The sequence below is a fragment of the Schistocerca piceifrons genome, chromosome 2 (assembly GCF_021461385.2).
Source record: "Schistocerca piceifrons isolate TAMUIC-IGC-003096 chromosome 2, iqSchPice1.1, whole genome shotgun sequence".
In the NCBI taxonomy this organism is placed as follows: domain Eukaryota; kingdom Metazoa; phylum Arthropoda; class Insecta; order Orthoptera; family Acrididae; genus Schistocerca; species Schistocerca piceifrons.
The window spans coordinates 850,886,133-851,030,311 of NC_060139.1; the positions used below are offsets into that span (position 1 = coordinate 850,886,133).

The 144,179-nt window shown below is 41.3% G+C and overlaps 1 protein-coding gene across 1 annotated transcript; it reads left to right on the forward strand.

Annotated features, from left to right (window-relative positions):
* Positions 1-19,287: 19,287 nt before the first annotated feature.
* Positions 19,288-88,651, forward strand: LOC124775932 (farnesol dehydrogenase-like). The gene is made up of 8 exons (XM_047250776.1): positions 19,288-19,378; positions 30,800-31,029; positions 53,679-53,841; positions 59,153-59,282; positions 62,827-62,956; positions 67,561-67,704; positions 87,839-87,960; positions 88,625-88,651. The coding sequence occupies exons 1-7, from the start codon at positions 19,288-19,290 to the stop codon at positions 87,881-87,883; spliced, it is 933 nt and encodes a 310-aa protein (XP_047106732.1). The 3' UTR covers positions 87,884-87,960; positions 88,625-88,651.
* Positions 88,652-144,179: the final 55,528 nt, after the last annotated feature.

Below are 144,179 nucleotides of genomic sequence, written 5' to 3' on the forward strand. Positions count from 1 at the left end.
CCTTAAACAATTTGTTTCTGATTCAGATTTCGTTACACACTCGAAAAATTTCAAACATCTCGGCATTCCGGCAACAGTCAAGTTCACAGTTCCTTCCTTAAAGTTTAAAATTGCCTTATGTGTGTTAAGAAACTCCATATCTAATATAATTTGTGTACCGAGTAATGGAACAATAACAAAATGAGCAGAAAATTGATGTCCTTGACAAATGAAATTTAAGTTGGTCTGTTGTTTGACTTCCACACTTTTTCCAGAAATAGCTCCTCGAATTGTAGTTTTAGAAACAGGTAACACAGGACAAGCAATAGTTCTTACACATATACGAAAAACTGATTCACTAATAACATTCAGTGGGCTCCCAGAATCTAAGACCGCAGTGAACTTATTCTTACTCACACATACTTCAATAACAGGATGTAAAAATGCATCTACATTATTTTCCTTTTCTTCTAGCAAAATATCTCTCATGTCTTCCAAGCGTACATAGTGTAAAGGCGTAGTGTCATTACTTTTTGAACCGAAGCTACAAGTCATTGTCGATTGTTTGCGTCACGTCTTTAATTATTCGCGTCATTTCGTGGATCAATTTCTACGATTTGCACTTGTCTCTCTGAATGTCTGTCACGTGGAGGATGCCAATAAGGTCCCTATGTCTGTTAGATGTAAATTCTTGGTTGTGTCTGTTATTAAAATTTCTATTTTCCTGGCTGTCTGCATGACTACTTCTTGTGTAATTTCGACTGTCACTTCTGAAATTATTGTTAAGTCCACTACCCTGGTTATTTCTGTAGTAAGAATTTCTATTACTGTATGAATAATTTCTGTGTTGATGATACCGATTACTGATTCTGTATGATTGATCACTCCGGTAAGAATTTCTGTTATTACAATTGTCTGTTTAATTTCTGTTAGAACGTCTGTTATTGTCATAAGGCTGGTATCTATTGCCCTGTCTGTTTCGTCTGTCATTTTCAAACTTACCGCTATAACGTCCGTTCCGATCATTATCCCCTTACTCTGAAAATCTATAGTGATTTCCGTTACTGAAAAAATTACAAGAAGTTCCGTCGTCGTTGTCATACTCAAGTTCTTGTAGCGAAGTCTAAAATGTTTCAAAGTCGTGTTTACATCTTCCGGCTAAAGCAATGTGTCTTATCGGTTATGGCAGCTTAGTTAAACAAATACGAATTAATTCAGTCGGGCTATAAGGGTTGGAAAGGAATTGATTCTTTCGAATCATGTCTTTAAATTATTCTGCCGGCGTGTGGAACTCAGACTGTTTAAAATTACGCTGCATAATAAGACTATCTTTGACTCTGTCTTGCGTGTTTTCGGGCCAATATAACGATAGAAATGCATGATAAAAATCATTTAAATTATTACAATCTCTAATAAGTGCGCGCATGAGCGTCGCCGGTTCGTTTTCTAAATATCCACACACAAATTCCAGTTTGTGACTTATTGGCTTTAATGAAATTTGCCAGTTTAAATGGAATTTCATTAAAGAATAAAAGTAAATAATCAGTTACCTTTTTTAAATTTTTTGCTTTTAGTTAATTTGCCTTTCTTTCGTTCTGTACGTACGAATGAACTTTATTGTAGAACCTCTCATGTACGTGTGGTAATAAAAAATTCATTTACACGGAACTAAGTACATTTAAAATTACGTGAACTCATATTAACTGATTAAGAATATTTAGTTGAGAATTAAATCCTTTACATAATTAGGCCTTGGCACACATTTTCTAAATGCAGTGGGATTTTTTTTAAAATATTTACTGAATTCTTTCCCGGCGTTAGCTATGGAACACAAGACTGTCTCTATTAGCAGAAAACGGTTAAATATTGCCAAGCCGACGTTTAATTATCACTGATAAAACACACATCCCTATACATTTAAGTTATTTGAAAGAACCAAAATTGTTAAATTTCAGCATTAACTATCCGCCTATGAATGCACAAATGTGAACTAATTTAAAATCCGTAAGTCTCAGGATCGCTGTAAAAGAAGAACATTTTCTTAATTCACTGCTAATTTTTATCTGTTCCCGATTTACGGGTTTGGTTAATTTTTCTTAGTGGAACAATTTTTTAAATGTGCCGCCGCTGCAAATCGTTCGGTCGCGGCACAGCCCAGCAACACCGCTAAAAATGCTGAAAATTCTTTAAAGAAATATTATAGATGACATGGGCAAGCTAATTTACATTAATAATACACACTTTTGATAAATTATAATATATTTAAACCACAACAAATATTCAACTCACATTAGTTTGTAATTTCTCCTCTACCCATTCATAAAATGCTTCGTCACAGCTTGCTCTCGCTTTCAGCTCTACAGGGAGACGACAAAAGAATACTCAGTACGTGGTGCTTTTATACTACTGTTGACTATTAACATCTCTTTGTAATCATATAACATTATTTTCGTCTGTGGCTGAATTTTACATTTTTGTTATCGCAGATATTGACACATTTCGCAATTATATTATGAATATAGAAATATTACCATCCTAAATACAGAAAGAATATTACTACAGAAAATATTACAATAATAATGAATGTCCTTTACACAAAATTCAATAATATTTTTTGCTAAATAATTACAGTATATACAAATTGCTTTATAGTGGCGTATATGATACAATTAAATTTTAGTTTATTAATAGTGTGAGTTTGCCAGGGAACGTTACATTGCCCCCTGGCAGCATTTGGCAAAGAGTTTCTATACTTTGACACAATGGTGCCAGTAACGCTCTTTACAATTCTGTATTTTTTCATGGAATGGCTCTTTTAATTAGTCCCAGGGTTATATATGTTCATGGCTCCCCCATTTGGGCGAAGGCAGACAGGAAACCTGGGCAAAACTGTGCCAGAGCCCAGCCATCCCAGTTGGTTCATGATTAATCTTGTCTCTTTAACAGCCATTCTTTTGAATTGATTTAACAGTTTGTCATCAACGGTTACATAATATCACAGTCACATATAGTTCAACGATATACTGCAAGGTCACTTGTCCTAGGATATATCACTTAGTTTTTTGAAATCATTTAGCACAGCATCACTTTTTATAATGTTCCCACTACCTACGTGTTACAAATCCATCTCCTACACTTGTTAGTGTTCATTTTCTCTTATCAGTTCACAGGTATACATAATAAATGTTCAATGTTTATCAAAAATGGAGTCATTGACATGTTATGCAGTTCGTGTAAATATTTTGGAAAATGTCAATAATGCTGTAGTTGGTGAGCGGTGCGGAGTAATTGTTGAGCGGCGCTCGGCGCGGCGCGTCGGCTCCGTGTAGGTCACCGCCCCCGGTTTTGACAGCTACGGCGCGGAGAGGCGTGTGGCTGTCTGGTCTGCTACGGGCTGCTGCGGCCGCTGCATGGCTGAAGTAGCCGGATGCGCGTTGTATATCAGCTCGCCCGTGTGACATCTTCTTGTAGTGCTCCAGCAAACATGCAACAAGTTCACAAACAGTGTACTATCCGTATGGGCATTTTTCCTGCTGTGGGAAAAAACGCACACAGTTATTGGCAGTTATTATTCAGTAAGCCTTCACTAGTCTGGTTTGCACAATGTTTCGTTGTCATAGTAACACGTTTTATGGGCACACAATATTTTTTCACCATGTCATGACTTGTCATTAGTCGCACGCAAGTTTTCACCTTAGGACAAAATGTATCTCTGTAGTCAATGCGCTTTCCTAGCGTCCCTTGACACATAAAGAGTTATAGTTTGACACTAACTTGGTCCACCGTCCGTTATCGGCTCACTGTTCGTGTCGTGCTAGTTCCTTGTTCACTTGCACACACGGCGATGATACAGTTTCTTATTGTTTGTTCAAAACAACTTCGTGACGTATTGCTGCAGGTTTAACAGTCACTGTCTGTCTCTGCCACACAATACTGCACTTTTGTTTAAGTTTTTTTTTATTTACAATGTCCGTTGTGCGATTTTTATAACAGCACATTCGTAACTTCTTTGTTCGCTCTTTACCAAGGTGTGTGATATTTGCGTACATGGTAACAAATATTAAAACTTCGTATTAGTTTGCCCAAAAATCATTTATATTTATGTTCGAGTAGATTTTATTTGTGCATTCCAGCCGGATTTAGGCATATTGTTCAATAACTCCTTTGAAATTATGTCTCACTTTACTTGCAAGGTCCTACGTAACTACAGTGTAGTCTCTGTAGGCTAAAATTGACTTGGACTGTATCAGGCTAGCTCTTTTAACTGATTGGATCTGCACATGCTTCAATTGAAGCTTCTTTGTGCATAACTTTGCGTTACTTAAATTTGCAATAAGTTTGCCTCCCATGGTGCCCTCGGGTCACTACTGGGTGCATTATTCTCTTTGATAACACTGGTTTGAGAATAAAGTTCTCAGGGTCTCATATTATTGATATTATTCTGGGTTCGAATATGTCAATCTGACAGCTACACATACATACATATATACATATATAATAGAAAAGATTGTACCAAGAAATATTTCAAGTTTGACACACATATAGAATATTATGCAGTACACAAACTAATCACTACTAAAATGTTCCTCCTGACTGATCTCTGTCACAATTTAACACTATAAATAATTGCACTAATCAGGTTATCTGTGCAGACATTTAGAGCATATTTAAGCTAACACTAATTAAAAGAAGACATAACACAAATATTCATAAACACATGAGAAAGTCAATCATATTCTTATAACTAAATACTTCTACACTAGTACATTATCTCTAAGATCACACATCATTAATGTTCATTCATTTTCAAAAGAATGGTGTATCTTTTTTACACATAACACATAGGACATTTTAGTCATTTACTGTAGGAATATTTTTACATCCTTACGCGGATACAGTCGCCGTACTCTCCGTGATTGGGGATCTGCTAAGAGATAGCTACTATTTCCTTCTTGGACTAAGGAATGGAGTATGAGGCTCGACAGTAGGTTTTGTGAGGCTTTACCTCGATATTGTACTGATATCCCTTAACAATTCCTGTTCGTTCTGAAAATACATCTACATAATTAGATAATAACTGTACCAAATCCTGCTGTTGCATTGAGCTCAAATTTTCGGACTGTGATACTTTGTTCACAAGTGCGTCCACATTTGCTTTTAATTGATCACTTTGTACGTCTGGATAATAGAGATTTTGTCCTAAACAATGATTGTCTAAATTTAGTATCCACTGATTCGTACATTTTATGTTAATAGCATTACAATTAGGCACAGGTACCTCTTCAGATCTGAGCATGGACAATTCTATCCTCCTACCCGCGTTCATCAAACTTAATTTTCCCCGGGAAAGGTCGATTATTGCGTCCCTTTCTCTCAAAAAATCAACCCCCAAAATGCTACCTTTAAACCCTTTACTACCAGGAATGAGCACGCTATGGCTTCTCCCCCTATATACATCTCTACCCGCACTTGGAGTTTAATTATTTGTCGCTGTGCACTTATGGCTCCAGTGACTTTGCAATTATTCACAGGAAAAGTCAGCATACGCTTTTCTTTCCCCAGTACTCTGAATAAGTCCATACTCATGACACTGACAGTAGCACCTGTATCTACGTTTGCTTGCACATCAATGTTGTTAATTTTGATCTCTATTATCGCTTGTACTTTGTCTTTGTGTTCCTTTATGCACGTGGGTGGTTCAGTTATTAATTCATGTCCCATCTGTACCCCGTCATTATACCTGAGGATACAGATTCCCGATGTTTTGTTCTGTGTCGGGCTGCTCTCACTCCAAACCTCAGCCGACGATGAAGAGCGTATCTCGGCTGAATCTAGTTTGTTGGATTATTGCTGGTGGATGGGTGTGGCTGCTCTGTGTCACTGACCTCCACTATGTGTAAGTTGTGTTGCGTCGGCCGCCACGGTTGCGCAATTGGCGCATTTTGTGGTGGCGGTCGGTTATTGTCATATCTTTCACTGTTTTTCCGGTCCGGACTGGGCCTCTGGTTCTGTGGCCAAGTTCGGTTTGCATCGTTATAGGTATTACTGTTCCACGGCCCCCTGGCATTTTTCCATCTACTATTGCTTGGTGGGCGTGTTTCATATCGGTCATCAGACCTCCTTTTCCGGTCATTATTCACCGGCGGACTATTGCCGTTCCGGTCTCTACCTCTATTCCCGTTTTGTACATAATCTTGTCTCCTATTGTTACCTCCGCCGTTTCCATTATTTGGTGGCGGCGTGTTATTTCGACCATTTCTGTAACCGTTTCCGTTACTTCTAGCCTGTTCAGAGGCTGCCTTAACATCCTCCTGAATCAGGTCAATTGAGTCCAGAACAGACAAGAAATGTTCTATGTCGTTCTCCGGTACGTGTATAAGTTTTTCCTTTACGTGTATCGGCAAGTGTGATTTCAAAAGTCTGATTAAATCCCGGGATGAAATCTGCTCGTCCCAGTAACGGGTCTTATTAATGTACTTCTCAAAATATTTTCGCAAATTGCCTAATCGTGGAGAATACGGCTCTGGATTATATACCTCTTTCCGTAATCTCTCCTGAATACATGTTGACCAATATTTGCCCAAGAATGCCTTTTCAAATTGCTCATATGTGTCGCAACTGTCAGCTGCTTCGGTTGCCCATAATGCAGCATCTCCTTGTATGTAAGACATAACGAACTGTATTTTCTGTGTATGACTCCAAACGCTAGGCAAAATGTTTCTAAATCCCTTGATAAACACTACAGGGTGAACAGATTTCTTCTCCGTTGTAAAGATCTGAAACTGTCGGTTTCTAATCAGGCTTTCTTCAATCACTATTTTGGAGTGACATTTATTTGTTTCGCTAACATTGGTTGCCTGTTCTGTCTCGCAGTCGCAATTTTTTACTGCTGTATTTATATGCCTATCATTGTTGGACCTGGCTGGCGTGACACACTCCTGTGCGTCGCCGTGCAGCAAGCTGGTTTCCAGCTCTGCAAGACGACGGTTGACATTCCGCTGTGGCAGCGCCTTTTTTAGGTCCTGCGCTTCCGCATTGGAGCCTACGTCTTTGGCTTCAATCGCGGCGTGCACCTTCTCATCTATTTTTTTTATAAATTCGTTTTCAATTTTGTGCACTTGTTCGGACATTTTGTGCTCAATTACTTGACTTGTGTCAATTCCTAATTGTTCCATCCCGTTAGCCAGTACACTAATTTCACCCACGATACTGGCGTTAACCACCTGGATATTAACTACTCTGTCGCTCAGTTCTTGCACCGCTTTGGGTATGGTTTCGTAGCTTTGTCTCAAACTAACAATCTCACTTTGCATAGTTTCCAAAGATTGCATTAACTGCAAGTCTCTCTCATTCAAGCGTTGATCACGCTCTGCTTGTTTAGCATCACGTTCTCTATCGCGTTCTGCTTGTTTACGTACAAATTCAGCTTGGAAACTGAGCATGCGCTCGAAGATAACTCTTAATGATTGCACTTCTGACACCTCACCACTCTCTGGTCCTTGTCTAGTGCTTGTGGGTGGCACAGTATTTCTACTATCAACTGAATCACTGGCTGGCAGTGGCAACATTTCTTGCCCTTCTGCCCCCAGATTCTCACATGGTACTTCCTGAATTACGCTACTAACATTACTTTGTGCCCCACTTTCTAACTCGGTATCACTACTTGCTAACTGTTGTTCATTATCCATGTTGATATCTTTCTGACTACGCAGTCTAACCATAGTCAACAAAAGAAACAAAATCTGAACTAAATATCCTAACACTCAGGTTTTACTGACATAATCACATAAGAAATGGTCATTTGTTGAAACACACTTATTATATACTACAATGACTAACTACTCAAATGTCCTGTTATTTAAAAAAAAACACTAACAACAAGCACACCACTAATGATCCGAGAACACTGCACTGAGGCTACTTTACTACCCACAGGACAACTACACCGTAGCTTTACCTTTTGGTGATCTATCTTGGGTGCAGCTGCCCCCTGGTATTGTGGTAGGTAATTAATTTTTCGATATAATGAGCTCTCTTCTTCAGCTTGCCTCTGGGTATATAGTGTTCTCATGCAAAAAATCATATACAGGTATTACCACACAATATTGGTTAGGCAATACATACAATACATGGAAAAAATTATTAGTTGTTCTCCAACAAAGTTCGACTACAATAATTCCCTAGTTATCTCATGGGTATTTTGTGGCCACTGCATATTCGAGCCCCACGTTGGGCGCCAATTTAATGAAATTTGCCAATTTAAATGGAATTTCATTAAAGAATAAAAGTAAATAATAAGTACCTTTTTTAAATTTTTTGCTTTTAGTTAATTTGCCTTTCTTTCTTTCTGTACGTACGAACGAACTTTGTTGTAGAACCTCTCATTTACGTGTGGTAATAAAAAATTCATTTACACGGAACTAAGTACATTTAAAATTACGTGAACTCATATTAACTGATTAAGGATATTTAGTTGAGAATTAAATCCTTTACATAATTCGGCCTTGGCACACATTTTCTAAATGCAGTGGGGTTTTTTTTTTTAAAATATTTACTGAATTCTTTCCCAGCGTTAGCTATGGAACACAAGACTGTCTCTATTGGCAGAAAACGGTTAAATATTGTCAAGCCGACGTTTAATTATCACTGATAAAACACACATCCCTATACATTTAAGTTATCTGAAAGAACCAAAATTGTTAAATTTCAACATTAACTATCCGCCTGTGAATGCACAAATATGAACTAATTTAAAATCCGTAAGTCTCAGGATCGCTGTAAAAGAAGAACATTTTCTTAATTCACTGCTAATTTTTATCTGTTCCCGATTTACGGGTTTGGTTAATTTTTCTTAGCGGAACAATTTTTTAAATGTGCCGCCGCTGCAAATCGTTCGGTCGCGGCACAGCCCAGCAACACCGCTAAAAATGCTGAAAATTCTTTAAAGAAATATTATAGTTGACCTGGGCAAGCTAATTTACATTAATAATACACACTTTTGATAAATTATAATATATTTAAACCACAACAAATATTCAACTCACTTTAGTTTGTAATTTCTCCTCTAATGGCGGCTAAATCTAGCTACAGACAAAAGACGTCTACCCATTCATAAAATGCTTCGTCACAGCTTGCTCTCGCTTTCAGCTCTACGGGGAGACGACCAAAGAATACTCAGTACGTGGTGCTTTTATACTACTGCTGACTATTAACATCTCTTTGTAATCATATAACATTATTTTCGTCTGTGGCTGAATTTTACATTTTTGTTATCGCAGATATTGACACATTTCGTAATTATATTATGAATATAGAAATATTACCATCCTAAATACAGAAAGAATATTACTACAGAAAATATTACAATAACAATGAATGTCCTTTACACAAAATTCAATAATATTTTTTGCTAAATAATTACAGTATATACAAATTGCTTTATAGCGGCGTATATGGTACAATTAAATTTTAGTTTATTAATAGTGTGAGTTTGCCAGAGAACGTTACATGGCCAATTTGGGGGAAGTGCGTACATAAATTGATCTAACCATGAACATGGATCTATGTCATTATTAGAACTGCGAAAGATCTTAAATTTCCGAACAGTTAAAAAGTGATTATAGTCAAAGTTTTCGTCTCGTGGCGACAAAGATCCACCGCGTCCGTCCCAGTCCGAATGTCGATTATTGTCAAGACCGCGCGCCTGGCGCTCTGGTGTTGCATCTCGTAAATGAAATAAATTATTTTCTTCAAAACTACCCGCTATCGGTGATTCTAAATTTCTTCTTCTGTCTTTTCTTACGATTTCACTTTCAATTTGTTTAACTTGCTTTCGTAAGGCCTCAAATCCCCTTTTAACGCGTTCATTAAATTTTCCCTGATTTTCAACATGTTTATTTATATTCTGGTACTCTCGTGTTTCTGCAAATGGCAATGGAGCTGTATCATCTGAATCTCTGTCCCCATTTAAACTAAGACTTGTCAATTTATCTGCAATCTCCTCAACTCTTTCCGATAAGTCACCTATTTGTTCTTTCTGTTTATTTTCGTCTTCCGTAAGTGACGCGACTCGGGTTTCAGTATTGACACATTTAGTTCAAATGGTTCAAATGGCTCTGAGCACTATGCGACTTAACTTCTGAGGTCATCAGTCGCCTAGAACGTAGAAGTAATTAAACCTAACTAACCTAAGGACATCACACTCATCCATACCCGACGCAGGATTCGAACCTCCGACCGTAGCGGTCGCTCGGCTCCAGACTGTAGCTCCTAGAACCGCACGGCCACCCTGGACGGCGACACATTTAGTAGTTAACTGTTCATATTGTTGTGTTAGGTTATTTATTCTGTCATTTGGTACGGATTCCTCGATTCTTTCAAATATTTCTTCCTTATCGTGTGCACGTTGTAAATTTAACTCTGAAATTTTTTGTACTATCACGCGATCTCTTTCTTCCTGTTCTGTATCCTGTTCCTTTTGTCTAAATTCTATTGAAGTTAATCTATTACTGTGAGCATTCAAAATCGGTTGTACTTCACTGTAATTTCTTTCTTTAATTCATCTTTCATGTTTTCAAAACATATCCCTATTCGCGAGTCTAACCGTGTTTCCATTGTTCCCATTTGTGATCACAAATTTAATTTTGCACTCATCAACTGCTCCATATTAACTTGTTCGAAATTCTTTTCGCCCCTAATATTTCCCGTGAAACTAACTTCCTTCGTCATAGCCGTAAAGCTATCTGTGTTCGAGACTATTCCAGAATCTTCTATCGTTAATATCGTATTCTGAAAATTTTTGAATTGTGAAAAATTTTGACCTGGTTCAGGACTATTTTCCCGGCTTATTAAATTGTTTTCTACTTCATTATTCACCATACTGTTCTCCTGTGTTGGTGAGTTCGCCATGTTAACAATTTTGTTATTCTTACTATCCATCGTTCTTGCCTTTTTCATCGATAGCGTAATCATTTACAAAACATACAAAACTCGTCACTATACGAAAATTACACACAATATAACACTTTATCACCAACATACCATTCACACGAAATGCTTCCCGACAAACATGATTAACGAACAATTAAAACCTTCAGAACTGCAGAAAATTGTCAAACCCGTATACGACACATCAAAAATTAAATTCTACAAAAATACCATCAGAAGAATGACAAGACAACTACAAATGTTCACTTACAAAATCTACACGTGCAACATAGACTACAATTACTAAACTACAAATTACTACGACAATACTACTTTCTACTATTTTTACTATCAAAAGAATTCCAAGGGACGATCCGAAGCAGCGGTCGTCACGTGCATGGGGGCTTAATTAAATGCATAAGATGCAATAATTTTAGTAGCTGTGTGACCGGTTACGAAGTCTCGTAACCGGTTGGCTCTGACGAGTATTAGCACGCAATCTGACTGCATAAAATAAAAATAAAGAATGACAAGGAATTTCCATCAACACAATTGATTCCTTAAGTCCCCTGCAACTATAAAAGCTACGAAACAACAAAGCACAGGTGTAAGTGTTCTGTGTGTGGCAGTGTGACTCAATGTACATGTATCTGGCTCGGTTCTTTCTCAATACGACAAAATATTTTAAACACCATTTACAATGAACTAATTGAAAAACGAGAAATACTATGATTGCACATAGAAACCAGAATTACAAGTCTACTAAATGAACACGAGCCAGATGCCTTGTTGGCTGTACCTGTGAGCAAGAGGCATTGTCATTAAAGAAAACTGTAATACCTGTTACCTCATTATATATTGACGAAAATTTTCCATTACATCAGCATCATAAATCAAAAGCCCATCTCCTCAAATACATTCTGACAATTGCAACTTCTTACATCTATACATTACACAAACCGAACGGCATCTACTCTCTCGCCCAACAGAACAACAACTGCCCTCGACATCCTCTGAACTACTACTGCACCAGTGGAGGCGGCATAGTAATAATCTTTGGCGCAGTCTCTGGCGCTGTGACTCAGTGTAGCCACCTTTCAACTATTTAGTATAATCCTGGGCCAGGAGAGGAAAGAACGGCTGTATGACAATTTTCCGACCAAATCAATGCATGCATCCAGGCCAGACGGGGTGGAACGTCGTACTGATAAGTGGGGCCATGCTACCAGGTTCTTCCTAAATTTGACTCGATCTTGAAATCATTGAAATGTCACATATCCTCTTAACAGATGAAGTTACATTTTATTCTCTCATCTCCTTCTGGGTGCTTCAATTACTTTGTCTATAAAAGGAGTTAATATTTTTGAAGCTGAAGGCTTTATCATTCCTGCAGTAGTTCAGTGTTAAAGAGAATCTGCCTCTTCTACAGCGTACTGAGTTCATTATAACGTTTTCCTTAGTTCAGTGGTAGTACTGCCAAGCGATCCATCTAGGGGTAAGAGTGTTTCTCTGAAAATTTATATTGGCACTAATTATAAACAATTCGACTCATGCAGAGTCCCTAGTACCTGATCAAGTCTAAAGCAGCAGATGTACAGCAGGTTCCACGGAGGCACCGAAGCCACTAACGACTGCTTAATCCACATCAGCACAGATCATACCGTGAGGCTGTACAGCTTTTCATTAATGTTGGGTGTGAGCCTCGAGGTCCGGGTGGTTAAGTCAAGACATGCGCTTCCCTGTGACACACAAGTGTCCACCATCACGCTGCACAGTGAGTGGCGAAGCGTGGCCAGAGCTCACGGTTATAGACAACAGGCAGCGCACCCCAGTCCCGGGTTCATGAACTCTCGGCTCTGCAAAGCTGCCCACAGCCAAGTTCGAGTCGAGTTGCCTGTGGCGCTCTCCACTTGACAGTGCCCAAGAGTCACGTGCTATTTTGGGAGCTAACGCTATGAGAAAGCGGAAAAGGTTTTCACGTCTACGCACAGACAGACTTGGGCGTGGTTTCTCGGTCAATGACACCTAACTGTAGCTGAATGGATGATGTACAGTGAGGTTCCAAAAGGCATGGAATAGCGTTTTGCACATTACAGATGGCGGTAGTATGCTGCACACACAGTATTAAAGGGCAGTGCAATGGCGGAGCTGTCATCTGTACTCACGCGAGGGGAATTAACGGAGTTTGAACGCGAAATAATAGCTGCAGCTACATGCATGCGACGTTTCATTTCGGAAATCGTTAAGGAATTCCGTATTCCGAGATCCACAATGTCAGGAGTGTACCGAGAATACCAAATTTCAGGCAGTACGGACAATGCAGTGGCCGACAGCTTTCACTTAACGGTCGAGAGTAACGGCGTTTCCGTGACGTCGTCAGTGCGAACAGACAAGTAATACTGCGAAAAAAGCCTGTTAATTGGCTATGGCAGCAGACGACCGACGCGGGTGCCTTTGCGAATAGAAAGACGTCGCTTGCAGCTCCTCTTCTTGGCAAGAGCTGATGATATGGTTCGAGTGTGGCACAGACCTCATGAAGCCATGGACCGAAGGTGTCAACAAGGTATTATGAAAGCTGGCAGTGGCTCCATAATGGTGTGGGCTGTGTTTACATGCAATGGACTCGGTCCTCTGAATCGATACTTGACTGGAAATGGTTATCTTTTGCTCTTTGGAGATCATTTGCAGCCATTCGTGAACTTCATGTTCTCAAAGACCGATGGAATTTTTATGTTTGACCCGGCGCCATGTCACCGGGCTGCAATTGTCCACGATTAGTTTGAAGAACATTCTGGACAATTCGATCCAATGATTTGGCCACCCACATCGTTAGAATTGGATTCTATCGAACATTTATGGGACGTAATCGAGAAGTCACTTAGTGCACAAAATCCTGCACCGGCAACACTTTCGTAATTGTGGACAGCTGTAAAGGCAGCACGGTTCAATATTTCTGAGGGGGACTTCCAACGACTTGTTGAGTCCATGCCATGGCGAGCTGCTGCACTACAAAAGGAAGTCCGACACGATATTAGGAGTTTCTTATGAATTCTGTCACCTCAGTGTAGCACTATGATGAAACAGCAGCCATCGTTTGTCATACAGCATTCTTCTCGCTTCTTTGAAAAAGAAAGAACAATTTTTTTATTCGTTGGAAGAGTCTTAAGGAAATATAATTCGTCGACGAAAGAAGTGGCTCACAGGACACTAGGACGACCGATTCTTATTGTTCGTCAGTATTGGGCCCTTACTTTGGAGAGTGAGGGGACATCAAACGAAGGGCGCTATGGCTCGTCATGGGATCGTTTAGTAAGCACGACAGCTTAGTTGAGAGAGGCGTTAAGCGTTACAGAGAGATTTAAATGTTAGAAATATATCAGTGTGCGTTCCAAAAGGATTCAGTAGACATGTTGTCTTGCTCATGTGCTGCTCTACAGCTGGTATATTTTAGCCCAGAGACGTTCGAGAATGGATGAATAAAAAATGGAGAAAAATTAAGACGAGGGTTTCCTTGCTTCATGTGTTCTACATAGTCTCCCGCTACTTCATTACTAAGCACAGAATGCTCATACAACCATGTGAAAATGTCAGAAAAGCCCTTCTTTGGGATGTCGACTTAAATGTAGGTTACATCGTTAAAGCCCTGACCCTTCATGTTAATATCTGCACGCTGTTGGTCCTCGGTAGATTCGTATTGATAATTCCTGTCACTCGTAATGACTTTTTCAGAAAAAAAGGTCAGTGTTTTGCATTTCAATCAAGTAGCGCAGGCGTCCATGCGTCGTTTTTTTGGTTTGGGTGTCACGTTGTGCGAGACAAGCTTTACACATACTTTTCTTTCTCTTGTTCACACAATGCTGGAAAATTTCTTATATATACTTGACTTAGTGATGTTGCTCTATTACGATTTGTGACACAACAACATAGACACAACACTAACCTGTCCACTAATTAACAACGCCTACTCACAGCTGATTGGTCCAATGCCCATATGTTGTTTACAGTTTTTAGTTCAAGCTGACACTGCAGATAATGCGCTGATGTCGCTTCTATTCCAGGAATGAAATCAGTCTCGGAACTTTTCGGACGGAAAATATGTTATTTATTATTGCTACATAAACCACGACAGGAACTCAGAGAAACTGAGCCCATGTGGAGGGTTGGTAGATTAATTTGCCACGAGTAATGAGTGTGATGGGCAGACATCTATTAGGGGCACTACGAATGTAGTGGTGTGGACATGTTGGAAATGTGGGTCTCACGGGTAGTGTGCAAGGGATAAGTCCCTACAGGGGAGCTATCCTCTGTGCCCTCGGTGGCTCAGATGGATAGAGCTCCTGCCATGTAAGCAGGAGGTCCCGGGTTCGAGCCCCAGACGGGGCACACATGTTCAACATGTCCCCATTGATGTATATAAACGCCTGGTTGCAGCTAGGGTGTCGATTTAATTATCATTTCATCTTAGTATCCTGTAGAACCCAGTCCTCCATATCTGGTGTAAGCACAGTCTACCACCTCCCTGCACGTTTGTGTGCCTGAAAAGACCTATGATCGCACAAACGCCCAAAAAGGACTTGAAATGTTCTGTGATGTGGTTGTTGTCTGTGAGGATACTTGTTTCGGTACAGCCGTGCCACTTCTCGGTTATTTCCATCTGCTTGGCCACACACAAACAGCGTCTCGGATAGTTCCCGATATGAATATTCGCCCATTCGGCTGCTTACAGTCCACTGCGACAGTCACACGCCCTGCAAAACACAATGAACACACATGGTCAGAGGAACTTTCATTCATTAGCACTGTATAACGAGCTGAGATGCGTTTATGGACACATTTTCACAGGACTTTCTTTCCTCCAATTCCAGTCAGGAATCCTTCTCCGCAGGTTGTAGGTTTTAATAATGTTCACTCTGTATTTATTGCAGTGAAGCAAATAAAACAGATAATATAACCTATTCATATTTAGCGTGATAGTCTGCTGTCAATAAAGGGAATAAATTCCAAAAGATCTGCTAGCTTATTTATTGACGGTTATCGCTTGTTTATGAAGCAGATGGTACTGTTTTGATTTGAATCACTGCGTTAAGCACTTCTTCCACTTGGTAGCTGAAGATGGCTGCATGCTGAAACATATTCTGTGCTTGGAAGTAAATTAGTTAAAGGTAAAATTCAAACGGAAAATGCAATGAAGAATTCAGATTTACACTCCGATAACTGAAGTAACTTTAAAACAAAAATGCGATAATGATAAGCCCTACTTATAAACGTCATTACGAGAGCCGACATCATAATTGGTATTAAAGCCCTGCTTAACGTGACACTACAAGGATAATGAGCGGATGAGTACGAACAGAGATAAGATAGCACGTAAAAGATGAAGAAAGTACTATCTCGTTTCTATTCTTGACAAAGCGGCTTACATCAAAAATTTACAAAATATTGTGCAACGTGCTGTCCCGTGTACTCAAATCAGAATGATCACCGTCTTTTCAGAATCTAGTAAGCTAAACTCGAATGGGGTCGTATTTCCCGATGGGGCCAAGTGAACGATGCATTGCAAGGAAGAGTGCATGAATTCAGTGTTCTACTAGTATTCAGGGATAAACTTAGAAGGAAAATGAAACAGTTGAGTAAGGCGACAGATAGACTAAATAAAAATTCCATGGAGATTAGTGAGGTGAAACAGAAGGTACCAAATAGTTATGTTCTTAAAAATGAATGATCACGTCGTTAACTAAAGATTAAAAAGAATGACAAAAAGAAATAAATAAAAAGGTTGTTAGTATCACGTCATGTGTAACACAGCTATTCTCCTAGGAGCCATCACTGTGCAATTTCAGATGTTTAAAATGCCAGATAAGTGTGTTAAAGGTAGATAAAATGTACTGGTATGAAGAAATCGAATAACTATTAAAATACTGAAAAATTTGTTTTTTTGAAAAGTGGTTTTGATATTGGTTTTTTTTTCGATCTCCAAGCATAAGATTGGTAGGTCGTAGTTCTCCATTGCTGTTGGTGCTCAGTTAGCCCTTTTCGTCACTTTAGCATAACAGCTACACCAATCTGCCTTATACTGTCTTTTTAAACAAAAGTTTTCCATACGTTATGCGAGATAGTAAGGTCAGAATTAGAAAAAAATATCCTGCAAGACTAAATCCTGAAACAACACCTGTTGAGAAATAAGTGTGTGTCCAGAGCTGTCTGTGCTCACAATGCGGCCTTACAAACTGGCCCTCTTCCACTTTCTTCACACATACAGCATTTTAAGTTCACATTCCGCATCTCTCTTTCCAAAAGCAGTACTAAGCAGTTATAAAAAAGACTGCATTTCAAATTTAGAAGTTCAAATTTTCCTGAGCACTATGGGACTTAACATCTGACGTCATCAGTCCCCTAAAACTTAGAACTACTTAAACCTAACTAACCTAAGGACATCACACACATCCATGCCCGAGGCAGGATTCGAACATGCGACGGTAGCGGTCGCGCGGTTCCAGACTGTAGCGCCTAGAACCGCTCGGTCACACCGGCCGGCAAATTTAGAAGTTTTCCGATCACTATTTACAGAACATTTGAAGTTTATTGTAACAGTTGCCAGTAGCTTTGCGAGTAGAGTGAGTCTAAAAAACGTAACGTCGTTGGATCAAACTTCAGTCATAAAAACTTTGTTTAAAATGCATAGTTATTGACTAATAGAAATGTAATTTAACAAATATTAAACCATAATTAATAAAAATAACATAGATACATTTCTAATTAGCTATCGATCGTGAAATTGTATGGAATTTGGATCAGGGAGTGGTAAGGTGCTGAACCAAAATTAATAATTTAATAATATTTATTTGTCTCAACGGAATTTTAACATTGACAAAAAACAAGCCATAAGAAGCGTAACAGCCACTATAAAATCGTTAATAAATGCGACAATGAAAATGACAATATTTACCAAAACCGTGAAGAGTTTGTAGACATGACCTTCATGTAAGATAAACAGTAAGAGAATCAATATTAGCACGCTCGAAGTTTCCAAATAATAACTCACAAGAAAGCTGAAAACAAAGGGTCGTTATCAAAAGCCTACCAGCTTGAGCTTGTTCAGACGTCAAGCGCTCTCTTCAAATCCAGAACTGACAGAGAGTAACATTAAACGCAGAAAACCACAAACTGCATACCAGAAGATCTTACTATACCCTCACAATTTTAAATTAACAATTCGAGTTTGTATGGCTCGCCTCAATAATCTTGAACTAAAGAAATTATTGCAGTACTTTGAAGTAAAACAAACGATGCAAAACGGTTGGCGGTTTCAACGCTTGGGACATAAAACGAAAGCAGGTAATTAAAAAAATTAATTTTTTGTGGATGGATGAACACAGAAATGTGACTTCTAGAAAACGATCAAATGGTTTAAATGGCTCTAAGCGCTATGGGACTTAACATCTATGGTCATCAGTCCCCTAGAACTTAGAACTACTTAAACCTAACTAACCTAAGGACAGCACACAACACCCAGTCATCACGAGGCAGAGAAAATCCCTAACCCCGCCGGGAATCGATCCCGGGAACCCGGGCGTGAGAAAACGATCATTATTCAAAAATAAAATTCTGTTTGCCCTTTATAAGTAGGCTCAAAGTAACTCGGACATGAACTACGAGATGGAATGCTGATCCACGTAAAGGTCTAGGACAAATTTAACTGTCATTGGAGAAACGTAAGCGGCGTTCTAAGCGAGAAACCAAAGTGAACCTCGCTCAAGGAACATGGGATGCAGCGAGTGGCAACACTCTGTTAGATTCTTCAGCTACAAGTAACAAAGGTGCTCACCGTTTTCTTGATATGCCTGTGCGTTGCTTGTCAGTTAATCCCTACAGCATAATAACCACAATCAGGGCAGCAGAAGTAAGAAACGCGCAGACTCCGAAAGCACAGTCACCCGAGCGTAGGGCTGCGCGGGTTTAGCCGAGCGGTCTAGGGCGCTGCAGTCATGGACTGTGCGGCTGGTCCCCGCGGAGGTTCGAGTCCTCCCTCGCGCATGGGTGTGTGTGTTTGTCCTTAGGATAATTTAGGTTAAGTAGTGTGTAAGCTTCGGGACTGATGACCTTAGCAGTTAAGTCCCATAAGATTTCACACACAGCTGAACATCGTCGACCATGGGGGCAGACGGAGGCAATGATTCTTCAACTCCCGTATGCACATTGTTTCCTATGTATTCCCAGTCCTGGATGTAAGTAAATAATGGCACCACGGCATCTATAAGCAAGGTGGCCAAAACGAGAAACGTGCCATCTCCGAAGACGCAAAGTCGCGACTACACAAGATGAAGGAAACAGCAATTCTTCAACTGTCGTTTGCACAGCGTTTCCACAGACACCGATAGTACGATGCTTCGGACCTCCGTCGGTGAGAGACCCACTTGCTCTACCGAGCACTACACAAACATTTCTGAGCTGGGAGGAGTGCGCATGTTGTCAGGTGAGTTCGGCAAGCGACTCGGCACCCTATCGCGAAACGCCGAACGACATATCACTTGGAAATGTCGAGGAAATAAGTTTCATGACTGGGATGAATCGATTCTAACAAGTGCACGGCTCAAATGCACAGAAGGAAATTAACATTTGATACAACTGCCTGACAATACCAACGCTGTAGGCGGCGATTTATATCAGCGGTGTAGTCTTCTTGTGGGGGCACTTCATTAGCGAAGATAGCAAATATTTGTACATCGATAACTTAGTTCAGAAAATCATTTGTACATTGATACTTAGTTTCAGCAAAGTAATTTGCCATCTTCAGAGCACTCAGAACCACCATCTTCAGATCACTTAGAACAAAGCAGTACTTGTACCACTTTGTAGTAATTGTAGGATCTATACTAAGTGATCTGAAGGCGGCTACTTAATTTAATCAAACTAACTAACAATGTACAAATATTTGAGATTTTAACTAATAAGTGTTTCCACAAGAAGACTACAGCATCAGAATTTGACAGAAGTGCGAAATACCTTATTGACGAGTAATGAAAAAATTACGTATTTCAATAATATTTATCAGTCTCTAAAAATAAGAAAGTATTTTATTTCCTATTTGATCTGCTTCATTTTTATGCCTTATTTAATCTACTATAGATACTCGAAATTTGCGCTGTTGATATTAATATCGTCGTGTGGCTAGGGCCTCCCGTCGGGTAGACCGTTCGCCTGGTGCACGTCATTCGAGTTGATGCCACTTCGGCGACTTGCGCGTCGAGCTGTTAATATTTAAAAATAGAAATATGTTATTTTTTATTAAAATGATTCAATACTTGTTTACTAAAATTCTCATTTGTTAAAAAATACGACATTTAAACGAAAGTAAATATAAGTTGCTACCAACGAGATTCGAACCTACTGCTTTACGATTATTAGACTAATATGCCACACCCTCAACTACCATCAAATTAGCTAACAATCAGGAAACATGTTTTAGTTAACGGAGGTCGGAAATCTATTAATTTCCATAAGCAATTTTTTCGAGTTTTTTGATAATTGCGTCGTACTGGTTTAGGAAATTGATATTCGCGCACTGACCTTCAAATGGTTATGAAGGAAATCGAAGATCGCCAGAGTATGAGGTCCCTTCATCACTAATATTACTAATGTTAACTACCCATTTCATGTTGCCTGCATTTGTCTCTGTGCTTAGTCCTGTGTGATGCTATTTTCAGGCAGCTGCCTTCTAGATCAGCCATTCCGTGTGCATTGTTTTCAGTGTGTGCTTTAGTGATTACATATGGTGTGAACGATTGAAACAGTGGAATTTTTCATATGTGGAATGACAAAGATACACTGACTGGTCGAAAGAATACGGAGGACAACAGTCACTGGACATTAACATGGGGTGTGCCCACCCATTTCCTTGGTTTAAAATCCGCTGGGGACACTTTCAGTAAGGTGTCTAAATGTCTGTAGACAAATGGCAGCCCATTCTTCCTCAAAAGCCGAAACCAAAGAAAGTAATGACGTTTGCCGCTGGGGTGTGGGGGAAAAGTCGATATTTTAATTCAACTGAAAAGTCTTCAGTTAGTTTCAGGGCGGGACTCCGGGCAGGTGACTGCATTTCATGAATGTTGCTGTCCACAAACCATTGCCTCACGGATGCAGCTTTATGAAAAGGTGCATTGTCATACTGATACAATCATCGTCCCCTATCCAAACTCTTCCTGTACTGCGCAGAACGCTGTGAACTGTGTTCATATCTACCCGCATTTAGCGTATTAAGCGCAATGACATGGCCACTAACTAACCGACAAAGAAATCCTCATATTGTAACATCACCTCCTCCCTGCTTCACTGTTCGAACTGTTCGTATGATGGCAGGTAACGGTATGCAGGCATTCACTAAACCCGAACCTTTCCATCAGATTGCCAAACGATGTACACTATGTGATCAAAAGTATCCTAACACCCCCCCCCCCCCCCCCCAAAACATATGTTTTTCATACTAGGTGCATTGTGATGCCACCTACTGCCGGGTACTTCATATCAGTGACCTCAGTAGTAATTAGACATCGTGAGGGAGCAGAATGGGGCGCTCCGCCGAAGTCACGGACTTCGAACCTGGTCAGGTTGAAACGTCCCCTTAGAAAAATTAATGACTGACTGTACTGGTTAACCCCTTGCGTTATTTGATTTTCAAACAGCTGAGCAAAACTGAACGTACTCAGACATTACTCTCTTTACTTATTCTGATCAACACTAGACTGGCACACAATATTTTTAGCGCAACGCAATCTGACTTTAAAAAATCCCTACAAAAGAATGGCCCTGACTAACAATAACCTATACCTTTCATGAATCACTTACCTCACAAAAATCTTCGTTACTCGAACTACTGCAATACAGCGAGCGCCAATACTTCCAGCTAAATAAAAGATTCTAACTACTGAAGGTACTAACTACTGATCGACATAGTTAGCAAGTGAAAGATTTTGATAGAGAACAAACAATGTATTTACCTTAATAATGTTCAAAAGTCATCATATATATATGAGTTCATATTACAAACTTACTCTTTCTGATGGACACACGTCCAGATCGTCCGCTTTCAAAATTCTGCCACCTCTCTCCCCACATCCACCACTGCTGGCGGCTCACCTCCAACTGCGCAACGCTACGCGCTGTTAACATCCAACTGCCCAACACTACAATAGCAAATATTCCAAGAATGCAAACGAGACAGGCTGCACACAGCACAGTCAGTGATTTTCATACAAAGCGGTACGTGGCGTTACCAACATAAAAACCTAAACAACCTACATACAAGGTCGTTGGGTGTCACTTGTGTCATACGTCTGTACGCGAGAATTCCACGATCCTAACCATCCCTAGGTCTACAGTTTCCGATGTGATAGTGAAGTGGAAACGTGAAGGGACACGTACAGCACAAAAGCGTACAGGCCGACCTCGTCAGTTGACTGACAGACACCGCCGACAGTTGAATAGGGTCGTAGTTTGTATCCAGAGCATCACACAGGAATTCCAAACTGCATCAGGATCCACTGCAAGTACTATGACAATCACGTGAGAAAATATGCATAATGCACGGCCTGTGGCGGTGTGGTTACACGACAATAACATACCTGTAATGGACTGGCCTGCACAGAGTCCTGACCTGAATCCTATAGAACACCTTTGCGTTGTTTTGGAACGTCGACATCGTGCCAGGCCGCACCGACCGACATCGTTACCTATTCTCAGAGCAGCACTCCGTGAAGAATAGACTGCCGTTCCCCAAGAAACCTTCGAGTACCTGACTGAACGTATGCCTGCGAAAGTGGAAGCTGTCATCAAGGATAAGGGTGGGACAACACATACTGAATTGCAGCATTACCAATGGAGGGCGCCACAAAATTGTTTGTCATTTTCTTCCAGGTGGCCGGATACTTTTGATCACATAGTGTAGCGTGATTCATCACTCCGAATTGTCTGTATCCAGTGGAATCGCTTTTTAGACCACCTCAAGTGTCACTTAAAACTAACTACAGAAATAAGTGGCCTATGAGAATGTGCACGACCATTGTACCCCATTCTTTTTAACTCCATACGCACAGTTATTGTGCTAGCCCGACAGCTGGTGGTACTTTAAAACACACGAATGATTCCTCTCGCTGGTGTCAAGCTATCTTTACTACCACCCTCCGCAATCCTCTTCTGCACATGAGATCTTGGCTGGCTGTGGCTGTTCCTTCACGTTACCACTTCAGTCACAGCACCAACAGTCGAATTAGCAGCTTTAGAAAGGGTGAAGTGTCTGATGGAGTTCTTACTCTAGGCAGATACAATCACTACTCTGCTTTCGAAGTGACGGAGCTCTCCAGACCGACCCATTCTTCTATTGCCGCCTCTCTACTGACTACACAGTGCGCCCCGCTTCCTAGCGTACTGGCGGCTGTACTTCTCGCGACATTTGTGGTCACTTCCGCCGTACATAGGCTTGTCCTTATTCTCTTGATCACTTACACTATTTGATCTAAAGTATCAGGACACCTGGATGAAAATGACTTACAAACTCGTGGCGCCCTCCATCGGTAATGCTGGAATTCAATATGTGTTGGCCCACCCTTAGCCTTGGGGACAGTTTCCACTCTCGCAGGCATACGTTCAATAAGGTGCTCGAAGGTTTCTTGGGGAATGGCAGCCCGTTCTTCACGGAGTGCTGCACTGAGGAGAGGTATCGATGTCGGTCGGTGAGGCCTGTCACGAAGTCGGCGTTCCAAAACAACCCAAAGGTGTTCTATAGGATTCAGGTCAGAACTCTGTTCAGGCCAGTAAATTACAGGGATGTTATTGTCGTGTAACCACTCCGCCACAGGCAGTGCATTACGAACAGGTGCTCCATAGTGTTGAAAGATGCAATCGCCATCCCCGAATTGCTCTTTGGGAAGCAAGAAGTTGCTTAAAACATCGATGTAGGCCTGTGCTGTGATAGTGCCACGCAAAACAACGAGGGGTGCAAGCCCCCTCCATGAAAAACACGACCACACCATAACACCACCGCCGCCGAATTTTACTGTTGGCGCTACACACGCTGGCAGATGACTTTAACCCGGCATTCGGCATACTCACACCCTGCCATCGGATCGCTACATTATATACCGTGATTCGTCACTCCACACAACGTTTTCCCACAGTTCAATCGTCCAATGTTTACGCTCCTTACACCAATCGAGGCGTCGTTTGGCATTTACCGGCGTGATGTGTGACTTATGAGCAGCCGCTCGATCATGAAATCCAAGTTTTCTCATCTAACTGTCATAGTACTTGCAGTGGATCCTGATGCAGTTTGGAATTCCTCTGTGATGATCTGGATAGATGTCTGTCTATTACACATTACGACCGTATTCAACTGTCGGCGGTGTCTGTCAGTCAACAGACGAGGTCGGCCTGTACACTTTTGTGCTGTACGTGTCCCTTCACGTTTCCTCTTCACTGTCACTTCGGAAACAGTGGACCTAGGGATGTTTAGGAGTGTGCAAATCTCTCGTACAGACGTGTGACACAAGTTACACCCAATCGCCTGACCACCTTCGAAGTCCGTGAGTTCCGCGGAGCGCCCCATTCTGCTCTCTCACGATGTCTAATGACTACTATGGTCGCTGATATGGAGTACCTGGCAGTAGGTGGCAGCACAATGCACCTAATATCAAAAACGTATGTTTTGCTGGTGTCCAGATACTTTTGTTCACATAGTGGAGTGTAGTATTCTGCTGTACGGCGTTAACCGAATGGTGTACCGGGTGACATCCTAATATGGAAAAATATGGAAAAATGTACAGTGGGTTGCACCAACGACTTGCAAACACACGGTCGTTCATGTAATTCTTAACATCCTTGAATAGCACCACATCTTTTGTGATGTTCCCACAATCCATGATTCACTACTGTGGCAGTCAGAGTGCGTACTGGTCAGGATAGTCTAGAATACGACCATCTGAAGCAAATTCTTTTTAATAAAAGCAGCCAAATTACTATATTCTCTGATTCGGAATACTTTTGAGCGCTCCCTAGTCAGTTTGAGAGGCCGTTAGCCAGTCAAGCTGCTCATAGAAGAACGTAACCTTTCTGTCGGAACAAAATCTGAACAAACAAGAGAGAGAGGAGAAGTTCACAACAGAGGCAGCTGAAAGCCGGACGCAGAAAGAGCGTCCAGTCACTGCTCAACATTCTGGCGATGGCTGGCAGTCAGCACGTGATCTTTGTCCCTCGCTCCCTATAGGCTGTTAAAAGCGGTGCATAGTGGCTTGTTGTTCGGCACATTCAAAGGCAGCAAACGACCGCTGCTGAAGCGATGATCCTATCCGGCATGTAGGCCATAACGAATTGCATTCGAAGATTACATACGAAAAATAAGTGGAAACGTCTAAAAATAATAAAAAAATGTCTTAAACCCACCCTAGGTTGGTTAGGTGACCTACACACTACCATACAGTCCTGCACTAGAAACGTAAACGTACATTCTCAAAAATTTCTTCCTCAAATCAAAGCCTGTCTTGAATAGAAGAAGGCTTCTTTTGGCCAGGAATTCCCCCTTTGCTTGTGCAAGTCTGCTTTTTATGTGCCCCTTAGTTCGTCGGTCTTGTATTAATTTGCTTCCAAGGTGGGAAAATTCCTTCATCCTTTTACAGCGTGGTCCAAATTTAGCTGTTTATCGCTTATCTCATTTCTACTGCTCCTCATTACTTACGACTTTCTTATTTTCGTGTACCATATACAGGTTGAAACCGAACTCAGCTAACAAAGTTTTAGAGGTTGTTCAGGGGTATTTATCTTGCAGAAAAAGAGGTCCCTGGTGGCTCGTTACAGAGTAATTGCGTTTCGTTTGATTTCTTATCGTCGTTTATCTGTATTGTACTGAGAATATCCGCATAACACGTCGTTGATTGCGCGGCCCCTCGCACTGGAGGTTCGAGTCCTCCTTCGGACATAGGTGTGTGTGTTGTTCTTAGTATAAGTTAGTTTAAGTAGTGTGTAGCCGGCCGGTGTGGCCAAGCGGTTAAAGGCGCTTCCGTCTGGAACCGCGCGACCGCTACGGTCGCAGGTTCGAATCCTGCCTCAGGCATGGATGTGTGTGATGCCCTTAGGTTAGTTAGGTTTAAGTAGTTCTAAGTTCTAGGGGACTGATGACCTTAGTTGTCAAGTCCCATAGTGCTCAGAGCCATTTGAACCATTTGAAGTAGTGTGTAAGTCTAAGGACCGATGACCTCAGAAGTTTGGTCCCATAGGAATCCATACACATTTGAACATGTTTTTATCCGTATAGCAGCTTAGATGTCGACTCTATGCGCTGTATATCTTGTTTCTAAACAATTTGATCCTTTCACTCAAGGTATTTCCTCTTGAAAATAGTAATTCGAATTTTAATTTTCTCTCTCAACCATTCGTTCAGTACTGCACGGTTTTGTCTCTTGTTTGTTTTTCGGGCATTGTTAGTTGCATGTTAACAGCTTTACACGGATGTATGGATAGGGTTACTATTGCAGAGTCACCCGATACGCACTTCGTAAAGGGTTTAACTGAATGCTATGGAGGAGCGGCACAGCGGATACATGCTGAGTTGTTAGCCGCAACGGCGGGAACCACATCACTGTAGTTTTGCATCTGAGAGTTGTTGCAATACTCTGTCCTGTCAAGTTTGTTGACATTGTCAGCCAGGAAGTATGCGATCTGTATAAACATGTATATACGCCAAACATTGCGTGTTGGACGTTGTAAAGGCCATCAGCTGCCGCTCTATTCACTTGTACTACGTTACAGCAACATATGTACGATTGTCTCTATTACGCTCTGATGTAAGTACTGTTTGTATCAGTTACTAAGTTGTAATCGCTTGATGCCTTCTTTGTTTTATAACCATCGTTCAATTGCACTGGCCACGAGCGATGAAAAGCTGTTTTTAATTATGTCTCGTATGGATGTTGTTATTATAAGAACTTTTTTAACGATTTTTGAAGCCGTAATGGCACTAATACTAATCAAAAATGTTTATTCTCTGAAGATATCTAGGTTTTTAGCCAAAACTAGTAATCAGTCCAAATAAAGAAGATTTCATGTGCGATCTTGACCTCACGCATTTTCAATCCCAAACATAAATTTTAAAAAGACCTGTTTTGTGTTGTACGTTTAGTGATCGTATTTTTCAGGCTTTTCCACTGTAAAGATATTTTCACAGAAACAAATGTAATTTCGTTAACAAACCAAATAAATCGTAACTACTTTATTACTTTGTAACGAGCCACCCGACACTACAGGTTCCGTTACACTAAATTACTCAGAAATTTTATGGTTTGAAAATGAGGCGATGTTCTTCTGTCGAAATATCGGAAGATGTCGAATACGACACGTTGGGGCGGGGGGGAATTACTGTCACTATTCTCATAACGAAGCTGTTTTTTTTTTTTTTTTTTTTTTTTCAGGAGGCGCCCATACAGCCATCCAATTATGACGATACAAAAGTAAGAAAGAAATCGCCGGTACGGCCGGGAATCGAAAGCAAATCCTTTCGTTTATCAATCCGCATTGCCGAAGGCACAGCTAGCGAGGCGGAGAAACCAAAGGGTTGCCTGGGTTCCTCTCAAGGTTATAGTCGGTAAAATTGACATTCCGACATCCCGTGTAGCAGAACAGAGTGCTACTCTGTTGAACCCACTAGTACGTCGGTGCGTACATTTTAAGTAGGAACTCACGGGTTCTTACGTCAAATAGAGGGTTGCTTACTGGAGTTCACAGGCGGAAGGATAACAGCTGGACGATTTACTGGACGGTGTAAAAATAGGTACGCATGACTGGACGCATCGTGCATGACGTCTGAATTAATTACTTCTGTGCTACTAACTATATTCGCAATAACTTTCGCATAAACCATCCACATATGTCGCTAAATGACCTACAAAGTCATACCAAGAGATATGAAGTCATAAACACACATGCGTGAAAAACTACCATATTGAGTATGATGTTTAAATTTATTACTGCTCTGCTACTAACTCTATTCGCAACATATTTCGTAGAGAGTATCCACATACGTCACTGAATGTACCTGCACAAATCTATCGTTGTACGACACGTAATTCAAGAGATATGATGTCATAAACACTGAGATGTGGGAAAAAATGCACAACATGCATGAAGCTTTAATACATTTATTCTGTACTACTAAGACGCTCCTAGCGTCGAATCAAGGAAATCCGTCATACCTGGCAGCGCTTTTGACAACTTTCAACTACGAAGAGCAAACGGGTATAGGCGAAAGTAAAAACCGTCTATAGAGCTATGAAGAGGAGAGTCGTTGCTGTACAGACATTTACAAAATCCTTTGTAAACAGGCGAAACAGCTGCGCCCAGCGTGCAGGAACTGTCTGGGATGATCTCACACCGAGTCTACTGCATAATTTCAAAGGTGTTTTCACGAATTAATTGAAACGAAATTTTTTCGATACTGCACTACTAGAAGGGTTCTTTTTTTTTTGTTTCTAATAGAAAATTGGCAAAATAAATACGTGGGTAGTGTTGGGTTTGTCAGCTAGTAAGATATATGGGTTTAGCATAAATTTAATTTACGAAGTAACTGTTGATCCCACAAAGTATGTAAGTAGGCTGTTCAGGTTTTTATATTGGTAACGCCACGTAGCGCTCTGTATGAAAATCACTGGCTGTGCTGTGTACAGTCTGTGGCTGGTTAGCATTGTTGTAATATTTGCTATTGTAGTGTTGGGCAGTTGGATGTTAACAGCGCGTAGCGTTGCGCAGTTGGAGGTGAGCCGCCAGCAGTGGTGGATGTGGGGAGAGAAATGGCGGAGTTTTGAGAGCGAATGATCTGGACGTGTGTCTATCAGACAGTAAATTTGTAAGACTGGATGCCATGAACTGCTATATATATTATGACTTTTGAACACTTTTAAGGTAAATACATTGTTTGTTCTCTATCAAAATCTTTCATTTGCTAACTATGCCTACCAGTAGTTAGTGCCTTCAGTAGTTTGAATCTTTTATCTAGCTGGCAGTAGTGGCGCTCGCTGTATTGCTGTAGTTCGAGTAATGAAGATTTTTGTGAGGTAAGTGATTTGTGAAAGGTATAGATTAATGTTAGTCAGGGCCATTCTTTTGTAGGGATTATTGAAAGTCAGATTGTGTTGCGCTAAAAATGTTGTGCGCCAGTTTAGTGTTGATCAGAATAAAGAGAGTAATGTCTGAGAACGTTCAGTTTTGCTCAGCTGTTTGAAAATCAAATAACATAAGATGTTTATCAGCACAGTAATTCATTAATTTTTCTAAGGGGACGTTTCTTATTTGAGAAAGCGGTGAGGACGCAAAACCTGGATCTACAGTATTTGCAGGATTGTGTCCTGTCATTTCGGAATCCTGAGGCGAGCTGTTGCTGACTGATCGATCGATAATGCTTCCCTGTTCACTATGTGTTTCACTGTCTACGCCATTATTTGCCGCCCACTCCATTTCCCTATGCACAATTACCAAATTACTATTTTGAATGTCTGTTAATTCATTACACCGTGGTGCTGATAAGCTACGCTCGTCGTCACTATTATTTCTCAATTTACTTTGGAGTCCAGTGTTACGTTATTCACACGCCATTATTGTCACAATATTTCACACGATAACACAGAAAAGCACAATTTGAAGAGCAAAATAAGAAAACACATTAACATAGCACTGAAAATAATATCTCGTTAATTGCAAGCGCAGCTGCGAAATACTTGGTGCAAATCTACATGCATGCCACAACTGTTTTACTGTACAACAATGAAAAACTACAACTACAAAGGAAATTCTCTCTATAATTACGCGCTAGCAATAAACAATAGCTACACTAATTACACAAACTACAAGAAAAAATCAGAAGATTCCAGTGAGGTATCCTCGGCTAAGGGTCGACATATGAAACGTCCCCTTAGAAAAATTAATAAATTACTGTGCTGATAAACACCTTATTTTATTTGATTTTCAAACAGCTGAGCAATACTGAACGTACTCGGACATTACTCTCTTTACTTATTCTGATTAACACTAAACTGACACACAATATTTTTAGCACAACGCAATCTGACTTTCAATAATCCCTACAAAAGAATGGCCCTGACTAACATTAACCTATACCTTTCACAAATCACTTACCTCACAAAAATCTTCGTTACTCGAACTACTGCAATACAGCGAGCGCAACTACTGCCAGCTAAATAAAAGATTCAAACTACTGAAGGCACTAACTACTGGTAGGCATAGTTAGCAAATGAAAGATTTTGATAGAGAACAAACAATGTATTTTCCTTAAAAGTGTTCAAAAGTCATAATACATATAGCAGTTCATGGCATCCAGTGTTACAAATTTACCGTCTCTGATGGACACACGTCCAGATCATTCGCTCTCAAAACTCCGCCATTTCTCTCCCCACATCCACCACTGCTGGCGGCTCACCTCCAACCGCGCAACGCTACGCGCTGTTAACATCCAACTGCCCAACACTACAATAGCGAATATTACAACAATGCTAACCAGCCACAGACTGCACACAGCACAGCCAGTGATTTTCATACAGAGCGCTACGTGGCGTTACCAATATAAAAACCTAAACAGCCTACTTACAAGTATCTTGCTGGCCTGTGCGAGTAACTGAACGTCGTAACTCCTTTGCTTCTAGAGAGCAGTTATAGTATTGATAAAGGAAAGGGATACAACGGTGGGTAACTGATTCACGAAGATCAGCTGTTCTGTCAGGCAGCGGTAGGAATGGCCTTCGCGCCTGGTTTATCTAAACAGCTTGGTCACGTGACCTTAGAGACGTCGCCTGCTGTAGTGCAGAATTGCGTAACTTGAGCGCTCCGCGGTCAGCTCTATAAATAGCAGCCGTTGATGCTAAAGGAGAGGCTCAGAGGCCCAGCGGTAGACAGTTGTCGCAGCAGCAGCAGCAGCAGCAGTATACAGCAGCATCAGACATGGGCATCGAGAAGTACGCTGGCCGCGTGGCCCTGGTTACTGGCGCCAGTTCCGGCATGGGCGCCGCTATCGCTCAGGAGCTGCTCAAGCACGGCATCCACGTGGTCGGCCTCGCCAGGAGGGTGGAACTGATCAAGGTTAGTCTGTGGAATAACTCCTAATTAGATTTAGGTTCCCACTGAAGCAGAATAAGAGAGGTTTCAGCAATTCATATCGGAAAGCTCGCACACATTTCCTACGTAGGAGGGACCATTACTGAACTGACATATTCCCGTTTGTCTTCAGCAAGAGACGCAACAGTTCATCATTCTCGAGAAGTGTATAGTAAACTGTACATACAGCACCGACAGTAATAATCGCGACGAAATGTGTTGACATGCTGCATATGTCAATTCTCTAGCTCTCCCAGTGAGACCCTATTAATGTTTGTACGATCACTAACTTAAGGTAGTAAGAGCAAGATGCCACTAATTAGCCAACAAAACGCCCACTCCAACCATTTCACTGTAGAAGGGATTGTTATTGTTGAGCTCAGGCATAATGACATATGTTATCAAGATAAATCAATATTTGTTCCTTCAGCTATTCGGCAATAGATACGACAATGCATCGTTCCTGAAACGTATGTAGCACTTATACATACGACCTCGGCACTGAACGATCACTGAATCTTGCCAGTGTTGCATGTTGCATCTGTCTATTGTTCTAGTTTCTCGAAAGATTGGCATTTGCCTAAATTTTTGAATCAGCGTTACCAGACGTTGCCCACTTGCTTATTTATAGCAGTCTTTGGTTAAATAGTTAAAATGAATTAAAATTGTTGTATTCTGTGGAGTCAAAGAAAATACACTGAATGTTTAATAAAGTCATTATAACATTAATTTTAAGCAAGGCTTTCATTTTAAATACCTTTTTTTTATTTGCATTTAAAGGAAAATACATCCATCCTACAGCAAGTAACCTAAAGTTTGGCAGTGAACACATAAGTGCATAGTGGGGCGATCACACTGTTGTAGAAATAATTCAAAAGCCAAGATTGCTTAAATACTGATTACTGGATAACCGATTTCAACACACTAATGGTGCCATAATCGGATCTGGATATAGATTATAAACCATTTGTATCGTTATATCCAAATGGTTTATTAATGTTCATCTATACTCAGATCCGATGATGGCACCTTTAGTGTGTTGAAACCGGTTGTCCATTGAATAGCATTTAAGCGATCTTGGTTTTTGAACTACTTCTACAACCTAATGTTGCCTGGGAGAGAAACGTGGAGGCTTCTAGGCCATTCTCCTTGAGCAGCCAAAATGTACGCCAAAACCTTAAAAATCAGGCTACTGATCTTAAGAACCATGTATTCGACTCGTGTGTTACATTTCGATTGTTTCTATGTGTCGTCGCATTCCTTCCCAAGCCACCCCTAGATGCACTATCTTAATAACAGTATTCTTTCCTTTAGGACGTATACGTGACGTGTCCTCGACAGAACACACACAAAATCACACACACACACACACACACACACACACTTAGACTCATAAAAAACACAGCTCGCACTCGCATCCACTGATGTGAATTTGGTAAATTTGTATACGTTTCACCTTGTTTAAATAGTACTCTTCTTTTGCTGTATGACAATTTTGAGATTGTCTCTCCTGTCACCTCCCGTGATCACCTTCCGTAATCAGGTCTAATGGACTTATTACCCTGGATATTTTCAGTGTGTTGTTCGCTCATCGGAGTATATAGTTTCTTCCTGGTCTGCTACTCAATTTTTGGGAATTTCTTCGGGGCACAATTAGTTTGCTGATTCCTAAATTCAATGCACTATTAAGCTCTAACTGTTTCGACAATGTCCATAAATTTCCATAAAAGTCGAAATTATTTTCTAAGGCTCATTTCATCCCCACGGAAAAAAAATTTTTAATTATAAAAAAGTAGACGGTGTAATAAATCGGCAGGCACAGACTATAAAAATTACTTTCGTTTGTTAAATACTCTGCCCCTTTATTCATAATTTCATTTGTCTCATCAGACAGATTAGATGGATCTTTCTCTCCCGTGACAAATTCTTCATCTCTTGATAAGTCGTTATATTCCAGTCTGTCTTCACTTACAGTTTTTGCCCTCTACGGCTGCTTCTGGTACCTTCGAAGTCGGTCCTAGATCCCATCATTTTGTCCCATCTTGTAATCAGTGTTTTTCACATATACCTTTCTTCTCCGATTCTGCGAGTGACTTCCTCGTTTGTAATCTTATCAGTGCACACTGCAAACCAACCGTTATAATGCTATCAATAGATAGCGCGTATCGTTTTCCGAATTTTGCACACCAACCGAGAACATAAACTCGCTAGACGCAATTTCTGTCATTCTCTTAAAATAGGACTCTGGTAGCTCTGGACTGCTCTCAATGACGCAGAACCAAGCGGTCATATAACCCTCTAATTCTGTCATGGTGGTGAGGCAGCGTACAGAGAGATGCATTTGTTTTGACCTTCCCAAATAACATTTTGTCCATCACGTATGAAGCAAATGTGGCTTAGCTACCAGGGAGAAATTAAATAGCACGATTGCCCTTCTTGTATCTGTGTCCGTGTCGAAGATACGAGCAGCAGTGCGTATGTTTTAGTTTTTTTTATTCGGTAATCCCGCCATCCTCGTCGCACACGTCGACTGTACTAGCCCTAGACATAGACATGGACACACTTCCGTAGTTAGTAGGAAACTTCTCGTGCAACCAATAATGCTCAAAAAAGTACTTTTTAAGTTAAAAAATTGTAAACGTCACATGCTGTTGTAAGCGTATTGTCATACCGCTGGATGGGTTGCGGAGTATCTTTGCGAGCGACTATTTCTTTTGAGAGTCGAGCACGGTACAGGAAGCTGCTACGTTGTGTTGTGGCTAGCTCTGCGTGAGAAAGGCATTATTATGGAAGTTAAAGTGTGCCTGCAAGTACTATTATTGTGAAGTAATGAGATATGGAAGTGGATTCAGTGAAAAGTGCATAAAGAAGTAATTAAAATATGCGCAGTGCTGCCGGTAATGTATTTGAGTATCCACCCGTTTGCGTGTCGTACCGTACAACATAAATCATCCGCGTCGTTTCTGGCCTCCCAGAATGAAACTAATGTGAATCAGCAAAAAGGTTTAGCCAGTAAGGAGAGCAATCAAGTGCCAGTGTGTTGTAGAGAGCGTGAGAACATGCGTTCAATCATCGCGTTTCCACATCATCAGAATCAGCTGCGTCGCGACGGTTACGCGCACGCTCATACGAGTGAGAACTGTGAACCGTAAATTAACTTTTATGAACAGCGGTATATTATTACAGGTCTCAGGAAGGACTGGTACCAGATATCTGAGTGTACGTGACGAGCGTAAGAACTCTCGTTCGACCATTCGGCTTCCGCATCATCAACAATCACCCGCGTCGTGTCGGTTACGCGTACGCTCGTCCAAGTGATAACTGTGGACAGATAACCATCATCATTGCCTGCGTATCTACTGCCGAAGATTCGGCCTGTGTAAGACTGTGAAGTACGTGTATGATAAGAAGATTGCAGCAATGCACTGATACCAATGGTCATCACTTAGAAGACCTTCTGTAAATGAACGCTCATGCCACCTTTTTTACCTTCGTTGACCTTCAAAGATCTTACTGTTACACATCATTGGATTCGTCTCGATAGCCGCTAACAGGAAATAAGCACTAAACTGTAGCATCCCATTAAAAAAAAGAAAAAAAAGAAGTTGACCATATCCTAGCAACAAAAAACCAACGTCATATTATGGCCCCCGTTGTCCCATGCAACTTTTCTCCCACAAACTTTTCAGGTCCTGTCATACTTTCGGAGTTATTCTTGGTGGCAACAGTTAGTGACTCACCCTGTATAAAACATATATGTTTGAGGAAATTTAAGACATATTATTTGGTCTTAACTTTGCCAAAGTGCAGTGCCACGCCTCTTCACACAGCATTCTTCTATCGGACGGCAAACAGGGGTATCTGCCTCGCCCAGCAATTTCAGGGGACGCCAAGAGAAAAAGAACCTTCAAGAAAAAAAGAACCTTGTTTCACGAAGCGCCTAGCAACCAGCGCACGTTAATATATCATTATTCACATGATTTTGAAACGTATCCCATTTAGTGTTTGAACATTTTTAACACATTCAAAGTTTATTTCTGAATGCACAATAAGATAATTTTCGAATGCGTGATGTCTCTGCCAGGGGAATCCCTGTCGCATCTAGAAATAAGAAACTTTGCCGCAGACAAAAGGGGACGTTACTATAGTAGTTGAGCCACATAAACCGGAACGGGTGAATACCAATAGCCGTTTGTTTATGTGGTTGACTGGGTGTTTGAAAGATCAGTGTTGTTCTAATTATTAGCGAAATCATAGATTCAAACTACCAGACTAGAAACAAACGGCTAACGGGAATAACAGATAAGAAATATTACAATTTAATGGTCTCGTTGAGTCCAATAAATTGAAATTTTGACAGAAAAGTTTTGTAAGATCGCTATACAACTAAGGGCCAGTTGTACAGGCCCCGGTTGGAACCAGTTTAAGTTCCATTCTCGAAATAGCGCGGAAAACGCATGGTATGAACACGTAATAGCGCCTAACTAGAAAATAAACGCAGGATAACTGCCGTTTGATGAACTTTCGCAGAAAGGAAAGCAAGCCGTGTAAAGGAGTTGCAAGATTAGAGAGAAAAAATGCTGGGACCTATGGACTAAAGAAATGTGTACTGTCTTGCTTGTCTCTTGTCTTTACTGGTTTAATGTTTCATATATTTCATTTTATGTGACACAAAAGAGAAAGTTATTAGCTAATAGCCAATAAAGTGTGTAAATTTTCTGAGGAGTTCCTATTTTCCCGGCTACAAGTAATGCCTCGCAGTATTTTATTGTGCGATTTTTTAAAGGAGGTTGGATGTTTAACCGGGAGACTGTGAGCAGGAGAGGCACCACAGGACGTTTTTAATTTACACTGTCCTGAATATAGGTTTGATGGCTTCCATTACAAAATATACACGTCCGAATTCCACAGAGCGAAATATAGTGATGTGCGATAGAAGAATGTTGTGTGAAGGCGCATTGCACTGCACTTTACTTTGGCATACTTACGTCCAAATAACATGTCTTACATTTCCTTGAAGATGTGCGTTTTATACATCAAGCTTTTCAGAAAGATGTGCGCTACGAAATGAACGTGTTTTTGAAAAATCATTTTTTTTTAATTTTTGACGTCATACCTGAAACGTTAGATTGTGGGGGGCGGGCACTATCAAGTTTTTGGCCCGGGTCGGAAATATAGACCCTGGGGTGTTCGGCGTGCTTTCCTTACTGCGAAAGAATCTATTACCTCCTCAAAGTTCATTTCATAGGCAGTTTATTTTCAATGGCTAGATAGATTTTAATCATTTTCGGTTTCCTGAAGCTCCGCTCGCAGCTTGCAGAAGTCGTCGGCAATGTGCAGTATACGCTTAAAGCAGTATGCTAATGTTAGTAAAAGCTTTTTGCAAATCATGCTTGCACAGTTGTTGTAACAGGTCAAACACACATGATTTTTTATTATCTTCGGTTATTAACTTTTTTAATGCGGGGAGTTCCAGGCAAAAATCAAATACATTCAAGTCTTTCAAATATATTCGTGCTAGATTGGCTCCATTTTTCTGCACATTCTCAGTCGACATATTTAAAAATATGTAGCCACTGGGGAAGGCAAAATTTTCGTGTTGACTCTTTGCGCTCTCTTTCTTGTTTCAACTTGTGTTATAATTGTGTCAAATACTACTTTTATACTGTCCATAACATTACTGCATATCCGAACCATCAGCTTCTAATTTTTCTAGTATTCGCCATGTGATGTATACTCCAGTCTTTCCATCAACTTCTATAAAATCAATAAAGCTATCCTTTGTTTCACATCCAGTTTCTGTTATTTTCATGTGACGAATCACTTGACTCATTTTTTCCGTGTGAGATACACCTGGAGAGCAGCTAAAAACACGATGGTGAAACAGTTGCTCTCCTCGCTCTCTCTGACAACGGTACTTCGGACTATGTTTGTCATTATATCGATGATTTCATTGTGTACTGTCTTCGACAAATATGATACCTTTGCCTTATTTACGTCATCTCATATGTTCTACAGAGTAAGATTGTATTTGGTAAGGAAATTTAATTTACTAGGTTGAGGAAAGTGAGATCACTCAATATTTCTTTAGAACATCTAAAATAAAGACAGTTTGTGGCAAGATCCATGATTGCGTCCATTATTACAAGCAGAATACGTATCCATTTTTCTTTCTCAGAATGAAATAATCTTTCAGTTTCACGATCGATGCCCTGGCACGATTTCATTTGCTACAGACGGGTTCTCCTTTCAATAAAAGATTCTTTATATGTTTGTGATGCTTCACGCTCAGATAATTTTTCTAAAGATTTTTCCGAATTAATGAGACCCTCCCTACACAATGCTGATGCAGAAAAGCTGCCGTATAGCTTGCAGGTAGTACAGTAAATTGCATTTTTCGCTTTGGAATACACAAGCCAGGATCTTTTAATATTTTCCTGATTTTCCATTGTTCTGAACCACATGTGACATATCAGACGCCTACACATGCGTTCAATGGACCTAACCTCTATGTTATCTGAAAGTTTATCATTTAGCAATGCAGCTTGTTTGGTGATGAATGACTTCTGTTGGTCTGTAATTTTTTGTGTTCTGTCCATGTACCTGCGTCCATTAGATCTATAATTTTGTCTTTACTAACTGTCTGCAATAGTTGCTAGCTCTACGTCATCTTCCTGCTGAGATAATACGGACGATAAAGCTTCTTTATCATCATCTGAGACCTGAACCTTTGACTGTTCAGTCGAATTATCGTGTATGTCAAGATTACAAGAATTGTTTGAGAAACCTGAAATCGTAGTATCAGAAGTATCAGAGGAGCTTAATGATGACCCTGCTCCGTGAAGTCATCTTCTCATTTTAGAAGTCGATTTATTTCTTCAATTGTATCCTTAGTTCTTTTTCTGTTTTGAACCACAGAAAGCTTCTTTCTTGATGCGCTCATCATTTGTTCTCTACTGAATGAAAATGTAAATAAATATATTTTGTCACTAACTTCTCGTTCTTACATACACTGTTATGATCATTTTTGTGTATGTGTGTATATACATACATCGAAAAAGTTTTGCATACCCTCGGTTCCGAGAGTTCTTGAACCTGTACGGAAAATTGGAATAGAGATCAACATAAACATCATTTCCGCCAGTTTTATTGCTCATGAAAACCACACATTACCTGTTGTACCACCAAACAGCAAGACCGTCAGAGGTTCAAAAAATGGTTCAAATGGCTCTGAGCACTATGGGACTTAACTTCTGAGGTCATCAGTACCCTAGAAAGTAGAACTACTTAAACCTAACTAACCTAAGGACATCACACACATCCATGCCCGAGGCAGGATTCGAACCTGCGACCGTAGCGGTCGCGCGGTTCCAGACTGAAGCGCCTAGAACCGCTCGGCCACAACGGCCGGCTCCTTCAGAGGTGGTGGTCCACACTGCTGTACTCACTGGTACCTCTAATACCCAGTAGCACGTCCTCTTACATTGATGCGTGCCTATATTCGTCGTGGCATACTATCCACAAGTTCATCAAGGCACTGTTGGTCCAGATTGTCCCACTCTTCAACGGCGATTCGGCGTAGATCCCTCAGAGTGGTTGGTGGGTCACGTCGTCCATAAACAGCTCTATTGAATCTACCGCAGGCATGTTCGATAGGGTTCATGTCTGGATAACTTGCTCGCCACTCTAGTCGAGCGATGTCGTTATCCTGAAGGAAGTCATTCACAAGATGTGCACGATGGGGCGCGAATTGTCGTTCATGAAAACGAATGCTTCGCCAATACGCTGCCGATATGGTTGCACTATCAGCCGGAGGATGGCATTCACGTATCGTAAAGTAGTTACGGCGCCTTCCATGACCACCAGCGACGTACGTCGACCCCACAAAATGCCACCCCAAAACAGCAAGCACCTCCACCTTGCTGCACGCGCTGGACAGTGTGTCTACGGCGTTCAGCCTGACCGGGTTGCCTCCAAACACCGTTTCGACACTCATCGGTGAAGAGAACGAGATGCCTATCCTGAGCGGTCGATTCGTCATGTTTTTTGGCCCATCTGTACCGAGCTGCATGGTGTCGTGGTTGCAAAGATGGACCTCGCCATGGAGGTCGAGCGTGAAGTTGTGCATCATGGAACCTATTGCGCACAGTTTGAGTCGTAACACGACGTCCTGTGGCTTCACGAAAAACATTATTTAACACGGTGGCCTTCCTGTCAGGGTTCCTCCGAGCCATAATCCATAGGAGCGGTCATCGACTTCATTAGTAGCACTTGGGCGGTCTGAGCGAGACATGTCATTGACAGTTCCTGTCTGTCTGTATCTCTTTGGTTCACTCCGAGACGCCTGGACACTTCCCTTGTTGGAAACCCTTCCTGGCACAAAGTAACAATGCGGACGCGATCGAACCGCGGTATTGACTGTCTAGGTATGGTTGAACTACAGAGAACACAAGCCGTTTCCCTCCTTCCTGGTGGAATGACTGGAACTGATCGGCTGTCGGACCCCCTCCGTCCAATAGGCGCTCCTCTTGCGTGGTTGTTTACATCTTTGGGCGGGTTGAGTGACATGTCTGAACAGTTAAAGGGACTGTGTCTGTGATATAATATCCACAGTCAACGTCTATCTTCAGGAGTTCTGGGAACCGGGCTGCAGCAAAACTTTTTTTGATGTGTGTATAATATATGTTTTTATATTGATATCATATACGCACTTTTCACTGTAGCCTATTTAAGGCTAGTTATACAAACTTATGGTAAATCCACAGATAGCAGTCGGTGGAATAGGCTAACTCGGGGCGCACATTGTATGATGGCATTTTATTTTCCAGTTAGCTATCCCCGGAACAACGTATCCGACAGTTAGGCTGACATCAAAAGTAGAGCACGCTGCGTAATATTGCGTACGTTATTCGTATTTAAAGCCCCTATTGCGCGGTTCACCTATGAAATACAAATCTGGAGCAGCGTGCCTAGTGTACACGTCTGGAACTGCAGAGTGGTTCACGTCTAACGATTTCACAATACATGTGGCACGTTCATGGTGTGAATCCACGCATGTTGACTAGAATAAACTGCGAAACTAGAAGGGGAATGAATGATTTCTTATAAAGCCATAGTAACAGTCACATAAAGAACACGGCTGCGGTTACACGAATGCTTTTCGCAGTAAGAGCCTGCTGGGATGAGGGCATTTTTTATTATGGTAGGGTGCCTCAAGGAAAGCAAGAGGGTTACCCCAAAGCCTCATCCTCCTGACCTCACACCCCAATGCGTCCGCAGTTTCGCCAGCACGGCCATGGATATTCTACGGATTTGCAAAGAAAGGACACGGAAATCCTCTTGGAATCTGCACTTTCCGTAATGCGTACGATTTCGAAATCCTGAAACATTGGGAGAAAAGAAAAAAGAAAGAAAAAAGCACCTTGTGACCGCAAACTGGGCTCTACACAAGAAACCTACAGTGATCGTATAGCAGACTTACTGCGCGGTACTGTGACCTGAGGTTTATCAGATTTATATGCTAATTTCTTTCCGTTCACATCGTTTCAATGTGAGAATCAAGAACCGGGAGAGGGCGTCCGCAGACGCGTGCTGTGCAAGAGAAGTCGGTCTGCAGTCAGGGCATTGCACTGAAAGGATAGGCTCGTGAATATTGCAGTAATGCCAGGGAGTAATTCGAATGAGAAAAAAACAATGATGGACTCTTGCTACCTCTACCTAAAGTCGTTGACTGAACAGTGGAGCCACTAAAAATTGAAAAAAAGCACTGTTGTGGGAATTGGGAAGGGACAGTACAGAACAGAAGAAAGTGAAGCTGTACTAACTCAACATTCGAGGAAAAAAAGAAGCAATGCGAGAAGCGTTTGAATAATATGGATGGTTTTCAGGGAAATGCAATTCGTCGTCGTATTTATAGTTACTATTCGAGAAATTAACATCCGGCCTTCGATAAACTGAAGGCCTCTTTTAAAGAATTTTCAGACGCTGCAAATCGTCACTGTGGTATGTGGTGCACGGCTTCTCCTTTAAATATAAAAAAAGTTAATAGAACAAAGTTCATAATGCAGAGAGATGAAATTCTAGTGACGTCGATTTATCAGAGCAATATCAAACGAAAATTTTGATAACATTGTTTGGCTAGATAAAACATGGGTAAATTCAAGCCATTCAATGAGCACTGGCTGGACAAATCATTCAATGTCTGGCACCATGCCACAACCCACTGGAATAGCAGACTGATTCTTCTCTATGCAGGTAGGTCTGCACGGTCTATGGAAAACTGCATATTGCTATTTAGATTTAAAAAAACTAATCACCACGAGAAATGAACGCAGAAACATTTCAGCGTTGGTTTAAGGATTCGCTCTTGAAGAACTTGAGCAAGCCCTCAGTAACAGATATGGGCAACGCCTCAACTATCTTTGACAACTCGCCTACAGTTGCTTCCGAGAAGCAAGACAGTATCGACAGGTTACAACGAAGAAACGTTCCCTAACCAGACGACTGTAGAAATCGTTTCTTCTGTATACTGACTCCTTGAGCAACCTACAAGCTATCGACCACTGCTAACCTTGCCATCCTCTGGTAGCGTCCATCCAGGAGTCCATCTATGCCCTGGACCAGTCCCGTCGTCCAGTGGTGTTTGTGTGGATCCTAGGACACGTCGGCATCCCAGGCAATGAACTTGTCGACAGGCTGGCCAAACAGGCAACACGGAAACTGCTTCTGGAGATGGGCATCTCTGAACCTGACCTGCGTTCTGACTTACGCAGTAGGGTTTTTCGGCTTTGGGAGAAGGAATGGCATAACAGTTCACACAGAAAACTGCGTGTCGTTAAGGAGACTACGAATGGATGGAAGTCTTCCATGCGGGGCTCTCGCAGGGAACCAGTTGTCCTCTGCCGGCTCCGCATTGGCCACGCTTTGGCGACCCACGGTTGCCTACTGCACCGTGAAGATCCGCCTGAGTGGCGGTACGGTGCCCGGTTGACAGTGGCCCATATTCTGGTGCACTGTCCCACTTTGACTGCACAGTGACGAAATCTTGGGTTACCGGACTCGTTGCCGCTAATTTTATCTGACAACGCTCATCGGCTGATTTAGTTTTACGTTTTATTCGTGAGGGTGAGTTTTATCATTTGATTGAAGTTTTAGCGCATGTGCTTTCTCCCTCTGTGTCGTCCACCCTAGTGCTACTAGGGTGGAGGTTTTAATGTGTTGCAGAGTGGCTGGCTTCTCCTTTTTTATTCTCATGGTCAGCCAGCCATGGTAAGCTGCTTTGTCATTTTACTCTCTCCATCCTGTTTCTTGCGTTTCTGTGGTTTTCTTGTCCCCTTTTGTCCATTTACACGTTTTTTGCCCTTCGTCTTTCTTGTGGTTTTTCCTTTCATTCCGTTTTGAGTTGTCAGTCTCGTTTGTTTTATTATGTTTGTATTATTATGGAAAAGAACCATCGTGGTACAACAGCCGAGTTAGAAAACTGCTGCGGAAGCAAAGGGAACTTCACATCAAACATAAACATAGCCAAAGCCTTGCAGACAAACAAAAATTACGCGAAGCGAAATGTAGTGTGAGGAGGGATATGCGAGAGGCGTTCAATGAATTCGAAAGTAAAGTTCTATGTACTGACTTGGCAGAAAATCCTAAGAAATTTTGGTCTTATGTCAAAGCGGTAGGTGGATCAAAACAAAATGTCCAGACACTCTGTGACCAAAATGGTACTGAAACAGAGGATGACAGACTAAAGGCCGAAATACTAAATGTCTTTTTCCAAAGTTGTTTCATAGAGGAAGACTGCTCTGTAGTTCCTTCTCTAGATTGTCGCACAGGTGACAAAATGGTAGATATCGAAATAGACGACAGAGGGATAGAGAAACAATTAAAATCGCTCAAAAGAGGAAAGGGCTCTGGACCTGATGGGATACCAGTTCGATTTTACACAGAGTACGCGAAGGAACTTGCCCCCCTTCTTGCAGCGGTGTACCGTAGGTCTTTAGAAGAGCGTAACGGTCCAAAGGATTGGAAAAGGGCACAGGTCATCCCCGTTTTCAAGAAGGGACGTCGAACAGATGTGCAGAACTACAGACCTATATCTCTAACGTCGATCAGTTGTAGAATCTTGGAACACGTATTATGTTCGAGTATAATGACTTTTCTGGAGACTAGAAATCTACTCTGTAGGAATCAGCATGGGTTTCGAAAAAGACGATCGTGTGAAACCCAGCTCGGGCTATTCGTCCACGAGACTCAGAGGGCCATAGACACCGGTTCACAGGTAGATGCCGTGTTTCTTGACTTCCGCAAGGCGTTCGATACAGTTCCCCACAGTCGTTTAATGAACAAAGTAAGAGCATATGGACTATCAGACCAATTGTGCGATTGGATTGAGGAGTTCCTAGATAACAGAACGCAGCATGTCATTCTCAATGGAGAGAAGTCTTCCGAAGTAAGAGTGATTTCTGCGTGCCGCAGGGGAGTGTCATATGACCGTTGCTATTCACAATATATATAAATGACCTGGTGGATGACATCGGAAGTTCACTGAGGCTTTTTGCAGATGATGCTGTGGTGTATCGAGAGGTTGTAACAACGGAAAATTGTACTGAAATGCAGGAGGATCTGCAGCGAATTGACGCATGGTGCAGGGAATGGCAATTGAATCTCAATGTAGACACGTGTATTGTGCTGCGAATACATAGAAAAATAGATCCCTTATCATTTAGCTACAAAATGGCAGGTCAGCAACTGGAAGCAGTTAATTCCATAAATTATCTGGGAGTACGCATTAGGAGTGATTTAAAATGGAATGATCATATAAAGTTGATCGTCGGTAAAGCAGATGCCAGACTGAGATTCATTGGAAGAATCCTAAGGAAATGCAATCCGAAAACAAAGGAAGTAGGTTACAGTACGCTTGTTCGCCCACTGCCTGAATACTGCTCGGCAGTGTGGGATCCGTACCAGATAGGGTCGATAGAAGAGATAGAGAAGATCCACCGGAGAGCAGCGCTCTTCGTTACAGGATCATTTAGTAATCGCGAAAGCGTTACGGAGATGATAGATAAACTCCAGTGGGGGACTCTGCAGGAGAGACGCTCAGTAGCTCGGTACAGGCTTTTGTTAAAGTTTCGAGAACATACCTTCACCGAAGAGTCAAGCAGTATATTGCTCCCTCCTACGTATATCTCGCGAAGAGACCATGGAGATAAGATCAGAGAGATTAGAGCCCACACAGAGGCATACCGACAATCCTTCTTTCCACGAACAATACGAGACTGGAATAGAAGGGAGAACCGATAGAGGCACTCAAGGTACCATCCGCCACACACCGTCGGGTGGCTTGCGGAGTATGGATGTAGATGTAGATGTAGATTCTCAGACTTTTGGCATTGTTTTATACGGAACATGGGACTGATGACCTCGTAGTTTGGTCCCTTTCCCCCTCTTTTAATCCAGCCAACCAACCAACCACGTCTTCCACATTTTTCTCAATAAGAAACATCGCCTATGTTTATTATATCAACCATCCCGTGTGTTGTGGGAGCACAATAGTTTACATCGTGCTATGTCCAGCCTTCTGTGAGAGCCAATAGATCGAAACATGTTAATGCCGGTTTAGCACCTTACACAGACCTCAAAATTATGGTAGAAAAACAAAAATGTATGGTTATATATACAGTTGCAGCCAAACACTGCATCGATGTGATAGAGCAATATGTATCAAACAGCTTATGAAACAACAACAATGCAAGGACCCTATCCCTGTGGCTGATAATCGATATGGTCTTCCTCCAGTACAGGCAACAAAACTTTACACGGGTCTGTGGAAGCGATTTCGATCATTGGTCGCCTGCTCCAGCAGACCAATACATGTTTATTTAATGGGATTATCACATATGGTCGATTTCAGCATACGGACGGTATTTGTTTATCGATATACTGGAAGCGAGAAACGAGGTAAAGTCTTATTGAGTTCTCTACCATGTAATGCTAGCGAAGTTTTTATAGTTTGTAGCTTTACAAGTGACGAGGAGAGAGAGAGTGAGACAGAGTAAAAGACTGTGCAGCCAACTAATACTTGAACACCACGACACTGTCATATTTCTGGTGTAATAATGACAAGAACATGATGAAGGAGATTAGGACGTGTACAGAGGGATAATTTATAGACGTCATTCGATATCGATGAATTGTGGATATTATGCTTCTGAATTTCCTTGTACGGTCCGTGAATATTCTGCATGGTTGCGAATTTCCTCGTGTACCTTAGTGTACTATTATTACCATCGTGATAGCTCTCTGTCAGCCTTCTGACTAACGGAACAGTGCTGTCGGGCCGTGATAGGACTTAAAGAATTAGCAGAGGTCTATAACTTGGCGAGGGATATCTCTTTCTTGTCGAAATCAGGTAGATTCAAATGCTATATATCAAATACTGGAAGATTCGTGAGAATACGGCAGGTAAGCGATAATTTGGCGAAAGGTGTGTTGAGGGATGACTCGGTACTGTTCCTTGTAAGTACTGTTCGCAAACATATTACAACATCTCACATACATCTCGTGATGAGAAAAATTTGGGGCTAATACGAAAGTTTCCACAGAGAGACAATCAGTTGCAGAAGTTCTGCCTTTTGTTTTCTCGATAAATAAGAGAGAACGTTTTTAGGTGAATTTTGTGTGCCTCTAAGTGGATGGACTGGCATCTTAATAGGTACACTAAATTTACATTTACATCACAAGCCATCGTACAGTGTACCACTACTAGTAGTTCCCTTTCCTACTCAATTTGCAAATGGAGCGAGGGAAAAAGACTACCTATTTTCCTACCTATGAACGCTTTCTCGTATCTTATCTTCGTGGCCCTTGTGCGAAAGGTACGCTGGTGACGGTGGAATCCTTCTGCGGTCAGCTTCAAATGCTGGTTTTCAATAGTGTTCCTCGGAAAGAACATCGTCTTCCCTCCAGGGATTTCCATTTGAGTTCTCAAAGCATCAGCCCGCTAATTGGGCGGGACGTAATGGGAACGCTTCTATAGGGCTATATTCTGTGGGAAACCTAGGTCTACGGTCTTATACACGTTTGGGATGTGGCGGTCAGTAGGCAGATATTTTGTTATTGCTCATTGTGTCAGCCTTTCCAGGATGTTTCGAAAACCCATCTCAAAACCATTCAGTTTGCAAGAAGGATGACATCAAGCATATTGTTCAACATGCTGGTATTTATCTCAGCGATATTTAAGCACCCAGTCCTTTTGAGAAGGATAGGACAACTTTTGCCAGTCTGAATGTTTAACAGCTGTCTGGCACAGGGAGTGGTGGGTTATTCGCCTGGTACAGTACAATCCTGATGCGCGGGCGGAGGTTCACGACGCGGTAGCAGCTGTTCACATGCAATCCGATGGCGGAGACGTCGTGGTGCTGGAGACGAGAGTGAAACATCCTACTCCTCGCATATACCGAGCAGTATACCGGAATTCCAAGTGACTTACTTCCACCAGCAAGAAAAGACAACCGTTTTCAGATGTTTGACGACGGTTACCACCCAGTTTGGAATCAGGGGAAGTGACTACCTAACCTGGGGGAAGCTTACAGAGACGTCACGCAAGCATTTGTGATGTTTACCTGCCGAGTGTAATCCGGCTTCATCAAACGTTAATCATCATGCAGAGGGACTCACATGATCAATTTAAAATTCGTAAAAAATATCGTACGATGTATTTCCCATACTTCTGTTGGCTACAGTGCAACTTGTAAAAAGGTATAAGTATGATTCATTCCCAGATGATGTCGCTACAGGTGCCCAGTATATAGGGGTAGGGTGTTACAGGTGCAGTGCGTCTGTCGCCGCCGCCGCCGCCGCCGCCCTGTGTTCTTGTGCCTATCTCCTCACTGACCCCATCTTCGTTCTCTCTCTGTCGCCATTAGACCCCACACTCCACCATGGATAACCCCACCACCACAATCATTTACAACTCCCCTCCTGCAGTACCTCCTTTGGGCTTCCCTGCTCTGCTCCACCTTCCCTCGTCCCAGTCTCTTCCTCCTCCATCTCCTATCTGACCCTGCCCCTACTCCTGCTCTTCATCCTGCATCTGCTCATGCTCCTGCCCCCACTCCCGCCACTTTCACCCATCAGGACGACTTTGCCCCACTCTCCACTCGCCCTGCTATGATGCCACAAGTTCCATGTCACTTTCTGCTCAGCACAGTCGCCACCACAGAGCATCCACCCTCCCTCCAAAGTGCCTCCACCTCACATGAGGGCCCTGCCTCCCTTCAACTCCCACTTCAAACAGTCCTTCACCCCACCTCCCAGGCCACCCCCTTAAAAAAAACCAAATGCCTGACAGCTGACCTCACCTCCACCCTCTCCTCCAAGAAACCACTGCCCAGACCTCTTCCTTCTGATCTCCCCATGGACACCAACACTCCTCCCACATCCCCAGCCCACACTCTGCATACATTCACCCTTTCCAACCCTGATCCCAATTCCTCAATGCCTGCAAACTCACACTAGAAATCTGCAACTATATCCCCAGTGCCCCCATTGCTGGGTTTATCCCTCACAGAGACTCCATTCTTATCAAATCCCCTTCTCCCTCTTTCCACACTGACCTATTGAAGAAACTTCCCCATATCACCTTTAGCTCACAGTGTCTCTCACAGCTTTCCTTACCCACTCCTCTCCCCATTGGCCCCAACCACATCATCCACCAGTCCTCACTGTCATGATACAAAGCTCAGCCCCATGGTTACAGTGGCAGAGGTGTTGGCGGAATTGAACTCCCACCCACTCTGGAAATCAGCATGCATCTATAACAGCTCAGGCCTCACCTTCCTGATGTGCATGTTCACAGAGTCTGCCTCCTCCATAGATCATTTCCTCAGTCAGGGAGCCCTAATTTTTAAATGTCGCCACTCCCTTGAACTCTCCCATTCCCCTCCTCAATCCTACTGCTGCCAATGCTGTCCCCTCTTCAATGATCACCTCACCGAAAACTGTAAAAGAAACCCCACCTACACCCACTGTAAAGCCTTCCACTTCCTTAATAATCTAACTTCACTTCTCCTCCTTCCTGCAACATCTGCGACGAATCCCTCCGCATCTACTCCTCCAAATGCAAGGTCAAACCCCCTCCAGCCAACCCTGAGCATGCCATTCCTGTCTGCTCCATCGATAAGCCTATCCACCCAAAAATTCTGTCTGCCCACCAGGACATCCACCCCTCCAACTCCCTCACACCCAACAGCAGACCTCAGCAGACCTCCTTTGCTGCATGCTCTGTCTTACATTTGAACACCTACACCACATACTTGCACAACCAGGCCCACTTCACCTTCACCCATCCCAACACCCTCATTTAAACCTCCCTCCTCCTCCCTCCACTCTCTTCCCCCCTACCCACCCTGGCACATCAACAGTATTGTCTCCTGTAACTAAGCATTCACTTCTTCCCAGCAAGCAAATACCCCTTCATGCATACCATATCCCAGAACCAGGTGGACTCCTTCATCCTTAATGAAACCCTCCTCCAACCTCACCATGTTGTCCTCGCCTCTCCCTATCTCCTTCACTGCACTGACAATCCCCTTCCCCTAGCACAAGGTGGTATCACTGTTGGCCATCTCAAGCATATTCCTGTCCGGCCACAAGCCCTGCCAATGCTCCAACTGAAAACCTCATCCTCAGTGCCTTTTTTCCCTCTTTCACCATCATCTGTGCCACTGTCTATGTCCATCTAGCAGCTCCTCTCCCCAGTGAATCATTTCCTATGCACCTTCTCCGCCTCTGTGGTTGCCACAGACCTCGACATCCACAGCTGCGACCCTGCCACCCTTTGGCGATGCCATCAGATCCTCGCTACCCTTCAAGGTAACCTTATTCTTCTCCCACAGTGCACCCAAAAGTAACTCCACCCCCATGTCATCCTTGCTTCCCCCAACCTCCTTGGTCACAGATGTCCTAGACCCCACTGGTAGTGACCATCTCCCAGCCCTTCTCACCATCTCCTCAGTCCATCACCCACCTCCTGCCCCCTACCCTGCTGCTCCTCTGAAGTCCATCCATGACTACTGCCGAGCCGACTGGGATGCCTACCAGGCATCCATTGCCTCCCAGGTCGAAAGCCACTCACGTTTCAACGTCCCACTGACATCACCCACGCCTTGTCCTTCCTCCAGAAGACCGTCACTGATGCTTCAGAGGCCTATGTTCCTATCAAACTTATCTACCCTCACTGCCCTACTCTTTTTCCACAGGCTGTCCTTCTCCATGAATCTCACAGGCCTTGCCATCCTTCCTCCACACCCACGGCCGGGTTACACTCCTCTGCCACCAGTAATTATGACAACATGTACGTAACCTCTGAACAGCAAAGAAAAGCCAGGACTGGCATCAGATATGTACATGACTCAACACCATCCATCCTGTCAACTCTAAGTATTCGTCTGCCTTCCACCACATTACTGGTAGCCATCCCGTCCCGCATTACCCCCTTCTCCTCGACGACTGCCCCTCCCCTGACAACCTCAATAAGGCTAATTATTTTGCTTCCCACCGCTCTGAGGTCTTCTCCATTCCTGACGATCCCCACTGTGGTTCTGCCTCGTGCAGTGGTTTTAATAGTGCCGTCATTCTGAGGCAGATTTTTAATACTATGGCCAACTTTTACCTTCTGCTTGTGACTTCGGTGCATTCTAAATCCTATGCACTTCACAGTGTTTTTATCTTTGTGCCATTTTCATTAACTGTCTCTCTCCATGAGTCTCTGCGTAAGGGTGTATTTTAACCCCCATGGCCTCCCCCCAATATTATGTGTGTTCCCCTTTTTATCGCCTTTTCTATATACATCGTTTCATCTTCTTTCATATCTGTAATGTCCCTCGGCTGAAGAGCAGCAGATTGTGTCGCTGCCGTCCCTCCCCCCCCCCCCCCTGCCCATATGGGACAGCGGAATGAAATCACAGTGAAGAAAAAAAAGCAGCCTCAGTAAGCACCTGAAGATGACGAGCAGCTATTTCGTTGAAATATTGTGCAGTTTCCATGACATTATCTGACACGACGTGCGTGAATCAATGAAGCAGTTATTACGTCGAGAAACTCTCAGACAGCACACTTACCTAGCTTATTAATAACAGAAGCCAGGAAATCAAAGCAAATGAGCATAATAAAAACAAAAGGGCATATTACTTGCACTTAAATGCAACAAATACCCATGAACTTGACCTACAACATAAAACGCCAGCCCAGCAAAATTTCTGGCCCTTAAAATAGAGTCAGCTTTGCAAGAACAGGAGAACACAAGATACATCAAGAAGACTTTGCCTAAGTAGCTATACAAGCTATAAGGGATAATAATGTAATAGACTAGCTAGGCACCAGTTCAGATGACAATTTACAAATAAAATACAAATGAGAACTGCCAAAAAGAGCTAAAGCTAATATTAATTCCGTCAATTAACTAAACAATACAGAAGGATGCATATACATAGGTTCAGCAAACCCAAACACTAGGCCAACCGACTAGGTACTCCTATAAGACCATCCATTTAGGCACATCTCGACAATAATACAAGAACACAGTCCAAGAACTAATTCACATAAATCTTCAATAACTGAAACACATTTCAGCCAAACACAGTTAGGCCTTGCAACGCATCCACTGACAATAACGAGAAGGAAATCACGGAACCCTCCAACCGTCAGCACTGCTTCAACTTCAGTCATAACCAGCATGCAAGCGTCGGCACAACCTATGCTTTCGTCAAGCACTACCAGCATGACACTCCTCTGGCGCACCGCCACTCAAGAGCGCATACCACAGGTAGCATCCACTTGTGTAGCTTCCATTTGGGAATAGTCAGCTCGACCTGCCCTGGACACCAGACGCATAACCTCCACCCACTCGGAACAGGAACCGATGTCCGAGAATTTGTAATAAGATTCGTTGGCTGCTATCGCAGGCCTTGGTTCAAATGGCTCTGAGCACTATGGGACTTAACATCTGAGGTCATCAGTCCCCTAGAACTTAGAACTACTTAAACCTAACTAACCTAAGGACGTCACACACACCCATGCCCGAGGCAGGATTCGAACCTGCGACCGTAGCGGTCGCGCGGTTCCAGACTGAAGCGCCTAGAACCGCTCGGCCACACCGACCGCCTCGCAGGTCTTGATTCGACCACACTGCTGCAGTGTTGGCCAGGTGAATCGCAACCCTTCGCATACTACTCAAACCATATCAGTTGCTCCCTTACTGGCCGTAGCTCTTCACGGACTGCCCAAGGCTTCTCGCAGCCCGAGCGTGGCGAACTCTGGGTGACTGGGTGACAGGCAAACACATCGGAATGGGAGCGAATTTAACATGCCGTAAATCGCGACACAATTGCTTTAAGCGAAAAATCCATTTTGTGTATTCCACACGTGTTCTATTTTAAAAAAATAGTTCATCCTCTACTACTACGCCGTGTCACGTACTTTGTTCGAGTGCATATTCTTGTACATTATCCTTATTTTTGTGATTTCATTACACTGTGGCCATCAGTTTATAATTGTTTCTGACGAATTGTCTTTCTGTTCTTGAAAGTGACTTCAATGCATTTTTTTTTCATTTTTTACTCTTATAAACTATTGTTTTCATACTGATGGTCAAATCGTACGTGTTGAAGGTGTCGGCGAAAGAAATTACTCTCAGTTAAGTATAGTAAAAGTTAAAATTAGCTTGATAGTATAAGCTGTTGTGTTCTTGAAATGCACTACTTTCTGGTAACAAGTACTTCACTATGTAGTGGTAGGAAGCATTGTCCGCTTCATTTCTTGCTTTGTCTTATGGTACATACGTCTTGCCTTTAAGTGTAAACAAACTGTTAAAACAGCATACCTGAAATTGCACTCTTGTTGGTTAACACTTTTTTCAGCCGACCCTTTCAATTACACGATAAGTACAAATGCGTTATCTGACGTGTATCACTACGACGCTAAGCGGGAATCAACGAACAAGTAGGCAGGCCGCTATCGGGAAGAAATTTCCTATCGTCAAACTATTCTGTCAAAAAAAAAAAAAAAAAAAAAGCACTGGTGGCGTGTGCTTTTGACCTGCTTGTAATAACTGTCTTTTCATCAGTCATTAGATCTACGAAAAAAGGTTGCAGTATACTGCTCGTGTTCCCCTATCAGAAGTCATGGTTTGGCGGAAAAGAAATGGTTCAATAATTCGCGTTGCACTAATTGCTCACCACGCACAGGTTTGAACGTAATGTAAATGCTCTAGATGTAACTCAATAGGATCTTCAAAATTGTAGCGTTCATTCTACCGTTACTGTTTACAATATGTTCATGATCTTGCAGAAATCGTGGGATGCTCTTTTAAGACTGTTTGCAGATGATGCACTTGTCTATAAGAAAGAAGCAAGGTCAGAAGACAGTATAATTTGCAGAATTTTCTGCAGAGGGTTGATCAATGGTGCAGTCTCTGGCAGTTGACCCTGAACGTAAATAAATGTAACATATTGCGCATGCATAGGAAAAGAAAGTCACTACTATTGATGAGAAACTGCTGAAAGCAGTATGTGCCGTGAGATATCTAGGACTAATTATCCGGAGCGCCGTTTGGTGGAATGATCGCATAAAATAAATAGCAGGAAAAGCAGATGTCAGAGATTCATTTGAAGAGTCTTACGGAACCGCGCTGCTGCAATGGTCGCAGGTTCGAATCCTGCCTCGGGCATGGATGTGTATGGTGTCCTTAGGTTAGTTAGGTTTAAGTAATTCTAAGTCTAGGTGACTGATGAACTCAGATGTTAAGTCCCATAGTGCTTAGAGCCTTTTGAACCATTTGAAGAATCTCAAGAAAATATAACTTATCCGCGAAGGAAGTGCCTTTTAAGGCGCTTCTTCGAGCGATTCTTAAGTAATGTTCATCAATATAGGGTCCTCACAAGGTAGGACTGAAGGAGGAGATCCGACGAAGAACGGTGCGTTTCGTCAGGGGATCGTATATTCGGCGCGAGAGAGTTCCCAGGATGCTTAACCAAGCCCTTTGGCAAACAAGAGAGGCGTTGTGGGTCACTGAGAGGTTTACTGATGAAATTTCGAGAAAGCGCGTACCGGGATGAGTCGGAGAACTTATTACCTCCTGCCATATACATCTCGCATTATGACCACGACGAGCAAATTCGAGAAATTAGAACCAATACAGAGGTGTACCGAAAATCATTCTTCCACTCGACATTCGCCTTAGCAGTGTGTGAATTGATCAACGGACACTATGGTTACTTTTTCAGGTCTCTGTTTGAATTCGTGCACAGCTGTGTGTGTAGCAGAGGCCATTGTCACACAAGTATGAAGAGTTAAACGGGACAAAGATTTTCCCGTTCTTCTTACAAAGGCCGCTCCTCTCTCGTTAAAACCGATACGGTACATGGCACACTGCCCGCATAAAGGGCCGAAGAGTCGCAAAGCTGCAGACTGCCTACAGTGGTACTGATTCCCACAAAACGGACCAGCGCCTGCGCCGTACATGAAACAACTTGTCTAACCATCCTGTGTTAGAGCAACATACCAGTGTCGTGTTTCGCATAGCTTTGACATTATTACCTTATGAAGAACTTAAAAGCATTCTTTCTGTTTTTGCTTAGGCTCTTGAAGTGAAGGGGTCGCCGGGCAAACTGTACGCTATTCAAGGAGACGTAGGAAAAGAAGAAAGCATCCTCTCAGCTTTCAAGTGGATTAGGGAGAACCTCAATGGAGTCGACATCCTGGTCAACAGCGCTGGAGTCGATCACGAAACTGATTTTGTATGTACGTATGCAAATGTAAAACCTAATATTTCAAATTTGAATGTATTTACGTTGAATTAATTTATAAATGTCAGCCTGCTTAGCGGAGTGGTAAAGTGCTTGCCTCCCATGCAGCGGGGCCCGGGCTAGATTCTTGGACGGATTGGAGATTTTCTCGGCTCGTGGACTGGGTGTTGTGCTGTCCTCATCATCACTTCATCCCCACTACTAGCACGCAGGTTGTCCAGTGTGGCGTCGACTTGCACTTGGCGGCCGAACTTCCGGACTGGACCTCCCAGCCAGCAAAGCATACGCGCATTTCGCTTCTTTTTTTTCAGTTTATGAATGGCCGGAAATGTGAAGGAATTCATTGTCAACTACAGCAAAAAGTTACAGATATTACAGCATATGTGTGCATTTTAATGTGGACAAAGAAATACTATGAAACACCACAAAACATGGACGCGAATGACACGTGTGTTGGTACTGCGACCAGAATTAACGCTTACTGGTCGGGTCGGGTACAGCCTCAAGGCCTCTCGCCCACAGTCGTGTGGCGAATAGCGGGCTAGGTTCTTGAAATGTTGTTCCACAGAAACACGACAAATGTTTAATACAATTTACATGATTCACAGAATTATTTCCTCTACTATGGTGTGTTAAAACTGTGGTGACAATGATATTCAGACATGTATTTAACGTAAATAGGGCTGGCGAGATGAAAATTATGAATAGAAGGGTTGAGCATCCTTAGTAGTTCATGTAACTTCATATTTTTAATCTGTGTTTGCCGCACAGAATATCGTCAAAACAGGAAGATTGCACAGGTATTATTACTCTATAAGAATACTTCATGGGAGCAAACTAATTTATACACCTCAGATATTGTACGCCACGGTTATGCACAATAGACTCTATAAGTGGGGCCTGGTTACTGAAGAGCAAATGCGTTTTAGGAAAGGGTATTCAACTCCTTATAATATTTTCATACTGAAAATTGGAAATTTGTGGTAAGTTCTATGGGACCAAACTGCTAAGGTCATCGGTACCTAGGCTTACACACTACTTAATCCAACTTAAACTAAATTACGCTGAGGACAACACACACACCCATGCCCGAGGGAAGACTCGAACCTCCGACAGTGGGAGCCGCGTGAATCGTGGCAAGGCGCCCCAGACCGCACGGGTATCCGGCACGGCTTTTCATTTTGACTTCTTCATGAAATCAATGATGCTGTAACCAAGATAAACAATTTTATACACAGTACAGTCACATTCATGTGACCACCGCCTGTATTCGATGTCAACATGCAATAACCACTCACGGACGGCATGTGGCAGAACTAGCAGCGGAGGGTATATAGTGTCTTTTCGGGGGGTGCAGACAATAGCTCAGCCGCTGTCGTAGTGTGGAAATGGAGCGATTTATCTGACATCCGAAAGTATTTGACCATTGGCTTCCGGGCCAAGGGCGGGAGTATTTCTGAAACGGCTAAGTCTGTAAACTGTTCGAGTGCCGTCTTGGTTAATGTATGTCATGCATGGCAAACTAGTGCTACCAAAAACCGGCGACGGGGCGACTACGGTGCACCACGGGTCATCGATGACAGGGGTGGACGACTGCTGTAGAGGTGTGTACGGGTGATTAGACCTGCAACAGTTGACCCACTGACCACCCAGATGAGTCAAGGCGCTACCAACAGTGTCTCCCGAACGACCGTTTAGCGAGTGTTGCTGCGTGTGGGCGTCCGCAGCAGGTGCTTGGTTCATGCACCCAGGCTGACTGCCGTTCATCTGCGGCAGAGGCTGGAATCTACTCGTCAGCACCACAATCGGACGTCCATTGAGTAGCTTCAGATGGTCTTTTCAGATCCTTTTCTTGCTCTATCGAAAAAGTGGCTGTTGGAGTGAAACGTCTGAAGGCAGACAGTCTGCAACAATCGTTGGAAGAGTCCAGGCCGGAGGAGGGAGCATTATGGTCTGGGGAATACTTTGGTGCCATTCTCTGGGTGCATCGTCATTGTGGAAGGCTCAACAGATCAACATAAGTATGCATCTACTCTTCGGAACCATACCCCCCCTCCCCCCCAAATGCAGTATATTTTTCCTAGGCACTATGGCAGCTACCAGCAGGACAGTACAACGTGTCACACAGCTCGCAGTGTGTCTGCGTCGTTCGAAGAGAGCCAGGATGAGTTTACCACACGCCCCTGGCCCCCAGATTCTCCTGATTTAAATCGAGAATCTGTGGGCCACATCGACCTGTCCGCACTCCGAATCCTCAACCGAAAACCTAGCGCTGGTGTCCATGTCACTGCAGCCGGCACAGCTGCATATCCCTGTCGGTAGCTTCCAGATCATTGACTCTGTTCCTGCCTATCCGCGTTGCAAAAGATGGTTATTCAGGCTTCCGACAGGTGGTCACATTTATATTACGCTGATGTATATTTTATGTAGAAAGACTTTGTAGTGGATTTCGAGGAAAAAAGTATAGAAGTAAATAGAGCATAGAGGACACCTATTAAATCTGATTTCAGGACCCGAATGGATTTACCAAAACACTCATTTCTATCGGATCTCTATGGAATATGTAAAGAGGACTAAAAACAGTGAGCATAAATCTATATACAGATGTCTAAAGCTGGTCATGGTTTGAATACGGAAAATCTTTTTCAACAGAATGATAAAATACTGTGTGCTGCCATTATTAACTCTTCTGAAACCTACACGTTGTACGTTTAAGTATTTTTCCTTTATTTACATATCCCCACAATTAACTCTGTATTAATTCGGTCTGTAACAATTTATTTCTGTTTTATACGACATCTATCCGCCGCAAATTCTCCTTCATTAATTTTATTCGGTCATTTCGATTCCCCACATAAACACATTTTTTCTTCAGCCACTCGTACATTTTAATCATGCCATTAACAAGCACTTAACGTTTGACCAACTCGTGTCTTGCAGTGTTGCTTTGCTCGATTCTTTCTCTTTTCTGGAATTTTGTTTTCTATGTTATTAGTGCTGCCAAGCATCCTAGTGGATTCTTTTAAGGGGAGACACGAAGTAGACAATAAACATAAAATAAATTCTTCTGTTTCATGAAAATCTAAAAAAATAACGTTACTTACTTGTTTACTAGGTTGGCCACACAAAGCACAGTCAGTCTGTGGCCTCACCAGTCAGCCTCCTCCATCTTCCTCGGTCCAAGTGTTCTTCCCCAACTGTTCCCGTCATCGGTCTGTCGCCTCTGATGTCTTTTTCCATCCCCTGCCCGGTGATCTGGCCGTCTCGACACACTGCGTGCCCATACCACTTCAGTCTCCCCTCTCTAATCACAGCCACAATGCCGAGCGATTTGTACAGCTACTGTAATTCGCTGTTTTTCTTCTCTTTGCAGTCGTCTCCAGCCTTCAATGTCCCATAAATCTGTCTCAGAGTAGCATTTTCAAACGTCAGGAGTTTTCTTTCTCTCTTTTGTGTTATAGTCCAGGGCAGGTTTTGTTGCTGTCCTGCAGATCCCAATTTTCGTGGATGTTGCTAGAAGCCGGGACTTCAGCAGCTTTCAGAGTGCAAAGCTTGACCTGTTTCATGCTTGAATTCTTACCCTTACTTCCTGGTCTCATTTCTTTCACTGAACACTGCCCCAAGATATTTTTTGCTCTTTCGAAGATGTTACCATCCACATCCAAAAGTCTATCATCATTCTCTCTACTCCGTGGTCTTATCCATATTCATCTTCAAGCCACCTCTCATCGCCTCTTCCATTAACACTCTTTCAATCTGAACCAGATCGTGCTCATTCTGTCCTATTAAAACTACATTATCCGCATAGATCAGGGTGTTGATCCTTCTCCCCAGTTGCATTCCTGTCTCCATGCTTGTTACCTTTCCCAATGCTAAACAGGAAATGGGGAGAGCCAGGCTGCTTGTCGCATTCGAGTCCTCAACTTGAACTGCTCTGACATCTTTCCATTCGCTTTCACTGTGCTTGTTGACTCCTGTACATACGCTTGAGCTAGTTTTATTAGTTTCTTGAGAATCGTCGTCCTTCCCAGTTCTTGCGATATAGCTTGCCTGTGCACACAGTCATACGCTGTTTGGATGCATTATTGAATGAGGTTGGTGAACGGTTGAGTTTCTCTTTCTAAATCCTGTTTGTTGGAATATAAGTACCTACTTAGTGTACGGTGTTAGCCACTTCAGCAAAAACATTCTCAGGATTTTAAAAGCTTTGCGCAATAAGGTAATTCCTCCACAGTTACTGCATCTCACTATATCTCCTTTTCTAAGTGTTGGGCAGATGAAATACTGCTTCCATTCTGCCGGGATCTCTTCTCTCTTCCAAATTAAACAGATTAAGTGATGCACTCTCTCTCATAGGATATCTCCTCCGTCTTTCAGCATCTCTGCAGGTATTCTGTCTTTGAGACCACCTTAGTATTTGTATGTACTATTTTTTGGGAGTAAACATTATATTTTTGGCTTTATCGTCTTTTTGTTTGTGATCTACACTGTCACTATGCCACGCATTACGCTGACTCATTTCGCCTGACGTATTTGCTAAACTATGTGCAATGCTGTGGTTGGTTGGTTGTTTGGGGGGAAGAGACCAAACAGCTAGGTCATCGGTCTCATTGGATAGGGAAGGATGGGGAAGGAAGTCGGCCGTGCCCTTTCAGAGGAACCATCCCGGCATTTGCCTGCAGCGATTTAGGGAAATCACGGAAAACCTAAATCAGGATGGCCGGACGCGGGATTGAACCGTCGTCCTTCCGAATGCGAGTGCAATGCTGTGGATTTCGTTGTTTTGTAGCGGACAGCCTCATCTAGACAGTGGTTTGGTCTCACCTGGTCACGAATTATGTTTAATCATTTGGTTGGGTGTATTTTCGATACTATTTATAAGGCTACAGATTTCGCTGCATTTTATCAAATAGCGTGCTTTGGGTAATGTTTTGTTCTTGATAGTCTTTGTTTAATTGGCACGGCGTCCGCCGTAAAGAATACTGTTTTTAGTGTTTTTGGTAGTGCAACAAGCGGACGTGGTGTGTGTTTCCTAGAGGAAAGCCGGAGGATTATTTAAGAAGCATGCAAATGACGGTAACAACAGGTTTTACCGAAAAATGTGTATTTGATACTCAGAAACATGTGGTTGAATGTCACTCTGGAAACTGAAAGTCATAACTGTGGCAAGATATCTGTGAAGTTTGGGATATATTTTTTCAGCCCACTTCTTTCTCTGAAATTGTTGCGTGAAAACTGCTGTTTAAGTTACGTAACCATATTTAGAAAACTACCTGCCTGATGCTCAATTGTCTTGACTTGTTCAGCCGGTGAAACAGAACACTGGAGACAGATGTTTGAGGTGAACGAGCTTGGCCTGGCCATCTGCAGCAGGGAGGCGGTCCAGGACATGATGAGGAGGGGCGTCGACGACGGCTTCATTATCCACATCAGCAGGTAGGAGCCAGCGCTTACGTGACGACGCTCGTAACACACACACACACACACACACACACACACACACACACACACACACACATATCAGTACATATGAGGTGGCGCTTAGATAATTAGGCTCCTATAGGCGGCCACACCTACACACACACACACACACACACACACACACACGTACAAACTTCTGTGTATAATGCGGTAAGTAGGTACGGCAGTAGTGACTGTTGTGGGACTGACTCTAATAGTGATTCATCTGTCACTCGATCAGTCGTTTACCTCGCTGTTGACATTTAGCTATGTATTGTTTCTCTTCTTTTAATGACAGCCAACGTGGACACTTACGTTCCAAAAATTCTTGGTAGGCACAAATCAAATGTTCACTGACATAAAGAGTTCGCAACCTCGATAATGATTGGAATCATTGCTACATTCTTAGTTCTCATATGACGTCTCACTCAGTACGTGGCATTGCACATTCGGACATACAGTATGGTAGTCAATTATACGGTTTGATATTTCACACAAAATGACCTCGATTTTAGTCCCACGTGGTTCGAACTTCAGGCTTCTTACAGGGATGCAAGAACAGATCTAAATCTACAAAATATGTCGTCTCTTGATACAGAGCACGAAAAAATTTATTAATGTGTCAACACAAGTCCGAAGACTCCTTGCCCACACTCATCGACTCACCCACACTGTTGTGGAATTTCATTGAAAATGACATCCCTGTCAAATGCTTGAAGTTGTAGCTACTCGGCAGTGAAATCTGAAACAAGTAAGTCTAACAAATATAAATACAGTTGAGTGGAAAAAAGAGAAAGAAAAACAGCGGAAAATTGAAAAATGCTTCTGGTTTTTTAAAACTTAGCCTTTTGCAAAACACATTTTTTTTTCTTTTTTGTTCTTTAAACAAAGATGTTTTGACACCTATGTGTTACCTCGCTTTTTTCTGTAAAATATTATTAGCGCTTTTGGTTAGTTTTGTACTTCAGATCTAAAAACTATAGCATGTGCATTTTCATTTTCTTGTGATAGCTCATTTGAAATGTTTTAAGTGTACAATAAGGATTGCACAGGTCACCCTGCTTTTATGAGTTTTATGGCTAGACAGCTTGCCATCTTCAAGGCAGTCATAGGAATATCCTTCTTTGAAGAATATTGATTTATTTTTGTACACTGTTTCCGAGAGTAACAGTAGTAGATATATCGTTCTAATGCTATCCGTCACACATCAAGGTGCACAATACGACGGAAAACGTAGCTATAAAAACATTACGCGGCAAAACACATTTATATGTCCTTGAATCTTTTTTAAATGTCGTTAGTCGATCTGACTCAGACTAGTTTTTAAAATTTTTTTATATCGCTGTTGATTAATGTCTGAGCTATTCTCAGTGGGAGTGGGAATTTTCCATCCTATTGTGGAAACGCTAGTGACAACATGTGTACTCAATTACTTTGGAACCAGGGAAGACCACTGACATCAACAATTTTATTCCATAATTGTCTTCAACATCTGCTGAATGATGCCAACACTAACAAAAAGCATCAAAATATCTATCGATAGATGTATGATTCTGAACACAAGCGTTTGATCCACGGTCAGATAATGTTACAGTCGTCTAAAATTGTTAACTGATGCAATTAATTATTATTATTATTATTAACACATGATCGCTAAAAATTGACCTGGGGAACAGCGTTTTACGACGTTTCTCGACAATAAGTTCGTATGAGAACGATCTAGTAGACGTAGGGTATATACGCGTGCTGCAGAGCAAGTCATAGGAAAGTGTACGTAACTATTTCATGAAATCGTGCAGTTTGTCGAAATGATAAATTTAGTCGTAATGACGGCTCCTCAATTCAAATCTGTTTCATGGATTTTTTGTGGTAAGTTCCTATTGGACCAAACTGCCGAAGTTATCGATCCCTAGGCTTACACTCTACTTAATCTAACTTAAACGAACTTACGCTAAGGACAACACACACACACGCCCATGCCCGACAGAGGACTCGAACCTCCGACACGGGGAGCTGCGCGTACCGTGACAAGGCCCCCTAGACCGCGCCGCTACCCCACGTGGCTTCATGCATTTATTCCACGTTTTCAGGAAATAAAAACACTCTAACTTGATAAGAAACAACCGCCAGTTACTGCGGAAAAACCGACTCGTTTTCAGGAAATAAAAACACTCTAACTTGCTAAGAAACAACTGCCAGTTACTGCGGAAAAACCGACCAGTGCCAGTAAAATGAAATGTGGACGTGTTAACTTCAGCGAAGCATGTGCACGAACGCTCTGTACGCATTCGATAGTTCGTGCAGTACGGTGTTTGACGAGGTTTTTGTGGCACGGATTAGTGAGACATCCTGTGTGGTACAGCAAGACATTTGAGAACTTGAGGTGCAATTCGACGGCTCGGAGAGGGTGAAAGTTTCACTGCTGTGGACACAGTAATGGGTGCGTCCCGAAGTGTCATCTTGCGATTACACAGCTGGCCAAGTAAGAGAAGGACTTACGTAATAAGGGTTCCGTGCAAACTTAATTACGTATATAGGCATTTGATTTATTCCGGGAATCGAGAGTCTCTACTATTTTTGTCTGTTATCAACATTGGTACCAGTGAGATATCGATCTCAGGGATTTTAAGATTTCCGAGAACGAATATCAACAATATAAATGTGACATAAAGTCTTGTAGGAGGCAGGCGAACATTATTGTAACAATCAGGAGTTCTCCATTCAGCCTGACTGGGTCGCGAAAGTCAAACATAGGGCAGCTGGCCGATGTGGCCGAGCGGTTCTAGGCGCTTCAGTCCGGAACCGCGCGACCGCTACGGTCACAGATTCGAATCCTGCCTCGGGCATGGATGTGTGTGATGTCCTTACGTTCGTTAGGTTTAAGTAGTTCTAAGTTCTAGGGTACTGATGACCTCAGATGTTAAGTCCCATAGTCCTCAGGGCCATTTGAACCATTTGAAACATAGGACAAGGATGCCTTTATTTGTCATACGGCGCGTTTCGGAGTTTCTTCATCATCATATATCCAGGAGCAATTACTGCACATAGATATGGCGTTTCAAGTTGTACGTGAAACAAACATTCGCAGTCTCCCAACTGACTTATCCAATTCATACAAATACTCTCGCGTAACAATTTGTGGTGACATGGAAAGGAATGATCACATAGGCTCAGTCATAGGCAAAGCAGATGACAGACTTCAGTTTCTTGGCAGGATGATGAAAACTGAACTGTCAGGCACATGAAGACAGACACAAACTATCCCAGTAAATCCTATCAACAAAATTTCAGGATCAGTGTTGAGGAATCTAGGAAAATTCTAGCGCCACCGACGTATCGTTCTATAAGGGAATGGGAAGACAAGGGTCGACTAATTACAGCTCACTTAGAGGCAGTTTAGTAGTCTGTCTTGCCGCCCTCCTTTGGTCTGGCACTAACTTCACAGTATTTTGCAGAATGGGAACTTGTTTCGGAGCAACCTGCGTTCTGACGACGCTGTATGGGCGACTTTCTTTTCCAGTATAGCGGCGCACGTCCCGGTGTTCATTGATGGCTTCGGGATGCACTCAGTCAACAAAACAGCTGTGAGGGTCATGGCTGAAGGACTCAGGAAGGACCTCGTCGCCAAAAAGAGCAAGATTCGTGTTGGGGTAAGAAAACATTTCTCCTCATGTCAGTGAGATGTACAAACGTTGAATTTTTTTTGTTTAATCTGTTGTCACAGTGATCTTAAGTCCGAAGACTGGTTCAACGCAGCTATCCACACTAAGCTATCCTGAGCACGTCTCTGAATAACAACCGGTATGATACTCTTCATTTTTCCCACATTCGACTCAGTACCTCCATATTAGTTATGCGATCCACCCAGCTAACTTTCAACATTTCAAAAGCGTCTATTCTCTTCTTGTAATTACTGTTTAATGTATGCGTTTCGCTTCCATAAAAGGCTACATTCCAGACCAGTATCTTCAAAAAACATTTCCTAACATTTTATGTTCTGTACTGGTGACCAAAGTTAAACAACAAACGGAAATTTTATAAGGATGCGCTTATTTTGATACAAAATAGCACAAACAGGTGATAGCAAAGTAGAAACAATGATAAAGAATACAATGTAACAACATAATCATCTGTAACATGTATAACAGTAGACGAAAATGTTCTTCGGCTTTTCCAACTTAATTGATCTGCACACACATTCCGACAACTGGTTAATGTGCTCACTATGGAGTGTAACCACCTCTGGCAGGAATACAACGACAGAGCATGCTGTGACTGATCTCATCAATAACGCCCATTCTTCCTGCAGAGCTGCTCTCAAGCCTTGGAGAGTGGTTGGTGGATACTGACGTGATGCAACCCGTCTCTCTAAAGCAAACCGGGTATGGCATTTAAATCGGGAGAGCGAACTGGCCCTGCCATGCGTACAGTACTTTCCGTTTCCAAGACAACGTCAACCACTTGTACACCATCCTCGAGCAGCACCTAGCAACAACCGCCCATGATATCCCAAGACCTCTTCACGATACGTGACAACAGTTAAACCACTCCGATTCACCTACGCAACTTCGTGAAGAGGTATTCAAGTGGCCAACATAATCGCTGCCCACACCATTAGCGATCGTCCTCGATATCGGTCTCTCTGCACAATGTTGGGGTCTCTCTCACTCTCCAGACAAAATCGGGACTCATCTGTAAAAAGAACATTGGCCACCGTTCGACTGTCCAGGTGGCATACTGACGACTCTACTCTAGACGTTCCTTTCTGTGAAGTCGTGCCAGAGGCACACATACAGCATGTCTCCGACAATAAAGGCCACTCTGTCGAAGCCTTCTGTACACCGTTTGCCTCGATACAACACGTCCAGTGGATGCTGCTTGGTCAGATGCCAGCTGCAATGCGGTACTAAGGCGGTACTTTCGTGCCCTTACAGCCAAACAACGGTCCTGCCTTTCTGATGACACACGTGATAGGCCCTGCCCTGATCTTCGGGATGCGGTTTCGCTCTCTATAAATTGTCACCACATCCGAGAAACAACAGGACGATTCACATTAAGCCGTCGGGCTACATGAGCTTTCGGCTGTCCTGCTTCCATTCTTCCCATGGCCCTACGCCACAGAGAGTCTGGTAGGCGTCTTCTCTGTGCCGTACCACACCGCCTGTGACTGTGCACACAGGGACTGTGGATGTGGAACTACCCGATCGATAGGTGCCCTGACCTCATCGACCACATGCCATCTTCTGTGCAGAACACGATCGTACGGACTTCTGTTGACAGTTCGTATGATTATATCGTGAATTAGGCAAAGGACGTGGAAATAGAAGTCTGTTGCTTAAATTTTGGACTCCAGTGTATGTTAACAGATTTCTGTTTTTCGGAAATGCTTTCCTTGCTATTGGCAGTCCCGCGTTTTGTACCCTCTTTGCTTCGTCTATTGTCAGTCATCTACTACCTTCAGCGTCTCATCTCCTAATTCTATTTTCTCAGCACTGCCTGATGTAATTCTGTTTTCTTTTTGTGATTTTAAGGTACTATCCATTCCGTTATCTGCTCTTGCAAGACTTCTGTCGTTTCTGACAGAATTACGATGTCACCAACAAACATCAAAAGTTTTTTTTCCTGCATCCTGCATTTTGGCTTCAGCTCTATCACAGTCCCTTTTTAACTACTGCTTTCCATTCATGTCCTTCAATTCTTATAATTGCAGTCTGGCTTCTTTGCAAATTGTAAATATTCTTTTGCTCTCTGTATATTTTTCTCACTACTCTCAGTTTCAAGTAGTATATTCTAGTTAAACAACATATTAAGTACCACGAACGCTACACGAGGCTAAAACAAAGTATGAAATCAGCGGTATCAGAACATCAAGGTAACTGATATCGATTTCAATAACGCACCTGCAAAACTAACATTTATAGAAGTCCGAGAAGCGATTGAAGTTTCTGAGAACGCGTGTAACTTCAATAGAGAGGACGGCTATAGGCTTCCGGCATCGTGGCTTCCCGCCATCAGGCAAATGAATACGCGACCGTGGCGTGCGAGAAACACAAACAACGCACTGGAAGCCTCCTCTGCGGACAATAATATTTTGGATAAACGTTCCCTTTCTCTTGCTCTGCCCGTTTCGCTTCTAGGCGCTGATGTTGGCACACCAATAGCAGCAAGAGGAATTTTAAGCAATAACTCTTCCCCATCATAAGTGAGGCAAAAATCTCTTTCTAACCAATTACATTGGCCCACCAACGGTAGCCACAAGAGATTTTAGCCTATAACCCCTTTTTCAGCATTAGCGCGGGAATACTTTTCTTATCATCCACTGAGGATGGTCCGCCAATGCTAACCACCTGACTTTTACCCAAGAGTCCCATTTCTTCAGCATAAGCGCGGGAAAACTCTCCTTTATAAGAGAAGACGACACTGGTCTCTGAAAGTGCTTAATCTACAGTGAACACCACAAGATCCTGTGAAAGATCCCAGCAGAGGGATCGAAACGTGGATCGTTCGAACAAATATGACGTGCCCTGACAATCCAGAAGATTTTAACTTCACTGCTCCAGTAAACATTGTCAAAATATTACTCTAATTCTATGAACGCTGTATAAGTATGCTAGTCTTTCTTCAGGCTACCTCATAAGACTGTTAGATATGTCGTAAGGTCGGTACTGCCACGCGTGTTCCACCATTTCTCCAAAACTCTAGCTGACCTTCCACGAGGTTGGCGGTTACCAGGTTTTCCATTCTTCTGTAATTAATTTGCGTCTGTATTCTGCAACTAAAACTTATTAAACTGTTGCTTCTGCAATATTCGCAACAGTCAGTTAATGCCTGCTTTGGAAACGGAATTATTACATTATTCTGGAAGGTTCGGGATATTCCACCTTCCTCATAGATTTAGCATACTAGGTAGAACAGTTTTGTTATGTTCTCCTAAAGATCTCAGTAATTCTGAATTAGTGTCGTCTTCTCAAGTTGCCTCTTTTTCACTTCGGTCTTTCAGTGCTTTGTAAAATTATTCTGGCAATGTGGCATTCCCCATCTCATCTTCATCTACTTCTTTGCTTCTTTCTCAAATATTGGCTTCGTTTCCCTTATACAGCCCAGTTAATACTACTTCCATCTTTCAGCCTTCCCTTGGTTGCTTAGTACTGTCTTTCAATCTTAATTCTTGATATTCATACAGCTGCTTCTCGTTTCTCCAGCGGTCTCTTTAAGGCATTTATAAATCCCGTAGTTATGCATTAACTACAACTTTGCATTTCTCTTCCAGCCGTTCTTGCCATTCTTTTCTTTGTCATATTGCATTTTCTGTCAATCTTCTTTTTAGACTTGTGCATTACCTTTCTCTGGTTCATTTGCTGCATCTTTATATTTCCTCCTTTCAACAACTAAATTCACTATCTCGTGTTTATGCAACTTGCAATTTGTAACTGGAACTTGCCCTTTGGCTCTTATCATCAGCTGCCGTCGCTTTTTCATTTCTCAGTGCTACTCATTCGTCTTCCCCGTTTCAATCGATCGTTGCCTAATGCTGCTATTGAAATTCTCAACAAGTTCTGATTCTTTTCATTATACAGGTCCCACCTTCGTACAAAAGGTAACTCATTAAGTGTTAATCTCGAGTTCGCAAGCAATAAATAAGGTCATAATCCACGTACGCATCTAGTTTCGAAATATTTGTGTCACCGTTACATAGTCTGTAAGCTATAATTAAGTACTATATTGAGTGTAAAATACGTTCCACCTTCGTAATAAACTCAGTAATATAATTTTTGTGATTGTACGTTTTATAAAAGGTGTTGCATATGACTAGGGACAGATGTGTTCTTAAAATAAATAATATACAACAGTAAACTAATACGTAAGTAATAAAGCTGAGTGCTGTATTAAAACTACAAGCCCCATATTTGGCCTTCCATTGGGGAAAGCGACTTCGAGTCTCTGTATCAGACATAATTTTGTCAAAATCACTAAGCACAGGCTAAGGACAAAAGATTTCAACTCAAGTATAGCTGTGTTTGGTAAAAAGGTACCTCTCCAACGATAGGTATAACAACAAACCATACTGTTGCCATGTGACTGAATTTGGTTTATCTGAATTTAAAAAAAAAAATCAAGAATACCACTTATTGCGAAACCGCAATATTTGTGACAGTATACAACAAAATTCCTTCGTAGCTATGTTAGAATTCAGACATCGTCTTATACCACTGTCCATATATTAAACATTTACAACTACTTTCTCTGTTTGCAGCAAATTTCTCCAGGGTTCGTGAAAACCAATGGGATTAACCAGTCTGAGAAGTGGGCACAGATCTTCGATACAATGCCTTACCTGGAAGTGGAAGACATAGCAAAAGCCGTGGTCTACATGCTTTCCCAACCTCCAAGGGTTCAGGTGAGTTTGCTTCTGCCACTGCAGCTTGAATGTGCGGAGATTTCCATGTACATTTTATTAATAGTGCAGTTGTGTGTAGTTTAAACATTACTCCTAAAACAAATAATTACGGAGAAGGTAATCATCCACACGTGCAAAGATATTTATCCAAGCATAAACGAATTTCAGTGACCGCCAAGGGAAATCGTCAGTGATTTAGTGACAACCGTGTGAGCAGAGGGGACACGTTCCGCTGGTAGTCCTTCGCTAGCGTAACAGGGGTATGGATGCTTGCTCTGATCGCAGACCCGTGGGGTCCCACTTTTGAGACAGCGAAAGAAAGTTATAATGGCAAAAGAAGGAGAGACGAGGGAAGATGATACTGGAGGGGGGGGGGGGGGGGGGGGCAGGAGGGAGAAGGAAAAGTAGTGGATGAAGAAGAAGGGAATGGATTTGAGGGTTCTAAAATGGGGATGGGACAAGAATGCATCGAACTGAATCATCAAGAGATTTGAATAGGACTGTGTTGAGCAATAGTTCCCTAAGAACTGACTTTCCCTGTTATGTAGGTGCTTGTTTCTTATTTTCGGCTACTAGATGAGGCAACTCCTTTTCTAGCAAGTGCGGCAACACAACGAAGTGTAAATAGTATGTTTTGCGTTTGTTGTTATGTTTGATACAGACCTGCGTTGATCAGCAATGAAAAGAAGGCAAAAGGAATCCACTGATTGATGCAGGCATTGCGACGGATTGTGTTTTGTTCAGTGGTATGAATCCTTTCATACAAGAGATAAATGTGTATCTTTTACTTCATTGTAGAGATAAACATATATATAGGTGGAGCAGAGATGAGGTTTAAACAAAAGAACGGGATAAAGCCGACAGGTTGAGGGAGTTGGAATAATGGCGAATTTTTCCCTGGGTACCATTTATCCAAGTTGTCCTTATCAGGAAGTTCGTGATGAGATACTGAAGATGTAGTTTATTTACCTTAACACATCCCGGCAGAACCACTTGCACTAGCAAGAAAATGAAGGCAACGGAAGCTCAGATATACTTGACATAAACATCTTTTCGAAATTCAAGGTGGGAGTAGGATTTTATAACTCAACGATCACGTAAAAATAGTGATAACTCTTCATGTACATTGCGGTAAATGCTTTAGGAGTTGTTAGTGAGGCCTTAGGCATGACACCTCCCTTCCGCTGACTATAAGGGATATAACTATTGAGTTATAAAATACGTGGGCGTAGAAATATTTCAAACAACTTTGTAAGAATTATAATGGTGATAACTGTTATAGAGGCTGGCGACACATAAAATCTCACAGGTCGAAACACTGCAATTTTTAATAAAATCGCAAAGACAGTTGTCTTCCGACAGAACATTGTTAGTAAAATGTGATTCTGCTAGAAGAATAAAATACCTTGTTCGATGGTTCTGTGAAATAAGAATAAAACAGAGCCAAATTTGAGAAAGCACAAACAACAAAGTTTTCCTTTAACGCAGTCATTCTTGTACTCCTACCCCATACAGGTTAAGTTACTTTGCCATCGGTCTAGTGTTTTTCGTTGCTTCCCCACCAAGAAAAACTGCCAACAACAATAGTTTAGAAGTACATATCCTTAAAGCATTTAAGAAAGCGAAGTCTTATGGCCCAGATAGCATACCAATTAGGCTCCTTTAAGAGCATGCTGGTATAATAGTTCCGTACTTAGCACTCATACACAACAGCTCGAAAGGACTGGAAAGTTTCCTAGGTCACACCAGTAATCTACAAAATAAATCGGAGTAATCCGCTGAATTACAGACCCATGTCAGTAACGACTGTTTACCGTAGGATTTTGGAGCATACGCTGTATTCGAACATTATGAATTACCTCGAAGAAGACGATATATTGACACGTAGTCAGCACGGATCCAGAAAATATAGTTCTTGTGAAACATAACTAGCTCTTAATACTCATGAAGTAATGAGTGCTATCGACAGGGGATGTCAAATTGATTCTATATTTTTAGATTTCCAGAAGGCTTTCGACACTGTTCCTCACAAGTGTCTTCTAACCAAACTGCGTGTCTATGGAATATCACCTCAGCTGTGCGACTGGATTCGTGATTTCCTGTCAGAAAGGTCACAGTTCGTAGTAATAATGGAAAGTTATCGAGTAAAACAGAAGTAGTATCCGGCGTTCTTCAAGGAAGTGTTGTAGGCCCTCTATTGTTCCTGATCTATATTACCGACATAGGAGGCAGTCTGAGTAGCCCTATCAGATTGTTTGCAGATGCTGTCATTTACCGTCTTGTAAAGTCATCAGATGACCAAAACGAATTGCAAAATGATTTATATAAGATATCTGTATGGTGTGAAAAGTGGCAATTGATCCTAAATAAAGAAAAGTGTGAAGTTATTCACATGAGTACTAAAAGAAATCCACTAAATTTCGATTACGCGATAAGTCACACAAATCTTAAGGCTGTAAATTCAACTAGATACTTAGGGATTACGATTGCAAATATCCTAAATTGGAACGATTATATAGATAATGTTATGGGTAGAGCAAACCAAAGACTGCGATTCATTGGCAGAACACTTAGAAGGTGCAACGGGTCTACTAAAGAGACTGCTTACACCACGCTTGTCAACCCTATTCTGGTGTATTGCTGTGCGGTATAGGATCCACATCAGGTGGGACTGACGGATGACATCGAAGAAGTTCAAAGAGGCGCGGCTCGTTTTGTACAATCGTGAAATAGGGGAGTTAGTGCCACAGACATGATACGTGAATTGGAGTGGCAACCATTAAAACAAAGGCGTTTTCCGTTGCGACGGGATCTTCTCATGAAATTTCAATCATCAGTTTTCTCCTCCGATTGCGAAAACATTGTTGGCACCCACCTATGTAGGGAGAAATGATCATCACGATAAAATAAGAGAAATCAGGGCTCGCACAGAAAAATTTAAGTGCTCGTTTTTCCCGTGCGCCGTTCGAGAGTGGAGCTGTAGAGAGGCAGGTTGAAGGTGGTTCATTGAACCCTATGCCAGGCACTTTTTGTGAATAGCAGAGTAATCACGTAGATGTGGAGAGACGCAGATGTTCGATAGAGAGCGGAAAAGGTGAAAATCTGAGGGCGCGAGATCTAGTGAATAAGGTGGGTTCGGATTAACTTCCCAAACCAACTCCTGTGTAGTGTTTGGTATCAGTCTAGCAGAACGTGGGTGGGAGTTATCATGGAGTAGCATCACTTCACTCAGTCTGCCTGGTCGTTGTTCTTCGATTGCGTCTCAAAGACCTCTCAGTTCTAGAAAATAAATGTCAGCAGTGATTGTTACATGACGGAGAAGCAATTCGTAGCACTCCACGCCGTCGCTGTTCCATCAGATGCATAACGTTATTTTTTGTGGATGAGCAGTGCTCTTTGTACGGGGAGTTGCTGCTTCATTCGTGGTCAACCATTTCTTTCTTTCCCTTGTGTCAGCATAAAGACGACATATCTCGTCACCAGTAACGATACAGGACAGGAATGGGCGGTGTTGTTCACGAGTCAATTGATGACGAGCAAGCAGAGATGCACATATGACACCTCGCTGATTTTTGTGATTTTGGCTTAGAGCATGCGTACCCATACACCTGATTTTTGAACCTTCCCCACTGGATGCAAATGCCGCACGATGGTGGAATGATCACAGTTCATCTCATTTGCCAGTTCTAGAGTACATTAACTTCGAGCAATGTGGATTTATGCCTTTAAATGATCTTTCATCAAATCTCGAAGGTCTTCCTGAATTTGGGCAGTCACTGATGACAAAACGATCGTCCTCTCAACGAGATAACTATTTTGTTGCCGTGCTCTGTCCAGTGACATGATCCCCACACACGGCGCAAATGTTTCTGGCTGTCGCCGCTGCTGTCACCTCTTTACTGAACTAAAATAGAAGAATATGTCACAGATGTTCCGATTTCTCCACTTGGCATTCCATTTTCTAGGGTCCACAGCTCCACTCACTATCTCCAAATGACAAAATGACAGTATATAAACTCAGATAGCAACAGTGAACTACAAATAAAAAATGACAATCGATAAAAAAAAAAGAACCATAGCACCCGGAACACCAACACGCAAAACAAAACCACTGCCAACGTAAGCACAACCTATTCTTGAAGTTTAAATTCCACAGGAAGAAAGTGCGCTGGAAGCCTGCTTCTGAACGGGAAGGCTCCAGGCGGACTTCTCTGCATTCAAACCCAGTAGTAATAGCTCTCATCTCAACTTGTCGAAATTTCGAGTTAGCTGACCAGCTGGAACGTACTGATAAGTCTGCTGACCACTCCACATGCCGGAACCAAAGAAACACGTCAACTTCCTGTGAAACGTAACCGGTTCCTTATTGGCACAAAGTAATGAGTGCTATCGACAGGGAATCTTAAATTGATTCATTATTTCTAAATTTCCAGAAGGCTTTTGACACCGTTCCTCAAAAGAAACCACCAATCAAATAGCGTACCTACTGCGTATCGACTCAATTGTGAAACTGGATTCATGATTTCCAGTCAGAAAGATCACTATACGTAGTAATGACAGGAAATCAAAGAATGAAACAGAAGTGATATCCGGCGCCCCCTCTGATATTCCTAATCTATATAAACGAGACAATCTGAGTAGCCCACGTATATCGTTTACAGACGATGCTGTCATTTACTGTCTAGTAAAGTCATCAGAAGATCAAAACTAAAACCACTCAGACACGTCATCATTGGTTTGAAAAGTGGCAATTGTTTCTGAATAAGGGAAAATATCAGGTCATCCACAAGAGTACAAATAGAAATCCGTTAAGTTTCCGTTATACGATAAATAACACAAATTTAAAGGCTGTCAATTCTACTAAATACCTAGGAATTACAACTCACAACAACTTAAATTGGAACGATCACACAGATAATGTTTGGGGAAGGCAAGCCAAAGACAGCATTTTACTGGCAGAGCATTTAGAACTCAACGTCTACTAAAGAGACTACCTACATTACGCTTGTTAGTCCTCTTCTAGAGTATTCCTGTGTAATTACGGATCCTTACTAGGTCGGAGTGACGGAGGACGTCGAAAAAGTTCAAAGAAGGGCATCTCGTTTTCTGTGATGGCGAAATAGGTGAGATAATGTCACGGACATGATATACAAATTGGGGTGGCAATCGTTAAAAGAAAAGGCATTTTTCAATGGGGCAGGATTTCTCATTAAATTTTAATCACCAGCTTCCTCCTCAGAGTATAAAAATAGCTTATTGTCGCCAATTTACATAGGGAAAACTGATAATCGTAATAAAATAAGAGAAATGATAGCTCGTACGGAAAGATCTAAGTGTTCATTTTTTCCAACGCTGTGTTAGAGTGGGACGATAGAGAAATAGTCTGAAGATGGTTAGAAGTAGCATCTACCATGCACGTAAGTGTAAATTACAAAGTAATGGTGTAGATGCACATAATATTATACTCTAAGACAAACGCACCATGAAGGAGAAATTATGGAAATGGGAAGGAAAACGATAGACGTCGTGTACATATACAAACAAATAAATAATTATAATTTCAGAAAAATTGGACGATTTATGCACAAATTGAGCAAATCAGTAACGTGGTCCGCGTCTAACCCTATTGCAGGCAGCTATTTGCCTAGGCATTGATTGACAGAGTTACTGGATGTCCTCCTGAGGGATATCGTGACAAATTCTGTCCACTTGACGAGATACATTTACACCTACATCTGCATGGATACTCCGCAAGTCATACTCAAGTGCCCGGCAGTGGGTTCATCCAACCAGGTTCACAATAATTCCGTATTATTGCTCTCTCGAACAGAGCACGGAAGAAACGAACATCTCTATGTTACCGTGCGAGCTCTGATTTCCCTTATTTTATCATGAATATCGTTTCTACCATTGTAGGTCGACATCAACAAAGTATTTTCGCATTCGGAGGAGAAAGTTGGTGATTTCAATTTCGTGAGAAGACCCCGTCGCAATGAGAAACGTCTTTGTTTTAATGGTGTGCACCCCAAATCTTGTATCAAAAAAATGGCTCTGAGCACTATGGGACTTAACATCTGAGGTCATCAGTCCCCTAGAACTTAGAACTACTTAAACCTAACTAACCTAAGGACATCACACACATCCATGCCCGAGGCAGGATTCGAACCTGCGACCGTAGCGGTCGCGCGGTTCCAGACTGTAGCGCCTAGAACCGCTCGGCCACCCCGGCCGGCTTCTGTATCATGTCTGTGACACTCTCTCCCCTATTTCTCGATAATACAAAACGTTAGTTCGTCAAACTCCAAATATGGTTGGACGGCGTTGCCATATCGGAACGTTTTCAATAGGAAATGTTTGGTAAGGCCGAAGACAAGCAGTAGAAACTCTCGCCTGTGGATGCGGGCAATATTTTGCAGAAATTTAAGCCCAGGATGACTTGCAGGAACAGCAACAAAAAGGGCCGTAGAATATCATCGACGTAGCACTGTGTTGTAAAGGTGACACGGATGATAACCAAAGGTGTCCTGCTATGAAATGAAATAGCACTCCAAACCATCACTCCTGGTTATTGGGACGTATGACGACAGTCAGGTATCCCATCGCTGTCCAGAGCTTGCTGGGACACGTCTTTGCTGGTCATCGCGACTTTCTTCGAAGTGGGATTCATCACTGAAGACAATTCTACTCCAGACAGTGAGATTCCAGGTCGAAGCCTTATCTGATGACGCCCCGGACAGTGGTTTGACACAAACTTGATTGTTGCTCGCCATATGGTCCGACAACCAGGAGTGATGGTCTGAGGTGCCATTTCTTTTCATAGGAGTATCCCTTTGTTTGTTATCCGAGACATCCTTGCAGCACAACGGTACGTCGACGCTATTCTGTACCCCGCTTTCTTGTCCTTCGTGGCAAGCCATACTGGGCTAACATTTCAGCTAAATGACGCCCGCCCGCACACGGCGAGACTTTCCACTGCTTGTCCTGGTGCTTCCCAAACTCTGCCACGACCACCAAGGTCGCCGAATCTCTCCACAATTGAGAACGTTCGGAGCACTATGGGCAGGGCCCTACAACCATCTCGGTATTCTGACGCTCTGATGCGTCATCTGGACAGAATTTGTCGCGATATCCCTCAAGAGGACATCCAACAACTCTATCAGTGCCAAGCCGAACAACTGCTTTCATAACGGCCAAAGGTAGACTAACGCGTTATTGACTTGCTTCATCTGTGAAGCTCATTCTCTTTGAATACAAGGGCCGCTCAAAAGGAAACGAGCTGGAGTCTGGAATGCGCAAACCTGTGAAACGAGCGTAATATCGTGGCGAGTGTAACGAGGTGTGGTTCCGACCAGAGCGTGGAAGTTCACAGTCCGTCGCTAGAGGGCACGCGTGCACGTCACGTGACAATACAGAGCTAGCAGAAGCATGCATCAATCGTCCAAACGCTGCCAGTCATTGCAAACAGTGACATGGAGGGGTAAAACGAAGGGCAAAGAGGTGTTGTCGTTTTCTAACTGCGGAAGGAGAAGGAGGAACGGACATTCATCGACGAATGTCGCAAGCGTATGGCGAACATTGCATGTCCCTTGCAAGGGTCAAGGCGTAGCACAAGCGCTTCAGGGAAGGAAAGGTGTCGTTAGCCGATGATGCACAGTCTGGAGCAACACACTGCATTACCGATAACATCGTCCAGCTGGTGGATGCACTCATTACCTATAACCGCCTAGTGACAGTGAAAGCCATAGCTGCCGTGGTCGAGCCGGCCGAAGTGGCCGTGCGGTTAAAGGCGCTGCAGTCTGGAACCGCAAGACCGCTACGGTAGCAGGTTCGAATCCTGCCTCGGGCATGGATGTTTGTGATGTTCTTAGGTTAGTTAGGTTTAACTAGTTCTAAGTTCTAGGGGACTAATGACCTCAGCAGTTGAGTCCCATAGTGCTCAGAGCCATTTGCCGTGGTCGGATTGAGCGTCGGAAGTGTTCATCCCGTCGTGAAGGAACGACTGCACATGCGCAAAGTGTGTACTCAATGGGTACCTCACAGTCTTCAACCACACCAGGAAGCATGTCGAATGGCCCACTGTCTTGCTCATCTGCAGCGCTATGCTCGGGAAGGGGATACGTTCTTGGTACGAATGTTGGCTGGTAATTAGTCATGGCGTCATCACTTCGAACCAGAATAAAAACGACGAAGTCTCCACTGGAAGCATCAGGGTCACCATCACCAATAAAAGACTTAGGCCATCCACACGAGTGCGGGAAAGGTTATGCTGACGTCCTTCTTTGACCAAGATAGCCTCCGGCTGATTCACTTTCTACTGCACGGGACAACAGTGAATGCCCAGTGTTACTCGCAAACCTTGACCACCCTTCACCAAACGATCATATCAAAACGATCATATCAAAACGACCAGGCAATCTCGCCTGTGGGGTCATTCTGCTCCACAACAATGGAAAGCCTCATATGGCCAACACGGTCGCGGCGCTCCTGCAGAAATTCAAATCGGAGATTGTCGATCACCCTCCATACAGTCCGGACCTGTTTCCCTGTGATTACGCCATTTTTGGTTCTCTTAAAAAGGCTCTGAGTGGCAAACGATTCACCCTGGACGACGACGTCCAGCTGTACGTGTGGAACTAGTTAACATCGCAGCCCTGGGAATTTTATGAGAAATCCATTCACCGCCTTGTGTCACAGTGGGACAATGGTCTCAACAGCCAGGGTCAATACTTCTAACATACAGGTACTGGTTTCTGTAATTATGCCTCCGGCTCGTTTCTTTCGCCCCTTATACATCACACAATTTTTCTGGAACTGTAACCATTTGATTGTTCCATTCAGATAATCCTTCCGTGGTGCGACCTTTTTTTTTTTTTTTTTTCTTCTAAGAGTGTATTTTAAAACTATGTTCTGATTTGTATGCGAACGAGGCAATTGGTGATTTATGTAGCGAAAGTTTGCTATTTGAGAAGGATAAAGTGCCGACATCTTGCGCATAATATTTCGTAACCTGTAAACTAGTTCAGTGCAACGCATTCATTCGTATGAGTTTAGATAAGAAACGAACGTCTTTGGAGGTATTACTATTTCTCAATGTAGCCTCATACGTCCTTCCTTTTCTACATAGTTCGATTATTTTGCTCTACTTTATAAACCTAGAACTACTCCATACGGCGGCGTGCCCACGTACGTTGCCATCAGCGCAATTGCAGAGTTAACGTTTGGCGCAGCCGGCGACAGAACGAAACGATAGCGCCTGCTTCGCTTGCTGCCGGTACGTCTCCGGCCATACTCAGGCACCGCTGCCGGCTTTCTCTAGCCGCGTTCGCGTTCCGTGAAGGTTCTGCTTGCCGTCTAGAATTGTTCAGTGACCTGTAATGCCGAAAGCGCTTGTTACCGGACTCGACCTGCGCTGTTTTGGCCCACTCTTTCTGTCCGTGTATGAGCGTAGTCTCTCGTTCTCAGTCACTGCAATTGCACTTACTGGCCGGCCGGAGTGGCCGAGCGGTTCTAGGCGCTACAGTCTGGAACCACGCGACCGCTACGGTCGCAGGTTCGAATCCTGCCTCGGGCATGGATGTGTGTGCTGTTCTTAGGTTAGTTAGGTTTAAGTAGTTCTACGTTCTAGGGGACTGATGACGTCAGATGTTAAGTCCCATAGTGCTCAGAGCCATTTGAACCATTTTTTGTACTTACTGTGTACCTTGTCATTTGCAATAAAACGGTAGATAACACACTCTGTAGGTCATCTTATGTTTCGTAGTTGAGGGTAATTCTGCTACTAGGAGAAGTAAACGGAAGTAATGTGTTGCCCGACTCTCCTTGGAATATACGCTCTCGGAATCTCAACGGCATACCTCTCCGTAATACCCAACTCCTGTCTTGTAGCTATTGCCTCTGCAGTTTGTTCGGTATCTGTAACACGTATCTTCCATACCATGACAAAACGAACAGTTCTTCGTTTTTTCTTCTCTATCTCTTCCACAGATACAACACGGTAAGGCTCCGATACTGCTGAGCAACACCCGTGAATCGGCCTTACAAGTATTTTGTAATCCACTTTCACGGATGAATTACATTCCCTTTACACGCTTGTGTCACAAGTGTAATGTGCTGCGAATACATAGAAGGATAGATCCCTTATCATTTAGCTACAAAATAGCAGGTTAGCAACTGGAAGCAGTTAATTCCATAAATTATCTGGGAGTAGGCATTAGGAGTGATCTAAAATGGAATGATCATGTAAGTTGATCGTTGGTAAAGCAGATGCCAAACTGAGATTCATTGGAAGAATCCTAAGGAAATGCAATCCGAAAACAAAGGAAATAGGTTACAGTACGCTTGTTCGCCCACTGCTTGAATACTGCTCGGAAGTGTGAGATCCGAACCAGATAGGGTTGATAGAAGAGATAGAGAAGATCCAACGGAGAGCAGCGCGCTTCGTTACAGAATCATTTAGTAATCTCGAAAGCATTACGGAGATTATAGATAAACTCCAGTGGAAGGCTCTGCAGGAGAGACGCTCAGTAGCTCGGTACGAGCTTTTGTCAAAGTTTCGGGAACATACCTTCACCGAAGAGTCAAGCAGTATATTGCTCCCTCCTACGTATATCTCGCGAAGAGACCATGAGGATAAAATCAGAGAGATTAGAGCCCACACAGAAGAATATCGACAATCCTTTATTCCACGAACAATGCGAGACTGGAATAGAAGGGAGAACCGATAGAGATACTCAAGGTACCCTCCGCCACACACCGTCAAGTGGCTTGCGGAGTATGGATGTAGATGTAGATGTAAAGAACTTCCAAATCTTTAGGTCCTATTAATTATATAGAAATAAACAAAATACACTTCTGTATGATAACTAAAGATAAAACTACAGTAATGGTTATAGTGATGGGCATTTCTTGAGGGCTACATTTCTTAGGTCTCCATCAAATCCGGTGCAGCACCGGCCTATACAGGATTTGAGGTGCCTCGTGCAATGTTTCTACTTCAACAGTGAGGTACTGTACGGATCAAAGAAACGTCATGGCAGCCAAGTACTGTCCAGGCTTGACTTTGTGTCACATCCGTACGTGATACCTCATATTGATCCGTGTCACTTTGTCTTGTAAAACAGTTATTATAAAATGAGTTTAATATTCCGTCTAGTCATGGTCTGCAGCTGAAAAATATTCCGATGTTTTAGTTGCAATGGGGGTCACAGACGAAATAAATTTTTAATTGATGATAATCTGTCGTACAAGCAGTCGTAATTTGGATCAGAATATCCTTTCATTTATCTCATTCATAACCGCACAAAATCGACTGTGTACCATTTTCAAGTGTATGGTATAGTCCGTCTATCGGACATTTTGGCCTTACAGTTAGATCCTTCATTGGCTGGCTCTGAGCACTATGGGACTCAACTGCTGAGGGCATTAGTCCCCTAGAACTTAGAACTAGTTAAACCTAACTAACCTAAGGACATCACAAACATCCATGCCCGAGGCAGGATTCGAACCTGCGACCGTAGCGGTCTTGCGGTTCCAGACTGCAGCGCCTTTAACCGCACGGCCACTTCGGCCGGCCGTCATTGGCCATACATTGTTACTATCGATGTGAATGATTTCTTTTTAAAACAAACATGACACCAAAAGTCCCAAAATCAATACATCTAAGTTACGAATGTCTGCTGGGTAGCTTCGTATGGCTGCTTTCCTTTAAAAAATAAAAAACTTTTTCCACAGCAAGGGTACAAACTTTTCTTCTTACTTCATCAGTTGGAGAAGTTGTTATCAGTGTTGCAGACCACGTAAAAAAAGTTGCGTTGTTCGTATTGTGCACAGAAAAAGAACAATGTAATTATATTTCAAATTTTTCCGCAAGTAGTTACATGACCCTGATGTACCAGTAAATACCAATAAATTCCTTAAAGATATAAAAGAAATACTTTATACTGAAAAACAAAACCATTTGGATCTTCCCGTTAAGCATATCGCTTTTTTTCATAACAGTTCCTCGTCGCCTATTCTGTGGATGATAGAATCGCCTAGTTAATGTAGGCGTTTTAAAGAAAATAATGTATTTAGGCGTAGACTAAGGTAGAATTTTTGTAGTCTAATTTTTAGTGGCTTAAAATGTTCCTTAGGGAGTCTATTTTTAAGGTTCACTCATACAAGGTGAGCTACAAATGTTAAAATATGCTAAGCCCGTGATTTACTGGCGCATCCGAGTGTTCGAATGCAACTGATGTAATACTATAATAGTCACCGACGAAATGCGGTCCTGTTAGTTTCGGATAATATCACAGATGATAATATTTCTCTTCGAAACATGATCCGATTATGGTAAACAGCCTGAAAGCACGTGTCCATCTCTCGTCTGCTTGCCTTGTCATTTGGCTTGTTTTTTATACGAAGTAAAACGTGAGTGCTTGAAAATAACAAACATTTATACGGAGAGAAAAGGTTGAAAAGTAATCCCAATCATGCAAAAAACGCTTCGACCGGTAAGCGCAAGCCATTTAATCGATATAATTTTATCAAAATGAGAGCAGTAAGCAGCAGAGTTGAAGAGGAATAATAATCACAGAAGTTGCAAAGAAAAACACATGCACAAAAAAGGTAACTGCAAAGAAACTGTGGGTAACTGATGAGATACTTCAGCTAATCGATGAAAGATTGAAGTACAAAAATGTTCAGGGAAATTCAGAAATACAAGTCTCTGAGGAATGAAATAAATAGGAAGTGCAGGGAAGATAAGACGAAATGACGATACGAAAAATGTGGAGAAATCGAAAAAGAGGTGACTGTCAAAACGACTGACGCAGCATACGGAAAAGTCAAATCAGCCTTCGAAACTAAAAGAAAAGGTGCCAACATTAAGAGTGCAATGGTAATTCCACTATTAAATGCAGAAGAGAAAGCACGTAGATTGAAAGAGTATATTTAAGGCCTCTATGAGGTAGAATGAGAACTTAAAAGAGCTTTAGAAAACTTAAGATCGAATAGGGCAATTGGGATTGATAACATTCCATCTGAATTTCTAAATTCACCCGGAGAAGTGGCAACAAAAGCGACGATTCACATTGGTGAGTAGAATGTATGAGTCTGGCGAAATGACATGTGACTTTCGGAAGAAACATCATCTACACTATTCCAAAGATTGCAGGAGCTGACAAGTGCGAGAATTATCAGACAATCAGCTTAACATCTCATGCATCCCATTTGCTGACAAGAATAATATACAGGAGAATACGAAAGAAAACTAAGGAGGTGTTAAATAAAGGTCAATTTTGCCCTAAGAAAGGTAAAGGCACCAGAGACCCAGTTCTGAATTTACGGTTGATAAAGAAACCAAGCGTAAAGAACAATCAAGAGACGTTTATAGGAATTGTCGACCTGGAAAAAGTGTTCGACAATGTTAAATGTTGCAAGATGTTCGAAATTCTGAGGAAAATAGGGGAAAGCTGTAGGGAAAGATGGGTAGTATACAATATGTACAAAAATCAAGAGGAAACAATAAGAGTGGAAGACCAAGAACGAAGTGCTCGGATTAGAGAGGGTGTGAGACAGGGATGTAATCTTTAGCCCCTACTGTTGAATCCATACATCCAAAAAGCGATAACGGATATAAAAGAAAGGATAAAGAACAGAATTAAAATACAAGGTGAAAGGATATGAATGATAAGATTCGCTGATGGAACTGCTATCCTCAGTGAAAGTGATGAAGAATTACAGGAACTACTGAATGGAATGGACAGTCTAATGAATACAACATATGGATTGAGAATAAATCGAAGAAAGACTAAAGTAACGAGAAATAGCAGAAATGAGAATATCTGGAAGTAGAAGATTTTAAGGAATCCTGCTGCCTAGGCAGCTAAATAACCCATGACGGACGGAACAAGGTGCATATGAAACGCAGAATAGCACTGGAAAAGAAGGCATTCCTGTCCAAGAGAAGTATACTAGGCTTTAATCTGAGGAAGAAATTTCTGAGAATGTACATTTGGAGCACAAGATTATATGGTAGTGAAAAGTGGATTGCGAGAAAAATGGAAGAGAAGAGAATTTAAGCATTTGGGATGTGGTGCTGCAGACGAAAGTCGAAAATTAGGTGGACTGATAAGGTAAGGAATGAGGAGGTTCTGCGCAGAACTGGAGAGGAAAGGAATATATGAAAAACACTGACGAGGAGAAAGGACTGGATGATAGGACATTTGATTAGATATGAGGGAATGACTTCTATGGTACTAGAGGAAGTTGTAGAGCGCAAAAACTGTAGAGGAAGACAGAGACTGGAATACATCCAGCAAATAATTGATGATGTAGGTTGCACGTACTACTCTGAAACGGAGAGGTTGGCACAGGAGAGGAATTCGCGGCGGGCCACATCAAACCAATCAGAAGGCTTATAACACAAAAAAAGGAAAGAAAGATAGAGAGAGAGAGAGGGAGGGAGGAAGAGAATCTCCGAATACATCTATCTACATCTACGTGATTACTGTGCTATTCACAATAAAGTGCCTGGCAGAGGGTTCAATGAACCACCTTCATGCTGTCTCTCTACCGTTCCACTCTCGAACGGCGCGCGGGGAAAACGTTCACTTAAATTTTTCCGTGCGAGCCCCGATTTCTCTTATTTTATCCTGATGATCATTTCTCCCTATGGAGGTGGGTGCCAAGAGAATGTTTTCACAATCGGAGGAGAAAACTGGTGATTTCATGAGAAGATCCCGTCGCAACGAAAAACGCCTTTGTTTTAATAATTGCCACTCCAATTCACGTACCATGTCTGTGACACTATCTCCGCTATTTCGCGATAATACAAAACGAGCTGCCCCTCTTTGTACTTTTTCGATGTCATCCGTCAGTCCCACCTGACGCGAATCCCACACCGCACAGCAATACTCCAGAATAGGGTGGACAAGCGTAGTGTAAGCAGTCTCTTTAGTAGACCTGTTGCACCTTGTAAGTGTTCTGCCAATGAATCGCAGTCTTTGGTTTTCTCTACCCACAATATTATCTATGTGATCGTTCCAATTTAGGTTATTTGTAATTTGTGTAATATGTGTCCCACACTGGCCAAATGAAAATGAGTTCAAGTCCAGACTCAGACAAATTCAGAGTCGAAATGAATGAGGATTATTACTGGGACAGGGGGAAAGACTGAACTTGCCTGGGCAAAGCAGGATTGTATAACTGGTATGTGCTAGTGGGACTACCGGTTTTTCTTCTTAGTCCTCGCTCTTGGCACCACATATATGACGCATTGCCGATCCCGGGGTGTGAAGATGGGATGAGAATTGATTAGGGCTAGGTCTTTCTTAGAAACGATGTTGTGCAGGTTTGCGGCTGCCCAAGCGAAGATATGCGGTTGGTGGGTTTGGGAGCATCAGGAGGGGCTAAAGGGGTATGGGAAGTTGAGGTACGGATACATACCATCTCGCAGCAACTCCACTAACATGTCCATCACCATCTTAGCGGCTTGCGGGTTGTCTGTCAGCGGCAGGTGGTCGCGTTTGGCAGCCTCTTCTTCAACCATAGCAACGATAGCAGCGACTTGTGTGGCTTCTTCGTCCTCTTCTTCCGGCTGCTGTGCCGTCTCCTCCGTCTCCTCGACCACCTCTCCAGCAACCTGCGGTTTCGCATCTGCCAGAGAGGCGGTCGTCTGCGTTTCCGCGCCTACCGCCTTCCTGGTGGGGGTCGACGCCTCTTCTTTGCGAGTCGCAAGGATCAAGGCTTCCGTCACTTGCCACACCTGACGGCACGCCTCTTACAATTCCTCCCTCAGTGCCACCCTCTCCTCCACCACGGCGGATTTGATCGTGGCTTTCTGTAACGATTCACGCAAACTATCGTAGTCGTCTTCTTGGCGGCGGCGCGGCCCACTTCCCCCTCTTGGACAGGGGGCGGGGCGGGCGCCTTGTCTCGTTGGCCCACTTCCTCAGGTTTAGCGGCCTCAGTCTTCTTGTTCTGCTTGCTCCAATTCTTGGTACAGCTGGAGTGACGATGATTTGCAGCATGTGCACCACCGCAGTTGACTAACTTCGGAGCAGCATCTCGCGGCTTATTGCAGCCGCGTGTATCGTGTGCCTTTGGGTCTGTCAGGTGCGCGTGGAACGGCGTGCCACGTCGGAGCAGCTACGAAAACAATGGTGTGGTGTACTACGAGGTGCAATGATCATTGCTGTCATTTTTTGTCAACAAAACAACTGAGGCGTCTTTCAGATGCAGTCCAAGAACAATGACCAGGAAGACTGCATGAAGTAACATTGTTGTTGTTGTTGTTGTGGTCTTCAGTCCTGAGACTGGTTTGATGCAGCTCTCCTTGCTACTCTATCCTGTGCAAGCTTCTTCATCTCCCAGTACCTACTGCAACCTACATCCTTCTGAAACTGCTTGGTGTATTCATCTCTTGGTCTCCCTCTACGATTTTTACCCTCTACGCTGCCCTCCAATACTAAATTGGTGATCCCTTGCCTCAGAACATGTCCTACCAACCGATCCCTTCTTCTAGTCAAGTTGTGCCACAAACTTGTCTTCTCCCCAATCCTATTCAACACCTCCTCATTAGTTATGTGATCTACCCATCTAATCTTCAGCATTCTTCTGTAGCACCACATTTCGAAAGCTTCTATTCTATTCTTGTCTAAACTATTTATCGTCCATGTTTCACTTCCATACATGGCTACACTCCATAAAAATACTTTCAGAAACGACTTCCTGACACTTAAATCTATACTCGATGTAAACAAATTTCTCTTCTTCAGAAACGCTTTCCTTCCCATTGCCAGTCTACATTTTATATCCTCTCTACTTCGACCATCATCAGTTATTTTGCTCCCCAAATAGCAATACTCCTTTACTACTTTAAGTGTCTCATTTCCTAATCTAATTCCCTCAGCATCACCCGACTTAATTCGACTACATTCCATTATCCTCGTTTTGCTTTTCTTGATGTTCATCTTATACCCTCCTTTCAAGACACTGTCCATTCCATTCAACTGCTCCTCCAAGTCCTTTGCTGTCTCTGACAGAATTACAATGTCATCGGCGAACCTCAAAGTTTTTATTTCTTCTCCATGGATTTTATTACCTACTCCGAATTTTTCTTTTGTTTCCTTCACTGCTTGCTCAATACACAGATTGAATAACATCGGGGAGAGGCTACAACCCTGTCTCACTCCCTTCCCAACCACTGCTTCCCTTTCGTGCCCCTCAACTCTTATAACTGCCATTTGGTTTCTATATAAATTGTAAATAGACTTTTACTCCCTGTATTTTACCCCTGCCACCTTCAAAATTTGAAAGTGTGTATTCCAGTCAACATTGTTAAAAGCTTTCTCTAAGTCTACAAATGCTAGAAACGTAGGTTTGCCTTTCCTTAACCTAGCTTCTAAGATAAGTCGTAGGGTTAGTATTGCCTCACGTGTTCCAAATTTCTACGGAATCCAAACTGATCTTCCCCTAGGTTGGCTTCTACTTGTTTTTCCATTCGTCTGTAAAGAATTCGCGTTAGTATTTTGCAGCCGTGACTTACTAAACTGATAGTTCGGTAATTTTCACACCTGTCAACACCTGCTTTCTTTGGGATTGGAATTATTATATTCTTCTTGAAGTCTGAGGGTATTTCGCCAGTCTCATACATCTTGCTCACCAGATGGAAGAGATTTGTCAGGACTGGCTCTCCCAAGGCCGTCAGTACTTCTAATGGAATGTTGTCTACTCCCGGGGCCTAGTTTCGACTCAGGTCTTTCAGTGCTCTGTCAAACTCTTCACGCAGTATCATATCTCCCACTTCATCTTCATCTACATCCTCTTCCATTTCCATAATATTGTCCTCAAGTACATCACCCTTGTATAGACCCTCTATATACTCCTTCCACCTTTCTGCATTCCCTTCTTTGCTTAGAACTGGGTTTCCATCTGAGCTCTTAATATTCATACAAGTGGTTCTCTTTTCTCCAAAGGTCTCTTTTATTTTCCTGTAGGCAGTATCTATCTTACCCCTAGTGAGATAAGCCTCTACATCCTTACATTTACCCTGTAGCCATCCCTGCTTAGCCATTTTGCACTTCCTGTCGATCTCATTTTTGAGACGTTTGTATTCCATTTTGCCTGCTTCATTTACTGCATTTTTATATTTTCTCCTTTCATCAATTAAATTCAATATTTCTTCTGTTACCCAAGGATTTCTACTAGCCCTCGTCTTTTTACCTACTTGATCCTCTGCTGCCTTCACTACTTCATCCCTCAAAGCTACCCATTCTTCTTCTACTGTATTTCTTTCTCCCATTCCTGCCATTTGTTCCCTTACGCTCTCTCTGAGACTCTATACAACCTCTGGTTTAGTCAGTTTATCCAGATCCCATCTCCTTAACTTCCCACCTTTTTGCAGTTTCTTCAGTTTTAATCTACAGTTCATAACCAATAGATTGTGGTCACAGTCCACATCTGCCCCTGGAAATGTCTTACAATTTAAAACCTGGTTCCTAAATCTCTGTCTTACCATTATATAATCTATCTGAAATCTGTCAGTATCTCCAGGCTTCTTCCATGTATACAACCTTCTTTTATGATTCTTGAACCAAGATTAATTTGTGCTCTGTGCAAAATTCTACCAGGCGGCTTCCTCTTTCATTTCTTAGCCCCAATCCATATTCACCTACTACGTTTCCTTCTCTCCCTTTTCCTACTACCGAATTCCAGTCACCCATGACTATTAAATTTTTGTCTCCCTTCACTATCTGAATAATTTCTTTTATTTCGTCATACATTTCTTCAATTTCTTCGTCATCTGCAGAGCTAGTTGGCATATAAACGTGTACTACTGTAGTAGACGTGGGTTTCGTGTCTGTTTTGGCCACAATAATGCGTTCACTATGCTGTTTGTAGTAGCTTACCCGCATTCCTATTTTTTTTATTCATTATTAAACCTACTCCTGCATTACCCCTATTTGATTTTGTATTTATAACCCTGTATTCACCTGACCAGAAGTCTTGTTCCTTCTGCCACCGAACTTCAGTAATTCCCACTATATCTAACTTTAACCTATCCATTTCCCTTTTTAAATTTTCTAACCTACCTGCCCGATTAAGGGATCTGACATTCCACGCTCCGATCCGTAGAACGCCAGCTTTCTTTCTCCTGATAACGACGTCCTCTGAGTAGTCCCCTCCCGGAGATCCGAATGGGGGACTATTTTGTCTCTGGAATATTTTACCCAAGAGGACGCCATCATCATTAACCATACAGTAAAGCTGCATGCCCTCGGGAAAAATTACGGCTGTAGTTTCCCTTTGCTTTCAACCGTTCACAGTACCAGCACAGCGAGGCTGTTTTGGTTAGTGTTACAAGGCCAGATCTGAAAAGGCTCCCGCCCCTCTTCAGGAACCAAGCGTTTGCCTGGCCTCTCAACAGATACCCTTCCGTTGTGGTTGCACCTACGGTACGGCTATCTGTATCGCTGAGGCACGCAAGCCTCCCCACCAACGGCAAGGTCCATGGTTCATGGGGGTAAGTAACATTAAAAAAAAATTAAAAAAAAACACTATTCAGGAATTGGGCTGGGAAGTCATTTCGTACCCACGTTATTCACCTGGCCTTGCGTCCTCACACTTTCACTCTCTATGGAACAACCTTGAAGGAAACTTCCTGGCAGATTAAAACTGAGTGCCGGACCGATACTCGAACTCGGGACCTTTGCCTTTCACGGGCAAGTGCTCTACCAACTGAGCTACCCAAGCACGCCCCGTCCTCACAGCTTTATTTCTGCCAGTATCTCGTCTCCTACCTTCCAATCTTTACAGAAGCTCTCCTCCGAACCTCCTGGAAGAAAGGATATTGCAGAGACATGGCTTAGTCACAGCCTGGGGGATGTTTCTAGAATGAAATTTTCACTCTACAGCGGAGTGTGCGCTGATACGAAAATCACGTGACATCTATAGTCGTGGAATCAAAAAGTTACTCCTGCACTCGCAGAACGTTGTACAAAGTGAAGAAGAACATATTATTGATGACTAAAGTCTCTGTTATATGTATCTGTTGCGTTTACTAAAACTATGGAAAAACGCTACAAACTTATGTACCAACCTTTTACTTTCTTCCCTACTTCTCCTCTTAACTAAAATGTTTACTCTGTTTCAGGTTCACGACATCATTATTCGGCCAACAGCAGAGTTTTACGGCTGATTTTGCACTGAATATTCCTTTCAACGTACTGTAATTTCTAATTCAAATGTTAACAAAACATCTGTTTTAAAGCTATATACGAGGGTTATTCCAAAAGTAAGGTCCGATCGGTCGCGAAATGGAAACGACTATGAAAATCCGATAAAGCTTTGCACAGATGTGTTGGGTAGTGTCTCTAGTATAGCCCCAGTTAGCATCACGTCGCTCTTCTCATTTCTGAGCTCGCAGTGAGTGCGTAAAGATGTCTAGAAAATAGTGTCTGCCGCCAAGTACGAGGGCCTGGTGAGAGATTTCGCCTGAAGCTATGCAGCCAACATTACATAACTGTCGTGCTGTTTCGTCTTCACGACAATTCTCAGCCGCATTCTGCAGGGGCAATGAAGATGCTCCTGCATCGTTTTCAAATGGAAATGTGAGATTACCCACAATACAGTCCGCAATTGTCTCCCCCTGAGTTTCATCTCTGGTCACATGAACCGCTGTCTTTGAAGACAACATTTTGACACAGACAACGAGGTGTAGGCCAGGGTGGAGAATTGGCGGAAAGCACTGGCGGCTGCCTTCTATGATGAGGCTATTGAAAAGTTGGTACAACGCTATGACAAAAGTCTAAGTCAGAACGGCGACTACATAGAGAAGTAGCTGAAAGGTGTAGCTAATTGTTACAAGTAAAACATTTCTGATGTTCACTGTGGTTTCAATTTGGCAATCAATCGGACCTTACTTTTGGAATAACCCTCGTATATATACTGTCAGAGTAGTTATAAATTACCTTCACACTGTCAAACCTGTCACACAATACAAAGTCCTTTCCTAGTTCTATGTGTTGTACTGCCTTCCCTGCGCAATGAGCACTACAGCCATACTGATGGCCAGTGTGTAGCCTTTTCATTATTTCTGGAGGGGGACGAAGGTCGTCTCTCTCCGGGAAAGCTGACCACGTATGTTCTAGTGCCATTCCTACGCAGTGTCCAACACCACGACGAGCTGCAGTCTGAGAAATGTAAGTATCTGAGATCTGATAAATGTTCCTAAAAAAAATAAACTGGCTATTGGGTAATGAGCTGACCTCACATCTAGCATCGCCGACTGAAGTAATAATCTCATAAATATATTAGATGTTATCTGAGCTAATGAAACATCCAACCACCATGAAAACATTATCATGCATGCATATCCACTCATGAATATTCACCTCAGTACTATAATAAACTCGCAGGTTCGAATCCTGCCTCGGGCATGGATGTGTGTGATGCCCTTAGGTAAGTTAGGTTTAAGTAGTTCTAAGTTCTAGGAGACTGATGACCTCAGAAGTTGAGTCCCATAGTGCTCAGAGCCATTTGAACCATTTTAACTATAATAAACAACCTTACCAAAGTGAAACTCACAGGGCGTAAGTTCAGTATATGTTTACTCTGCAAATCTGGATTAGTAATAAAAGCTATTGCTCTCACATGAATTGGGACCAAAACAGCCGTCAAGACAGCATTGCAAATATTTGAATAAATACTATTACATAAACAACAGAAATGTACAGAATCCACCGCTTGGACCCACAAGAGCACACAAGTGCAAGAAGTAATTCTCAGTACCTGGCACTTTAAAGCCTTCTATAGTTTATCATTCATGATTTTGTTTAATTACTTCACTTCTGCTTCTATCTGAGTAGTTGTAAAGTTCACAAATATTGACGTATCATGTTCTAAATAGCAGCATCGTCACCACTGAGTTTCACAAACGACGAGATACCTTGAGATTACGTACATAACTTCTCTGAGGCTGCAATAAAATCTATGATGCCCATACAAAACACACGATCTGCCACCAAAGTTTTAAAAAAGCACATATAATTCAGCGTGCTGGCAATAAAACATTCGAAATTCTGAAAGTCTTAAGAATTTAGTGCACACATATATAATTATGCGCTATAAACAACTGCATCACAGCACAAACAAGTGGAGAGCATCACTGACTGATTACCAACTGACAGTGTCTCTGAACTGTGCCTCAAGTAAGTGAAGCTTTTTACTTCGCTGATGAAATGTTTATCAGAGACAAAATAATGTTAAATGGCTTCATTATGCGAATGTAAACTCCCGATAACAAGGAGATATTCTGATGGAGACTTCCAGGACATGTGGCCACACTGCACCCCACAAGTGAAAGAGACCAAGAGACCTTGTTGACAGGATAGAGTAACTGACTGTGACGTGTGTCCTAGTACACATTACTCTATGTAAATGCTTGCTGTCATATGCAAATGAAATGTTTAACAAAGAAAAAATATATACAACATCACTTCGGCTACCTGAAAAGGAAATTAAAACGTCATGCATAATGCAACCATTTTCAAACATCTCTGTGTTTATGACAGTATTGGAACAACCTGTGTTCTAGCACAAAGTACCGTTATCCAAGATGGCGTCGATGACGTCACCTAACCCCAACCTGCATTCTAGCACAAAGAACGATTATCCAAGATGGCGCCCGTGATGTCACAGACACACCCCCAGTGACATCATCCAAGACGGTAGATTTTGGCGGGAAGTTTGAATTTTGGCGGGAAAGTGCCACGTCCCCCTTGCCCAGAAAAATGGCGGGAGGTTCAAATTCCAACATGATAATGCATCACACCTAAGAAAATCGCGGGAAGATAGGTCACTTGCGCTTTCGCTACGAACGTAAGAAAATTGTGGAAAAGAAAGGACACTTGTACTAACCTCAGCCACCGGACCGCCACTTCCTCCTACGAACTGGCGCCAAGTTTGAATTCTGACAGTAAAAAAAAGGTCACTTCTGCTTTCGCTACCAAAGTAAGAAAATTGTTGCAAACGAAGCTCACCACCACCATTAACCTAATTCACCAGGCCGCCACCTCTTCCTATGGGTTGCTGGTAAAAGGACTCAGCCTGCACTAGGCTGATGGAGAGAGGAAGGAATGTACTTTATTTATTTGGGGGCAATTTATTTAGGGACGGAGTATATTTATCACAGAACACATGCTCTGATAGTTCCCACAGCATACAGACCTGCAAACTATTCCTACATAACTCATGTATAAGATTGTGGACACACACGCTTGCTAATTGTAAACAGTAAAAAATAACCAATTGCACAGCCTACAGACATGCGGACATGTAAATAATGCAATACCATTCAGCCAAAGAACTCTTAAACAATAATAATCCATCTAAAAGACTCTGCTTTCTAATCGTCAACTATCGAAATCATACACCAGCCTTTATTTAAGGAATTAGAGGCTGCACCACCACCCAGTATATTCGCCACTGAGTCCAGAGCCCAACTGACTTAGTTCATATCTGTGCCACTAGAGGACGCCTGTAGTGACATTAGGTGAAGACGCCAGTACCGTAATCTAAGATGGCATCACCTAATGCGTTCACCACGAGCTCCAGACCCCAACTGTCTTAGTACAGTTCATCACCACCAGAGGACGCCTCCGTGACACCAGCTGATGACACAAGTACATTTATCCCTGATAGCGGCAAACAATGTGTTCTCCACGAGGTCTAGTTCTCAGTACCACCAGCAGCGGACGCTGTCATCCTTTTCGTGATGTAAACCAAGATGGTGAGGGAAAATGGTGTGAAAACCACTCAGCCTGCTCTGGGCTGCTGGGGAGAGCAAGGATGGAATGCAATCTATTTATTTTCAAACAACTTATTTAATCGTAGAGTATATCTATCACACTGATACAAAGCATCCACCCTAATGTGCTTGGCGTCACAATACACACTCTGCAGACACGCAAACAACACCCAATTTTCCGAAATAATTTCAGTACATACCTGCAAACTGCTCCTAAATAATATAGCACAGTGATGTGTACACACACTAAGTACTCGTAAACTGTCCAAATAGCGCATATCATGGCCTGCAGACCCGCTCCCGAAATAATGCAATTAACGTGCGCAAGCACAGTCCACCACGCCCTGTCCATTAGAGTAGACAGGAGGTAGCGATAAGTGATGTATCCCTCAGATGTCTAACCGATCACAGCCCTGCTTGGCTTCTGCAAGCATGAGGTGGCGGCACCCCCATTCGTACGTGACACCTGAGAAATTCCTATCCAAATACGTGTTCACCTACACACATGTGCTGACGTGATCGAGCAGGAGCGCAACCGCGACCTGCAGCCGAAAGCTGGCCAAAGTTGTATGTAGGCGCCGTTAGTGACCGAGGGCTTATTTACATAGCGTGCAATCCAAGCAGAACCGCGCGCGTGGGATGTTCCTAGCTACCCTCACTCTAACTGCAGTCTGGCGAAGACACTGCAGAACTCCATTCAACAATAGCAGAACCTGCTTTCCCCTTAGTGATTCTAATGGACCATAAGTGACGACTCGCCATCTAAAACGTTCTCAACTTTATTCTTACGTCACACGGCACTGTAAAAAAATAACACCCAAGTCAACCTCGCAGAAAGTTTATAATGTCCCAGAAATAGTTAACGTTCGATTTCTAAATGTCTCAGTTTCTGTGCACGGAAATTCTTCCCATGACAGAACCTGTTTGCGAAAATAACATCGAACGCGCTCTTCCCAACGCTCCTAACTTGGTAGCCTTGCAGCTCTCAATATATGCAAACGTTCCCTCCTATATCCCACCACAATCAATCGAGCACTCTGATTGGCACTTATCGAATTTAGATGCCGAATTAGTGATGCAGCTGGCATCGAAGCACCATACGCCTTTTCTTTCTGGGACTTTCTGTCGTTGTTTTGCACAGATCAACAAATTGCACTGACAGTTAAACACGCAAATGTTGAGATTCACAAGAATGTTGGAAGCGAGGAAGATATTTACCAGTTTAACTAAAATTAAATACTACCATTGCTGCTACATTCTGACACCGGATAATGTACAGTTAATCTCTCCTCTTGCCGATTGCGCCTCAGTATCTATAGCGCATATAACTTTCCACGTAAAAAATCGCTCAGCATTATCCATGTACTCAAGCTATATGTCATCACGATAGGTCACACAGTCATCCTCTCTAGTCATCCCAAAACATAAACAATAATAACTTTATAATGCAATATATACACAGTTTACACAGTGTAGGCCACACTAACATTAAAATTGAGAGGAATGTCGTTACACGTATTGCCAAATGCATTGAGGTTAACGGATATCATTTTGAGCATTTTTTGCATTAATGTGGTATTTCTACATCTACACACATACTCGCAATCCACCATACCGTTCGTGGCGGAGAAACTAGCATCTTCTCTCCCTGTTCCACTCCCAAAAAGAGCGAGGGAAAAATGACTGCCTATATGCCTCTGTACGAGCCCTAATCTCTCTTATCTTATCTTTGTGGTCTTTCCGCGAAACGTAAGTTGGCGGCAGTAAAATTGTACTGCAGTCAGCCTCAAATGCTGGTTCTCTAAATTTCATCAGTAGCGATTCACGAAAAGAACGCCTCCTTTCCTCTAGAGCTCCCACCCGAGTTCCTGAAGCATTTCCCTAACACTCGCATGATGATCAAACCTACCAGTAACAAATCTAGCAACCCGCCTCTGAATTGCTTCTATGTCCTCCCTCAATCTGACCTGATAGGGATCCCAAACGCTCGAGCAGTACTCAAGAATAGGTCGTACCAGCGTTCTATAAGCTGTCTCATTTACAGATGAACCACATCTTCCCAAAATTCTACCAATGAACTGAAGACGACCATCCGCCTTCCCCACAACTTCCATTACATGCTTGTCCCACTTCATATCGCTCTGCAATGTTACACCCAAATATTTAATCGACGTGACTGTGTCAAGCGCTACACTACTAGTGGAGTGTTCAAACATTATGGGATTCTCTTCCTATTCATCTGCATTAATTTACATTTATCTATATTTAGAGTTAGCTGCCATTCTTTACACCAATCACAAATCCTGTCCAAGTCATTTTGTATCCTCCTACAGTCACTCAACGACGACACCTTCCCGCACACCACAGCATCATCAACAAACAGCCGCACATTGCTATCTACCCTATCCAAAAGATCATTTATTTAGGTAGAAAACGACAGCGGACCTACCACACATCCCTGGCGCACTTCAGATAGTACCCTCACCTCCGATGAACACTCACCATCGAGGACAACGTACTGGGTTCTATTACTTAAGAAGTCTTCGAGCCACTCACATACTTGGGAACCAATCCCATATGCTCGTACCTTAGTTAGAGGTCTGCAGTGGGGCACTGAGTCAAACACTTTCCGAAAGTCAAGTCATCCATGGTTCGCAAGATATCATGTGAAAAAAGGGCGAGTTGCGTTTCGCAGGAGCGATGCTTTGTAAAGCCGTGCTGATGCATGGACAGCAACTTCTCTGTCTCAAGGAAATTCATTATATTCTAACTGAGAATATGTTCGAGAATCCTATATTTACAGGTAATCACGTTGTAACAGCATGCGTTCTCAGAAATGATAAGTTCACGAAGGTACATGTATCACATTGGAACAACCGAAATAAAACGTTCAGACGTACCTACGCTCTGTATTTTAATTTAAAAAGCTACCTGTTACCAGATGTTCGTCTAAAATTGTGAGCCATATGTTTGTGACTATTAAAACACCATCTATCACAAAGCGAAAAAAGTGGTCCAACTAAAACATTCATATTTCTTTACGTACTACACGAATATGTAATAAAAAATGAGGGTTCCTATTTTAAAAAACGCAGTTGATATTAGGTTGACCTCTGGCATCGCCATCTAGCGGGCCAACCATAGCGCCATCTGGTTTCCCCATTCAAGCTAGACGAGTTTCGTTCTTTGTAGTTTTTTCGTTTGATTCTTATTTCGTGAGATATTTGGCCTGGTCACTATCAATGGACGACCCTGTGTGTGTGTGTGTGTGTGTGTGTGTGTGTGTGTGTGTGTGTGTGTATTGTATGTGTGTATGCATATGTAGTCTGAATCTCCTAAAGCTTGCACAACAAATATTGTAGAAATAGAAAGTGCTATTGACCTGTGTTTTCTACGGAGTGGATTTGTAATCGAGAGCTCGAATTGTTAGCCAAGCAACAGTTCATAATAATAATTACAAAGTGTATTTTTTGCATTCTAATGCGAGACGTTTTCGAGATATCGTGTTTTGAAAAGATCCTATACTGACACTTCTATAATACCTGTGGTACCATATACTAAAGAACAATACAATGCATACAGTAGTTATGTGAATTCTGACTGGTAACAAGACAACTGAACATTACAGGTCTTATCCAAAATGGGCACTGACAGTGGCAAAGGACGCTTCCAGCGTGGTATGAAACGACTGCTGCACATATGGTAGCATTTCAGCAGAGATGTCCAAAGCAGGTTGCACTAATACGCCATTGTATATCATCGGATGTAATGGTATGGCCTTGTAGATAGCGTCTTTCCCACAGAGAAAAGTCTACAGGTGTCAAATCCGGGGAATGGCCTTCTGAGTCCAATCCAATGATTTTTAAACAATTCATGAAGACATGCTGTTGTTTTTCATGCACTATGAGCTGGACAGCCATTATGTTGCTACCACAGGTTCCTCCTCCTAATCAGCAGAGGAACTTTTTCTAGCATCCGCGGGAGATGGCCTGTTTGGAGACTGCATACTTGCTCACATTCAGTGTTTCGTTTATGAAACATGGCCCGAGAAGTTGACGGTTCATTATCCCTCACCACATTTTACATTGTGTGGATGCTGATGTTCCACCAATGGGGATTGTCAACAGACCAGTAGCACATGTTTTGGCGGTTTACCTGGCCATACTTGTTATCTATAGACTCTTTTGGGATATCTTGCTTCAGACACTGTGCAAGAAAGATATGCATTCCTCCTCCACTCTCCATATACCATGAGCTTTTTCTGCAATGGTACATCCCATCGTCCACTCACGACCTGCTACTTGGACTGTTTCGCACTAACTGACTAGCAAGACGCAGTGCACTCAAGGAACGTACGAGTACACTGTAAGGAAACCTGACAACATCGTACCTAGCAACTATACGGGTTGAAATGAACAAACAAGTGTCAATGTCGAAAATGTTCAAAATGGCGATATCTCCTAAACAACTTGCACTTAAGTCCAGCAACAAACACCACTGACATTCTAATTCACCTTAATTTTACTATGTTAATGTCAAAAGCCTCTGACTACCATCCATTCTATGAGAACCGCACATCAATAGCTCTTTTCATTTCCACAATTTCTGCGGCGCAAATTTTAGGTGATTCGAGCAGCAGGCCTGCCAGCAGAAAAGGAGGTGAGAATTATCGTATTGTGGAAGAGAAACAGTAACATCAGAATGGATTGGTCGAGAGAACTTTGTGATTGCGATTGTGAACTAGTTGTAGGATGTCACATGGATAAGAAATTCTTCAGGGACATTTCAACTCTTCTACAGCTGCCCAAGTCCATTGTAGGTGATGTGTTTGTGAGGTCGAAATGCGAAGGAACAACCACAGCAAAACCAAGACCAGGTGACCTCATGTACTGAAATGAAATGTCGTGTGACGAGGGCCTCCCGTCGGGTAGACCGTTCGCCTGGTGCAAGTCTTTCGATTTGACGCCACTTCGGCGACTTGCGCGTCGATGGGGATGAAATGATGATGATGATTAGGACAACACAACACCCAGTCCCTGGGCGGAGAAAATCTCCGACCCAGCCGGAAATCGAACCCGGGCCCTTTGGATTGACAGTCTGTCGCACTGACCACTCAGCTACCAGGGGTGGACACCTCATGTACTAATGAACAGGGACTGTCGAGCATTGCGGAGGGTACTTATAAAAATCGCACGAAATTAGCGGAAGGAAACAGAAGTGCAGCAGTCAGAATGACTATGCATAGGGAGTCAAAAAAAGTGGGGTCAATGGTCGGGCAACTCCTCTAAAGCCAAACTGTCGTGTCGTCTGTGCTAAGCGATGCATGAAATGGCATAGAGAGAGACACCACTGGACAGTGGATGACTGGAAAGAAGTGTTTCGGAGCGACGACACACGCTATTCCTTGTGGCAATCCGATGGAAGTGTTTGGGGTTGGCAGTTGACTGCAGAGCGTTCTGGACAACGTTACCTCCCATTAGGTATACTGTCAACAGTGAATTGCGGAGTTTTTCATGGTTTTTCATGGTTAATGTGTGGTCCCCATTTTGCGTTTACGAAAACGGTAAATGCCTAAGGATAAGGACACATTTTACAGCATTATGTTCTAGGTCCAGCAGTGGAACAGTTCCGCAGTGATTATTGTATCAGTATATCGGTGCACCTTGTCATAAAGGAGCAGAATGGGGCACTCCGCAGAACTCACGGACTTTTAACGAGGTCAGGTGACTGGGTGTCACATCTGCCGCACGTCTGTACGCAAGATTTCCACACTCCTAAACGTCCCTATGTCCACTGTTTCCGATGAGTGAAGTGGAAACGTGAAGGGACACGTACAGCACAAAAGCGTACAGGCCGACCTTGACTGTTGACTGACAGAGACTGCCAGCAGTTGAAGAGGGTCCTAATGTGTAATAGGCAGACACCTATCCAGACCATCACACAGAAATTCCAAACTGCATCAAGATCCAGTGCAAGTACAATGACAGTCAGGTGGGAGGTGAGAAAACTTGGATTTCATGCTCTCTCATGATGTCTAATAACCACTGAGGTCACTGATATGGAGTACCTGCCAATAGGTGGCAGCACAATGCACCTAATATGAAAAACGTATGTTTTTGGGTGTGTCCTGATACTTTTGATCACATAAGGTAACTCCACCAATATACATTACAGTAAGCAATTTTGAAAAATATGGCTGTCTCTCAGCAACAATATATTAGTTTCAGCATAGGATTATACAGCCAACCAGTTGGCTGTATAATCCCATCCTGAAAAGATTACTCTATGCATAAATTCTGTTGCATGCCACATATTCAGCTAGAACAGCTGTCTGTAAGTCAACACATAATTCAGAGTGATTGTGTAAGTCTCAGGGATATGAATGCTCAAGGAGAAACATGTATTTGATATGTTAACTCAAAATTCGAAACTAGCATTCAACATACCAAAACGAAATTTGAGTGTTTCTGGAGTGGAATCACCATGGTAACTTTGTGTGTGGTGGCATAAAGACATTTATTTCTCTCTCGCTCTGTTTGTGAGTGGAACAGAACAGGAAATGGCTAGGAGTTGTACAGGGCGCCCTCCAGCATGCACTTTATGGTGGCTTGTGGAGTGTGTAACTAGACGTAGATGTAGCTGCATTTTAACTCTAGAACGATTCTTTCAGAATGGCAACATAAATGACAGAAAAGAAAAGTTTGGTGTTAGCAGGGAAGTACCCACATGCTGGACACTACATTCATAAGTGTACCCAATCACACTATATGGATCATGGCCAGAGAATTTGGAAGTAAAACTGGTTTATTGAGCCTAATTTCCTTAACAACTGCGAAACATGATATGTATTTAAAGTAAACCTTAAAAATATGTAGAGAAATGCTATGTATTATCAATGTACATAAAATAAACAGTACCCCAAGTATGGATAGAAAACCCTCAAAGTAATAAATAAAAACATTAAGAAACCAGCTTTTGAGCATTATCCTGACTGTGTTATTGACATCCAGTATGACAAGTACATTGATCTCAGGAGTATATATATTATGATAACCACAATGAAATTGTAGAATGATGAAATCTTCCCATAATATCGATCACTGCCAGAAATACCAGTCATTTGAACGAAATCATTTCAATCATTTTGGGTATGATAAAGTGGCATGTTATCGAATTATGATCTATGGAGGTGGTGGTTTGAGAATTACACAAACCAACATGCAAAACATTCCTGTGTAGACATGTCAAAATATAAAGCTAACACGCAGATATTTACTTTAAATGCATTTTAGGAGTTATAGACATGAAAGCAAAATTTGCAAAAATGGAAATGGTAGTTGCACAGATGATAGATCAGATACTATAGAGAGAAACGAATCGCTTTCCGATAAACCTTCAAATCAATCATGGTGGTGACTTTTGTAATAGATTTTTCATGGTGGTACTGGGGAAGTATGGTACACACCACTATTCAACACTCCAGATGAAAGCAAGTATTGTGGAACATCTTAACACAATGATAAAATCTAAAATGTCGATCCATATGAATCTTCATAGTTCATGCAAATGAACTGATATATTCACACAAACAACTGATCAGTGTAACAGAACCATACATTGAACAATAAAATGAGGCCAATTGACATTCATGATAACAGACTTCTAAACATGATATGAAGTCATTTTAAAATACTGGAATCTCGCAAACATAAATTTAATGTAGGTGTTCTCTTCCATATTTTCAAATACTTGACAGCATTCTAGAAATATCCACGAAAAGAGTTTGTTGAGATTTTCACAGTATCTGAGGTGCAGCAGGCGCATCCAAGAACACATGTCTTAAAGGATACCAGAAGTAACAAGTACTGATGAGTTAAAGGTCAGGATATTTCAAAGAAGGGTTCTGCACTAAATTTATGAAGCATTTGAGGATAATAGTGGTTTCTGGATATCTAAAGCGAATACAGATTTGGACTGCCTTATGCATGGAGCGGACATTATAAGAATAATAAAAAGAGGGAGAATAATGTGGGCTGAACATGTGCTTAGTGTGAATCCTGGAAGAATGGCTAAAAAGGCTTTGGAATGAAAACAATGAGAAAGGCACCAAAAGCAGTGGATATAAAATCTCTCCAAGGAAGGCAGAGAACCGTTCTGGGGACGGCAGAATGGAGCTCACATACATTTGTGATGCCATGAGAAGAAGAAGAGGTAACTTTCGTTAGTTCACAGCTTCTGCACTTAATGGGTAGAGAGAAGTTCTCTATTAGTTGTGTTTATTGAAGTATGTGGTGTGAGACATCAAGGAAATAAGGCAGCTATTTGTTAGCATGGATTTCCATTCCATCACAACAGGTAGCTGGTTATCAAAGACATGCTACATAACAATGCTTGTAAATACTTTATCTTCGCAGTATCTTAGCATGCCTCATAGAAAGGGCATCACACATGGTTGTGGTAGTCTTCCAGACAAGCTGCCAATATAGTTGCACATTCCAACTTCGCTGGAAGAAAGCTTGAAAAAAGACTAGCAAGTGTTGGTAAAGAAATAAATATGTTAGACGACACTTGCCAAGGCTGCTGTGTTATATATACCAAGACTAAAGATCAAGCAGAATGTCACACTCAAAATTGAGTTTTAAATGATGAAGCTATGTATATATATGGAAGAAGAGACATTGTTGTAGGGCAGTGTAGTGCAGCAGTCACCCTAATGCTATAATTAACAGAGATCTGGTGCAAAGAACATTTTCGAGTAAAATTTCCAGGTTGCATACAAAGAATCTAATTTTGCAGTTTTCCCCAACCAAGAAATCTCATTTGCCTATATCAAAAAACTATATTCTATGTAAATAAAATGAAAACATGAATGACAAAGAACTTGAACTGTTTAAGAACTTAGAAAACTATAGTAAAGGTAATTTTTAATTAATTAAAAGAAAATTACAAAATTTTTAAGAATTATTCAGATTCAGTAGAATGTATAGGTCAATTTTTATATTTTTTAACCATAATAAATATATTTTTATCCCACAATTTTATCTAATTTGTCATTATCCTTTTTAAAGATTGTAGTATAACGATTCGAGGAGCAATTTTATGTTTTGCATCTAAAAGTAATAAAATTTTATCACCAAATTTAATTAGTACAAATTCAGCTTTTGAGATAACTTCTGAACAACCATTACTATACATCTTAAGTTCAGTTAATAGATTTTCAATGTTACCATTCTTGAACATTTTTGTTTATAGAGAAAAAAATTAAGAAATGCAAAAAATTAAAACATTTAAAGACAGGAACGGTTTTCCAGATTTTATCTCCTCTAGTTTTTTGAAAATATTTCTAAAGGAAATGAATACATGAAGTTAAAAGATCATTAATTTTTTCTAATTTTTCATTCATTTATTTAATTATAAATTTTCAGTCAGCATTTTATGTTGTAAATCATAAGTTAAATTCTTTTTACCATGAATAATAATAACACAAGCAATTATATCATTCCATTAAATAATGCACATCATTTCACTGCTGTTTATTGCACAGCCAAAACATTCATTCTTCTAGATCTATTAACTACATAAAAGGGATAATTTTGAATAAAATTGAATGGACTTACATTTATATCACTATTTAGTTGATTTATTCTTTTAAAATATCTAACGTGACAGAATCAAAATTTGTTAAGAAATTATTTGGTGGTTCAAGATTCCATAATTCTTGTGGTAAACCTCCAGTTCTTCCATTTTTAATATATATATATATATATATATATATATATATATATATATATATATATATATATATTAACATGATCAAATAAAAGAGGACCAAGTAACTGATTATTTTTTCGATTACTTTGGAAAATTACAATAATAAAGTAAGGGATGTAAAATACTCCAGAATAATAATAATTCGAAATCCCTATTTTAAATTTTCTTTTTCCTTGTAATCCACTTCAGCAAATTCAATTGTTTGAAGTTCCAAGAAAGAAATTGCAATTATTGGACTTTTAAGTCAGTCTGTTTCAAGTGAATATTCTGGTTAGCACTTAACAAAAGGCAAGTGAATATTCTGGTTCGCACTTAACAAAAGGTACAGGAATTTAAGTCAATTAAATTATCATTTCATCAGTTATAGTTATTTCTAAATTATCAGTTGTATAAAAAATTGTAATTTTATTGGATGATTTGCTCATAAATTATTGGTCCACCAAATTCAGAATTAGGTTTCAGTGAAGCAATAATATTAGTTTCTCTATGCAAATGATCATTATGCTTAACAAACATTCCCTCAGCCAAATTAAAATTTAAATTGATTAATTCAAATGGAATGATTTTTGAACATCTTCAGCAACTGTTTTTTTATTAGGTTCAATGTTTTGATTATTAAGTAGTAACACACATGCAATATTATTTTCTTTTATATCCACTTATAATTTTTCATCATCTTCAGTCAAAATTTTATCTGCATTTATATGAATGTTTGAATTTTTTTGAATGAAAAAAATTTCCTAATTTTTTCTAACTGTATTGACTAAGAGTAATTTCTATAGTTTCTCCATCACAATTAGGTTTATTATTTTTGTATATGTAAGGGTCTACAGATTCCGTGCAGGCGCACAGTGCATTAACATGCACTCGCCATCTGACCTGTCTGGAATGCAGACAATTTGCTTGGTCAGTAGACATGCGTCTGGCAACACTGCAATGGGGAGTACACAACTGGCGGCAGTCTGCAGCAGACAGTATTAACTAGTGCGGCCTCGGGCGCAAATATGTCTCTTTTCTTAGCTCACCATGGAGCCTTTCGATACAACTGTAATTGGCCGATGTTAGAATGTCAGACACAGTGATGATGGGTGCATGTAGTGTGTGTGTTTTATAATCCGTCTTTGTTAATAAAACTGTTTAAACTTACTTCTCGTGTTCACGTATTGCCATACTTCAAGGACCCACTGCTTACAAATCCTGACAAAATATTCGTGTAATCATCATCCGGGTCAACAACACAGACTAACCCCCTTACAGAAGTAGTGTCAGAAGTGGGATAATTATGGAAAATCTACAGTCCTGAAGAGGCGCAGTACAATGTGAACTTCGAGCAGCAGCAGCGTGAACATCTTCCAACTATGCAGGGACATCCAACGCTGGAATTCAGGTTGGTCTACTCCGGTTTGGCTAGAATACGAAAGGCCCTGATGGATTTTTATTTTACATTTGAGTGACTCAATGGCGTTAAATTAGACGAAATGTCGTAATCCAGTCAGAGTAATGTTGTCGATCTATAAACTGTTATTAATGAATTGCAAGAAGAGATTCGGCAGTTAAAAGCAGGAAGAAGCGAGCGTAACATTCTGAGAGACTTTTCAAATGATAGTTCTTGCAGTAAAAGTACAACTACAATAAATAATTTTTCACTATTGCCATCAGTACCAGTGTTTAGCGGGAAACCCGAAGATGATGTTAAAATGTTTTTTCGTACAATTGAAGGTGCCGCCCTGTTAGGATCATGGACAGATTCCGATAAGTTAATTGTTACCAAATTAAGAATTCAGCGAGCAGCACAAGATTTCATTAGCGCAGAGCCCACTTGCGTGAAAACAGAAGATTACAATGAGTTTATAACGATTGCTGTTCAGAGATTTAAATGTAAAAACGCGATCAGATTTTAAAGAGAGCAGCTTCACAGTTTGCGAATGCGACGAGACTAATCTATCAAGCAGTTTGCTGACAGAATTCGAAACATCAACGCTCAACCATACGAGTTAGTAGAAGATGAAAATGAAAATCGAGATCAGCTGTTCGAAGCCGACCAGAGAGCCTTGGACACATTCATTCATGGATTGCACGGAGAGGAAGTAAGCAAAGCTGTTAGACTGGCGCGATGTAAAACGTTTCAGGAAGCAGTAGAATCAGCTGTTGGTTTCGTTGAAGCACTAAAGCGACCGAATGAGATGCAGAAACAAGAGCGTAGAGTTTTTAACACAACTGTACAATGCTACAGATGCAATAGGCTGGGTCAAAAGCATAAGGATTGTAAAGACAATCGAATCTGCTATCATTGCGGGATGCAGGATCATGTTTCGAGAGATTGTCGCAACAACAAGAAAGGTAATCGCACAACAGACAATCTGACAGATCTTTAAACGAGTACAGGGACGTACGGGCCACCACTCCATCCGCCCCTTGCCGGAGACAGTGATTCCTGTTAGTTCCAGCGATAATCAGACCGAAAATGACTTCGTTATAGGTGCTGTATATCGTGGGAGCAACATCAAGCTACTTATTGACACAGGAGCACAGGCCTCATTAATGTGGTGTCAGAAGTGGGATAATTATGGAAAATCTACAGTCCTGAAGAGGCGCAGTACAATGTGAACTTCGAGCAGCAGCAGCGTGAACATCTTCCAACTATGCACGGACATCCAACACTGGAATTCAGGTTGGTCTACTCCAGTTTGGCTAGAATACGAAAGGCCGTGATGGATTTTTATTTTACATTTGAGCGATCCTAGAACAGGATAAATTGAAACCGCCATTATATAAAGTGCTAGTGTTAAATGGAAGAAAGCTACGTAACTATGGAGAAGTTGTAGAATTAATTCTTAGCCAAGGCCAAGATAGAGGTAAAAATAAAGATAAATACACAGCAAGGGTGCAAGTAGTTTCAAATAACGAAACGCATTATGATGGTGTACTTGGATTTGATTTCTTGTCCACTCACGAGGCAGAGATATTTGTCACAGAAAGAAAGATCAGACTAGGCCGTAGTAACTACAGCCTAAGAAATCGTACTTCAAATCGTCCTCAAAAGAGCTGCAATACTGACGTCGTGGGAATGGATCGCCCAAACGATGCATCAGTTCAAGTCGATGTTCAAATTGATCAGCCTCAGTAAATTTCCAAGTGAGCAGGAAAGACAATTTACATTGAAATTAAGTCACCCCAATGCAAGGAAGGAGCTTTGTTATTAATTGAGCAATCCGAGAAATGCATTGTTATGTTACTAGAAGTGTAGGTGTAGCTACAATGGTGAGACAGATAGTTGCAAACGTCCCAGTTACAATAACGAATATGAGCAATGAGGATGTTGTTTTGCCACAAGGAAGGAAAGTTGCTGAAGTGTCGAGCATAAGTAAAAATGACGTAATACAGATTCCAGATGAGGCAACAAATGCTGCAGTTATAAACACAGATTTTTGTAACAGTACCGCAAAATTGCAATGAGGAGACGAAATTAATAATGAACTGAAGCGCAAGATTTGGCAAAAGATATAACATTTGACAGTTGATGAAGAGAAGATTTTAGTGCCTGTTTTGCTGGAGTATGCAGATTTACTCCGAGAACGTGCAAATTTACCTGTCACTCATTTAGTCCAGCATCACATTCATACAGGGAATGCAGCCCCAATCACACAGAAACCTTACCGAATACCATTTAGTCAGAGTTGGTAGAAGATATGGTTAATGAACCGTTAGAAGCCGGAATTACAAAACCAAGAGATCCCTCAGACCCACCGTGGTGTTCGCCTGTTGTAATTGTAAAATAGAAATCAATTTCAGGAAAACCACAGTTCCATTTTTGCATTGATTACCGATCCCTGAATGCTGTGACCACACCTGACATTTACCCTTCCCCAAATTTAGTGGTAACCTTGGATTACTTGGGCAGATGTCGAATTTTTTCAGTATGTGATTTAACAAGTGGTTATCACCAGTTAAGAGTGCATCCAGATGATCAAGGAAAAACTTCATTTGTAACAGCAACAGGAGTATACAAGTATCTTTGTATGCCATTTGGACTTCGTCATGCTCCAGCTACATTTCAACACCTGATGGATTCAGTTTTATGAGAGCTCACCCCAACAGAAGAAACTGTTTACCTTGATGATGTAATAATTTTTGGTGAAAACATGAAGCAGCATACTGAGAGATTACAAGCTGTTTTTGAGCATATAAGAAACGCAAACCTGTCTTTATCAACAAATGAACGTCATTTTGCACAAATTAAAGTTAACTATGTTGGTCATGTTATAACCAGTGAAGGTGTTCGACCTGATCCAAAATTAATTGAAGATGTAAAGAATTTTCCTGAACCATAGAATTTGAAAGAACTACAATCATTCTTGGGATTGTCAAATTTCTAGAGGCGATTCACAGCCAGTTATGCGAATATAGCAAATCCAATTACACAGCTACTGAAGAAAGGAGCCACATTTAATTGGTCAACATAATGCAAAAAGGCAATGGATGAGCTTAAAACTGCTCTAACCACAGCCCCAGTGTTAGCCTATCTTGATTTCAGTAACCCTTTTATTCTTTCAACTGATGCATCCAATTTTGCCATAGGTGCAATCTTGTCTAAAGAAGTTGATGGTCATCAGCATCCAATCTCATTTACATCCAGACAATTAAACAAAGCAGAATGTAATTATACTACAACTGAGAAGGAGCTTTGTGCTTTGGTTTTTGGTATAACACCTAACAGATGTTTTTTAACAGGAAGAGAATTTACAGTTATTACAGATCATGCCGCACTTAAATGGTTATTTAGCTTGAAGGATCCAAGTTCCAGATTAACAAGATGGGTATTAAGACTGAGTGAGTACCAATTTAAGGTTATTCACCAAACTGGTAAACAACATTTGAATGCTGATGCAATGAGTCGAAAAGTCAATGTTTGTGTTACAATAAGTCGAGAAGAAGAGTTAAAGGCGGCTCAAGAAGAACATCCACAATGCAAATTATGGAATAATGATCAACGTTTTGACGAAAAAGATGGATTATTGCACAAAATCACTAGTAAAGGAAACCGCCTAGTTATTCCTGAGAGCATGAAACAGCAAATCAAGAGAGGGCAACACGATTCTTTATTATCAGGACATTGCAGTAAAAAATCAACAGATATCAAAATGGCTCAAATGCTTTGGTGGCTGAGTCGAAAAGCTGACGTTTTCGAGTTTGTTTCACAATGTGATTCCTGTAACAAATGGAACAATGTAGGAAAAAGTAGAATGCTATTGCAAGAACTGCCAGAAACAAGTGAACCATTTTAATGAGTAGGACTAGATGTCATAGGACCGTTGCCTAAGACTAAATATGGAAACAAGTACATGTTGACAATGTTAGATCATTTCTCTAGACACCTTCTCATGATTCCAATACCTGATCAGAGCGCTGAGACCATAGCTAAAGTTTTTATAAAGGAATGGATTCTTAAGTTTGGATCGCATTAAGTACAATTAGTGATCAAGGAACGAATTTTATGAGTGAATTACTTAAACAGACTTGTAAGCTCAACAAATAACTCAGTTAAGGACTACACCAGCACACCCTGAAGGAAATGGAAGCGTCGAGGACGTCCACAGAACAATTATGAAATGGTTAGCCATTATGTGAGCAGCAAACATGACTATTGGGATGTCTGTTTACTGTACTTGGTAAGTTGTTACAATGCCAAAATGCACAGCTTAACTAGCCTAAGTCCATAGAGATCTCGTATGGAAGAAGAATGCATTCACCCTTGGACTTTGCATGATCGACTGCCAGAATCAGCAATGAACACGTAAAGGATCTAGCACGCAAGCTAAAGGAATCATGGAGGGGAGTGGAACAGTGGAATCATCAATCCTTTCTTCAGCAAGCAAGACAACATGACCACCAAGCAGCAGTGCCGCAGTATCGAGTTGGAGATCTTGTGTGTCTGAGCAATGTGGTGTTAAAGAAGAGTCAATTAAAAAAGTTTAAAAGCTTTTGGAAAGGACCATATCCAGTCTTGGAGGTGTTGTCGCCAGTCACTCTTAAGTTCCAGCTGCCCTTTCGTTCGATTGTCGTTCATGTCAATCGTGTAAAGCCATTTCTGGGTAGATTTCCTGCAGTGTCGCAAGACGATGAGGACTGACCGAGAGACAGACCTGCTGTTCTCAAACCCAGGAAGCGAGGATCGTGAGGTCGCAGTCCAGGCTTTGAGGCCGAGGCATCGCCACGTTCCAAGAATTCTTGTTCCAGACACCCCTACAATTTGTTTAAACGTGTGTAGTGTGTGAGAGTGCAATTTCAGCCATGTGCTTATGTGAATGTGTTGTGAAAATTTAGTATTGAAGCTACTGCACGAGTGCACAAGTGAAACTAACACTTTTATTTCACAAGTTACCCCATGAAACTCATTTATCTTATGTTCATTGTTAATTCTAGTATTTAGAACTAATTAAACATGTTCATTTTTATTCTAATGCTTGCTATGATAGCTTATTCTACTAATGCTCTAGTAATACTACCGCAGAGTACAGGTGTTTTGTTTGAACCATGATCAGACATGGTAGTTTCAACAAGTAATACAAAACTTGTCCTCAAGTACAATCTGAGTGAAATCCAGCAACAGTTCAATTCTGTAAAGAAGCAAAGTGACCTAGTTCGTTCTGTTAAGGGTAACGATACAATTTTGAAAATGGGTATATATTGGTATAATAACTTGATCACAGCCAAAATGCAGATAGGGTCTACATTTGCTAATTATGCACAAGAGATTTATTGTTTTTTAAAGCTTTTGCCACATAAAATTTTAATTAGGCAGAAATGAGCCTGGTTTGATTTTGGAGGGAGTATCCTTTGTACTGTATTAGATACTTTAACTAGTCGAAACTTACTGGAAGTTAAAGGCAAAATATTAGCTCTTGAACAACAGTCCACTACAGATTCAACTAACCACTCTAATGAAATTATCGTATTAAAGAATATGCAATGAACCATTACTAACCACACAGTTTTCATCGAACAGATTTTAAAGCACTTTATGTCACATTTCCACGTACTTCATAATGAAATGAACGCAAATATCCAAGAACTATTCCAAGGATTAAATGCTGTGAGTGCACACTTAGATTTAAACACTCTTTTGTTAAGGGTTACTGATAGTTTATCAAATGCTAGAATTGATGTCCTTAACTTAAGAACAGCCTTAGAAAGTAGTTCAAATGATTGTCTGAGCAGTGTACTGCTACATCCAGAACAATTGTTATACATCCTACTATCAACTGAATGAAAGGTAGATGCAACATATACCATGATTTACCCTGTAACTCTTACAATTTATATGCTTGCTATAAATTAATCACTAAACACTCCTTAATGATTGAAGATGAATTAACTGTTATCGTTCCTATTCCCATTGTTAGATCAAAGCATAATTTTGAAATGTATAAGATTTATACTTACCCCGTGAAATGGAGACAGGCAGGTATTCATGTAAATTATGTACTGAATAATTATCTACTGATAAGCAAGGATCAAAGATATTTTGTGTCCCTAAATGAAAATGATTTGCATATATGTAAACGTAGTCATAAGTTAATTTGTCCTGAATTGGCAGTATTCTTAGACAGTAGAGTGTACAGCTGTGAGAAAGAATTGTTTATGAATCATCCCCCAACAGATGATTGCCCTAGCATTTTAATGCATCTTCATCATCCATTTCTTAAACGATATTCTGAAGATATAATTTTCTTATTTAACTCCACCATTGATGTCGCATTTACATGTGAAAACTGTGATACATCTGAGCTACCCTTTACACTAAAATTGAACAATAGTGGATTAATCTTGAATGCCACACATTGTGATTTATCATGTGAACTATTTGATATGCCTAGTGTGTTGCCAACTACATTTCATGCAACTGGAGATTTGCTATTAACTAGAATGTTCTCTGATTATTACAATGATACATATGTATTAATATATGGAAAGCATTCGTTATCAAGTTTTTCTGAAGACAATAATTTGATTAAGGACATCCATGAAAATGTAATCTCTTCAAATAATGGCTTAAATGTCATTGAAGCAGTAAATAGAATTAAGTCCATCGATTGCTCCTGTAATGTTAATGCTTACTTGATTGTCAGTTGTGTTTTTATTGCTTTTATTAATTTGTCTTTTATCAACAACATTTGTCATGTATGAAATTGTCATTTTGAAGGCACGCTTCTCTGTACTGCATGTTACTGTGTCTGCAATGCCTTCTGATGCCAGAAATGGAGAAATAGATTCATAACGCCCAGGAGGTCGTTTTGAGCCGCCTATGGTTGCTCTTTTTCTCTGGGGAGAGTGATGTAAAGGTCTACGGGTTGCGCATAGCTATACAGTGCGTTAACATGCGCTTGCCAGCCGACCTGTCTGGAATGCAGACAAATTGCTTGGTCAGTAGATGCACGTCTGGCCACACTGCAATGGGGAGTGTGCGACTGGCCACTGTCTGCAGTGGGCAGTATTAACTAGCACGGCCTAAGGGCAAATATGTCCCTTTTCTTAACTCACCATGGAGCCTTTCGATACCACCGTAATTACCCACTGTTAGGATGTCAGACACAGTGATGATGGATGCACGTAGCAGGCGTGTTTTGTAATCCGCTTTTGTTAATAAAACTGTTTAAGCATTTTTCTCGTGTTCACATATTGCCATACCTCAAGGACCCACTGCTTACAAATCCTGACAAAATATTCTTGTAATCATCATCCAGGGCAACAACACAGACTAACCCCCTTATATACATATATATAATATTTGTAGTTAAAAAATTGAATAAAAACCAACAAGTGAAACACTTTTATAAGCTTCTATTATTGGAACAGTTAACCTTTTTTCCAGAACAGAAGAATTATCACTCAATTAAAAAACATTAATTAATATTAGAAAAATTATGTAAATAAATGACAGATTGGGGACCCAGAATTTCAGAACAGAAATTAAAAACAAATATGGTAAACTTTAACAAATTCAATTTGTGCAATTACATGGCCAAGTGGATGTGGAAAAACAACATCAATAGTTGACAATTGTATTTTAGAAACAGGTTTGTTAAACTGGAAAGAAATAATCATTTGTATGTTTATTCAAAATTTATATCAACAAAAATATCAAGAATTTATAAAAAGATGTAAAAAAATTGAAGTTAAAATTATGGAAAATTATTAGTTTTATAAAAAATAATGATGAAATAATTCTAACACATGAATGTGAAGATAGGTCAGTTGCAGATTTTCATGATTTCATTCTTGAAAATCAAGGTATAGTTAGATATAGATACAAAGTGGAAGACATAAAGGAATACTTAATTAATTAAGTATAACACATTCTAAAATTCCAAAACGATTAGTTAGCGATAATTTTCATTTTGTAAATATTTTTAGACAACATGATATAATTTTACCATTAATTTAGTAGTGGTAATTTAAAATCTGATGAATTTAAAGAAATACATAATAAATGTTGGACAAAGGATAAATTTTGTTTTATAAGAACATATATGACAAGAAAATTAATGAATGTAAATATAGGGAAATGATTGAGAATTTTTTACATGTTGAACATAAACTTTGAACATACACATTAGACATAAATGTTAAATGTAAATGTTAAGCATAAACATAAATTTAAACATTTAACATGAATGTTGGACATAAACATTAAACATAAACACTGACAGTGAATGTTACCATTAAAGATAAAAATTGAATGTAAATGATAAACAGAAACATTAAATATAAAATTTAAAAAATATATGTATTTCTTATTCTTAATACATGTGTGCAAAATATTATCAAGAAAATGTTAAAAAATGCCAAACGAAAAGCAAAAGTAAATAACAATAAAAATAAGAGTTCAGAGAATGCAAAAAAAACCAAGAACAGAGTATGAAAAATTAAAAAAAGATCAACCAGTTCTGAATGCAATTGAGAAGGCTAACCAAAGAATTGAAAGATTTGGAGAAAAAGTTTTAAAAGCATTGAAGAAAATAGAGAAGTTAAGAAACAAGTGGTTCCCTGTAATCACCTTTAAGTAGAAGAATTTAATGACCAATTAAACACTATGAAAGTACACAGTTCAACGAAACATTAAGTGAATCGTGAATGCATGATTTCTTTAATAAACATGAACACAGAACCCAATTAAAAGGAAAAATAGTGTAAAAATAAACATGAGTGAAAGAATGTTAGAATTTATCAATCATAATGCAGATAATGTTTTTGGAGTTACACCTGTTGGACGATTTAAATAAGTAGCAAATTACCAGTAGAATTCAGGGGTGATTGTGAAACAGAATATACATGAACAGATGGACTAATGAAAATTTTGACAACAAAACCAATAACAATTGATGATTTGGGTACAGAATTTGATTCTCCTGATTTACAAAATCTTGCTAGAATTTTATTCGACTCAAATACTGAAAATAATTAAAGTTATACAAATGAAATAAAAGCAAGTAAAGCTAATAAATACAATAATATGTTTAAAACAATTGATCTACAATGTTTCTTACTTTTCATATAGAAATGTTAATAATTTGTTAGAAAAAAATATTCAGGAAACGAGTTGAATATATTTGGCTGAATGATTTGGAGAATTAATTGACAGATTAACACTAATTCATGATAGAAGAACTTAACAGGGAATAAAAATTACCATAATGAAAAAGTTGGAATAAATTGAATATTTTACCATATACATTTTGGAAGAGTGAAAAATATGGGAAAGGGTTGCTTAATAATACTTTCATTAACAAATTAACATTTGAAATGCATCTTCGAGGCTATCGATTTTGTGGCCAGGGAAACAAATAGGCAGAAAGATTAGGTAGAAGAGATCAAGAAATTAATTCATTAGAAGAAGCATGTAAAGAATATGATATTGAATGTAGAGATAATAAAGATTTATAAAAAAGAAATGTAGCAGACAAAGAAATACAAGTATTTGCAAAAGAAACAATTCATACATGTCATGCTTCATCAACAGAAAAAAATTGCTGCAATTGCAGAACTATGTATGCAAAACCCAAATTAGGAATGGGTTTTGATAAAAATGGATGGCATTAATAAGAATTCTTTATTATGTTATAATCTATACAAACGAATAACTTGTCAATTGATTATATTTCGGTACCTAGTGGCAGAACTAAATCAAAATCAGTTACACTTAAACTGCATGATCAACAATTAAATGTTATTGAACCATTTTAACTGTTGTTGAAAAAAGAAAGAAAGAGAAAAAGCAGGTCGAAATTTACTTTTTCATTAAATATACCTGTTGTGAAAAAGATTGTTGAATATTTAACGAAAAAAAGGAAAATAGAACATGAAGGTGGATTTCTACCATTTCATAAGCTTCATTAACTTATGAAGCAACAATTGGTTTGCTTGCTAGTGGATCTGCAGCAATTGCAATTGTAGTTATAAATAAGAAGAATGATGATAGAGGATTAGAGGAACAAAAAAACTATCTTTAGAAATGGAAAAGAAAGGAAAATGGGTAAAACAACTAAAAAATAATCCAAAAAGTTAATAACCCTTTCTCCTATTTTGACATTGAATAATTAGTTAAGCAATTAAAAATTGATGATTTTCATAACGTTTTTTGACTGATGAATAACCTAATGAACCAAAAAATTGGGAATAGTAAATTTAGATACTTAAGATCATGTTGGAACTCAATGGATTTCTTATTATAAAAATAAATATGCAATTTCCATTTTCGATTCATATGAAGGAAATACACATAAACAATTGTACACTCTGGGAAAGAATATACAAATACAAGTCTTTGATGAAGTAATTTGTGGATTTTTGAGCATATTTGTTTTGACATTATTATGTATGAATTATAAGTTTAATGATATTTTAAATTTACAAAGTGTCCTTTTTGGAAATGAACTCGAAAACGATTTAGAAGAAGTTCAATGACTTTAATGATTAGAACGAAAAATTTCTTCCTGAAATTTGAAGATGTGCTGTGAAAAATCAAAGATTGTCAATCATCAATAGATCCAAAATTTAATGAAAAATAAAAACGTCCTTAGAATCGATAGGTTCAAAATTTAAATATTTTCAGTCTTCAACATATGCAAAAATAAATGTTGCATTGGAAAATTTTTGGAAAAGAGTCCAAATGTATTTTTAAAGTAGCTAAATATTATTTTGATTCTAATAATAAAAGAATTGTTAATATTATTGAACCACTTGACAGAGTGAGAGAAAGACATTTGGAAACAAGACATTTAGAACCTCACAACAATATCTATATGTTTTAATTACATTTCAAAATTATTTTTTAAGAGATATCTTGAGAAAATTTTATTAAATCTCATTACAAAACCTGAATACAGTAAAATTTTAATACATTTAAAGCAAAGAAACGGTTTTTATGATGATATCACACAATATCACAGTAAAAAAAATAGTAAAATGAAAACAAGTCTTCATCACACATTAGCTGAAATTTTTAGATTAGAATAATTTTTAAATTTTTCATTTAACCTGTTTTATGAAGAGCACTCTAAGGTTTTTTAAACAAAACATTATCATTATTAATTCTACTTCCAGAGTTTTTGATAGGATCGTTTAATTGACATCATCTAAGTTTAGAATAGTTCTCTACATTTTTCCTTTTTACATATTTGATAAATTTCTTTCATGGAAGATTCATTGAAATTATTACTGTTATAATAGTTATTAATATTGCCAACAGGATTTACAATAAGGTCAATTTGAATAGTTCCTTGTATTTTCTACATTATCAATCCATCTAAGTTCTTTTAAAGTTTAGTTCTTTTTTCTTTATTTCTTTATTCATTTTTTCCTATTACAATAATCAATAAATTCAAATAGATCTTCCCTAGTTACATTTGAATAACCATTCTCTTTATAATAATTTTCTAAATCTTTATAACTCAATCCATGCTTTCCTTTACTATAATTTTCTAACTTTTTAAATAACATTTTCTTAATATTAAAAGTATCAAAAATTACAACAGATCTTCTCTAGTTACATTTGAGTTACCATTTTCCTTACAATAATTTTCTAAAGCTTTATAACCCAATCCAAACTTTCATTTATTCTGATTTCTAAGTTTTTTAATTGTTCAGTTCTGTTTAACATTTTTCTTTCCATTGTATTTATTTATCATGAAATTTGATTTTTTATTTAAAACTTTTATGATGATAATGTTCCTTTGATATTTTGTGATTCTTATTTGTAAAGAATGAAATTTATTAGATTTGAAAATGTGTAAATTAGTAAATTAACATAAGCCTTTAGTATAGGCAAATGGATTTTTTGGTTCTTATTATAACGAAAAAAATTATTACATTTGGAAATTCTTAAATGGGGAAATGAAAATTTGTTTTTTGATATAAGTAAAAGAAATTTTTTGTTTCTTATTTATAATGAACAAAATTAATTAGATTCGAAAATTTGTAAGTGAGAAATTGAGAAATTGTTTTTTTTTCGATGTAGCAAAATGAGATATTTTGGTTGAGGAAAAGTGCAAAATTAGATTCTTAGTTTGCAACCTGGATATTTCACTTGGAATTACGCTTTGTACCAGAATTCTCTTAATTACACTACTTATCATCAGTCTTGTCCCATTACACATACCTCATGTATGCTGATGACTTGCACTTGTATCTAAGTTCAAAAGTTATAAACCCTTTAGAGGCTCTCAGTATTGACCTATATGTCATTAAAATGGGCACAGCATGTAGGGCTAAAGCTCAACCCATCCAAAACCCAAGCTATACTGATTGATTATTCTAGGCCCATTATCCCAAATTACCGTGCCTTCCTACTGTCTTTAACTCTAACTGGGTTGAATATGAACTTCTCTCCTTCAGCAAAAATTCGAGGAGTCCTAATAGATAAAATCTAAATTGGACTGAGCACATAACTGCAATGTCCAAGAAGGTACCAGCACCTCCCCACACTCTAAAAAATATATAAAATGCACTTCCCTCTAGACCTAAAAAAGAAACTTGGACAAAAAGCTATACTTCCATTTATTGATTACAGTGGTGTTATCCTGGAAGATCTGTATCAGGAAAGTTCATGTCGCCTTCAACTGGTTGTCAATGCCTGTGTTCGTTAGGTCTGTTACATTCAACTCTTTGATGATATTTCATCATCATATGCACAGCTATCCTGGCTGTGTGCAGGCAAACACAGAGATTTCCATACTCTCCATCTTCTCTGCTGTCTTGTCCCTCCTCGACCTTAACGCTCTCGGCTGCATAAAACTGTACAAAAACCCATTCCCACCATTCAAACACCTTTCGAAATCCTTCTCAGTAGCTGGAACACTGCCACTTCAAACACTCAAATCATTTTAGTACTAGTTGTCATATCAAAATTGTTATTTCTTAGATAACTACGATGTATCAGATACTGTATGTGCAAAACCCTGGTCCGATGTAATCAGATCAGGTGAAATAAATAACTTACAAATGTTAATCTGCTTATATTCGTCAAAATGTTCGACATCCCAAGATTTAGTGTCCATGAAAACTTCATTTTGCAATTCCATGTCCACAGCCATTCACAGATAACTCTTGCTACCAGACATACACCTGAGAATGGTGAGTTGCCATACCCAGTAGACCATCAGAACCAGCCTACATAAATTCATACACAGAAAAAACAGAAGGTCTTGAACGACTAGAAATAGGACGTTCATATTCATAGGACATGTACATTACTATATTCTGGAGAAATGATTAGCATTTGAACCATGTCAGCCCGCAGGTTCGAGGTCAACATCGATAACGCGGCTCTCGTTGTCGCTATAAACCGAAGGTAATGAATCAGTGTGACTTGAGTAGACATGCAGGATACCTCACAGGTGTATGCGCGAAATCTAATGTCAGATCATTGAGTTTGTAATAGGGCGCATTAATGGCATGAGAGAATGTGATACATCCATTCAGAACATTACTGCTAATGTGGGACGAAGTGTTTCGGCATTACAATGGGCTTGTGTAGCATGGTTCACGGAAGGGCATAGAACACGACGGGATAGGTCAGCTTGCACCACCCAGACCCCCCCCCCCCCCCCCCAAAAGAAGATCATCCGAATGGCATTGCCGGACAGATATGCCTACTCCTCAGCTCTGGTGCAACAGTGGAACAATATAACACATCGTACACTATTAGCGGTAACAGTCCATCGCCGTTTATTACCGCATGGGTTACGTGCGCGTCGTCCACTTCTCCACCTACTTTTGACGAATGTGCAGAATCATGCTAGACGACAGTGGTGTGTGGAATGACGGCACTGGGGACAGGAACAGCATCTGACAGGGTTTTTGGACGAATCCTAGTTCTCTTTTTCTTTGAAAATAATGGTCGCATTTTGGTTCGCCACATAAATGGGGAGTGGCATCACAGGGACTGCATTCGCACAAGACATACGGGGTCAACTTGAGGCCTTATGATAAAGGGTTCTGCTGGGTACAACAGCAGAATCACTGTTGGTCCAGGTCTAGGGCACTGTGACCAGTGTGAGCTATGTGAATGACATCCTGTGATCATACCCATACCCTTTCTTCACAACACCCCAGACGCCATTTTTCAGCAAGATAATACACGACTCCATTTTCAGCTGTATCGACAGTTTTATTTCTGCTAATTAGCTTCGATTCATTACTGAGATCCATCCTAACACTGTCTTGATTAACACTCTCCCCATTAATTACATTACCATTCTTTCTTTGACTCACCATTATTAATCAAATATTTGCATTTCACGAGCGATATATAACTGATATTCACAGTTTATGTGTTTTTCCTGTCTAATGCTGCTTGAAAAAATTATTCACAATACATTGAGAACTGGCTCCGCATTCGAAGATTGTCGCAGGATGCGACGTCATTGTCAGCGATCTCCATGTATAACAGGACTTCTAGTGTGCTTTAGTAAACGATGATGTTGTCTCTCTCAACTCCAAAGAGATAAGGAAGCGAACAATGACGGGTTCGATTGAGAACAGTTATTAAAGAATCACGAAGTGTATGGTTTATTACCGAAGATGATGCTCATTTCAAACACTTGAATTACATTCCGCTTTAACAACGCATCACATGGCACCATATAATATTCATCATATCTCACTGAGACATTAGGACGGTCAGAAGGCACGTCAATAATTACAACGAAAACAAGACGGCTCGCACGTACAGACCAGTACTCAACTCCAGACTGCCAAGCCAAACACTCGAGCCAAACATCGGGATTCACTACTTCAGAATGTATTGTCAACAGGCAAATGATGGACTCTGCTAAATCATATGTACAAATAATACTGTAAATGTTCGATTGTTCAAAACCTTAAATCTCCGAAAGTTATCATCAGTTTTTTTTTAAATTTTGAGACAACGTTTCATTCGAATACGCGTGTGATTTTATGTAACTATTGGAATGCCATATGTTACCTGTGGTGTCACCGCCAGACACCACACTTGCTAGGTGGTAGCCTTTAAATCGGCCGCGGTCCGGTAGTATACGTCGGACCCGCGTGTCACCACTATCAGTGATTGCAGACCGAGCGCCGCCACGCGGCAGGTCTAGAGAGACTTCCTAGCACTCGCCCCAGTTGTACAGCCGACTTTGCTAGCGATGGTTCACTGACAAATTACGCTCTCATTTGCCGAGACGATAGTTAGCATAGCCTTCAGCTACGTCATTTGCTACGACCTAGCAAGGCGCCATTATCAATTGCTATTTATCTTGATGCATGTACCGTCAGACCGATGTTCACCAATTAGGGATTAAAGTTAAGTATTTCAGAAATCACGTACTATTTTTGCTACTATAAGACCTTGACCTGTTCCAGACCTCACGCCAGCCTTCGTGAGCTAAACGCGTGCCTTTCGGCTTCCTCTCCTAGTGACTTGGCTGTCTCGCCAAGTCACAACATTACCTTCGGCTGATAAATGTGCTACAGTACCCATAGATTCTGTATTGAACTTAGCTTTTCATATTGCGCCCACCCCTTCCCTCTCCCACAAATCTTGACTGTGGTGATATGTAGTATATTCTGCAGTGTAGGTTTGTTCGGCTCGATCAATTCCGCAGTTTTCCCCATTATGTAAACAACAACCCGCGCCTGTTGTTAATTTTTATTGCCGGTATTTGGCTCTAAGGAAGTTGGCGGGTGTATGAGGACGGGAGACAAGGAAGGGTTCAGTTCATGCAGTTTCTGGCACCCTAAGAAACTCTTTTACTGGGTTGTCATTTTCAGCAAAACTACCACACTCAACAACAGCATTTAAGTGGGACTGCTGGAGGCGGCTAAACTCTGTCCTTATCTGATGGTAAGAAATTAGCAAAAAGGGATTTGCGAACGCACAAAGGACGTATAACATATTCGCAAACGAACTCTAACAGTACAGAACGTTTGTAAGCGAACATGTGTCCAGTTACTGCATTTAATAAACGAGTCGTTGTAGTCAGGATAAATCGCGCACCTGCGCACACTCGGGAATTTGGACAACCGGGCGCGGAGATAACACCGACGAGTCTTTACTTTTACATGCTCATTTAGTGCGAACAACTCCATGAATGTTTCTGAAGAGAAAATTACTTTCTTTATTAACAAACTCTAGAAACCGAATTGCAAAATTATAGAAGTTCTCGTATAATGTTTGTGTAGGCAGTTTTGATTTAAATAGCACGCGAAGTAAGTACATCTCATCCAGTTGAGCTCCGCTGGTCCGGTGTGCAGGCTTCAAACCTACAGATGATTAACGTCAGAGTGGTTCGACTTCACTCCACCCCGGCCAGGCTCTACAATGTAGTCCTGTCCACCGGTTACTACCCTGACCTGTGGAAAACCTCCCGTACCCTCATGTTCCTTAAACCTGGCAAACCGCCGTCCGCCGTCTCCTCCTGCCGTCCCATCAGCCTTACCTCGGTCTTCAGCAAGGTCCTGGAATCTATCCTCATCCGACGCATCCACCAGCATCTCCGCCAGCACCGCCTCCTCCCGTTACCCAGTGTGGCTTTCGGCCGTCCTTCTCTTCCGACGACCTTCTCCTTCACCTCACTCATCTCCTTTCCGAACAGCTTAATTCCCGTCGCTCCGCAATCTTCCTCTCCCTGGACCTCGAACGTGCATATGACCGCATATGGCATTCCGGTCTCCTCTTCAAGCTCCAAACCTTCGCCCTTCCCATTAACTACGTCCGTCTGATCGGCTCCTTTCTCTCCCGCCGTCCTTCCTATGTCACCATCCATAACACAGATTCCTACACCTTTTTCCCCTCTGCCGGTGTGCCCCAAGGCTCCGTCTTCTCCCCCCTTCTGTAACTTTTGTACACGGCGGACATGCCGCCACCGTCAGTCCCCATCCACCTTCTCCAGTTTGCCGATGACACTGCCTTCCTTGCCCTTGCCCCCACCCTACAGCGCTCCCAACACCTTCTCCAATCCCATCTTGACCGGTTCACCGCTTGGTGCAACCAGTGGTCGCTCAAGGTCAATCCCTCCAAAACCCAGGCGATCATTGTAGGCAAAACCACCCCTTCCTTCCGCCTCCTTGATTTCTATCTCACCATCTATGGCCGTCCTATCGCCCTCACTCCCACCCTTAAGTACCTTGGCGTCACCCTCGACCGTCGCCTCTCCTGGACTCCCCACCTCCGGACAATCCAAGCCAAGGCACGCTCTCGCCTCAGTCTCCTCAAGCTCCTCTCTGGCCGTACGTGGGGTCTGGACCCCTCCACCATCCTCCACACCTATAAGTCCCTCATCCGCCCTATCCTTTGTTATGCCCATCCGGCTTGGATCTCCGCCCCTCCTACCTTTTATAAATCCCTCCAAATCCTTGAACGTCATGCTTTCCGCCTCGCCTATCGCATCCATCTCCCCTCCCCCACGTGGATCCTGTACAATCTCATCCCCTTCCCCCACCTCTCCTTTTCCTTGAAAGGATACGGATCCTGTACACCTCCCACAAACTCGATCCTCCTCACCCGCTCGTCTTCCTGATCCTCTCCCACCCCCGCCCGCTGCCGCGCCTGTATTCGCACGTCCCACCCGGTCTCCATCTCTCCACCCTCCTTACCTTCTCCCAGGGTGGCTTCCGCCAGCTCCCCCTCCCTGATGATTTCCTCCTCCCCTCCATCTACCCCTCCTATCAACTTTGACCCTGCCCCACCCCCCACTTCCGGTGTCCTTTCCTTTGGGCACCCTTCCTCCTTTCCCTTCCCTTCCCTTCTCTTTCCTTTTCCTACGTCCCCTCCCTCCACCCCTCTTCCCCCGGGTTTCCCCTCCCCCTTCCTCCCTCCCCCCTTTCTCCCCTGCCCGTGGCATCTCTCCTCTCCCCTCTCGCTCTCCCACTCCCCTTCCTCCTCCTTCTCTCTTGGCAGGTCCCCGGACTCGCCCACGCATAGTGAACATTCGCGCGCCGGAGATCATCGACATCAGTATCTCGTGTGTGTGCTTCATTTTGTGTTTCGTGCAGTTACGATTCCACTGTTCACATGTGCCATCGCCGTTCTCCGTGTTTTGTGCGCCGTGTCCACAAGTGTTAGTGTTTTTGTCGTCCAACGTGAATGGCTTCATGTTTATTGTTTTTTTGTATCTCCATTTTTTGCCCGCCGTTTTTTGTATTGTCTGTATCACCTCTATGTCATGTTATTGTTCCACTTAAGGCTGAAGAGCAGCGTAATGTGCTGCTGCCAGCCCACCTGTATAGGTGGTTAAAATTACAATAAAGGAAAAAAAAAATTCGACTTCACCCGGTGGGCGACGTTCTCTGAGACGCCTCAGCACGTTATTGTAACATGCGTGCCTTGATTTATACTGTTGGTGTAACTTCGACTGGTTTTTATTCCATTGTTTGGTTTTTACGTTACCATTACCCTTATTACGCACCCTAAAGGTACACCGTTTATTAAACTGACACCCTAGCTGCAAACAGGCGTTGATATACTTCACTGGGGACATGTTGAAAATGTGTGCCTCGACTGGGACTCGAACCCGGGATCTCCTGCTTACATGGCAGACACTCTATCCATCTGAGCCACCAAGGGCACACAGGACAGTTCGCCTGCAGGGACTTATCCCTTGCATGCTCCCCCTGAGACCCAAATTCGCAACATGTCCACACCACTACATTCGTAGTGCGCCTGATGTAGTGGTGTGGACATGGTGGGAGTGTCTGCCCCGTGAGACCCACATTCCCAACATGTCCACACCACTACATCAGGCGCACTACGAATGTAGTGGCGTGGACATGTTGGGAATTTTGGGTCTCATGGGGAGCGTGCAAGGGATAAGTACCTGCAGGCGCTCTCTCCTGTGTGCCCTCAGTGGGTCAGATGGATAGTGTGTCTGCCATGTAAGCAGGAGATCCCAGGTTCGAGTGCCGATTGGGGCACACTTTTCAACATGTCCCCAATGAAGTATATCAACGCCTGTTTGCAACTAGGGTGTCCATTTAATTATCATTTCATTTCTAGCTAAGCTGCATGGTCATCAACGGTAACTGTTCTTTCAGGAACAGATACTTTTTTTTTTTGGTCATCAGTCTACTGACTGGTTTGATGCGGCCCGCCACGAATTCCTTTCCTGTGCTAACCTCTTCATCTCAGAGTAGCACTTGCAACCTACGTCCTCAATTATTTGCTTGACGTATTCCAATCTCTGTCTTCCTCTACAGCTTCTGCCCTCTAGTACCATGGAAATCATTCCCTCATATGTCTCAGCAGATGTCCTATCATCCTGTCCCTTCTCCTTATCAGCGTTTTCCACATATTCCTTTCCTCTCCGATTCTGCGTAGAACCTCCTCATTCCTTACCTTATCAGTCCACCTAATTTTCAACATTCGTCTATAGCACCACATCTCAAATGCTTCGATTCTCTTCTGTTCCGGTTTTCCCACAGTCCATGTTTCACTACCATACAATGCTGTACTCCAGACGTACATCCTCAGAAATTTCTTCCTCAAATTAAGGCCGGTATTTGATATTAGTAGACTTCTCTTGGCCAGAAATGCTTTTTTTGCCATAGCGAGTCTGCTTTTGATGTCCTCCTTGCTCCGTCCGTCATTGGTTATTTTACTGCCTAGGTAGCAGAATTCCTTAACTTCATTGACTTCGTGACCATCAATCCTGATGTTAAGTTTCTCGCTGTTCTCATTTCTACTACTTCTCATTACCTTCGTCTTTCTCCGATTTACTCTCAAACCATATTGTGTACTCATTAGACTGTTCATTCCGTTCAGCAGATCATTTAATTCTTCTTCACTTTCACTCAGGATAGCAATGTTATCAGCGAATCGTATAATTGATATCCTTTCACCTTGTATTTTAATTCCACTCCTGAACCTTTCTTTTATTTCCATCATTGCTTCCTCGATGTACAGATTGAAGAGTAGGGGCGAAAGGCTACAGCCTTGTCTTACACCCTTCTTAATACAAGCACTTCGTTCTTGATCGTCCACTCTTATTATTCCCTCTTGGTTGTTGTACATATTGTATATGACCCGTCTCTCCCTATAGCTTATCCCTACTTTTTTCAGAATCTCGAACAGCTTGCACCATTTTATATTGTCGAACGCTTTTTCCAGGTCGACAAATCCTATGAAAGTGTCTTGATTTTTCTTTAACCTTGCTCCATTATTAGCCGTAACGTCAGAATTGCCTCTCTCGTCCCTTTCCTTTTCCTAAAGCCAAACTGATCGTCACCTAGCGCATTCTCAATTTTCTTTTCCATTCTTCTGTATATTATTCTTGTAAGCAGCTTCGATGCATGAGCTGTTAAGCTGATTGTGTGATAATTCTCGCACTTGTAAGCTCTTGCCGTCTTCGGAATTGTGTAGATGATGCTTTTCCGAAAGTTCAGAAGGTATGTCGCCAGACTCATATATTCTACACACCAACGTGAGTAGTTGTTTTGTTGCCACTTCCCCCAATGATTTTAGAAATTCTGATGGAGTGTTATCTATCCCTTCTGCCTTATTTGACCGTAAGTCCTCCAAAGCTCTTTTAAATTCCGATTCTAATACTGGATCCCCTATCTCTTCTAAATCGACTCCTGTTTCTTCTTCTTCTATCACATCAGAAAAATCTTCACCCTCATAGAGGCTTTCAATGTATTCCTTCCACCTATCTGCTCGCCGGCCGCGGTGGTCTAGCGGTTCTAGGCGCTCAGTCCGGAACCGCGCGACTGCTACGGTAGCAGGTTCGAAACCTGCCTCGGGCATGGATGTGTGTGATGTCCTTAGGTTAGTTAGGTTTAAGTAGTTCTAAGTTCTAGGGGACTGATGACCTCAGATGTTAAGACCCATAGTGCTCAGAGCCATTTGAACCATTTGAACCTATCTGCTCTCTCCTCTGCACTCTTAATGTTACTACCGTTGCTTTTAATGTCACCAAAGGTTGTTTTGACTTTCCTGTATGCTAAGTCTGTCCTTCCGACAATCATATCTTTTTCGATGTCTTCACATTTTTCCTGCAGCCATTTCGTCTTAGCTTCCCTGCACTTCCTATTTATTTCATTCCTCAGCGACTTGTATTTCTGTATTCCTGATTTTCCCGGAACATGTTTGTACTTCCTCCTTTCATCAATCAACTGAAGTATTTCTTCTGTTACCCATGGTTTCTTCGCAGCTACCTTCTTTGTACCTATGTTTTCCTTCCCAACTTCTGTGATGGCCCTTTCTAGAGATGTCCATTCCTCTTCAACTGTAGTGCCTACTGCGCTATTCCTTATTGCTGTATCTATAGCTTTAGACAACTTCAAACGTATCTCGTCATTCCTTAGTACTTTCGTACCCCACTTCTTTGCGTATTGATTCTTCCTGACTAATGTCTTGAACTTCAGCCTACTCTTCATCACTACTATATATTGTGATCTGAGTCTATATCTGCTTCTGTGTACGCCTTACAATCCCGTATCTGATTTCGGAATCTCTGTCTGACCATGTTGTAGTATAATTGAAATCTTCCCGTACCTCCCGGCCTTTTCCAAGTAAACCTCCTCCTCTTGTGATTCTTGAACAGGGTATTCGCTATTACTAGCTGAAACTTTGTAAGTAGGCTGTTTAGGTTTTTTTATTGGTAACGACACCTCTGTATGAAAATCACTGGCTGTGCTGTGTGCAGTCTGTGGCTGCTTTGCATTGTTGTAATACTCGCCATTGTAGTGTTAGGCAGCTGGCTGTGAACAGCGCGTAGCGTTGCGCAGTTGGAGGTGAGCCGCCAGCAGTGGTGGATGTGGGGAGAGAGATGGCGGAGGTTTGTAATTTGTCATGAACTGATATATATATTATGACTTGTGATGATATTAAGGTAAATACATTGTTTGTTCTCTATTAATATCTTTCATTTGCTAACTATCCCTATCAGTAGTTAGTGCCTTCAGTAGTTTGAATCTTTTATTTAGCTGGCAGTAGTGGCGCTCGCTGTATTGCAGTAGCTTGAGTAGCGAAGATTTTTGTGAGGTAAGTGATTTGTGAAAGGTATAGGTTAATGTTAGTCAGGGCCATTCTTTAGTAGGGAATTTTGAAAGTCAAATTGCGTTGCGCTAAAAATATTGTGTGTCAGTATAAGCACAGTCTTGTATAATTGTTCAAAGGGGACGTTTCATATGTCGACCCTTAGCCTAGGATACCTCACTGGAATCTTCTGATTTTTTCTTGTAGTTTGTGTAATTAGTGTAGCTATTGTTTATTGCTAGCGCGTAATTATAGAGAGAATTTCCTTTGTAGTTGTAGTTTTTCATTGTTGTACAGTAAAACAGTTGTGGCATGCATGTAGATTTGCACCAAGTATTTCGCAGCTGCGCTGGCAATTAAGTAGACATTATTTCCATTGCTATGTTATTTTATTTTGCTCTTCAAATTGCGCTTTTCTGTGTTATCGTGTGAAATACTGTGACAATAATGGCGTGTGAAAAACGTAATACTAGGCTCCAAAGTAAACTGAGAAATGACAGTGAAGACGAAAGCAGTGTGTTAGCGCCGCAGAGTAATGAATTAACTAATGTTCAAAGTAGTAATTTGGTAATTGCGCATAGGGAAGTGGAGCGGGCGGCAAACAATGGTGTAGACAGTGAAACAGGTAGTGAACAGGGAAGCGTTATCGATCGATTGGTCGGCAACAGCTCGCCTCAAGAATCGGGAATGGCAGAACACAATATTGCAAATACTGCAGACTCAGGTTTTGGGTTCCCACCGTTTTCTCAAATGAGTCAAGACACATTTTACACTTGTCAAAATGTGAATGTTGCCGGTGCAACTTCACTGCCGAAAAGCACTGTGGAACATGTTTCAGACACCAGTGCATTGTTATTACAATTAATGCAACAAATGGGACAAAAGCTTGAAAAGTTAGACACAATGGAACAACATCAGAGACAAACACAGCAACAGTTAGACACAATGGAACAAAATCAGAGACAAACACAGCAAAAGCTTCAAAAGTTAGACACAATGGAACAAAATCAGAGACAAACACAGCAAAAGCTTCAAAAGTTAGACACAGTGGAACAAAATCTTAAAAAGTTAGACTTATTGGAACAAACACTTGAACAAACACGTGAAGATTTAACTACTGAGTTACATAACATTGAATCGAAATGTCAAAAAGTCTGTAATGACGTAAAAACACAAATTTGTGAGCATTTTCAACCTATTTTTTCGCGGCATGAAAATGCATTACAGAATCACGAAGCAGCCATAAAAGAACTGCAAATTATTGTTCATGAAAATCATGAGACCTTGCAAGCTAAATTTGACTCAGTTGCATCTACCGATTCGGTTACACAACTTGCAAAAACTCAGGAAAACTTTAAGGACACAGTAGATACTCTGAAACTTGGTTCAGGAAAACACACTGAAGAAATAAGGACACTATCGGAGAAAGTAGCCGAACTTTCGGATCAGGTCACTAACTTATCTACAAAGGTAGATGATGATCTGAATGACACAAGACCCGTAGCCTTCATTGACACAGAAGAGTATGAACAAATAAGAAAATTCAAACAAAATCAGAATCAAATTAATACACAACACCAAAGAGAAATCCGGGAAGTACAAGATCAGCTGACACAGGTAATACAAGAATTACGTATTTCAGAGGACACTGGCGCTCCAACACGGGAAGAGGGACTTAGAAACACGGAAAAGCCGCAAAATAATAACACAGGGCATTTCGGAAGTTATGAAAGAAATTGGCAATGTGCACCGAATTTTGAGATGGAACGGCCGACACAACCTAACAATGACCGATATGCGACTCGCCGACATGATGATTTTGACTATAAGCTGTTCATTACTACACGTAAATTCAAAACATTTAAGAATTCTGGCAACGACATTTATCCACAAGCATGGCTCCGTCAATTCTCTCATTGTTTTCCTCCCAACTGGTCGTTGGAACACAGATTAGAATTTATGTATGGCTACTTAGAGAATGAACCAGCTGTAAGAATGCGATCGGTCATTCACGATTGCCACAGTGAAGGAGAATTTTACCATGCCTTCCTCTCAGCATATTGGTCTCAAGCCACACAAGACCGAATAAAACATGGCATCATAATGATGAAACATTTCGAACAATCTGAATTCTCCAGTCTTGTGAAATATTTTGAAGACATGTTGCACAAGAATCAGTACCTGTCAAACCCATACAGCCCCTCTGAACTCATCCGCATTTGCTTAATAAAATTACCTGAACATTTACGGCATATTATTTTAGCAGGACGTTGCAAAGACGACATTGAAGCTTTTCAGGGACTGTTACAAGAACTAGAAATTGACACTGATAATCGCGGAACGCGAAAACAAGGACACAATAATTACAGGTCACATCCGTCACAATTCCGTGACGACAGAAACAATAACCGGACACGACTGGTCTATTCTTACAACGCAAATCGTGACCAAAATAGACACCACCCGTACGGCAACCGTTGGCAGAGTAGTAATAATTACAGGAAAAGATCGCATTTCCGTAGTAATGACTATCACAGAGACAATCAGAGAAACAGACAATATGGGAACCAAAATAATTATTATCAAGGGAGACAGAATAACTTCAGACGCAACAGTTCAGCGCGCAGTTACGATTCAGGGAGAAATCCTCCACCACTTAACCGACAAGAAAGAAACTACAGGAACTACCGACATGACGACAGACGATGTGATCGTAACGACAGACCTGAATTGCATCAGAACTGGCGGGATTCAAACAGAGCAGGGCCCTCTCGAGGAGGTGAATTTTTAGAAGTTAGGTCTCCAAATCCCAATAACGACGCGCGCCAACAAAGAGACCATAGGCAATGACTCACACCGCTGGCTGCCACAAAACGTACTTATGAAACTGACGACGCAGCTGCCGTAGCTAGTAATTACGTAAAAATGGAAGACATTAGGGACATCTTACTCCAAGAACACGACGTAAAACATAACAACATTGCATATCCTGTGATTCACATTACAGTAAATGACGTAAAATTTACGGCAGTACTTGACTCTGGCAGTCCCATTTCAGTAATCAGTGAAACAGCCTTTAGCAAATGCAACAAATCGAACGATTGCCCCACACTTCCGTTACGTAAGATTAAATTACAAGGTGCAATCTTTGGAAAAAGTGTAGATGTACGCCAACAAACCAATTTAGAATTCTTTTGTCAAAGCCACAGCTTCTCTATGAACTTTCTCATTGTTCCATTATTGTCGACGGAAATTATATTGGGAGTAGACTTTTTGAATGAATACAAAGCAATCTTAAACTTTCACGATGCTGAAATAAGTTTAGAGAAAGAAGGTAAGTCAATAGCTTTGAAATTTGAAGATTGGCTCTCAAACCATGACGAGGAAATTAATCGGCTTTACCTTCTGTTAGACAACAGTTCGGACTTTTCTACGGAACTAGACACTAACAATCACTCTGCAAGTACTGACAGGGATGATATCGACGGCGCATTTGACACTAATAAGTTAATTCAGAATAAAATTCAAACAATTGAGAATTGTAATGACACTGAGAGGCAGGACCTTTTTGAGATTTTACAAGCACATTCCACAGTTTTTACTCATAAAACAGGAACAATCAAGGGATTTCAATACCAATTTCGTGTTCGTGAGCATACTAAATTTTGTGTTAGACCATACGTAATTCCGGCGCATTATAGGGACCGTGTTAGAACAGAAATACAATATATGCTTAATGAGGGCATTATTGAGCCTGCAGTAAGCTCATACAACAATCCATTACATGTTGTTGAGAAGAAAAATGGATCGATTAGGCTTGTCTTAGATTCGAGACAAATCAATACGATCATTATTCCTGAAACAGACAGGCCGCAAACGTTAGAAGAACTTCTTCAAAATTTTAATGGTGTAAAAGTGTTGTCTTCCATTGATCTCAGATCCAGCTTTTATCAGATCGAACTTCATCCAGAATGTAGAAAATACACAGCTTTCCTTTGTTTCGGCGTTTGTTATCAGTTTCGGAAACTTCCTTTTGGTTTGAACATTTCTTCGGCAGCAGTCATTCGTGGGTTAAATTCCATATTACCTGAGTTCTTAAAACGTCACATCACCTTATATGTGGACGATATTCTGATAGCAGAAGCTTCATGGGAACAACATAATCGCATCCTCAACAGTTTGTTACGTATTTTTGCAGAATCTGGAATTACAGTTAACTTGGAAAAATCTGAATTCGGTCGGACAAAGGTGAAGTTTTTGGGACAAATTATTTCTTCTGAAGGGATTCAGCCGGATCCTGAAAAGTTAGAAGCAATCAGAGCCATTCCAGTTCCATCTACAAAAAGACAAGTCCGCAGTTTTCTAGGTCTCGTAAATTTTTACCGTCGTTTTCTGAATATGCAAATTCTTGTTACACCAAAACTTTGTTCTCTCACTGGAAAAAATACTATTTGGAACTGGGACGAACAAGCACAGTTGGAATTCAATTCTTTGAAAGAAGCGTTACTCCACGCGCCAATCTTAGCTCATCCAGATCTGTCACAAGATTTCTGCCTTAGCACGGATTCTTCTAAAGTCGGTCTTGGTGCCCATTTATTTCAAGAAGCCATAGAAAATGGCACTACCATTCAGAAAATCATTGCTTTTGCTAGCCGAGTGCTAACAAAATCTGAAAAAAATTATTCCGTTACTGAATTAGAAGCTTTAGCTATCGTTTGGGCATTTAACAAATTGCGTTTCTTTCTTTCTGGTAAGCACGTAAAAGTATACAGTGATCATCGTGAATTACAATTTCTTATGTCTTCAAAATTAAATCATGACAGGTTAAAACGTTGGGCATTGTTTCTGCAAGAATTCCACTTCACAATAGTCTACATTCCCGGCAAGGAGAACATTGTTGCGGACGCACTGTCACGCGCACCAGCTGGGCTTGAGAAAAGTAACACAGAAGGCAACCTCGAGAAAAATTTCAGTATTCTTTACATTCAGAAAGTCGCCTTTGAAAACTTCATCACCACATCTTTAAAGGACATTGCTCATGAACAAGATAAAGATCCGATTTGGAAAGACATCAAGAGCAAATGGCATGAAAAGACACACACACACAGCTTCGGCATTATTATCTGGTTAGAAACAACATACTGTTCAAACGCTGCACTGTTGACGACAAGCTATGGGTACTTTGCATTCCTGACGATTTTGTTAATAAGCTCATTTGGTACATTCATTTCAGCTACGCACATTTTGGCCTACGAAAATGTTATCATATTCTTAGAACGACTTGTTATTTTAACAATATGGAAAAGAGAATTCGAAGAGTCTTGTCTATTTGTAAACTTTGTCAAAAGGCGAAACCATCTACTGTCTCACATCGTGCTCCGTTGTTTCCTATCATTCCTTCTAAATTAAAAGAATTTGCTGCTGTTGATCTCTTGGGACCGCTTGTCAGAACATCTAATGGATTTTCGTACGTTCTAGTCGCTGTTGAACTTACTTCAAAATTTGTTTCTTTCACACCGTTACGTAAAGCCACTGGACGGTCTGTATCCAACGCCTTTGTAAAAAATTTCTTACGTGAAGTTGGCCACGTTGCTAAAGTCATTTCAGATAACGGACCGCAATTTAGATCTGCTGTTTGGTCACGCATGCTTCGCAACCATAAAATCAAACCTGTTTTTATTTCATTGTACTCACCACATTGTAACCCCTCCGAACGGATTATGAAAGAAATCAATAAGCTTTGCAGGCTTTATTGTCACAGAAAGCATCAGCATTGGGACAGATATTTACACTTATTTCAAAACGTGCTGAATGAAATGCCTCATGATTCCACTGCTTTACCACCTACTCTTGTACTGAAGAATGAAGAACCACCGAACAGAATCAGAGAGCTTGTACCTTTCCCGAATACACGTAAACTTCGACACAAAGACATAATTGATTTGGCTCTTAAAAATATAAAATCTGCAGCAGACAAAAGGAGAAAACTACACGGTAAAGCAAATGCAAAGAAATTGTATATTGGTCAGAAAGTTCTCATTAAAGCTCATTCATTGTCACATAAGAAGAAACACTTGAGTCACAAATTCTTTCTAGTTTACAGTGGACCATACAGAATCCGACGTATACCACATGATAATTGCGTTGAAGTTGAAATTCTGCGTACTAGGAAGAGTAAAGGTTTACACCACATTTCACATGTAAAACCATTTATTGAAAGATAATCTGCTTTTTAACTTTGTCTTTGCCATAAAACTTTTCACTTCACATTTCTAGTATGCTTTGTCAGACTTAAGAAACTGTTAACATGCAACAATGTTTGAAGTTAAATATCCAGTCTAGAACCTAGGGAACATTTTTAAACAGAAATTACGAATGCATTGTTATAGTGAACAGACGACACAGTGTTGTATTTGTACATTCTTGCTTGTTAGTTGCACGATTACGTAACGACTATCAGGCTTACATACTTAGGACACATACTGGTACTGCTAATGAGATTTTAATGCAACATTTTGGTTTACTTGAAAATACATTCTGGGTTTAATGTACTTTCTGTGAGATACCAGACGACACAGTGGTTAGTTTAAGTCACAACTACACGGTTTTATCACGACACTACTAATGAGTGACAATTCACAATGTTGCTTTTGCAGTGTATCTTTTTTATATCTGCACAGTTTTCTGAATTCTTCTAGGAAGAAAAACATGTTTTAGTAGTAACTTTTGTGGTATAGCAACAATGAGACAGCCTTTTTCGTGGCATAACAATACGTTACTGTACAGTACTTTCTTCATCACGCCAATAAGCATAATAACTACGATATCTATACGCAAAGCATTTCACTTTTGTTTATCATGTGGTAAGTACATTGACTTCTGCAGAACTTAGCTTTCGGAGGATGATAACTACGACACTTCCACAGAGATTATGTTGCGACAAGATGCACAGTTTAGCGCTACAGTACACGCATTTGAGTGATTAATCTTATACTTAAAACACTTATTTTTAAAGATTTTTTTTTAATTACAAAGAAAGTTTTCCGTGATACATTTCATTCCATTGCTGTAATTTGTAACACCTGGGAGTATAATTACATTTATCCTCAGGGGGGTACACGCTTACTTTGTGTACCATGTGTGTGGCAACCACAAGGAACCCTAGCTAATATGGTATTTGCTTATACAACTTTACACATCGGTACCATATTTCTCTAACACACAAATTACACAGCTATCTGATCATTTAACTGAGAGATAAACATTTTTTTACTACATCAGTGACACATGTTTACGCAATACACAGTTGGGTAACTTCACACTTATGAAACTGTATTTTGTCTGTACTTTGTAAACTGTTCATATTTTTTCGGAATCATTGTGATACTATGAGAGCTTTGAATGATGTATTTGGTAAGGGAGCATGATTTTAAAATACGTTTGAGGTAGATGACACTATTGAAATGAGCAGAGAATTTTTTTTAGGTTTTGAAATCATTGGAGGAAGCTACGACGATTTTGAGAATTGACTGAGATGTTATTATTACGACGACGATGTGTACTATGCTGTTGAGATATGTTTATGATCAATAAGATGATGCTACCGTATATGAGGAATAAGAAGTATGTTGGAAACCAAGAATCGTACTTTAAGAGTTATGAAATGTGCGTAAATGCGTGACTGTATCACAATGCTGACGAATATTTTATTTGGACACTTATATTTATAGGATTTTCTTTCTACAGATTTGCAACGCTAATTCTTGACCTGTGAAATATTTTTATGTGAGACTGTCACTGTAGCGGAAACTGCTGTCGTAAATATTTCCGTAAGAAAGTTAAGTGACCACCTGCACGTAATGCGTCGCGGGCACCCACCTGGGCGACAGCCGCCCGAAAAAAAAGTCATTAGCCTTTCAGCCACAGGTAAAAAAAAAAAAAAAGGGGGGGGGGCATTATACTCGCTATTGACATTTCCTTGTCGAAAGCGTACTGTGGAGCTCGTAATTTATGATATTTACTGAAATGCTTATGAATTGATGGGAAATATTCTTACATCTGCAAACCTGATAATGACAAGTGTCTTTCTACGAGAGTTGAGAGCTACTGACTTACGAAATGCCACATGACTATTGAATGATATTTGTATGCTTTGGTTTGCGTAATTGCTTATTTCATTTGACATCTGTTTTCCAGCTGTGTTGCAGCATTGGTTTCATAAAATAAAATTAAATGCATTTGCTAATGTGAACACTTTCTGTCAACAGATCTATTAAATAATAATTTTGTGATCCACATTCTTCAAAAAAGGAGCACTTGGAAAGGAAAGAACAATAAGAAGGGACTGGTAACAGTAACTGCATACATAATATTCTTTTCAAGTACATGGTAATATTTCTTTTACAATAAGTTGTTGTGGTGCACCACTTTAATTACTTAGACATTAAGATGTGATTATACATTTCCCTTATCTGCATTGTTATCTTTAGTGTACTATTTTTCCTGCTTGAGCTATGTCATGTTTAGATATAAGCTGCTGTTTGCCAGCCATAGTGTTACTGAATTTGACTTTGTGTTACTCTGCTAAGCCAGTTTTACTACTCATTTATTTCTCTTGTTGCTACGCATTGCCTCATATTAGTTGTAATGTTGAATTGCTTGGTAATTTAGATTTACTGTAGCTTGCTTTGCGATTTTCCATTTTTTTTCATTGCTGTTTATATTAATTGTTTTATGTGCTGCTGCATTGCCTCGTCCCTTAGTTTAGCATCTGAGCTCAGTAGATTTAAGTTAGCTTAAGAGGGGTAGACTATATAAGAAACTGACTATGGAGAGTAGGTAAAGAATGCATTGCGAAGTTATATGAAACAGACTTGGAATGAGTATTGTGCACTGAGAAATAATTATATTGAAAAAAATATGAACAGAATACAGAAAGCAGGTATAGATAGGACTTTTTGGGAATAATGTTGAATGAAGGGAGATCTCCAAGAGGTAAGAAAGTTTTGTTTGCAAAATACTGCAGTACAACAAACCCTGTCCTTTCCTTTTGTATTATCCCACTATATGTTTGTGTACCCTTGTGTATTTGTTTTCTTCCTGTCTCTGTGTAGTTTCATAGAATTTTTTTTTCTTTTAATATTAAGCTACATTCACTATGATGAGGAATACTGTTATCCTCGAATATAATTGGCATTAATAATATGTTATTTACCTTATAAATATGCTTACACATTATTTATTCTGTTTTGTTTTAATGCTCATGTGTGAAGTTGATGTTTCGAAAGTGATTCTGATCTTTTATTTTTGTACTCATGTCATAATTCCTGTAACACTGATGTATATGTTCATTTCTATTCTTTTGTAAAGCCTGTACTACAAATGTTATCTGTATTATTATGTTCTTTAATGATGTATTTTGTACCTTTGTTATTGTATTTTTATGTTACCAAATTGTAATTGTTACCAGTTCTTCAAATTAAGTAACATTTCACTGCACACGTTTCTGTTGGTCATAGTACATGGACAATATGTGAGAAGTAGGGACTGATAGTGTTTGCACGTGTGTTAATGATTCAGCAAGGGACTGGATAACAGCATTGCTGGATCTAAGGACAATTCCAGAAACTTTGCGAGTGCACAACTGGTGGTTTATGGACTTGCTATATTGTCCGCAAGACTCTTCGATGGTGATTGTGCACCTGCACATTTGCAACAGATGGCTGCTGGCTGTCTCTACCAGGACTACAGTGGGTCTGCATCTTTGATGGCCCACCAATTGCTACAAGGACTGCAGTGGGTCTGCACCTCTGGTGGCCCACCAGTACCGTAATTTCTACCAGAACTACAGTGGGTCTGCTCTGTGATGACCTAACTACCAATATTCTTCAAAACGTCAACTGACTCTGCTGTGGGTTTACTCTGTTGTGGCCCATTACCTGTCTGCATGTCGAGTCAGCACTGTCTTTCCGTTGGAAGGACAACACTACTTCTTCAAGACTGCATGGAAATCCACTACGTCTGTGTGCATTGTCTTTTACTGGTCAGACTTTGAGAAAAACACTGCAATTTTACTGTGACAAATGATGAGGACTGTCTTTATGGACTGTGAGAAAATTTTAGCTTTTGACCAACATTGTATCAATAAGTGTGTGCCTTTGATTTCTTTGTTATTGTAATTGTGAAAAAAATTTTAACAAATATGTATTGGCCAGTGCCCAAAAAAATTTGTAAAATTTTTTTTGGGTAGCGTGGGGGCTATGTAAGTAGGCTGTTTAGGTTTTTTTATTGGTAATGACACCTCTGTATGAAAATCACTGGCTGTGCTGTGTGCAGTCTGTGGCTGCTTTGCATTGTTGTAATACTCGCCATTGTAGTGTTAGGCAGCTGGCTGTGAACAGCGCGTAGCGTTACGCAGTTGGAGGTGAGCCGCCAGCAGTGGTGGATGTGGGGAGAGAGATGGCGGAGGTTTGTAATTTGTCATGAACTGATATATATATTATGACTTGTGATGATATTAAGGTAAATACATTGTTTGTTCTCTATTAATATCTTTCATTTGCTAACTATCCCTATCGGTAGTTAGTGCCTTCAGTAGTTTGAATCTTTTATTTAGGTGGCAGTAGTGGCGCTCGCTGTATTGCAGTAGCTTGAGTAGCGAAGATTTTTGTGAGGTAAGTGATTTGTGAAAGGTATAGGTTAATGTTAGTCAGGGCCATTCTTTAGTAGGGAATTTTGAAAGTCAGATTGCGTTGCGCTAAAAATATTGTGTGTCAGTATAAGCACAGTCTTGCATAATTGTTCAAAGGGGACGTTTCAACTTGTTACAGAACTCAATTAGTCTTTCTCCTCTTTCATTCCTTGTCCCAAGCCCATATTCTCCTGTAACCTTTTCTTCTACTCCTTCCCCTACAACTGCATTCCAGTCGCCCATGACTATTAGATTTTCGTCCCCCTTTACATACTGCAATACCTTTTCAATATCCTCATACACGTTCTCTATCTGTTCATCTTCAGCTTGCGACGTCGGCATGTATACCTGAACTATCGTTGTCGGTGTTGGTCTGCTGTCGATTCTGATTAGAACAACCCGGTCACTGAACTGTTCACAGTAACACACCCTCTGCCCTACCTTCCTATTCATAACGAATCCTACACCTGTTATACCATTTTCTGCTGCTGTTGATATTACCCGATACTCATCTGACCAGAAATCCTTGTCTTCCTTCCACTTCACTTCACTGACCCCTACTATATTTAGATTGAGCCTTTGCATTTCCCTCTTCAGATTTTCTAGTTTCCCTACCACGTTCAAGCTTCTGACATTCCACGCCCCGACTCGTAGAACGTTATCCTTTCGTTGATTATTCAATCTTTTTCTCATGGTAACCTCCCCCTTGGCAGTCCCCTCCCGGAGATCCGAATGGGAGACTATTCCGGAATCTTTTGCCAATGGAGAGATCATCATGACACTTCTTCAATTACAGGCCACATGTCCTGGGGATACACGTTACGTGTCTTTAATGCAGTGGTTTCCATTGTCTTCTGCATCCTCATGTCGTTGATCATTGCTGATTCTTCCGCCTTTAGGGGTAATTTCCCATCCCTAGGACAAGAGAGTGCCCTGAACCTATATCCGCTCCTCTGCCCTCTTTGACAAGGCCATTGGCAGAATGAGGCTGACTTCTTATGCCGGAAGTCTTCGGCCGCCAATGCTGATTATTTATCAAAACTTAGGCAGTTGCGGGGATCGAACCCGGGACCGAAGACGTTTTTGATTATGAACGAAAGACGCTACCCCTAGACCACTACCGTCATATATAGTGCACCCTTTAGTTTTCGTTCCAGGTACCTGAACTAAACTTCTTCTCCCCGTGTCTGTGACCATATCCCTCTCCCCATTGTCCATCATCATCATCATCATCATCATCATCTCCTCCTCCTCCTCCTCCTCCTCCCCCCACCCTCACCTGTCCCTCTTACTGGCTTTGACTTTCTTTCATTGATGTTGCAAACTAAACCTTGATTGCCTTGATTGGTAATTGAAGTCACTTAAAATGAATACACCTTATATATAAGGCAGAATCGATTACTCAAATGGTTTAAATACCCTGCTATCGTAGTTCAAACGATAGCAAGGAACACTTTTTCATAGAATTCCACAATACTTTCTTTCTCGCAGTTGATTTTAAAAGAAAACCTACACTTTGTTTATTACAGTGTCGTGCCAAAGTTTGATGTATATGTAAAGAGAGAGAGAGGCGAAAACATGATTGCGGTGCAACGGTAACGGCTTAATGCGTATGGAACTGAACCACGAACGAGGACAATTTACCGTACTCCGGTTCACCAAAACTACCAACTAGTCCAGTTCCCAGCGGCACCGTGTTGCAACAATTTACTGTGTCACCCTGTGAAGCATAGAACACGTGAAAGTTGGGGATGCCCATCAAGCTTACGACGAATTCTGAAGGCTGAAAAGTGGTACTTTTCAAGATCGCTGCACGCTATGAACGAGAACGATGTGGATCGAAGGATGGAGTGCTGCCAGTGGTCTGATGGCATGCTTCACGAGGATGAACGGTTTTCCAAGATGATTATCTGGCATGACGAGGCGCAATTCAAACTGAACGGTAATGTGAACTGCCACAACTTCGTGTGCTGGGCTCCTGAAAATCCTCACCACACAATAACACCCGGTAGATTAATATGTTTTGTTGCATGTGCGACATCGATCCGGACGACGACTTGTAATACAGAAAACCAGAACCAAAACGGCAACAACCGAATCCAGACATATATTTACCTGGATCACCCACGCAAGTTGACCAATATTGCTTCGACCTCATTAAAATTCATAGTATCGAATTCTGCTCTGAATGTCCCAAAAGATGTTCTCTCTTAGCTACATTAACAGATAAAAATATCTGTAGAGGGCATAATTTTTGCCATAAGAGTATTTTACATTTTACTATGACTTTTAATTAATTAATTACGTATCACATGTTCTGTTAACGTAGCACTGTTTGATATAGCACTACGAGATGATTTTTTAATTGATCAGACATTGTTGTGTCCAAATAACGATTATGACTGGTGTAGTTCCATTTAACATTACTAATTATTTCAAGTATCCAAGAGCAATTAAATTAATAATTTCGTAGTCTGAATGTTACCTCAACTTTCATGATGGATTTACCTAGCCTGGATCTAGGTGCAGTGACGTGAATTCAGTTGCTGCCAAATCTGAAACTGTGCCAGAAACTGCGATGGTACTAACTACAGAACAGAAAATGAACAACGTGAGAGCAACACTAGAGTCTATAGTAGGTCCCGTGAATCAGATTGCAACAAAAGTAAATATGTTATATTCCATAATGAAAGAAGTAGACACGATAGATTAAATCGAGGGAAAAGTAAATGCGATAGATTCTACTGCAGAAGAACCAACGCGCATTGTAACCAACCACAACGAGATAGATTCTATGCCGGAAAAAGTGAATACGATATACACTACTGCAGATTAAGTCAGTATGAGCGAATGTAAAATGGGCAAGCAAAAATTGACGAAGCTGTTACAGAGTTATCTCACTGAGTAGATGAGATTTCAATTGGAATAGATAAACAAATAGACAAAAAAAGACAAAAAACTAATTGACAACGTTTCTTCTAAGAAGAAAGAAATGTCCAATTGGGTAGCTAACCAAAGTAAATAAGCTGAGGAAACCACTGAAACAACATTCTCCATAATGTAGCAGATGTATAATGATCACATAGTGCAATGGAGTGAAGACCAAAGGAAACTCATTCATGCTTATGTCGAAACGGCGTGCTATAAACATTTACATGATATGGAAGTGCACGCTTATGAAATCATGGAAAATAAACTATCAAAGCATGATATGGGCCATAGAAATCTCTTGCACTAATTATGTGAGGAAATGAAAGTCATACACCTTGGAATTACTGACATAAAAATAATGTGAAACTACTAGAAGATGGCACATCTGTCTTTGGTGCAGATGATGCATCTAGCGTAAGCAGCCACGTCATGTGCAATAAGCATAACAATGGGCACACTACTAGTGGACCCCCCACACATCATGTTATGGGAGCAGTGCCATGTGTTTCTGCCTATCTCATGGAAGAAAACATGCACCAGGTAACTCAGTTCGCCACTTTCTCGCTGGACGTTGGGAGACGCATAACATCGTACTGTCATTCAAATATGTCATTCCGAATATCTGGAATGACACACAAAAGATTAAATTAGTGGCAGATTTCACGCACGGTGATCCAGTCTTATGGGCTACTGAGGTGTCTGAAAAATATCTAAAGTATTACGATTTCCAAAAAGGGCTTTCTTGAATAACTATTGTTCCAAAGGCCAACAAGACAGAGTAAGAAAACAGGCATTTAACCCTGTCACCTATCAGAATAGGCAAGGTATTTTGCATGCTTGCTTCTAGATATATTCAAATGAGACAAACTATTGGGGCCAAAAACTAGAACCCACAGATGTTCTAAGAATTTTGGGGGGAAAATTTCCCCTTGATTTCGGAGAAATCTTGTGAGTGTTCAGGATCACAACGTTGATGAGTTTCTTTCTGCAATCGATGTGCTGGTGGAAGATCGGTGCAGTGCCAATAATAATATTGTGATAAAAAATATATATCGCATCACTAGCCAGCATAACTAGATACGCGGATTAACTGAAAACATAAATATATATATATATATATATATATATATATATATATATATATATCGCATCAGTGGCCAGCATAACTGGATACGCAGATATTACTCTAACCATTGGTGGTTAGAGTGCTGACACCCAAGTTTTCCGATAATCTGCGTATCTAGTTACGCTGGCCACCGATGCAGTATATACAGGGAGGTCCATTGATAGTGACCGGGCCAAATATCTCACGAAATAAGTATTAAACGAAAAAACTACAAACAACGAAACTCGTCTAGCTTGAAGGGGGAAACCAGATGGCGCTATGGTTGGCCCGCTAGATGGCGCTGCCATAAGTCAAACGGATATCAACTGCGTTTTTTAAATAGGAACCCCCATTTTTTATTACATAATCGTGTAGTATGTAAAGAAATATGAATGTTTTAGTTGGACCACTTTTTTCGCTTTGTGACAGATGGTGCTGTAATAGTCACAAACGTATAAGTACGTGGTATCACGTAACATTCCGCCAGTGCGGACGGTATTTGCTTCGTGTTAAAATGGACCGTTTACCAATTGCGGAAAAGGTCGATATCGTGTTGATGTATGGCTATTGTGATCAAATTCCCAACGGGCGTGTGCTATGTATGCTGCTCGGTATGCTGGACGACATCATCCAAGTGTCGGATAGTTACGATATTTAAGGAAACAGGAAGTGTTCAGCCACATGTGAAACGTCAGCCACGACCTGCAACGAATGATGATGCCTAAGTAAGTGTTTTAGCTGCTGTCGCTGCTAATCCGCACATCAGTAGCAGACAAATTGCGCGAGAATCGGGACCCTCAAAAACGTCGGTGTTGAGAACGCTACATCAACATCGCCTGCACGCGTACCTTATTTCTATGCACCAGGAATTGCATGGCGACGACTTTGAACGTCGTGAGCAGTTCTGCCACTGGGCACAAGAGAAATTACGGGACGATGACAGATTTTTTGCACACGTTCTATTTAGCGACGAAGCGTCATTCACCAAAAGCGGTAACGTAAACCGGCATAATATGCGCTATTAGGCGATGGAAAATCCACGATGGCTGCGACAAGTGGAACATCAGCGAACTTTGGGGGATTAATGTATGGTGCGGCATTATGGAAGGAAAGATAACTGTCCCCCATTTTATCGATGGTAATCTAAATGGTGCAATGTATGCTGATTTCCTATGTAATGTTCTACCGAAGTTACTACAAGATGTTTCACTGCATAACAAAATGGCGATGTACTTCCAAAATGATGGATGTCCGGCACACAGCTCGCGTGCGGTTGAAGCGGTATTCAATAGCATATTTCATGACAGGTGGATTGGTCGTCGAAGCACCATACCATGGCCCGCACGTTCACCGGATCTGACGTCCCCGGATTTCTTTCTGTGGGGAAAGTTGAAGGATATTTGCTATCGTGATCCACCGACAACGCCTGACAACATGCGTCAGCGCATTGTCAATGCATGTGCGAACATTAAGGAAGGCGAACTACTCGCTGTTGAGAGGAATGTCGTTACACGTATTGCCAAATGCATTGAGGTTGACGGACATCATTTTGAGCATTTATTGCGTTTTTGTGGTATTTACAGATAATCACGCTGTAACAGCATGCGTTCTCAGAAATGATAAGTTCACAAAGGTACATGTATCACTTTGGAACAACCTAAATAAAATGTTCAAACGTACCTACGTTCTGTATTTTAATTTAAAAAACCAACCTGTTACCAACTGTTCGTCTAAAATTGTGAGGCATAAGTTTGACTATTACAGCGCCATCTATCACAAAACGAAAAAAGTGGTCCAACTAAAACATTCATGTTTCTTTACGTATTACACGAATATGTAATAAAAAATGGGGGTTCCTATTTAGAAAACGCAGTTGATATCCGTTTGACGTATGGCAGCGCCATCTAGCGGGCCAACCACAGCGCCATCTGGTTTCCCCCCTCAAGCTAGACAAGTTTCGTCCTTTGTAGTTTTTTTGTTTGACGCTTATTTCGTGAGATATTTGGCCTGGTCACGATCAAAGGACCACCCTGTATAGGGATAGTGTCAACTCATTCCGCATCAACTACAGCCTGAACGTGACACAATGAAGCGCCGAAACTGGTTGCAACAAAATAAAGAAACTCATAAGGACGGCTGCAGGTGTTTTATTTTCTCACAATAGTAAACAACCGTCGTTCTCCTGTCAAAAAGATGGACATATCACAAACAGCAGTCGTGCATCACGTGACAGCAGCCGTGGGCACGGAAGCAACCATTATAGTAGACAATCGGGCAGTAACTCGCATCAGCGGCAAGATCCATCATCCCAAGAAAACTCGCGAAGTTAGTGGCAAAACACCAATTAAAAGAAAAGGAACAAAAGGAGATGAAATAACGAAATAACGGGAGATGGCGTAATGGATGTGTGTGATGTCCTCAGGTTAAGTTACGTTGAAGTACTTCTAAGTCTAGGGGACTGATGGCCTCAGCTGTTAAGTCTCATAGTGCTTAGAGCCATTCTCTCTCCTCCTGGCAGACGCCGTCGTGTCGAAGAAAAACAAACTGCATGTAGGAGTGGAAATGCATACTTGTGTTGATTCATTGTGCCTTCCTGTATGGCGAGGTCACCCAGGAAATGCCTCGAAAACATTCCTCAGGCCATAACGATCTATCCTGCAACCTAGACCCTTCCAGCGATTGTTGAAGGGTGTTTGCTTTCAGACAATTCGCGCTGTACGCGCCATCTGTCCGATAGAGCATAAAACGTGAGTCATCTAATAAGGCTACCTGTCGCCACTCGGTTATGTCCAGTTGCAGTATTGGCCTGCAAATTCCAGTATTCGTAGCCGACGGACAGAAGTTAGCGTGATTGCAAGAACCGGGCGCCAGCTGCGGAGGCCAAAACGCAGCAGTGTGGCTGAACGGTCGCTGAGGAGACACTGTTGGAACCCCTTCGTTCATATGGGCCGTCAGTTCCTGAACAGTAGCACCTCTGTTCGCCCGCAAGCATGTCAGCGGCCCCTGTTCGCCCGCAAGCATGTCAGCGGCCGTCGTTCAAGCTGTCGTCTTTGCCTCAAGGTGCACCACAGTTCCCTCCAAGCCGGATTTGGATAGCACCCATTTGTCATGCACAGTATACTTTAACCACGAGGGCAACCGAACAGTTTACGAACTTAGCCGTTTCGGGAATGCTTCCACCGGTGGGCCGAAAGCCAATGATTATGCCCTTTTGGACGTTGCTCCGGGACTTAGCCGCTGGACGAGGCTGCCGGGCAAAGATAAGGAAAAGAGATAAGGAAAGGACAGAACACACTTTATTGTCTATAATAAATCATACAATCACCGTTGATCTTTATTTTACAATTGCCATTGCCGACTTTCGCCCATAAGAAGAGGTACTCATCAGCATTTAACTTCTTCTTCCTTCTCGTAGTCAAAGTAAATGGCATGCTTGGAACAAGAGTACCATAAGGCTGTTTAGCCAAGAGTCCTGTAGTCTCAGCTATACTCCATGTCTTCCAAGCCAAAATTTTAGCATCTGGAAATGCTTCAAGGCCATCATAATCTGCTTGATTGCCCCATACAACAGCAAGTGTCAACCAGGTACTACCTCCAAACACTACTTGTACATCGCAGGTAAAGTTCAGATGGAGTCCACGAAAAGCATTTGGACCTCCAATTAATTGCTGTTTATTAAGCTGCCCAGCCAAGTCAATATCAATCGCCTTCAAACTGCGATACACAGGTACACTGCGCCGCCAGCGACGACGCCATGCACGTCGCAGAGGCATTGCTGTGGCAATAACAACGACTATGTTGTGTTCCGAGTACCCCGGACACGCTTTATTTAATCCCCACTGCTAGTGCTACCACCCCCCATGTGTGAGTGGTTATTGCACTTTGATGTCGAACATCAGGGGTGAATGATAGGGACTGAATGATATTTTGTAAAACTCTGAATGGATACTGGCAAAATTTTAATCGGCATGTGAACTGGCACTGTCTGGAACAAGGCATCTTTTATAGAGAATGCATGAGGTACGAGCAGGTAATAGTAATAGCATTACAAAATATGATGAAATGAGGAAAGCATTATACAAACAATACAAAAATGCTTTAAAAATGGTTCAAATTTCTCTAAGCAATGCGGAACTTAACATCTGAGGTCACCAGTCCCCTAAGCTTAGAACTACTTAAACCTAACTAACCTAAGGTCATCACACCCATCCATGCCCGAGGCAAGGTTCGAACCTGCGACCGTAGCAGCAGCGCGGTTCCAGACTGAACCGCCTAGAACCGCTCGGTCACAGCTTTAAGTCTTTGTTTGAGTCATGAGGCTTCTACACTGCCCGCATCTCGTGGTCGTGCGGTAGCGTTCTCGCTTCCCACGCCCGGGTTCCCGGGTTCGATTCCCGGCGGAGTCAGGGATTTTCTCTGCCTCGTGATGGCTGGGTGTTGTGTGCTGTCCTTAGGTTAGTTAGGTTTAAGTAGTTCCAAGTTCTAGGGGACTGATGACCGTAGATGTTAAGTCCCATAGTGCTCAGAGCCATTTGAGCTTTTACAGTGCATAGTAAGGGTAACGGTAACAACATACGCATTCAGGGACTGAATTTTTAGCCTTTCGCTTTACTCAGCAAATGGAATAAAGCTCCGCGAAGTTACAGGAATAGCTATAGGAAAACAGAAACCAAGAAACGCATGTATAATAGTAACA

Bases quoted from the DNA above. Each gene is read 5' to 3' on its own strand.
- LOC124775932 (XM_047250776.1), top strand. From the start codon at position 19,288: ATGCTTCGGACCTCCGTCGGTGAGAGACCCACTTGCTCTACCGAGCAC. The intron at 19,379-30,799 runs GTGAGTTCGGCA...CTCTATAAATAG, and splicing joins AGGAGTGCGCATGTTGTCAG to CAGCCGTTGATGCTAAAGGA. The intron at 53,842-59,152 runs GTACGTATGCAA...TGACTTGTTCAG, and splicing joins TCACGAAACTGATTTTGTAT to CCGGTGAAACAGAACACTGG.